We start from the raw sequence: 144,179 nt of genomic DNA on the forward strand, positions 1-144,179 counted from the left end.
ACTCGTTCATATCGTCACTGTTCATATCTACAAACCGAAGCAAACGCTGGAGGAGACTGATTATCTACAAGGATGAAAAGCTTGAATTCAACTGAATGAAAATTGTTTTCTGCTTCGCCGATTCGTGCTTATCAAGTACTGTATACAAGCGGCATCATGAAATTGTGATTATAGTATAAATTAAGAGTTTGTGAGTTAATTAATTTCCCACTAAAGACAGCTTTGTAATAAACGTTATGAAATCACTGCATCAGTAAGGTCAAGCTGCTGGGATGTCCACACACTACGACCGTTTAGGGCCTTGAAACATCTGATGAATAGAACTTGTAATATTTATTGTACCTCTTAGTTCAGTGCAGCATTTCAGTTCAGAAGAATTGATGCGTCTTGAAACGACTACATGAAGTTCTGCTTCAGGACACACTGACTCGTCTATATGAACACTTTCTGACGATTCGGAGAGCTTTGCCACCGGGGTGACAGTCCTACTATAGAGGACTGCAGAGTGTCATCATTACCAGGAATCGCAGTGACTTTCTGCAGAGCGCGGGGGAGCGGTGCTGAGACGAGGATGTGAATGTGAGGAGAAAAGAAAAGGGAGTAGCACTTTACTTGACCTGGACTACGTGTCTAAGTCTGGCTTTACACAGCGAAACTTTCACGCAACTGCAAATTGCATGAAACATAATTGTCATGCAACTTGACATTTACCCAAAGCAATTAAAAAACAATCAAGTCTCATGTTTGTAGTTTGTTTCACTAAAACAGGCTAGATTGGTCACGTTTCATCTGTCATATTGTTTTTCCTTTCTCTCTCGCTACAATAGATTATACTGTATCAAGTGGGGAGTCATTGTAACTTGCATCTTTGTATTCTTATTGTGGATCATTTTTGGACATCATATCAATTCAGACGTGTTGTATCAGGTTTTCTTCTGCCACTGGCTGGTTACTTTCTTTCATTATGGCTGTCTCTGAGAATAGGAAGAGAGCCATCAGTGCATTAATAACCTACTTGTCAGCGTTTTGATTGGCTGTTGTTGCATGAAACTAGTTTCACAAAGTTGAGAGTTTTGCAACTGTTGCAGCTGAGCTTCAGACAAGTTTCAACTGCGTTGCAGAGGGCTGTTAGACCGTGCAAATCATTTGCAACTTTAGTTTCACCTCAGTTTCGACCAACTCAAGTTGCGTAAACGTTTCATTTCAAGTGTAAAGCCAGCCTAAAGCCCAGTGAAAAACATCCTGTGAGAGTACGCAACCATAGGACTACTTAGGGGTGGGAGGATCGATACAGCATATCACATTTTGTGTGGCAATATTCTATCGATACACGGATGCCGAGTATCAATCCTTTAAAATCGCAATAATATCGTATCGTGTTAATATCGTATCATGGCGCCTCCGGTGATTCCCACCCCTACATCCTACCTATGACTTTTCCTTTGGGGACAGAATTTGCAGTTGAAAAAAGGTAATAAATCACAATATATTGCTATATATATGATCGCAATACAATACTCAGCAGATCGTAAAATGTTTAAAAAATTGCAATAATATCGTATCGTGACGTAAGTATCATGATGTGATACATCATATCAGGAGGCCTCGAGTGATCCCCACAATACTGACATTGGCTGCGTTCGTGCGTTGTCATCAATTCAGTGTCTTCACTTTTGTTGATGGCATCATAATCATGATCAGCTGATAGCATAATAATCATGATCAGCTGATATCATAATAATCATGATCAGCTGATGTCATTAAACAGCTTTCATCAACCTATACAGGACTGTATGTGAATCATGACTCGCGAGCAACAGTGCTGTAAGTAAGCCCCGCCTCAAATTCTCACCTGCCAGACTGTTTATTGCAACCTAATTATTCTCTCTCTGGGAAATGCATGAATGTGGGGTATAACTTGCCTTTCCAAAAATAGATCACCCACTCTCTCTTTAGCACGTTTCTTCTACGCAGAGACTATGGTCTCTCTAGAAACTGTGTTTCCTAGAAGCAAGGTTGCTGGCTGAGTTCTAATTGCTCAGCAGCAGCATCGAACAGGTAGAGGCTGTACGGCGGCACCCTGAACTTGTTCTCATGTTGACAAGCAAGGGAAGGAAACCGAGGGGGGGTTAATAACACTGTGACTGGGATTGTGGGCCGTGTCAACAACATCTGATTGATTCTATTTGACGTACTGAAGGAGCTATTTTCACCCCAAAACACGCCCGCTTGCGGTGACCCCGTTATCCTTTCCAAGCGTCGGACAGAAGAAGAAACAATAGTGTGTCCGTCGTCGTGCAAAGTGACACAGGCTGTCCTCAGCAGGAAATCCTGTCCAGCAGAGGAGGAGGAAGGGCAATAAAAACAAGTGTCACATTGGGAGACCACAGACCAGTGTCACAGAGAACCATCCAACTAACCGAATCCTGTTTACAACGCCTGGAGCTTTAAATAAGCAGGCACAGCGCATGTCTTCCTGAAACGCTGACAAAATACCAAAAGGCCAATGACAACCTCCAACTGAGTTGACACAGTGTCCATCCTTGCTTGCTTTTCCTCTCATACTAACACTAAATTGAGGCCCAGAATGAGCCAGCCCAGAACAGTCAACTGATCATAATTGGTCTCCCCCAAAAAAAACTACAATATTGCAGCACTACCTTGTATGACCTGTACTAAAACCATAACGACTACTACCAAGAGGTGTAATATACTGGCTGGTAAACAACACTGTGTGAGTGGCCAGGCAGGGACTGCTGGGCTGCAAAGTATATCTCATGAACCACACACAATTCAAAACAGAAGATGCAAATTATACACACAAAGCACCATGGTGATGGCAGATAAAAACTCTCCAAAGGCTATATTGCTTTGGACTACATAGGCGTGATTCAGAGTGCTGTGGTGGTGGGCTGACTGTGAATTCTTTGGAAATGATAAATTGCTCGTTCATCATATTCAATATTGAGCCAAGTGACATTTCCAAAAATCAACCATTGTGTAATTGCTGTGCTTGCTGATCTCTGTTAGAAGAACTACAGTACAGAGATAGCATATCTCTCAGCTACAGTAGCCTAGATAGAATACACCTAGCCTATGTAGTGTCTTATGAAACCATCAAATATATTTCTACTTTTCAACTTGCACACAGATCTAGCAATTATAGCCTATAGTTGTTTTTACTATTAAAAAAATAGCTCTGTATCGCCTGGTAGTCTCTATTAATATGTACTATCACAGGGCTACCTTGCCCCCTGACCACAGAGAGAACAATGAATATACCGGCTACTGTATAACATGGGAGGCTACTAGGCTACAACCTGAGCCGCACGGCGAGTGAGGAGGCGAGCAACGGCAGATGTGACACATAAAAGCAGCCTCCTCCCTGTTTTAACACGCCGGTCAGTCAGTGACACAACGGCATGGCGAGAGAGAGAGCCAAACCCATGGCGCTGCCTGCCTGCCTGCCTGCCTGCCTGCCTGCCTGCCTGGGAGATAGCCTACATTCAGTCTGTGGTCCATTGATGCTCTGCCGTTCACATGCTACTTTTTGTCTCCTTCCATCCGCTCCCTCCTCCATCATTTAAAAAAAATGCTCTTACCTTTCCCCCGGCTGCTTATATCGCACTTAGGTGTTGGTAAGGCAGCTACCTTTCCCCTACATAGTGCTGGTCACCGGGCGGTTCAGCTGTCCATGTTCATTCTCCTCCTGTACTACTATACTATAGCGCTACACTTGCCGTTGTGTTCAGCAGCAGTCACACACTCACCACGCCTTCACCCGCCGCCGGCTATTATGTGAACAAGCCCCCTCGCTCTCACCCCCCCCTCCCGGCTCACCCGCTCACCCGCTCACACAGCAGCTGCCTGCCGGTACAATAAGGCTAATAATAATATAATGAAGTGGGTGAAAATGACATGTATTAGCATACAGTATAGCATAGCCTAATAATATATGTGTCACTTTCATTCGAGCTGTTTGCTTAGAGTCAGCATTTTAATTTATATATTTGTTCATGTGTCTTATAGCCTATATAGGGCTAAATAATCAGCCTATACAGTTTGCAATAAAGCTTTATTGTGTTTCCTATAATAGTCCAATGGGGATTTATAGTGTGTTTATGTAATCAATATTGAGTTTATAGCCTATATCATGTATCATCATCACCATTCACCACTATAATATTAACAATCCTACACTATTCCTATCTCCATTATGCTATTGCTATAGTGACTCCTTGTATTCTGTATGTTATAGGCTTATACATGCTTATAAAGTATAATTTATAGTTTGAATGTGTATGTACAGTATAGCCTACTGTAGCACACAATTCAGTGATGTTTCCCTCAGTTTCCTTGTGATGCGAGCACTCGAGCATCAGTATAGGCTATATATGTGTATATTACTGTTTTTTTAAGGGCATAACCTAAAGTAAATGTGACTAAATTGGATTAAAGTCAATGTGTTTTCTTTCTTTTTTTACAAAGTTAGACTAGGGACCTAAGAGATGTCAAAGATTAGCAGTTGGAGAGGATTCAGCCTAATCTGGCATGTATAATACTAAAAAAAAATGTCAACAACTGACAGAGAAGTGACAACCTAACAAAACTCTTTAAATTTAACAGCTCAGACATGTTTTATTCTTTATTTATCATGTGTGGTGTGGTATGACATATATCAGCACCAGTTGTAACCAAACTTTATTCACTCATGACTGATGACACCAAGGACATTATACCGAATTCTGATATGAGGTCGAGGTTTCTCCTATTGGTCAATTTGAAAGTGATAGACTATTCTAGAACACGTCATGGGTTTCATGGAGATAGGCATATGAAGTCAGTGTAAACGACATAGACATATTTCATTTTTGATATTTGATCAAACTTGATCAACGGTGAGTCAGTGCAGACTGCTCTATAAAAGAGAAATCCACTCAAACAGCTGATGCCTAGTGGCTGCCTGTTGCTATGCTGCTAAATCACATAATTAGTTCATTTTACATTCCACGACACGTTATTTACCTTCTGTGACATTTAGAATACAAAAGACACAAAGCTGTTGAACCAGATTATTGGTGTGTGTTTCACATGTAATATTCATTCATTCCTGATCAGGAGTGACGCTGCTCCTGAAATATTCATTCCTCTCGTAACACTTATACTGTTTCCAAAGAAACACCCTTCTTCAAGTTCTAAAACAAAAGTGCGTAAACTGACAAACTGAATTCTCATTCAGTTTCATCAAAATTATCATTTTTGAAATAAATCTGTCACAGCATAACGTTTAGCTGCAATCATTGATATAGTATGATAGTCTTTCACAATTCTTGCCACTAGCTGTGTATAGAAGATGATTGATGAACTAAGGAACATGTCCTGTTACTGTATCCTCCCAGTCTACAGTAAACGTCTCACACTGGGGACAGGACGGCTTCCCCACCCCCTTGCTCTTGGATTTCTGTCTTCAGACATGAATAAGTATCTCATTAAGCGCCTCCAAAACCATCTGTCCAATGAGGCTCCTCCTTACAGGAAAACGCTCACATAAACAAAAGAATAGGATTCCCTCATCAGCATCATCAGCATCACTATAGTGACTACTATAGTGTATTGCTAACGAGGCTAACTGTATCCTAAATACAGCATCAATGGCAAACTGTTGTTGCCATTGACCACTATATTCAATGGCAAGCTGTATTTTGGATACATTGGAAACCGGGGTACAGACAGTGCTGTTTTGTAATAACTTGCATGTAAACTAACTGTCCAACCAGTATTGGAATGTGTTGGTAACAGTCATTTTACAATAGAATGCTAAAAAAAGGGTAGGGTTAAAACAAGTTTTATGTGGTTAACTCCTTTGCATCATTTTTGCAATGTCTGAATTCGGTGGCATAAAATGGTTCTAAAATGTTAATGTACTGTGAATTGATAAATATGAAGCTCTTGGAGAAGAAAATTATTATCAACAATTATTTCACAGAGAGCAGTCACAAAATTTGATTGAATGCACAATCAAAAACACAATTATGCACTGCATGTAGGCTGCGCTGCATGTGAGATGATTCAGCCATGTGTGATGTACTGTGTGATAATATTGCTTAATTGATTGTGAAGCCTTTGGATAAACTGTTTCCAAGTCTTTAATGAGAGAGCGTCCGCCTCAAAAGCCAAACGATCTCGAATGAGGCTTGGTTGAAAGTATATAGACTGCACATCACACATCTTTGTGAGTGACAGACCTGTCACATTGTGTTTCCTTTGCACACTTCCCCACCACTGCAATATCACTTGTAAGCATAGTCAAATGTTTGTGGGCAGAACATTTATGCAAATGAAACCACAATAGGCCTACATATCGCACAGTCAACAGATTCAACCCCTTAAACTGAAAGGTCTGAAATCATGAACAGCAAAATACAGTGACAGAAAAAAATGCAGCTTTGCTCTGTGGTCATCCCTATAGAAATGTATTGTAAGGCAGCAAGGCACATTGGGTACAGAAATGCAATATTCAAATTGAAACCCATATTTATTATGACCTTGGACATTTTGTATACATGGACAAGTCTCTACTTCAAGGTAGACATAAGAGTGGCAATGCACAATCTTTGGGCAATGTAGATTGACAATATAGGAAACAAGATATTTTAATGTGATAAGAAACAATACTGAGATGGGTTTTTGGACACTGACTGGTGCCCGTTGGAGTTCTATAAAACTGACTGAAAGTCCAAAAGTCTAACATGTGATGTCATCAAGCCCCACTTTCTGTAGCTGCTCCATGGGGGAGAGGGCGAGGGAGGGGGGTACTCAGGGTTTAATAGTAACTGAGCTGTGCAAGATCATAATAGCATAACTTTCTAGTTTAAACACGTTTCCTATTAACAATACACAAGGATATGACATCAATGTCGGTTACACAGATCATTTCGATTATGTGGTTTGGGATGTTGAAATAGGGAATCGTGAAGAATGCATTTCTGTTCCCCACCAGAACACATTCCACAGTGCTCCAAGGAAATCATATTAAGAAAGAACATTGCCACTCCCCGCAGTAGGCTAGGCATCATTCATACAAGGAATATTATTATGACTATCAATTCCTCGTGATCACTGACCTCAGACATAAAAGCCTTTTGTCTGCCTGGCACTGTCCCAGCTCAAGTACTGTATGTCTCCTTGACCACTTGGCGTTTACAGGAGAAACTGCTCAGTGGATGATGCAGTCAATACACACATAAATACCAGGTCTGAACGGGGTCAATGTGTCCTCCTGGAACACCTGGACCCCCTTGGCTTCTATTCCAGGATCTTGTTGTTGTTGTTTTTTACTTTTGGCTCGTACTGGAACTGCTCTGGCAAACTGTCCTAAGTGAATGATGATAACTGGCTATCAGCTGCCCTCAATAAACAAGCTATAAGGTGCCAGCGTGAAGACCAAGATTAAGACCAAGACCCTCCAACAACCATCCAGATGGAATGGATGCTAATACATTCTGCACTCTTTAGTTGATAATTTTTTTTATTGTTATCCAGCAATGTTTGCACAATCTTGCACTATAGTTTTCATTACATCATACAAATTACCGTACATCATACAAATTTGCTTTTCAGGCTATCTCTGTGCTAATTTCAAAGTAAAGACAAAGTCTTGCATAAATATCTGACAAATAAAGTAATTTTGATTTTGATTCTGTTTCTGTTCCATTCTAGTTATGGTTTTGATTATCACCATACAGCTAAAAGTTTTAAAGAGAATGATTAGTTGATGTATTTAAGGCTGTGCTTTCCAGTAAATGTGCATTTGCATGATATTTGCATGGTACAATCTAGAATTGAACCAGTTCAGCAGGATGAGGCAAATGCAAATATTGAACTTGCATTTCCATAGCAAGTCATAGCAAGTGCCTTCCATGTAGCCCAGGGGTGTCAGTCAAACTCAATTTCATCCCGGGGCCACATCAGCATTATGGTTGCCCTCAAAGGGCCGGTTGTTACATGTAGCACGATATAAATGTATCTCGTCTACTTGTTATCATATCATGATTGCCTCTGATTCATTTATTATTGCTTTTTAGGAATAACTTAATTAATAACTAGCTCTGGAAGCAGAATTATATGAAAAATAATGGCAAAGTCAGACAACTAGTAGCCTACAACTATTAGAACTCATTAGAATTGTATTGCACAAATTGTATTCTTTGCTCTGACTCGCGGGCCACATAAAATGAGGTGCCGGGTCGGATTTGGCCCCCGGGCCTTGAGTTTGACACATGTGATGATGTAGCTGTAGCCTATAATACTCACAGCAGATCGTTTTCCCTAACCATATACTGCCACCTAGTGACGGTTAAGGGTGCGTTGAAGAGAGCAGAGTCACAGAACAGTGTGAGAGCCAAGGAGGGCGACAAGCAAGTCAGCTAAAACTGCTGGCACTGCACTTAGGGGAATGAGGGTTGAAACAAATGCTCCTCATAATTAGGTTGCAATAACTGCATGTCTTCACAAATTGCAAACTGAAGTGGTGAGATCTTGCACGACAGGGATTTATTTAAATTGCTTTATGATACATAAATGCAATGTGTGCTGTTCAAGGATGATTTGGTGATGGATTGTATCGGCTATATGCTGTTTTGGATCATTCAGTAGAGAGGGAACGTCTGCAGCGTGTAGTAGACTAAAGGCTATATTCATTTTCTTCACATTTAGGAAGCCAGTACATCTTCTTGCTTATCCTGCACAAAGAGATGATGCAGTCTCCTCTCCTGATGGAAATACATTTGTGTTAACAGACTGTACATGGTCAGCAGCTGGTCAGCCATAGCGGCCACTCAGGTCATCCTACTGTATTAGGCTACACGAAGATGCCATGAAGCTCAAGTTGGACCCTCACCCTCTGAACATAGTCTACACATTAGTGGTTCCCAAACTTCACATCAAGGACCCCTTAACTTACACAAATTAGACCACCATTAGATAATATCTTGTCCCAGGGGTCAGCCCACCTGATAAGATTTTCGCTTTTGTGATGGCCCACACACTCTCCTGGCCCTGCGTCTTGCAGGAGCCTGGTGTTGGGGTCGTTAGGCTGATTGGGTGCGCCTGGGCCCAGTGTACTAAGTGTTTTATTACAGAAAGTGTATGAAACCCATGACCAAAACAGTCATACAGTGTGTCAATGTGTTACTTATGGTTGGAATTCTAGTGAAAAGAAAATATTACCCTTTTTGCTGGGAACCCCCCTGGAACCTCCTCAAGGAGCCCTAGGGGTCCCTGGACCCCACTTTTAGAGAACAACAGCAGTGTAGTAGGACCCCAGCCTATTCCCCCACTTACTAAGTGGAAAAAAAGCTGTTGCACTTACCTTGTTTCATGTAGCCTAGTTCAGTGGTTCTCAAATGGGGGTCCGGGGACCCCCAGGGGTCCTTGGGGGGGGTTCCAGGGGGTCCCCAGCCAAAAGGGGGGTCATTTATTTGAGCTATAATTCCATTCATAAGTAACACAATGACTATTTTGGTCATGGGTTTTATACACTTTCTGTAATAAAACATCTAAAAGCATCAATCTTATTATCATATGGGGGACCGTGGGACAAAATCCTATCAAATGGGGGTCCGTGGACTAATCTTTGTCAGTTTAGGGGTCCTGATCATGTGAAAATCTTTGAGAACCACTGGCCTAGTTCATGCTGTATGATTCACATAGGCGACCCAAAGAAGTTAATCTAAAAGGAACCGACACTGAATCAAACGTGTTTCAAGTAGGATAGTGTCTAGGCAAAATCATTGGCAAATCCAATGTTGTAGCCATAGCTGTTGTAGCCAATAAAAAAGCGTGCTGACCATTCGTGCTGACAGTGACAGTTGAGTGGCCTCGCGGGAGTTGTAGTTCTCTGTGGCGTGCAGCCCGTTCGCCCGTGCTGTCCTTGCTGCTGTGGAGGACTACAGAGTGGTAGGTCTGGAGACTAGGCGGCTTGCGTTTACAGCGGCTGCTGGTACTGAGCGTGGAGAGAGCAAAACTACGGCGGGGCACGAATATCGTCTGGTCTATTTATTTTTTCTCAGTTTTAACCGTAGCAAAAAGTTGACATCTGCAAGCATGCAAGCCGAATCGGGAATAGTTCCCGACTTCGAGGTTGGCGAGGATTTTCAAGAGGAACCTAAAACGTACTACGAATTGAAGAGTCAGCCCTTGAAAAACAGGTCAGTGCTTTTGCCTGTGGACAGTTATTTCCCATGGAAAAGCGGTTTTGGTATTTAGGTGTTAACTAGGCTGCGGAGTTTAGAATATGGTCCATATCTTTACACGGATTCTTTTATTATACAAGGCGTCTCCGGTGATGTTCCTGCAGCTTGTCCGGTTGAGCTCTGGAGAAGGATACAGCTGCTCGTCTCTCATTCCTTATGGTTATATTCTGTTGGCCTGAAGTTATGCAACACTTGGGTGTTGTCTTGTCAACATCAACTTCAAATATTATTATTAGCCTGTGGAGGAAATGTCGGTTATTGAGGTGTTTTAACCAGTGATGAGGTGCTGCTTTCTTAAACGTGTGTTGGTTGTTACTAGGACTTATCCCAAAGTTGGCTTTTATTTGCATTATGCAGTCTGTGTCAAAATAATTATTTAGACTAGTACTAGGTTTATGCAAGTCATTGTGCATCGAAAATAATTGTCTCAAAGTGTCACTATTGGGCCAGTTTGTATGGACAACAGTAAAATCATTGACATTATAGGGCTATGTTTGGTGTGTCAAATAATATTCTATCTGACTCAATCAAGTTTTACCCAAATAAGCATATTCATCAATACTGAAAATGATAATAGATGTTCCTCATAATGTAGGATTTCTGAAATGCATTGCAAAAGAAAAAAGCACAACGTTATATACAGTACAAATTCACTGGGGTGGAAATGTTTTTTCAGTTCAGGACTTGAATAAAGGTGTAGCCCAGTTGTTATTTGGCTAATGTAAACAAACTGAAGCTGGTTCTAAATCCAGCTTTGGCCCAGACGGCTTTTACAGTAAGTCAAACTGAAGCTAGGTTCTTCTGCATGTAATCTTTGGAGGAAAAAATGCTCTCCACAACGTGGTGTAACAGATTGTTCATACATACATATAGCACATCAACAAAACCACACAAAAACCCACATCAACTAGTTTACTACTGACTTATTAAAAGCTATTTCCAGCCATGGCACGTTGAGGCCTCTCCAAACAATCGCCATTGAGCTGAGTCAGGCCCATAGTCTGATTTCACCTTTCGACCTTTTTGCTGGGAGTCAAAGCGACTGAGTGGTTTGTGCCTTCTGATGTTATTGCCTGTTCCCCTTGTGAATGTATGGTTGCATAATGCTATATTCAATGCAATTAGTGCAATCAAATTACTGATTACTTCTGTCAGCAGTTTTTGGTAATTTTGAGGAACCAAGTATGAGCTCATGCACTGCTCTCCAAAATGACAGGAACAGCCCAGGACCTTTATTGGCCGTGATACTTTGTGAGTTCAGTTGCACAATAGGTTATATATATATATATATATATATATATATATATATATATATATATATATATATATATATATATATATATATATATATATATATATATATATATTATAAAATATATATATTTTATTTTACATTTTATATATGCATTTTAGAGTATATATATATATACTCTAAAATGCAATGGAATACTAGAATATACACAACTTTATTCTCAGCTTGTGCTGATAGAACGTGACTTCTCTTTTGTAGGCAATCTTAATTAAGGGGTGAGCGTTGCGACACAAGTTACAAGTGGAAGCCTCTGTAGGCACTGAACATCTGTGGTGACAGTGAAGGTGATGAGACACATCTATTTAAAGAACGCCGTCTGGTTATCTGTGTTCTGTGTCTACGCTTCTTCTCTCCATCATTTTTGTTTGGAGGAGGTAGGTAGTAACATATCATGCCCTCATTGTCAAGGAGAGAGAGAGACGGAGAGAGACAGACTGGGAGAGAGACAGAGAGAGAGACAGGGAGCGACAGACTGGGAGAGAGACAGAGAGAGAGACAGGGAGAGACAGACTGGGAGAGAGACAGAGAGAGAGACAGGGAGAGACAGACTGGGAGAGAGAGAGAGAGAGAGAGAGAGAGACAGGACAGTGTGCCTCTGTGTTCAGACAGAGGTCTTATTGCAGACCTTTGGTAAGCGCTCAAGCTATTTTTTCCTCACTTGCCATTTTGTTGCCCTTAGCGTTTCTGTAGTTTATCCCCTTTTCTCTAAACTCACCCAGAACACCGTCATCTTGTGCTTCCCTCGCCTTTAACCCAATTCTGGATTTTTTTTTTAAACCAATTTCTTCATTAGCGAAATGTCATTACATTGTTACGACACGCACGAGCTGAATCGTATTTTTGTGCTCCCAGCAGTTTTGTGTCATTGCTATTGCAGGAGTATATAGCATTCCCAGTATCACTGAGCTATACCAGAAGAACCAGAGGGTGAATCACACAGACAATCTGATGTAATGCCATTTCCACTGGGTTCTATGTGGACTCGTCTGAAAAGTTGTTTCGATTTGAAGGTATTCCACTTCCTCTTCGGTTTCCCATCACATGAGGATGACCCAGCATAATAATAGTCACGACGATGACTGTGTTTATGAGACATTTTAGTCCAAAACGAATATAATTCGTTTGATTGATTATTGGCTTGTCTGATGTCTTCTCAAGGCCGCCCGCGCAGTGTTTCTAAATTTGAAATCCTCTGCATGGGGAATATGCCATTTATTTCTCAAACCGCAGCAGACGGCGTGCCAGACGTTTTGAGCCTAATATAGACGTGAGACCAGCGGTGAAACCAGTGTTGTATGCAGTGTGAATCAGCTGTCTAAATTTAGCAGTGGATGTGTTATCTCTGAAGCTGGGAGTTGTTGGAGATAATCTTTTTAAATTGCCGTGATATTTGTCAAGCAAACCGATTGAGATCCACAGTCTGCTAGTGAGATCATAATATACTGAGAGTCTTAGCAGCTTAAATTATGTTTTCTAACTTATGTGACAACTGCTGACAAACTATTTACATTATTATTTACAATTGTAATGACATCTTTACTGTTGTGGTGGCCTACTACCTTCCCGAGCATCAATATTTAGCAGATTTGTCAAATGTAAATTGTTTTTATGATACCTGAATAGTATAATCTAAAAGCTGGAACCATTAGTCAATGGTTCTCAAAGTGGGGTCCGGGGACCCCCAGGGGTCCGTTAGTCCTTGAGGGGGTCGCCAGCAAAAAGGTTAATTTATTTTCACTAGAATTCCAACCATAAGTAACACAATGACATAATGCATGACTATTTTGGTCATGGGTTTCATACACTTGATCTAAATGTGTGATGACCCTCCCACTCTCCTGGCCCCATCTTGCAGGAGCCTGGTGTTGGGGTCATTAGGCTGATTGGGTGCACCTGACCTGGGCCGGTCACGGTGCACTCATTGGACTTTAGAAGACCTCTCTAGACCGTCACCAGAGACTTTTCAATGTAGAGACACCTCAACTTCCAGTCACTTCCTGTATCTGTTTCGCCATTGCCACACCCCCTTAGGAGACTGGGCAGCCAATGAAGTTTCATACCATTGACGGATAGGGTGACCAGATCCCAGCAAACCAAATGTGGGACAAAGAGTACGTTTTGTGTGGGACAATATGGGACATGTTCCGTGTGACATGTTACGTGTCGGCTGTTCTGCCGACTGCATCGGCAAAACAGCCGCTCTCCAGCATGCTAATCAGTCTCACATGTGTTCCTTCTCAATGTCCATCTCTGAGTCAATCATTTATAGATCCTAGGTCACCTTTCACCCCCGGAAGTGCAACGTTAGTACTCTTATGCAGCTGCTCTTATGTCTCCACCTAGCGGTAAACCTGCGGTACTACACTATAATACTAAACTATCAAAGCTTACAGTAATAAGCAGTCAAAGTAAAGGGGAAAGATTAAGGAAATGATCTGTGATTAATTGTTTGGCTGTGTTCTTGCAACATTCAGTCCAATCTCTTTCGTTTGGACACTTGAACATGATGGACTCATTCTGGGGGAACTCTGAGTCTGGTGCTGTCTGTCCTAGACTAGTCAACGCACACAGGGGCCTGAGGGGGAAGACAGCGAGCAGGAGCAGGCGTCATACTGTCAAGGCAGCGTGGCAAACTAGTCACCTTTAGGTGGCACTAGTCACCTTTTTGATCCCAATATATAGGCCACATAAGTAAATGCTTGTGAGTGGTTTTGTGTCTGGTAACTATGTCACCTCCCCTGTACTGTAAACAAGTGAAGAGATTTATGAAGGGCACAAAACATAATTATTACAGAAATAAGATCTTGTTTGGAAAGAAGTCTTACACACCTGCACCAATCTCTATCAATTTGACTTTTTTTCTTTACTTTGCCCCCGAAAGAGCATTTCTTTTCGTAGGTTCTTGTTTGAGGAAGTTACACAATCAAGAGCATGCCATGTTTAACGAGGTTAATTGAATTTGCCATTGATTGTCTTTATATTTGCTGCTAAGCTCATTGGTTGAGACTTAAACTGGTCTAGACTAAACACTTGCATACCCCATTAGCAGTGATGTGCTAGCTCATGATCGGGTGGCAGCTGCAGCGAGCGGCGGTGTTGTGATCAGCAGGGAGTCTGAGTAGATCCATCAATGTACTGTCATGCCGGGTGATTATCACAGAGATCATAGAGAGCCAAGGTGGAACGTCACTTCCTGCTTCAGCACTGTACCAGAGATTCTCATCCACCATTATTTTCCCATAGACATTTTGTGAAATGCATATAAAAATAGTTTTACTCGTTCAAACCAAACGGTACAGATATATTTAGAAACAGGGGAGATCGAATAACATTTCACTCGGACCAAAACCAAAGAATTTCTTTTTTCAATGTTGTTGTTTTTTAGTTTTGGTCCGAGTGAAATGTTCTATGGTCTCTCCCGATTCTAAATATAGCTGAACCGTTTGGTTTGACCAAGTAAAACTATTTTTATAAGCATTTTACGAAGTGTCTATGGGAAAATAAATTGCGGAAGAACATCTCTGGTACAGTGCTGAAGCAGGAAGTGACGTTCACTTTGCCTCTCTATTCCAGCTGAGAGATCTACTGTAGCCTGCCAGGACGCGTCCCCATCCACTCTGTGAACAAGGCCAGTCTGCCGGAACCGAGCAGAAGGCAACATCATCACATAGCAGCTGCTTCTTCTCAGGATACCTCATTTTTTTACAGTGTAGTTTTCCCTCACCTGTGGTTGTCCTTCCTCGCTGTGCTGTGCATGCCCTATAGTTGTATGATCTTCATATGTCATTGTGCAGTGCAGCTCTTTCCTCTCAACCTACAGTTCTAGTAGGATATATAGGTCAGAGAGAGTACAGTAAGCGAAGCGAGTAAAGTGCACCCTCTGGTGGGCAAAATCCTAAGGTCGTTAATGACATTCATTTTCTATAGGCTACTTACTTTACTGGTTGTCATTGCTTGTATTTTAATAGGATTTCAGGGGTTCATGAATTCATCCCGTCTGCAGTATATATCTGAATCAATAACATTGGTGTTCTGCTTTGCTCTGAAGTGCATGCATACTTATACTGGTCCCTCACTGTGTGACTTAATATTACTTTGTGTGTGCTGCATATGTGTCTCAGGCCATGTTCACATTACAGGCAAATCCGATTTGCTGCTAAAGTCGTTTATATAAAGTCATCATTATCTTGATTGGTTTCCCAAATCTGATTTGGGAGTGTGTCCACACTGCCACAAATCTGATTTGGCCAAATGTTCAAGTCAGATCTGTGTGTCCAGATACACCGAGCCAATGAGTCAATGAGCCGACATAGTTTCTTGCAATGTTTGCATGTCTGCTCTCTGCTCTTCAAGTCCCCGCCCCCTGCAAAAGACACTCTCAAATCTGATTTGGTTGATCAGCGTGTCCACACTGATCATCATATCAGTCGAAAGCAGATTGGAAACTACCTTCATATGTGGTTTGGGACAAGTGACACAAATCAGACTTGGAGCATCCAAACTCATAAAACCAATCTGGATAGAATCATTAATAGGTCATTAAAGTTCCATCAGATTTGTACTCCTAGTGGGAACATGGCCTTAGTGAGACACTGTCTATAGTTTGACAGCACTGTGGCTGGAGTGTGTGTTGTTTCCACCCCCCCCCCCCCCCCCTCTGCTCTTGGTCTGAGGTCTGAGGTCTGAGGTGTGGGACGTGTGTGTGTGTGTGTGTGTGTGTGTGTGTGTCCATGGCACACTTTGAGCGCTGCGCTGCCAGCATGACTTTCACTGCTCTCCAAGGGCGGGAGGTGCCCCTTCAGGAAGACAACAAACAAACAAACATGGACGCCATAGGAGTGCAAGTGTACACATCCTGCTCATTTGACTGCCTGTGAGGATGGCACCTCCAGACACGCTTCAAGACATGACTTTGGAAGTGAGTTTGGAGTGTGTGTGTGTGTGTGTGTGTGTGTGTGTGTGCGTGTGTGTGTGTGTGTGTGTGTGTGTGTGTGTGTGTGTGTGCGTGCGTGCGTGCGTGTGTGTGTGTGTGTGTGTGTGTGTGAGTGTGTGTGTGTGTGTGTGTGTGTGTGTGTGTGTGTATAACAATATACGCTGCATGCACAGATGAAGGGCAGTGTGTGCAGAGCTGTGTGGAAAGTATAGGGTATACATGCTATACAAGCTATTAATAGCATTCTCCTTGCGCATGTTATATTATCCTATAGGTTGTGTTTTGTTGCTGAGTGGTATAAGTTTTCACTGGCTAATAATTTGTCATTTGGATGAATATACTGTCCTCTTCTTGTTAATTGCAGACAGTTGACAGTAATACATACTTCATTTATGTGAGAGCACTTACGTGGGAATTTTGTGTGAATAAACTTTGACAGAAGACATAACACTTTTTGATCCAATAGTTACTATTACTAACAAAATGGATTATTTGAAATGGATGGGAAGTTAATGTTGGTCACGTTACCTCATATCACAATTATAGCTATCAGCTCTCAACATAAGTCAAGTGTGACATCGGTCATGACGTGTGTCTCGTGACTCATCACCCCATCCTCAATAGCCAATCAGCCCCTGTCAATATGACGTCGCTGCTGAGCCTATATATAGCCGTGGTCAGCGCGTCATCAGCCTCTTCCTGGCCGCTCACCTTAGTGGTGGCCGTACCTGGGCCGATCGTCTTCTCTGGAGCTGTGTTTCGCCCCACCCACCTCCCCAGTCCACCACCAACCTCTTGACTCCTGAAGAATTCCCTACGGGGGGGGATTCTCTATCCTAGATTGAGCAGATGCCCTCCTCTCTCACCACAAGAAGAGGGTCATCTTACCACGGAGTCATTACGCCAAAATTAGTTGCCATGCTATTCGTGAATAAAGCTTGCTTGTCAAATTTTACCCACTGGTCTCTCCTATTGAAATATAATTATGTCAGCATTAAATGTTTTTTTTAAATACTTGTGGTTGTAATGTAATGCCATTTGTTTTTAGATGGGGTTGTTGTTATACTGTACCATTATTGTCCATTAGGCCGAGCTATTCTTTGGTCAAAAAAGGATCTTTCTTTGATCACATGTGAAATGCACATGTGCAAAATCACATGTGATCACATGCAATCACATGTGATTTTTGCACGTGTGAAGTTCATGTGGTTTTTCTGTGAGGGGAAGAAGATCTCTGTAGCTTCAATCAGTTCAAGTAGTTTCCCTCGTTCTGTGCGGTTCCAGAGCCACTTCCTCTTCCTGTTTGAGTGACACCGCCGCCCGCCCGCCACTCACCAAAGTCTGCGTCTTGGAGATAACTGAGATTGTAGTAAGACAAACGCTGGAGCGTGAAGGAGCGGCATAACTGTAGTGTGCAGAATCAGAAGAATCATGAGCCGGGTGGGGGGTGGGGGGGAAGAGACTGTACAGCCATTGTTGTTTTTTTCTTTTGATACACACACGCACGCACACACACACACACACACACACACACACACGCACGCACACACACACACACACACACACACACACACACACACACACACACACACACGCACACACACACGCACACACACACACACACACACACAGTGGCAAGTTAAGCAGGACAAAAGAGCTTTTGATGTGTTTCAGTGGTCTGTTTGGCAGAAAGCCACCTTACAGTCAGAAGGGAGAAGTAGAGAGCCAAAGTGAAACGTCACTTCCTGCTTCAGCACTGTACCAGAGATTTTCATCGGCCATTTATTTTCCTATAAACATTTCGTAAAATGCTTATAAAAATAGTTTTACTTGATCAAATCAAACGGTTCAGATATATTTAGAAACAGGAGAGATCGCATAACATTTCACTCAGACCAAAATGTAAAAAACTGCAGATTTAAAGAAAATATTTTTTCGATGTTGTTTTTTTTAGTTTTGGTCCGAGTGAAATGTTATATGGCCTCTCCCGATTCTAAATATAGCTGAACCATTTGGCTTGACGAAGTACAACTATTTTGATAAGCATTTTACAAATTGTCTATGGGAAAATAAATGGCGGATGAAAATCTCTGGTACAGTTCTGAAGCAGGAAGTAGGCAGTCACTTTGCCTCTCTATGGAGGGAGAGCACTTGAGCTTTGCTACATAGGAGAGCTTCTGGTCATGCAGGTGTGCACATATGCTGCGCGCGCACACACACACGCACACACGCACACACACAAATGCACACAGGCACGCACACACACACACACACACAAACACACACACACACACACACACGCACGCACGCACACACACACACACACACACACACACAACACACACACACACACGCGCACACACACACACACACACACACACACACACACACACGCACGCACACACACACACACACACACACACACAAACACACACACACACACACAGTCAAAATGCACACAAGCACGCACGTGTCTGGGGTGTGAGAGTCCCAACATGGTTAAAGAACACAGCTTGTTACTGGGTTACTGGTAAGGGTGTTTGAAATCCTGCCGTCACGACTGCTGAAGTGCCTTTGAGCAGCACAGTCCTCTCCTCTGCTGTTCCCAGTGGAGCTGTTAGCCCGGCTGTGCTGAGCTGCAGGAGTGCGTGTGGTCTGTTGTTTTCTGTTCTCTGCTCAGAATCTGCTGTACCGTATCCTGCCTCCAGGCTGTTGTATTTGTGGTGATGGAAAACTGTTTACCTGCTTCAAATTGCCTGGAAGGCCGTGAACGAGTTCTAACGTTGTTGTCTGCAAGAGCTTTGTGTTTTCAACTTTGGGCCAACAGACACAAAACCCCCCCAAAACTATAGAGGGAGCTTGAGTTCATGCACTCCAGCTGAATAGCTGATCAAATCACTGATGATGGAAGGTGTTGATGGGGAGCAATCACAATATAAGTACAGTACAGGTACAAATGTCATCCAACTCGTCATTTAGCCGTAAAGCTTGCAGCCATTTCTCAGTGAATTCTAAGTACACGTGATCTCATGTGATCAAACTAGACAACAATTACTCAGGATCAACATTGAACATTTAAAACACCTAAATGATCGGCATAGAGTGTGTGTGTGTGTGTGTGTGTGTGTGTGTGTGTGTGTGTGTGTGTGCGTGCGTGCGTGGGTGCGTGCGTGCGCGTGTGTGTGTGTGCGTGCGTGCGTGCGTGTGTGCGAGAGAGAGCCCCCTGGTGGCGCGAGGTTAGACAGACACAGACTCTATAATCATCAAGAGAGCAATCTCCGATTCACACGGCTTTTGTCTCAGATACTATTATAGGTAAGATGTGATGCATCAATATTGTAATTATACTGTTTAATAACAATCGAAAATCTTGTTCGTAGCTGCTTTAACATTAGATGTACTTCCTTCTGTTTGAAATTGCTACGATGAAAGAGAGAAAAAATTAACCCTGACGCTACTTATAAGGAGAAACATAAAGGAACTTGATAATGGTTTGAGAGAAGCTAACCAAATCAAGTCTACCAGCCAAAAGAGTTGATTCACTTTCTCCAGACACCTGGGCAAACCAGTTTTCAGAAAAGACCAAATAAGTACAGAGTAGACTGTACACTTTTGCCAACTTATATAGAGTTCATACATTATTGTCCTGGTGCTTCTAATTCCACTTTGGTTTCAACATCAGCATTGTCTTCAGAAATGAATCTGATCATTTCTGAAAAATGAATATAAAATGTTCCTTATTCTCCCAAAATAATCCTGGCTATTATCTCTGAAATCTGCTTTTCATGTTATATCAAAGCACTATTTTGTTCTTGTACAGCGTTTAGTGGGTGTGCGTGGTGTTGGAGACAATGAGATTATATGCAGTGAGGGGGGAATGATGGTATGCGGAGGGCTCAACACCCAGTGAATACGCTGCAGACCGAAGCTGTGTTTGACTCCACTCGCTAATTAGTGCGATTACCGCACAGCTGGATTAGCCGGACATTTTGCAGAGAGAGTTTTTATCAAAAGGATCACTCACTCCGCGAAGGCTTCATCCCGACAACTTCTGCTTCAGCAGAGCCTCTCTATTTTAGGACTGCAGGCCTCCGTCTGTCTGGGGAGCAGGCGTCTACATTTAAGAGACTGGGAAAACTGCAACAAGCTTTTGTGAAAACATCTTTCCCTCTTTCTCTCTTTGTGTTGTTCGGTGTTTCAGGCCATTCATCTCCACAGCCTCTGTGAGTGCAGCGGCTCATCTTCACATCAGATTGTTCATCTTTTTTAAATGACTATTGACTAGAGCTGCAACGATTACTCGATTCATTTGATCAGTCAATCGACATAAATTAATTGCCAACTATTTTTGTAATCGGTTAATCGTTTAGTACTATTAAGGCAGGGGAAGAAAAAAAATTCTCTCATTCAAGCTTCTTAAATGTGAATACATTTCTGGTTTCTTTAGTCTTCTTTAAACTGAAGATGATCTTTGGTTTGTGGACTGTTGGTCAGGACAAAATAAGACATTTGAGGACGTCATCTTGGACTTTGGGGGAGAAAAAGTGATCGACATTTTTCACCATTCTGTGACATTTCATAGACCAAGAGACGAATCTATCGGTTGAGAAAATAATGGTCAGATTCATCGATCATGAAAATAAATAATCATTAGTTGCAGCCCTCATTGACCTGATGCCTGCCTTGGTCCCTGAAGCTGCCTTATGTAATATCGATCTGTTTTGAAGAAATAGAATTCTGCAGTGAGATTTTCCCTTTCTGTCTCTCTGGCCCTTCCTGTCATCTCCTCTGACCATCTCTTTCGTCATGTTAACCTCATTCCATGTCTCTTTGCCCTCCATGTCTTCGCTACCTTCTCGACTCGCCGGCGCACCTGCTAATCGTCCTCCTCTCTCATCGCTTTTGCTTGACCTCTCCCTCTTCCACTCGTCTAACCTCTTTCCAACCCCCTTTCTCTCCTGTGGCTTTCTTCTTCTTCTTCTTCTTCTTCTACCTGCTCTCTCCGTGTCCCCCCTGACCTCTGACCCCCGCGTCTCTCTCTCTCCTCTCTACCAGCAGCCCGTCGGAGCAGCAGCAGCAGCGCGGCTCCTCCAAGCCGCCGCTGAGCTCCTCGGCCTTGACGTCGCGCATCCTCCTGCGGCAGCAGCTGATGCGCGAGCAGCTCCAGGAGCAGGAGCGCCGCGAGCAGCAGCAGAGACAGCAGGCCGCCTCCCACTTCCCCCACCAGACGGCCGCCGCCCAGACCCCCGCCATCAACGTCAGCGCCCCGCCCACTCTGCCCCCCGCTGCCCAGGTGCCAGTGGAGGTGCTAAAGGTAAGCATCTGTGCCCCTTGTTTCTGATGGAGGGGAGGGATGGGGGGCTCCCTGTTAAACCCATTGATACCTGATGCAGCGTTTGCGTGTATATCCCTCATTTGTGTGCGTACCCCTTTAAGACCGCGAACCGCGTTAACGCGGTTCGCGGTCTTAAAGGGATACGCACACAAACGCTGCATCAGGTATCCATGGGTTAAAGCTGTTATACTTAGGAATTATGAGCTTGCCACCGCTGGAAGTACAGTCGGAGTTCCGTGTGTTGGAGTTCTGCAGCTTCATATTGTTTGCCGCTCTGGTGCACACAGTCAGGCAGTTGTGGTTTTACTATGAGAGAGGGTGTAAAAAAAACTCCGGAGTGAGTCAAGTGTGTTAAAACGCGTATATGGGGATTATCTTTTCCAGAGAGAATTCCTCTTTAATGCACGCTGTGTTTCCAGCCATTTGGATTTAGCCATCTTTAATCCTATTTGCTCAGCTACATTCACATCTTTTCATAGCTTTGATTCCTTGGCAGTCCGAGGGACCAGAGACCGTCAAGACTTTCTGTACTAGTAGAGAGAGAGAGAGAGAGAGAGACTGTTGTGTTTGCCACAGCGCAGCTTTAAACTTCATGAGAATACGTTTAAACCAGGCAGTTTTTGGTAAGTTTGCCTATTTTGTTATTGGATGTCTTTTTGAAAATGTACCTAAGGAAAAAAAACGATATACCGGTATATAGAAACATATTGCTGCTTAGTGTGTACAAGTGTGTAAGTGAGCACGTGTGTGTCTGTGATTCATTTGAGGTATTGTTGTATTTTCTATTTTAGAGTTGTTGTTTTTACTTAACTTTATAAAGTATAAAATGATCTACCCTGTTTGATTGGAAACATTCTTATGATAAAAATGTGTTGGGACGATATTTTCCTTGTTCCTCACAAAACGTATACGAAAACGACTCCAATCTCAAATTTGTGCTCAAATTTGCAATCTTTACTTGAGAAAAGAATCGTGCTTTTGCATCACTAAAGGTGATGTAAGTGTGTCTGAAGTGCACATCCATGCATGCATGTGAGGTGTTTACCTATCTACTGTCTCTAAATGTGTCTGTGCTTTAGACTTTGCATTTCTGAGAGTGACACTAAAACAAGCGCTTAGTTTTCACACTGGGTCTGTCATTTCCATTTTTCCCTGCAATACATTGATTCCTGAAAGGCCGTCCGATCATAGGTTTAAAAAAAAATACATTTCAGGGAATCTCTGTACAAAAGCTCTTTTCAAGACTTTAATGATCAAATCTACAAAAAAAAGTGGCAATTCTTTGGTGCCGAAAAATCTGTATGGGAAGTATCATGTGAAAGAAAAATGTGCTTAGGTCAATTTGGAGATTGTTATTGTCCCCAAAATTATGCATTTACAAAGAAAAGATATCTACTGTACAGAATGTACTGTATGTGTGTGGGCAGTCTTTTAGGCCCTCTATGCCACAGACTGGCTTTGAATAGTTTATGCATTAAAATATTAGTTTAGTTTAGTTTGGTTTGGTTTGGTTTGGTTTGGTTTGGTTTGGTTTGGTTTAGTTTAGTTTAGTTTAGTTTAGTTTAGTTTAGGTTAGTTTACTTTAGTTTAGTTTAGTTTAGATTAGTTTAGCTTAGTTTAGTTTAGTTTAGTTTAGTTTAGTTTAGTTTATTTAAGGATCCCCATTAGAAGCACGCGGAAGTACCTCTAGTCTTCCTGGGGTCCTGAACATCGAAAATACAAACATACTAAAAGGTACAGTCAATATGAGATAAAAAGACAATCAGGTAGGCTGAGTGTCTAATAAAAAACATTATGGTAAATGATGGTATTACAGTTGATAATAGTCAGACATTACTGATTGTGGACAATACAGACACATGGAATAGTCAGATATACAGTCAACTGTACAACAGTGCAATTAAGCGCACAAGACAGAGAAAGAAACGTGATGTGATAATAATGTGATGTGGTATGACAGTAATTGTTGTGTATCCTCACAGGTAGTACAGTATATAAGCACATAGTATCAATGTATAATGAATGACTGGATAAGTCTTATTTAACCAAACAGCAGGGCACAACACATCCATATCTCCTCTTTCATCACCCTGGACGTGTGTGGCATGGGCCCACAGTGAAACACAAATATATCCATTGAAACCATAAGATTGCCCTCCTCATGTAGCATAAACATTACTTTACTCTCAATAATCTGCAGCTCTTTGAGAGGTTTAGGGCCCCCCCCCACCACCCCCCTCTACAATACGACAAGTTAGTGTAATTTGCTTTGGCGAGAGCTTACAGACATTCTTCATTGACTGAGGTCCCCGATGAAGAAAAGGTCCGTTCCAGCCCGGCGCTGTTGAGCAGGGCATAACCTGCTCGCCTGTCTGCGCGTTAGATTAACAGTCCACACACAGAGCTCCCTCCGGGGGTACCAGGCAGAGCCGCGCGCCCCGGACCTCAAAAGTGCAAACATGAAGCTTTAGATGAGTTTATCTAAAGACTGATTGGGCCCTTAATTAACCAAGTGACCTCTGACCTCCCGGGGAATAAGTAGGGGATCAGTTTGGGGGATCAGGACAAAGGCAAGCACAGCCTTACCACACACCCGAACGCTAATTCAGCGAAGAATGTCCGTAATTAGCCCCCACCGCTTTCATTCCACGGCATATTTAGGAGGAGCAGAAAAAACACTGCTTTGAAATTGATGTAGGATCACTTCCTAAAAGGGTACCAAAAAAAAGGATTTATAAAAGGATTTATGTACCATGAAAAGAGTGATTTGCGAGGCTCCGTACAAAATGTACATTTCTTTTGGATTACACCGTTACTGTTAGCTTGCGACCACTGTGCATCAGAAAGTATAAATGGGTGTCACACAGGTGGCTAATTGGCTTGTCAATTAATGCAACTGTGCATTCAAGATAAATGCATATTTTGCAGTGTTTTTTTTTCTAAACTTGTAGCATTCACCGTAAAAAAAATGTTTTATTGAGCTTAGACTGTGCAAAATTGTTATACATCTTACAGTTAGAATTAATTCGAAAGCTAATTATGAATCAGTATAACAAAATGTGAATATTTCAGACTAGTCACTATGCTGCACGTAGGGAAATGCTGTAACATGATCACAGCAGCATTAGTATCATCAGGCTTACTGATTGGATGAAACTGCAACCACACTTTATGCTAATTTCAACTTTTCAAGACACACGGTATTTCATTTGTTGTTGTTGTTGTTCTTTTTAAATCCCTGTGTATGTCCCTGTTTGTCTTTGATCATAGCATGCTTATGGTTTTATCAATAATGTGGTCTGAATGTTGGCATGCTTTAACTGTCTGTGCTGGTCTGTCTGCCTGTATAGTCTGTTTTAACTTGCATGGTGCCAATTGCTTTGGCTTGCTACATGTTATTTTTACTTACATTTTTATTTGCTTGTGTGTATTATTGTTGGTGTTTGTTTTTAATGCTTGCTTGCTTGCTTATAATGGCTATCTTAAGTTCTGGCCAAGGGACATCAGTTGAAAATTAGCCGTTTGGCTAACACTGGCATGTTTACAGTCATGTTAATTAATGTGCACTGTCCCTCAAATAAATCAGTAAATACAAATACAAATTCCTGATTTGACGGAATTGTGCATAGTAGCATCACACTATGTCTATGTTTTAGCTATATCCACATTGCGAGAGATGGAGTTGTTCACGTTAGCATCACAGTTGTGTTTGCGAGTTCCAGAGGCCACATTAGCAGCTTAAGCGTTCAGACAATGTGCCCTATTCTTCAAGCCTGCATAGCAAAGGGGACATTCCTGTTCATGTATCCTGGTAGGAGCATCATGGAATGCTCAAAAGCACACAAGTAAAAAAAATACATACAGATAGCTGTTTGTCAGCCGTGCTCGTCAGCCTGCACTGCGTCCTCTGGCTGACGAGCCGGTACAGTAACGGGCTTTGTGCTGTTTTCAGAACGCTCTTCACTTTTGGGGGGTTATGTTTTGCTAAAAGCCCTCAGGGACTGTTGGCAGCTAAAAATGAGCCGATAAACAACAAACTGTCTATTTGCTGCTTTTGCAGACGCTGTTAGTCAACAATTGATTGATTTCATGTTTCCATCCAGAGTCTTTTGCAACGGGCAGATTCAATGGAGTTCAAAGGGCAAAGTTCGAGCCCTGTTGACACTAGTGTCTCTCAGCAATTCATCGCAGCCCATCGTCCTTAACACAGCTTTTATGCACACTAAATCAGTAGTTCTCAAATGGGGGTCCAGGGACCCCCAGGGGTCCGTGGCACTTTGCAAGGGGGTCCGCGAAAAGCTTTCAGGAAAATAAAAATAAAACCTTTATTTATTTATTTTTGCAAAAGCTTCATAGTTCAACGAAAATATTTGATGCTTTAAATCTAAAATGGTTCATGGATTACATTCTAATGTAACAAACCTATCGATTTAAAAGTCAAACACGTTACCGTGGAAACAATTAAGCTTAGCCCAAAATCAACAAATCAGAATGAGGGTATATTTTCTATCTTGTAAGGGGTCCTTGGCTGAAAAACATTTGAGAACCTCTGCACTAAATGACTCAAGTCATTTCAATGCATCCCAGAGCCATGCTTTTACAGACGCTGTGTAGTCTCCTTATAAGTACTTTATATGCTCTGACACAAACCCTGCAAAAGTTTATAGATCAGAAGCATCTATTTTGTACATAGTACCGTATAGAGAGGCAAAGTGGAACGTCACTTCCTGCTTCAGCACTGTACCAGAGATTTTCATCCGCCATTTATTTTCCCATAGATGTTTCGTAAAATACTTATAAAAAGAGTTTTACTGGTTCAAACCAAACGGTTCAGACCATAGAACATTTCACTCGGACCAAAACTAAAAAAAACAACATTGAAAAAATATGTCCTTTAAACCTGCATTTTTTTTAACGTTTTGGTCCCAGACTCCCAGTGAAATGTTATGCGATCTCTCCTGTTTCTAAATATATCTGTACCGTTTGGGTTTGAACCAGTAAAACTATTTTTATAAGCATTTTATGAAATGTCTATGGGAAAATAAATGGCGGATGAAAATCTCTGGTACAGTGCTGAAGCAGGAAGTAGGAGGTCACTTCGCCTCTCTATAGAGAGCATTGGTTTCCTGCCCCATGTCTCGGCTTTCAAAATAGATACAGCTCTTCCCTCCGACAGATTCATCATCACCAAAGCGAAGTATTTACCAGCGTATTTACGGCGCCAGTGCGTTCTAGCCTCAGGTCTGTGGCCCCCCAGGAGGCTTCAATGAACTCAGGGGCGGGAGGGACACCCATCTATGACAGTGACAGTGATCTATGGCAGGGACCTGAGGGGGGGGGAAGCAAGTTGGAGAACCGCCAGACTTGACTACTGTAAAGGCAAAGGTAACAGCATTTGATCGGCTCAGGAAATGATGATGGGATTTAAAAACAAAAAGAGATTGAGTTTGTAAAGCATGTACGGCTGTGGTGAGGCCAAACAACGATTCAACACTTTGAAAGACAGAAATTCAGTTGTTGCATCTGTCCATGTAGTCACTAAACTAGATGAATGACTTCAAAACCGTCATCTAGTTTGACAGTTATTGAGAGTTGATTTGAGTTAATGAGTTATTCATTTGAGTTAGTGTGGACCAGTGATGTCACTGGTCCACACTTTAACACTCAATAACTGTCAAATTAAATGACAGACTTCAAAACAGTTTACAGTTTTCTGATATACTACTGATGTTCTAATGATACAAAGCTGGTTGAAAATGGGCGGAGTGTTCCTTTAAAGACATCGTTCAGTAGTATTGGGGAATTTGACTGTTTTTCACACTTTCCCAGAGTCAGAAAGAAAGACCGACATTTTTTATAGTCTGAAGCTATCGTGTCTCAATTGTTGAGATCAAATATTTGCTGGGATATTTTGGGGCTTTGTTTGAGGGGAGGCCCTCAGACTTTGAAAACCCCTGGTATATAATATATATTATAATATATATATATAATATAATATAATATAATATATATTCCACACTTTCTTAGTATTAATTTAAGAGCGCACATTTTGTCTTGTGCGGTGAACTCCATCCCCTTTGTTTCTATTTTTAGGCAGGGAACAGCTAATTACATGCCGTGTGTGTGTGTGTGTGTGTGTGTGTGTGTGTGTGTGTGTGTGTGTGTGTGTGTGTGTGTGTGTGTGTGTGTGTGTGTGTGTGTGTGTGTGTGTGTGTGTGTGTGTGTGTGTGTGTGTGTGTGTGTGTGTGTGTGTGTGTGCGTGTGCGTGTGCGTGTGTGCTCGCGCGACAGTTTTATGGGCCTGTAATGAGGACAGTAATCCTTTGTATCTTTGATTCTATTTTTAGACAGGGAAGGGACAACTACAGTTCTGTAGATATGTGTGAATATTGAAGAGTGAGAGACAAAGACAGAGAGAGAGAGAGAGAGAGAGAGAGAGAGAGCCTGTGTGCATGTGTGTACTACAATACACAGCTTGCATACAGACATATGTGGCGGCACAGTTGACCTGGGCAAATCCATCTCGTGTAAAATAGCGCGTGAAGTGATGTCACAGTTGACCTGGGCGAATCCATCTTGTGCGAGTGATGTCACTGGCGAGGGACGTCACTCAACTGGAAGTGATGTCACGCAATTGCCCAACTGATGTCATCAGTTGCTCCAGTGCTTTTCGGCTTGAACCCCTGGTATATATATTTATTATTATTATGATCAATAATCTCAATAATCCTATCATAAAAATGTAAATAATACCATGATCAGAAGAAACTAATAGAAACTGATATTGTAAATGTGACCCCCCCCCCCCCCCTCCCCGGTGGAGACAGCTTTACAACCCTGTAATGGCCAGTTACATCCCAAGATCATTCAGTCAGACAAGATCATTCAGTCAGACAAGATCATTCAGTCAGACAAGATCATTCAGTCAGACAAGATCATTCAGTCAGACAAGATCATTCAGTCAGACAAGATCATTCAGTCAGACAAGATCATTCAGTCAGACCTGCAGGGTGGACTCAATTAATTTGCATGCATCTGTGTGACTGTCAAGAAATAGACATCCCTCAAGGCTTGGAAAAGACAAACAGAGACTGACATCTCAATAGATATCTTTTTTCCTTTTTTTTTTGCAGAGTACCACCAAAGAAATGCTATAAGTGATAACACAAGAAAACACAAATATACAACACAACATACAAATAACCTTTGAATACTAAAGGAGGTGTATGTCCCTATCTGTTGTCACCTGCTGTTATCTGTCATGCATGCTAGTTGATTGGATAAACTATTTGATAGAGCAGCGGTTCCAAACCTTTTCAGACTCAAGGCCCCACTTGAAAATCTCAGAAATGTTTGCGGCCCACATCCGAGCGTAAACAGTACGGAGGCCAAATAATGTCCTCATTTTAACGATAAAACGAGCTGTCCATCACCACCACACAGAGTATATAGAGTGGAGCACACCCAAAAAGTTTGAAGAGGTGCAGACTAATGAAAATTCAAAGTAACATAAAGAAAAGAAGTCGCACACTCAAAATCTCCTCTGCTGTGTTTTAATGGTTACACCAACATGTTTCGGCGAAAGTGCCTTCGTCAGGGTGCAGTACATCACCACCACACAGAAAGCAAAAAGTAAAAGTGAGGGGCTGTCTGCTCTGCAATAGGCTAATTAACAAGAAAACTATTACAAATTAAATAACAGTATCATGTAGAAATGCATTCTCATACATCATAATAATCATAATCATAATGTATTTTTTCCCCATGAAGATAGTAATGTTTTGCAAATGATTTGACGGCCCACTTGCAATACCTTCGCGGCCCAACAGTGAGTGGGCCCTGGCCCCACAGGTTGGAATGGCTGTGATGGACATTTTAGTGTAGTTCAATGTAGTTATGCATATCCACATTGAAGTAGGCTTGTGTGAGACTGCAAGCCAATGCCTCAGAAAAGATCTGCATTATTTGATATGCCATGTTTACCTCAGCAGATCTGTAATGCATGAAATAGCCCACTGTATCCGGTTGGTATACAGGAAATCTGACTCAAAGTAATCTTTGTGGGTGTTGATCCGAATATTACATGGTGGTTAATATAAACATGTGGGCCTGTGTTAGGGCAGACTACTCTCTAGAGAGCGTTGCCGTGCTTTGCTAGCAGTCAATTTCCCACAGATATTGAATATCCATGCTTAGCGAATGGCACAAAGCAACTGTGAGATGTCCTTTAGGCTCCACGTGTCCCGAAATATCTGCCCTCATTATCGGTTGGTTTTTACAGCAGCTCATGTATTTACACCTCTTGAAATGGAGTGTGCAGGCTCAAGGGCGCTGGAAGAAATATCAGAGGGAAGTGAGAGTTTGTCTGCAGCCTGTGACCTCCGGTAATGAAGCTAAATCTTCAACAGAACAGGGCAGCGGTGGCCCAACGGTTACAGAAGCGAGCGTGTGACCGGAAGGTCGTCGGTTCAATCCCCGGGACCGGCAGGCAGGATAAATCTGGGTGGGGGGAAAGTGAAAAAGTGGCGCTTGCCCCCCTCCCTCATTACCACCACTGAGGTGCCCTTGAGCAAGGCCCTTATCCCCCAACTGCTCCAGTGGAGCTGCTCAGTGGCACTGGCCAGCAGATCAGACTGTTGGTTGTACTGGTTCAGCTTCCAGGTATGAATGTGTGTGTGTGTGTGGATGTGAACAGGGCGCTCCTGAAAAAGAGAGCATTGCTCTCAGTGAGACTCCCCCTGTATAAATAAAAGGTTAAAAAAAATGCATCAGTTTCAAAAAATGAAGTAGCCTATGGGCTTTTATTCATCATCGTCATCATCAGCTAGTTTTGAGGCAAATGATGCACTTGAAGTCGTTGAGACTAGAAGCACCGGAAAACACACCCTGCAGACAAATGAGGATGTAATGGACTCTTGTCTTTGATGATGAGTTAAGTTAAGAACACATTCATCACGTTCATCACGACCGTCTGGCTGAAGACGTGCACGGGGGCACTTAATTAAAAGGCCCACGGCATGTTTCCCCTAAACGAGGTGGCTTTGCAAAAGAAAGAAGCTAACTGTTAGCGCCACATCCTGACGTCAAGAGATCAGCCATAAAGGCATCAATTCCGATTTTACATAAAACAACACGCATTTGAAAAGGCTCATTGTATTTTGACTGAGAATTCCTAACATGCGTATCTAATTACTTTTCTGGCCATTTATGAGATGAACTGGATGCGTCTGTCCTCGTGCTATGAGGCTTATTCCTCTGATGAAGCCAAGAGAGAACCAGCTTAACTGTCCAACAACGTTGTAGTCCTTCATAGCCTTGTTCAAACAAAGTCAGAAGTTAGAGCAAACCGTTCTTAAATTGGACCAAAGAAGTTGAAAATATGCTTGAGATGCTTGGATATTATCCTCATCAGGTATGCTTTAAATTAGTCTTACCGGGTCTTTTATGGATTATTTTTCCCCTGCAGGGGAGACACGCAAAGCAACTTATAAGAGTTTGCATGAATAATGACATGAAATAGTATCACACTTGCATTCTACCTCATTTCTTAGTCTTAAAAATCGAAAGTCTTAAAATTGACTATTAACTACAGTAATGTTTATGTATGTACAGTATATGTATTATGTATTTCCATCCAGTGATGCATTGTCTTTTTTTACAAACTGCAAAATCAGTCCATCAGTCAGTCCATCATGGCCAAAATATTTGGGAACATTTAAATATAGATTTTCAAACACGCCCAAAACGCGGCATTACTGCTCCATAAAAAATGTATTAGATACAAATGTGCGTAGTATCTTTTATATCAAATTTAAAATATTTTTTTATAGAATTGTTTGGGACTAGTACTCGTATTGTGATAACGATACTTAACATCTCAAATGAAAGATACATCATGTATCTTTGCATTTGAGAACTGTGTGAAATGTATTTTCATATTATAATCAATACAGTAACTAAGAACACAAAAGATAAAAGACTATCGCTATCATTTCATTCTAAAAAAAGACTATTCTGCAGCAGAATGGCTGTTTTACAGCTAAGCAAACAACAGCTAAGCAAACAACGAAGTAAACAAACAAACAGTGACTATAAGCATGAAATGTTGGTCAATTTAAGGTGTAATTTTTAACTTCCTCAGCTCAATGACATTTCATTCGCCAATATGATCTGATGATATAATTTGATTTCTGGCTTATTAAGTGAACAACATTCCTTGAATCAGAGGCCACTCATAATCACCAATGCACCCACTGACCTTTTTCATGTTGTTGCTCCCACTAATACATCATCTGGAACCCTTTCTGTTTGTGTCCCTTTTCTCTACACATCTGTCTTCCTCCCCTGCCCCCCTTCCTTCTCCCCTCCCCTCCTCTGCTAACCAACAGGTCCAGACACACCTGGAGAACCCCACCAAGTACCACATCCAGCAGTCCCAGCAGCAGCAGGTGAAGCGGTACCTGGGGAAGCGGGGCTCTCAGGTGGTGAGCTTGCCCTGCCCCAACCAGTCCTCTGACCACGGGGGCATGCCGCCCGGGCCGGGCAACAGCGCCCCCAACAGCCCTATGGCCTTACTGACCCTCCACTCTAGCTGCGAGAAAGAGGTGAGGAGCCTCGCCTCCAGCATGTAGCTCATGTAGCTCCACATTGTTTGTGTTTCACCTCAACACATTTTTCTCACGGGGGACAGTTCTCATCTGATCTACGATGTAGTTATCCGTACAATATTTTCCTTTCTGTTATGTCGCCTTGCTTTAGATGGACGATGTCATTGATGACATTATTAGTTTGGAGTCGAGTTACAGCGATGATATCCTGGGCCTGATGGACCCAGGGCTTCAGATGGCCAGTACGGTATGTGTATGTTTATGTCACTTCATCCTCAACATTCATAGAACATGCAGAGCAAGTGTGATCTTTTTGGGCTCAAAACTCGTCCCTTTGGGGCCAAATTCTCAGTTTGATTAACATTGGATGTTCATGGAGAGTTTTGAGACCTCTTTTGTGTTTAATTAAATTTTTCCTGAATATAATCTCTAAGAATAATTGTGAATGCATTGAAAATGCAATCTTAATGTAATGCTTTACAAGCAAGTGAGCAAGCTTGCTATGGGGCTACAGCTATTAAGGCTTTTGTGTATTTTTCATCCGAACTTTTGGTTTTCAAATAAATACGACCTCATGTTGTGTCACTCACGTTTACACACTGACTCCGACATTTTCGTCCGTCATTAAATTTTTCGGAAACGGGTTCGATTTCCTGCGTTTTTCGCATCAGTCAATAGCTTTTTTGCGAGCTGTGTTTTCAGATGACGGATTAAGAAAACGCATACGAAAAACAAACTGTGATGGACACGTTTTAGGTTCCCTCTGGTAACATTACACACGGACCAACGAGCAGCTTTTTGTCCGAATGTGATTGATTGAATATGTTCACTTTACCAACGGTCCCATCATGCTTTGCACACACGGTTTCTCACTTCTCATAGACAATGAATGGAGGCAAACTGTATCAATGAATAAAGCATCGCGTAAGGTAGTGCGGCGGCCCTTGGTTAATGTGTTTGGTGCGTCCCCTGACCCTCAGATTCCTGCAAACCTCATGGACATCTATGGAAATCAGGGTTTACCCCCACAAGGTCTGGCCATCAGCAACTCCTGCCCTGCCAACCTACCCAACATCAAAAGGGAATTCTCTGGTGAGCAGCACAGCACATCTCCAGTACCCAGGCCTTTGTCTAGCCTAGACTGTAGCATTTTATAATTAGTCCAGGCCTTTGTCTAGCCTAGACTGTAGCATTTTATAATTAGTCCAGGCCTTTGTCTAGCCTAGACTGTAGCATTTTATAATTAGTCCAGGCCTTTGTCTAGCCTAGACTGTAGCATTTTATAATTAGTCCAGGCCTTTGTCTAGCCTAGACTGTAGCATTTTATAATTAGTCCAGGCCTTTGTCTAGCCTAGACTGTAGCATTTTATAATTAGTCCAGGCCTTTGTCTAGCCTAGACTGTAGCATTTTATAATTACGGTAGTCCAGTTTTTGTAATCCTGTAAATCTCTCTAGTTGGCCACCGCCAGCAGGAGAACAACAGAGGATTAACTCAATAGCTTGATGATCATAACATGACGTGTAATTTATGACAAAAATTATATGTATATTTTTTCACACATTTGTATCTATTCTGTACATTTTTATATATTGAAAACATTATTTTTTCCACATAGTTTCACAATCCCCGGCCATCATGCACATGCTCGACAAGTCTGGATCCTGTGAATTTGACAACTATCAAAGGCCCGAAGGGTTTCCTGTAGGTATGTCTGCTTATTTAGCTTCAAAATATGAGTTGTTACACATTTTGATACTTACACTCTATTGGTAAAGATGCATATTGATAGTTCAAAGTGTTTTTTTTCAGAGTGTGAAGTCAGAGCCATGGCAAAGGAAAGGCAGAAGAAGGATAACCACAACTTGAGTACGTTTCAATTGCATTTTTTATAGGATACGATGATGCCTGAAAATGCTTGAAAATGTTTGGGTATCATCACCAAAGTGTCATCTCATGTATTACACTATAGAATATAATCAAAACAAACGATCAAAATGGAGTTAGGTCAGCTAATTTATGTTTGAACTTCTATATTGTAACTAAATGACTTCATGAGTTGTAAGGACAACTAAATATTTTCTCCTTGAACAAAATAAATGATAGACCATGTGGTAATAAGTTGAGATGAGTCCCCCCTAGCCTGGGGTGATTGAGAAAAGAATGTTCATGCAGCTCTCCTTGTCTAACTTTTCCATTCACTTAATTTGGAAAGGATTGGTGCTGCAGTGAAGTAAATATCATTTTAAAACATTAAACATTAACTGGTGACTTAACTTTGTGAATTATATTGATATAAAGCAATGCAACTGCTTAGATTTCAGATGATAAATTAAACAGACTTCTGGGTATACTTGTTGATATGTCATACATAAACCATATTAATTGTACTCAACTCATCCACCCCGATGTGTAGCGCTCACCTTGTTTATATTACAATTTACATTTTTGTTTTAACACGTTCACTGCCAACGACGTATTACTCCGTCAAAAAAAATCCAACGGTTCACTGCCAATGACGTATTACTCCGTCAAAAAAATGATTTTTTTTTTTTTGACCGTGGGATGTGCATCTAACCCTTTTACATCTCTTATATAATTATTGGAACCACCGAACGTTTACAACCCATTCCACCGACCCACTAATTGGCGACAGTGCTCTCCTGACTAGAGGAAGGCAAGCATTTTCATGAGAATGGCTTCCTCGAAGCCATTCTCATGAAAATGGATTGGCGAAAACGCTTTCGTTTTCACGCTGATTGCTGGCGGTGCGGGATTGCAAATTTGCATAATAGATTACGGGTGGAACACACTTTGAAACACGCAGCATAAATATGACCAGAATCGCAAAAGCTTCATCAAAGCTCTCAACCAAAACTCCAAGAAGCGAGCGAGTCCATCCAGACTTCCTCAAAGAGCGGCCGCGCAGACAGGCACAGCAGCAGCAGCAGCAGCAGCAGCAACAAGCTTGTGACACGGCCGCTGCAGCCAAGAAGAACGCCCACGGAGGGAGGAGTTGGAAGCAGAGGGGGGTTTCCTGCTGTTATGGAGGAAATTACTGTTCAAAACTATTGTTTAGATGTCTGACGTCTTACTGATGCCAAAAATGAATGGTTAAAGTGACTGTTCTATCGAATTTCACAAAAAGCCGTTTATCTCTGAATAATTTTTCAGACGCTGAAACCATGCTGTATTCAACTGCTAATGCTTACATAACTACTAACTCTACAAACTAACTCTTTTAGACAGAGAAAGCACACATTCTATTAGTTCTTTTGAGATATTGTGTGTTCACAAAATCTTAGCAGAAAAGAATCCTCGGGTCTTGAAAGATGAGCCAGAATCCTCAAAAAAACCCTCTGGCAGAACCTACCTACAGTAAAAAAAAAACGGCTGGCAGTGAATGTGTTAATGTATTAATATATTCAGTAGTTTATGTTTTACAGACATTTGTCTGGCTGAATACTGAACTTAAGATACTCCATGCAGTTGTATTAGTTGTGTGTAGACACTATGCATGATTGTGATGATTTGTTTTTCAGAATTGTTTATAATTTTTCTCTTATTTTTCTTCTGTAGTTGAGAGACGAAGACGGTTTAACATCAATGATCGAATCAAGGAATTGGGAACCTTAATTCCAAGGTCGAATGACCCGTAAGTTATCATTTACTTTGATACGACTCCAAGATGTGCCATATTCAATCACCAAAATCAGTTTTCTGTCAAGCAATGTAAACCCATGGCTTCCTGTTTTTGCTGAGTTGAGACAGTTGTCTGATGTAACAGCAGTTTAGGGTCTGAGGCTAACGGCCCCTGTGTGGCCTTCAGGGACATGCGCTGGAACAAAGGCACGATCCTGAAGGCGTCGGTGGACTACATCAAGAAGCTGCAGCGGGAACAGCAAAGGGCCAAGGAGCTGGAGAACCGCCAGAAGAAGCTCGAGCACGCCAATCGACATTTGATGTTGAGGATACAGGTAACAAACTGCCTTTAAGCCTGAATGGGAAAGCAGTGTTCCAAATGATCACGGTTATTATTTTAAAGTAAAAGGAAACAACAACAATGAAAAGGTGTTCAAAAACATTGTCGTGAGTAAATAAATAAAAATGGTGGTCTCAGTCTCGTCTCGGACTCGCCCTCTCTCGGTCTTGGTCTTGACTCAGTCTCAGACAAGCTGGACATGGGATTTTATTTCAAGACCGGTCAAGACCACAACTGCAGTGACATGACATCAGTACCAGTACCATTTATTTATTTTAATTGGCTGTAAAAATCCCCCCTTCATTTGCAACCAATAACTTTTACCACTGAAGCCACACTTCTTCTTGGTTCTTGGTTTATGTGGTCTCGACCCCAACACTGAGGCCATTTACACCTGGCGCTAACATGCGTTTTCTGTGATCAGATTGCAATCAGATTGTGTTTTATCACTTGCAATGCCAGGTGTAAACACCCCCAAAACGCATTGAAGAAGGATTGCAATCTGATCGGCCAAACCACCTCCGGAGGTGGTCAGGGATGCATTGTGTACACATTGAACACAAGTGTAAATGCAATGTGTCCTCTCAATCTGGATACAGCAACTTTATTGAGAGGACAACCATTTCTGCCATCGGATTGCAATCAGATTGCAATCAGATTGCAGAAAATGCATGTTAACGCCAGGTGTAAATGGAATCAGGCTGAAGTGATAAAATACAATCTGATTGCAATCTGATGGCAGAAAATGCATGTTAACACCAGGTGTAAATGGCCTCAAAATGTCAAGTTAATGTGATCAAAGTGCTAATTGTTCTCTGTGTCCCTGTCTGTGTTGCTGCAGGAGTTGGAGATGCAAGCTCGCGCTCACGGCCTGGCCGTCACGTCCTCGGTGCTGTGCTCTTCCGAGCTCGCGCGGTCCATCAAGCAGGAGCCGCCTCGGGGCGACTGTCCCCGGGACCTGTACCCCCCCCTGCACTCGCACCCGCACCCCCAGCAGCAGCACCACCCCGCGGACCCCGCTCAGCCCGCCGGCCTGGAGCTCTGCCAAGGCCACTCGAATTTCCCCGAGGGCCAGCAGGGCAACCCGGGCCACTACGCTGCCCACGGCAAGGTCGCCTCCAAACTCAACGACGTCCTCATGGAGGACACCTTGTCACCGGTGAGGGGGGGGGGAGACCCTTTGCTCTCGTCCGTCTCCCCGGACGCCTCGCAGGACAGCAGCCGCAAGAGCAGCATAAGCATGGATGAGAACGACCCGGGCTGTTAGCACCCCCTACTGGAAAAACCCCCCGGCCTACATCTTCCTCCAACTACCCTGCTGCAAGTATCCGTGTCAGTAGCTAACACATTCTCAGCTGCTGGGATGTCCTTTCTCTTCTTCATGTTATTTGTCCCCCGCGCGTTTACATATATTTAATCTTTTCCATTCATGTGTTGTTGTTGCTTATATCTTTTCAAGCCCTGAACCTTAATTTCAAGGACTGATTTTAAAGTACATGTTTTTCCTGTTTAATCAATATTTTGATGACAATGAGTTGCAAAATAGACATTTTTATATTTAAAAAAAAATATGCATTTATCTTGGGGTAGAGGCTAGATTGTGTTTATTTCTTTTGATTCCAAAGAATCTAGGGAAGCTATAAATCATGGTCAGAAATAGATATTTTGTGGTGCGATAAACACTGCTTTTTAAATCACTAGCAATAATAGAAGAGAGAGATCATGAATCTATTTATTACTATAGTGCTTTACACTCCTCGTGTCTTAGATTAAACTTGAACGTGCCAATGCCTTAATTAAGATGTGTATGCATCACTGTTGTATTTGCCATGCACATATTTTTGCTATTTAGCTGAGTCTCTGTCAGGCAGTCAATTTCCACTTGAAATTGCTCCATTGACAAATACTGATCATTTTTGTAGATTTGATCTTATTTATGTATCCATGTAGACATTACTTTAGGTACACATTCCCGTTACCAAGTTTATTAAAAAATAACCCAAATTTAATAAAAATTAAAACTAGGCATTAAAAAGGAAACAAACGAAGTGCGTGAAATAAATAAATCTCAACTGAAACTAAGCTTACAAATGATTCAAATACAATAAGAAACAATAACATACAAAAACCAACAATAATGTCCAGTTTTAGTCTTTTGATGTGTGCTATAATGAGAGAAATAGCACAACAATCTTCTGAGAATGGAGGAGTCAAGTCAACTATCACTACATTGAACCATACCATACCCATCCAAAGCAAATGTATCTAGCAGACAGTGCGTGCGTCAGATACGAACACATTCCTCACTGCCACAACCAGTGGAAAACATTTAAATAAATGCAAACTAAAGAAACGTCTAAAAAGAATCACATCTGAAACATAATAGTAATTGTAAAGGTTATCTCTCTCTCTCTCTCTCTCACACACACACACACATACACACATACACACATATTATATATTGTACATAAAGAAACTGATGTCAAACTCAATCTCTCAAACTTTATAGATCTGAAAATTATGATATGATTCTATAAGTATTTGTGTGATTAACACATGCAGGTTGAATGGATCCAGTTTTCTTGTCTGTAGTCTACCGTCTTTAGTTTTAGTCTCAGTTGCCTCTTTTGGCTAAAGGAGAACGCAGTGCAAAGCATGTTTGGTCAGACAGACTGGTAACACTGGTAGCACTTCAACTGTTTCAGCACATAACGTATATTGTAATACTTCAGAAATGTGTTGCAGAGAAATACTTGTTTTTAATATTGTCCATCCATTTCCTAAATTATTATATTTTGTTACACCTTTGTGTCACATGACTGTCAATCCATTTTGCATTCAGGATGTTTTTGTTTTTCCATTATGTGAACATTTATATTGCCAAGGAATATAAGGAGACTGCTATGGGATTTTGTATGAAATGCACGACATTGTCAAAACACTGGAATGATATCCATAAATTGAAAAGTGGTTTGTTCACCTTTTTTTTCTAAGCATACTGTATACTAACTATTGTATTTGGTTTTTCAAATGCATACAGACTATTGTATCATTGATTGTAGTTTCTTTAAGAGGTACGGTTGTTGTATATTTGGACAGTCCTAACAATTGTAGCACATTGCGTAAATATGACTTTGTTAATAATCACTACCTGCCATACATTGAGAGCCCTGTTACAGCTCAAGTCTCCATTCTGTGGAACTATGCAATGGTTACAGTTGTGCCTGTAGAGCAGTATCATGTCTTTCTCACGGGGACAGTTGACCATTTTAGCTGGTGATCTCCTGACAGTGTCATAATAGTGATTAGTCTAAACTAGCTAAGTGATTTTCTGTTCATTGATTGAAGTGCCTTACAGTCGTTTCTTTTACCACGGTGATGTTAGAGGAGTCGTAGAGACACTGATACAGTAAGTCGTTATTTGTTGTTCTTCCTGGTGTTTGGTGCTTCGTGGAGCGACTGTAGAGCTGCAGGGTCCCTAGGGCCAGCAGTAGGAATGGGTCTTTGACAGTAACACAACGGGCCTCTCAGACACATGTGGGATTTAACACTGGACTGTAAGAACGGCTCCGTCGCAGCCATGTATTTTGTTTAGGTTGTTTTTCATCTTTCATCAAGGTCAAAATTATACATTGATCGAAGGCAACGATCCCAATGTTTCACTGAATGTTCAGCTTCTTTTTTAGACTGTTTTTGTGTGTGTGCGTGTGCCGGAATGTAATTCACAGTGTTGACCGTCAAAATGAAGTTGAAGTTTAAATTACGCAAAGACGCAAGTAGCAATGTTACGAACAGTTTAGCCGATGCACCTGTTAACTGGTGTTTTTCTGCTTTAAGTCATTAAAAAAAAAGAACTTAAGAATAATGGCAATCAGACCACAAGCAAAGCACAAACTGGTCATGTCCAGCCTCAGTGGACTGCAGAATGACCCATCCGGTCTGACTGATCCCAGGCCGCTGCCCGGTAACTGAACCCAAATCAGCTGGTTAGGGTTAGGGTTATTTTCCCGATGGATTCATCTCCTAGACCCGGAACTGGGAGTGGTTAGAATGGACATCACCATTAAATATGGTGGTGGCACTTAACCCATTGATACCTGATGCAGCATTTGCGTGTATGTCCCTCATTTGTGTGCATATCCCTTTAAGACCGCGAACCGCGTTAACGTGGTTCACGGTCTTAAAGGGATATGCACACAAATGAGGGACATACACGCAAATGCTGCATCAGGTATCAATGGGTTAAAGCTATTATCATATATTGTTGATTGGCCATGCTGAATTATGGGGATACCACTAAATACAGAACCATGTTGGTTCAATTTACATCTATGTTCTCATTCCTATGGCTCATATTAGACACTTTCTCTGCTGATGTTGCTACCGTTCGTATAATTACAATTTATATGAGAGATTAATGTAGCAATTAGTTATGCACTGGTTTCGAATTGGTGAACTTACTCATTGGTACTCAATGTGGAGATTATCTTATGAGAAATATTAAAAGTTTTATTTATTTGAATGTTCATATAGTTTGCTCTGTTCTCTCTCTGTTTTTTTCTCTGAAAGTATGTAATGCAAGCACACAATGTTGTAACAACACAATGTAAGTACCAAGTGTACAACTGAGAAAATGTACTAAAAGCAGTTTCAGTTCTCTTGAATCATGCTTAATTGTGGGTAACCATTTTGCTACTGGTCAAAAAAAGAATACATGAATACAACTTCAACATGCATGAGTAAGTTGGTAAAAAAAAAAAGTATGGAAACATTTGTTAAAAATATAATTAAATTATTTTGAGCTTGTGTAATGTATCTCATATTATAGCATAGCACCTTTGCTCAATGAGACAATTTCAGCGAAGAAGCAAAACCGTGTGAATCAGCACATTGCTTAGCAAGACATATTGTCAGGTGCTGGAACCTTTTAGTACATTTTCCCCACACGTGTACCCCATTGGTACATTATGTATCAGAGAAGCTATCATGCAGTACTTATGTTACTTCTGTTGAATATTACTCTGTAATTACAATACTTTTCCATGGGTCAGTTCACAAGTCAATACACTGGAATAACAACATTGTATAAAGAGTAACTGAATATTGCAGCAGTTTTCTGTACAACTATCAACATTCAACACAAACCAACTCCCAAATTAATTAATTAATTACAGGCTACAAAAGGTTGGACTCCACTGAAGCCATTGTTCTTGGCTCATATGTTCATATAGTCATAGATAAATAAAATTAAAGTGGCACATGCAATGGTTGATGTTTTCATTTGTTTCCAGAAGAAGAAAGCTCAGCAGTCCATTTGCAGTAAGCTTGGCAGAGGATATCCTCACTCATGTCATGGAAGATTTCTATAAAAATCAATGACAAAAGATACCCTATTACATGACAGAGAAAATGTGATTTACTTGTATTTATTTACTACACTCAAAACAACGATTATGTTAAAGTCGCCCCTCTTTAATAAGACTTGTACAGTAAGTGTGAGTAAACTTTAAAGCATAGAAAAGGTTGATAACAAACACAGGTGTTGTGGTCCATTCTCATTATAGTACCTGCAGATCCCAGTCCTGTGGGGAGAGGCATCCTCAGAGAGCCAGCAGAGTGCTTGAGCCGCTGCCTCAGAGCCTGCTGCACCAGGGCCAGGCTGCAGGCCTGGTGCCACACAGGCAGCCCCAGGCCCAGCATGCACTGCATGATGCGGGCCGTCTCCTCTGCTGTCAGCAGCGCCCTCTGCTGGGCCACATACACCATGAGGGACATGTCGATGTTCACCGCCTCCCCGTGGAGCAACGCAGGCAACACTCTCTGTCAGGGTGTGAAGAAGACAGACGGGTTAGGAATACACTATAGATCAACTCAAATACACTAGTTAAAAATGTGTCTTTTAAACTACATTAATATGTTTAAAATAGTCCCCCTTTCCAGTTTTGTGCTCATTTTTAGTTTACAGAATTTATAGGCTTGTTGTGGAGACCTTCTGTGACCTGGTATCTCAATAGAATTATTACAGATAGCTATATACAAATAAAACGTAAGCTGCGCTTCTTGACCATTTCTAATTCAGGGCTGATCAGGTGACCAAAATCCACCAGCCTGTCCAGGTCATCCTCCCACAGGTTGGGAGCCAGCTCCTCCAGCATGGTTTCTATGGCGATGCGGGTGGATGCTGTGGCGCTGTCCTCCTCGTGTTCAGAGCTGCTCTCACACGACTGCAGCTTGGACCGGAGCAGGGCCTCGCCCTCGGCCTCCAGCAGCTCAAAACAGACCGCGGTGCTTCATCAGAGCCATCTGATGGACAGACAGGGGGGGGGTGGTGATCGACACGGTTAGCTGGAGACAAAACGCTACGGAAAGTGAATTAGAATGTCCCTTACCAAAAAGACTGGGATGTGATGATCACTCGCATGCATAAGAGGTTCTGTGCTGTTATGGGTGCCGGAGGCTTTCTGGTAGCTACATGCATGCATCACAATCTGCCCCTAGTTTGGGCTAGTTGGCTAGTAGAAAGCAGTAGGGGGCGGGGCTTTGCAGTTAGGCTCGACCACTCACAGCTTGCACCACGGGAGGTCCAAAGGAGGATTGGCTGTGCACAATATAATGTATATATACATGTATGACCTGGTTAGGACAGAGATAATGCATGTCCATTCAGTAATGTTCTGCGATTTTGTCCCAGGGTCCCCCATCTGATCAGATCTTCTGCTTTAGATGTTTTATTACAGAAGGTTTATGAAACCCATGACCAAAATAGTCGTACATTCTGTTTGTGTTCCTACTTATAGATATAATTATAAAAAATAATCCCCTTCCCCTGGATTCCCTGGTGAGGTCCCCTGACCCCTCACCCCACTTTTGAGAACCGCTGGTATACAGTACAAGCCCTCTATGTCCATGCAGTGATGATGATGAGCGGCACCTTCAACATCTCTGCCATCCCATTCGAGATGTGGCGACGAGGGAGGGTTTGGATGAAGGAGCGGTCTAAGAACGTAGCCACTGGTGGCACGTAACTCCCCAGTTTGTTTTTGCCCCCGGCAAAGTTGACCCCCGTTTTTGCCCCCACGCTGGCATCGACGTAGGCCAGCAGAGTGGTCGGCACCCGAATGTACGGAGTCCTCCGGCGATAGAGAGACGCCGCCAGGCCCACCACATCCAGACAGACCCCTCCGCCGATGGCTATGATAGGCTCAGAGCGCCGGTCGATACCAAAGCTGTGAACCTCCTGCAGGATCCTGGTCACGAGCTCCATACACTTGTTCTCCTCGGTGGTGGGCAGAGGGAGAATCTTGTGCACAACCTTTCTGGCCTCAAAGTATTGGGTCACTTGGGAGCCGTACAGCTGGTTGACGGTCTCGTCGATGACAACAAAACGCTTAACAGGCATGGAGGTACGTATCGTGGTGGCTTCATCTCCTAAGTGACCCCATAGCAGTGTGTCATTTCTGGCATCCAGTATGTTCTTGCACTGAATAACTCTATAGGTGAATACGATGGGACTGACCACTGTCCAGCAGAGTCCATGGTCTGACTTGCTCTCATAGCTGTGTGGATAATTCACAATAAAGCAATAGAAAGAAAACATAGAATTAATATATACTGTATACAGTATGCCAGGGATACAGGATACTTGCTTTGCCCGGGGGCCACTTTCGTGAAACGATAGGCCAGGGGCCAGTTAATAAATATACAATATGCATTTTTCTGTAGCGGATTGTAGGTTTTTGGGGTGTCAGCCGGAGTTTACTCTGACAATGTTGTGCACACCGGATAGTTAGTTAGGTTAAGTTAGTTAGGTTAAGTACATACATACTGTAAGTGCCTGGGTAGCTAGCAGACGGCGATATTTGACAATTTAGCTGGAGCTCAGTCAAACTTTATTTCACATTAGTTTTGATTTCACAATGAAAACTAACATGAAATTATTAGAAAATGGTCGGGGGGGGGGGGGGGGGCACTCTGCACCCTGTCGCGGGCCGCATCTGCCCCGTTGAGTATCACTGCTGTAGGCTATATACCCCATCTTAAAGATGGATGCAGTGTGGTTAGAGATGGACAGACAGAAACAACTGCTAACATGCTGTCACATACTGTAGCTCACTGTAAGCAACGGCATGTCCAGGAATGACCTCAGTGTCAGAAATAGAAAGGTATTTCAGCTCTCCTTATCTAAAGAGCATAACTAGTGAACTTATAACCCCATTCATGTCAACAGATTACAAATGAAAACATGTTTTAAATAATAAAGAGGGCAAATTATAGGCATGACATTCGGTGGATGAATGATCTAATTTGTGTTAGGTTAAATTCATAAAAAAAAAATACATTATATTTCCAGGGAACATATAAAGCCATTTGTACGACCAAGTTGTATGACTTAATATTACATATTGTAGAATAATCTCTCTAAAGATTAGAAACTTATATTTTTCAGAAACTGAATTACAAAATACATTATTTTTTATGCATCGTTTTTATGCAAAGCTTGTAATTGTCAGTCTCTCTCTCCATGTGTTGTCCTACTTACATTTTAGCAGCTGATGACCTTCCCTCTGCCTGCTGACAGTGCTGATTTTGTCTGATCCATGTTCCGTTCACTTGGACCAGATTGAACTCTGTTTGTCGCTGGCTTGAGTTGTTAGAAAGCAGGCCCTCAGAACATTCGTCTCCCATGTCTTCAGCCTACTCTCTCACTCTCTACTCACTCTCTCACTCTTTATGGAGTGAAGCAACAACAACACAAAACTGTCAGTGAACTTGCCCGTGACCGTGGCTCAACAGGTGCAACGTGATGGAGTTGAAATGGGAGAGTGTAGTCAACAGCTTTCAGAGATATGGATTACGATTCATTTAAAATTAAGAGTTAACTGTATTCCAATTAGCCAAATATAGAAGCCTTCTCAATATTATCATCACTGATAGACTCTCAAAGATGATCCAAATGATCTGAAAAGCCTTACTGTTGCATTGTGAACAATCCAGAAATGATTAATTGATTTCTGACAGAAGAATAGTTTGGTGCTAAGCTGAACATCTTTACACACTGTGTACACACGGTATACAAAAGGTAATGCCAACAAAATAAGCTGCCACATTGTAGCCTGTTATGTTCTGTATGTGGACTATTGGTTTGAAGTCACCTAGTTGTTTCAGCACATCCTCTTCTATCATCCTTCTCTCTGCCCCACGTCCTCTCGTCCATCCTGGCAGGACTGCATGGAGACATTTGGGTACTTTGCATTGTGGGCCCAGTTTGTCCATCCTTTGAGCAAGTGGTCAATGTTTGTCTGGTAGTGTGACATCATCAGTGATGTCCTAGGCATTGTGACATCATCAGTGACAGTGGGGTCATCAGTGATCCGAAGTTGAGCAATTGTGGGCTGCGCATGCCAATAGCGCGGGCGAGGCCACGCAGCCCCCCCCCCAAAGAAAATATAATAAAAATTATATCGCAGATTATTCCACCACAAATACTTCTACAGTCACACAAACTGACGTCATGTCACTGCTAAAACTACACAAACTGACGTCATGTCACTGCTAAACTGCTGCCTGCACTGCAGGCTCAGAATCGCCCTTCCCCCACTCTGGGAAAAAGCTCAGAGCAGGTAGAAGTTGGCGCTGTCGCGCAGGGGGTGGGGTGGTATGGATTAGGGACCATGGTGAAAGTGCTGCAGCCAGGCCCGTAGCCAGATTTTGAGGAATACTGAGGTTGTTTTAGCGTGGCGCGGGGGGTCCAGGGGGGGCTGTGCTGTTCTGCATACAGGTCACATGGCAGAAAACTGCTCAATTAAATATAATGGCCCATCTACACAAACATCACTTACAGGGTAGTTACTTACCCATTCACTTCAATAGAACTGTCCCCAAAGTCTAGCCCCAATCTAGCCTCAATGCAAAATCTGAATGTTGTGAGTTATCTTTCTTCCTTCTATAGCACACAGAGAGGAAGCAAATTGTTGCATTTCTGATCAAAACTGTCACATTAAAACATCAATGACAGATGAATAGATCTGGGGGCCGGGGCTTTTTGGGGGGGGGGGGGGGGGGGGGGGGTACCGAGGCCATGACCTCGGTGTCCTCAATGGTAGCTACGGGCCTGGCTGCAGCCCAGAAAGCCAGAATTAGAAAAATTATTTCACTATTAAAGACTTAAGACGTTGTTGTGCTTATTTTTTATTATCATGAAAAAGTATTTGTAAAAAAAAAAATTTTTTTACCCTCTCTGGCGCCCCTAACGGCTCAAGCGCCCTTAGCATTTGCCTAGTTCGCCTAATGGACGGCACGCCACTGACGTCCATCTTTTGTTTTGTTGTTTGCCGTTTTATTTTCTGATTCGTTGTGTCTAATTGTCAAGTTAACAAGCTATTTCCGCTGTTGTTTCCTGTCTAGGGCGCGCTCTAGGCTGGAAGCGGAGGCCAGGCTCTTTCTCGCCGAGAAGAGCCTGGTGACGCGAGGTTACCCTAGTAACAACAAACACTAGGAGGCTGCTATGCCTCTGCACCTAGTCCATTTCTGGCATATAGACTAATATAGGCAGTTTTTCTTTTAGAATAACAAGTAACTTCACCACTACAGAACATAATGTGACAATCAACAGAAGGCTGAAATAAAGAAACCCTTTGTAGCGTATGCGATTTTATTTGCATGACTTAATACAGAACAGATGAGACGCAATTGAATGAAGTTGTCTTGAGTCTTATTGAGTGCCATGATGCAGTTTTGTTTTGTTTTGAAGAATTGTGGTGTTTGGGGACAAGAAGACCGGCCATTTGGATTTGACAGCAAAGTACGCGTCAGGGACGAAGAGGGAGCCGCGCGACGGCAGATCTCAGCGATAGCAGATCTCGGACACCTCCATGGCCAGCTCCAGGAGCTCTGCTGTGTCCTGGCAGGAGCCTAAGCAGCTGCCACAGTCCAGCTCCAGGCTGCTGCAGCTGCAGCAGCCGCGGCCCTGCTGCTCCTTCTCGCTGGACGCCTTGGCGTATTTGTACGACGGGAAGCAGCGGCTCACTGCCCTCTCGCACGTGTCCGGCACGATGACGAGCAGCTCGTGGAAACGACAGTGCAGACAGGCCAGCAGAATAGATGCACAGTCGTCTGGCGTTACAGTGACATAAACGACATCAGAAAGAGGGAAGACATGGAAATCAATTCACATGTTTGGCCAAAGACACAAATGTGGCATTTAATGAAATAGCAACAGGACATCTAGAAATGTCATAGACCACAAATTAAATCAACGTCATCGTCATCATCATCACTACATTTGTCAAATTTGTTTTCAATATCAATGCTACGGTGTCAGGGCTTCCCAATTCAATCAATGTTATGTAAACCTTATGCAGTGGTCCTCAAAGTGGGGTCCGGGGACCCCTACGGGTCCTTGAGGGGGTTCCCCAGCAAAAAGGGGAGAGATTTATTTTCACTATCATTCCAAGTAACACAATGACACAATGTATGACTATTTTGATCATGGGTTTCATACACTTTCTGTAATAAAACATTTAAAAGCAAAAGTCTTGCCAGATGGGCGGGGGGGGGACCCTGGGACAAAATCGTATTAAATGGGGGTCCGTGGTCTAATTTGTGTCAGTTTAGGGGTCCTTGAGGTGAAAGCGTTTGAGAACCACTGCTTATTATAGCATTAACTGTTTTCCTGAAGAGGAGTCGGACGACAATACCTCCAGAGTCGGGCTGATACGAAGCATCAGAGGAAAAGTGGCTGCTGCTGTTCTGATACTTGTCAGAACACAAGGAGAAACTGGATCCACCCCATTCACTGCCCCCCAGGGCATCCTGGGAGCCGGGCTCGGTATCCAGCTTGTCTGGTTCCTGCTCTGAAATGGGGCTCAGCCTGCGCACACTGACCACCACCGACCTGCCCATCACTTTCGATGGTTGGCCTCCTGGCGTAGCGATGGATCCTTTCAGGATAATACCAGCAATACAGAGAAGATAGAAGATCAACAGTACATCTAAAGTACATTTTCTCACTTCCATATCATTTGATAGTTTTCATTGATCTATAGACCTGCCGTCATGGGAACGTGTGTCATGTGGATAGAGTTTTGTTATAGTCATTAATTTGATTGGCTTTTTACATCTTATTGATGTTAGAAGAATCCAATGTTGTCTCAACACCCAGTCCAGCCTGCATATGACAAGTTACTCAATGAAAGCCTCGCCAAGGCAGATTCACTTTTAAATTATTCAACGGGCCATTAACTTGCAATACGTCAGGGAGGTGAGACTCATAAAGTGCACAATAGAGGAAGCTGGCTCCATATAAATTCAATGAGGAGAGGTTATTGATTTGCAAGTTGTTTTTTTGGGATCTAGTTTATATAATGTACTGTATTCTATCTAGACTATAAGGCATGATGATCAGTCCATAAGCACACATGCTGCAATCCCAACTTCCCTACTTTTAGGATATTAGTAACAATGTAACACTTTTATTGTTTCAGTAACAATGGTAACAATGTAACACTTTTAGGATATCAGTAACAATGTAATACTTTTAGGGTTTCAGTAACAATGGTAACAATGTAACACTTTTAGGATATCAGTAACAATGTAATACTTTTAGGTTATCAGTAACAATGTAACACTTTTAGGGTTTCAGTAACAATGTAATACTTTTAGGATATCAGTAACAATGTAATACTTTTAGGTTATCAGTAACAATGTAACACTTTTAGGATATCAGTAACAATGTAACACTTTTAGGGTTTCAGTAACAATGTAACACTTTTAGCTTATCAGTAACAATGTAACACTTTTAGGTTATCAGTAACAATGTAACACTTTTAGGATATCAGTAACAATGTAACACTTTTAGGGTTTCAGTAACAATGTAACACTTTTAGGGTTTCAGTAACAATGTAACACTTTTAGCTTATCAGTAACAATGTAACACTTAATCTAATAAGCCTAATCGTACATGCTGGCAGTGGAGTGAATGGGGGAAAACATACCCTCAGCCACAGGATTCTGTGAGGTTTCAAGCTTGAAACAATCACCATCATTTGCAGGATTACTTGAAGGAGTTGTCATCTTACGCAGAGTAGAGTGAACGGATTAGAAATGCAATTGCAACATCCAAAACCACGACCGCTCATTTTTTCATGCAAATCTCTCCTAGAGAAGCACAGCGACCTGGTAGAGTTGCCATCTTACACAGACAGTAATAATAGTAATAATTGCCCTCCAAGTGCCAGAACTGCCCTGAAAGAAAAACTAAGTTTACCCAACAAGGTTGACTGTATGAGACAGTAGAACTAAGATAGTCGGAGATCAACAAAAAGCAATGAGTCCTTGGTTGAATTCTGCCCAATAATTTGCTTTAGAAAAGTACCTGTCAGCACTGGCAACACAACAATCCAGCAGTGGAAACTGGAGCATCTGCAACAACTGAAGCTCTCTGACACACCCACAGTGTGTGTGTGTGTGTGTGTGTGTGTGTGCAGACTCCACATGGATCAATACCAGCCAATCGGGAAGCACAACTCTACAAATCTGATGGCGCATGCCGCATAACACATAAGATCCACTCAATTAAGGCATCAGGTCGATATAAATGCGTCAAGCTAAAGGCTAGTTAAGAGCACTCATCCCACATCTGGATTATAAGTAATTATACTGACAAGACAAGACTTCCATAATTATCTTACCACTGGTTTTACTATGCCGCCTCAATGAGTGCTCTTCTGATCCCACATTCGACTGGTTCATCTGCAGAGAAGCACAAGTGGACACGCCACAACACATTCCATCCCAAACCACGTTTTCCATCTCCGTCCATTAAAGTGTTCATTACCATTGATCGGGAGAAGTGGGCGGGGCTATCACATGGTTAAAACACAGCATCGAGTCAGAACTGAAATTGCCCATATTATGAACATCCTGAATGCAGCTTTTTGTCCCGCCCCCCACCCCACCTGCTTAACTGCCCCCCCATGATGAACCCTGGAGGGGTCCTCCTGCTCAGTCTTTGGTTTGTCTCATGCCACCTGCTGACCACATTTGGAAGAAACTTGCAGGGATCATTTGAAAAGAACACTGATTGGCCCGGTGAGGTGTTACAATTGAGCTATAGGTACTTTCCAGAAGTGTAATAATTCCCTGCTGGTACCATAGTGTGGGGAATAGGTAGCCAGCTAGCCAGCTAGCAAGCACTCCTGCTCACCGGGCCCAGGAGAATTTCCTGACCCCACACACACACACACACACACCTTTATTAACAATTTTCAGTATTTACCAGATGACCGTAAAAGGTATTTACTTTACCCACTTTTGAAATTTCTTTACCACATTGAAACAACTTCATGCCAAACCAGTGTTATCTCAGTGGCCAAGAAAAAACGTGTTAGTCAAACAATAAGGCATGCAAAAAAGGAAAAACAAAAACAAGCTTCAGCTCAATTGCTTATTATAAACCACGTGCCTTTGCAGCAACTCTTATAAGTTTGGCAAAAGAAAGAAGAGGGGAAAAGGTGCTCCACATAACATAAAATAAGGTGTTGAGAGTGTGTAAGCACGTACAAAACAATCAGTTGTCCTGCTGTAACCCTTTGATACCTGATGCAGCATTTGTGTGTGTGTATCCCTTTAAGACCGCGAAGGGATTTACACACAAATGAGGGATATACATACAAATGCTGCATCAGGTATCAATGGGTTACAGCAGGACAACTGATTGTTTTGTACGTGCTTACACACTCTCAATACCTTATTTTATGTTATGTGGAGCATAACATAATAAATAATAATCTATGATCCGCCCCTAACTGGACACTGCCAGATCGATAACCATCTGGGAACGAGTCACAACTGTTTCAAAGCGGCAGGTACAAAAAACACCTGGCAGGTGATTGGATGAACCATCCGTCTATCACGGCTCACTGTCGCCGTCCTGTTACAGAGACCTCCACTGGTAGAATCTTCAGAGAGATGTCATCGGCGGTGTTAATGTATGGAAACATCCTCTCAGTGAAGGTCTGTGTGAAGGTGTGTAGGTGTGTGTTAGTATCAGGATCAGAGAAGGAAAGCTTTCCTCTGTCCCAGTCCAGACTCACGCTGACCCTCTGGAGCTTCTTCTTCACTTGGAGAACAACAGATGAGTCTGATGCTGTGTCTCCACATCTTACTGCGCGGTATCCTTCTTCATGACTGGACCCTATTCCCAGGAATGCGAATCCAACAACTGGGTCTATCTCCTTCTGGAGGTCAGATAACACACCCAGGACCCAGGATTTACTGTCTCCAACCTCAACAACCCAGCTGTGAGATCCTGAGTTGAAGCCCTCAGAGCCCAGGACAGACCAGTCTCCATTAGACCTCTCTGGATTGTCAGGAAGCTGCGGTATCCGTATCTCTTGCTGTCTCACACTGGTCAGATCTTCAGACAGGGTGAGGTGTGTACAGGCAGTGTTTGGGTCCAGAATCACAGGAGTGTATGAAACCATCTCCTTCATCTTGTCCCAGACTGTGAAGCTCATGTTGCCCATGTGTTTGGCTTCGTCTATCAGCGCTCCCCAGAACAGCTGTGGATCCTCCAGCGGGACGCGCTGCACTCTTTCCATTGTAGCCTTGTAGTTCTGCAGGAACGAGACATCTTCAGCTCTCAGCTCCTTCTCTATGGCTCTGACTGTATCTGAAAGAGCGGATATCTCTCTGCTCAGACCCTCAATCTCCTCCTCCATCGCCTGACTCTTCTGCACCTCTTCCTCCCCCAGTGCAGTGATCCTGGCCTCCTCTTCCTCCTGTAGAAACTGGTGAAGCTTCTTAAACTCCTCTTTAATCTGCCTCTCTATGCGTTGGGCCTGGACCTTAATGAGTTCTGCTGTTTGATCACAGGTTGCTTTAACGTCATTCCAGTCTTTCAGTTTCTCCTGTAAGAGCTCCAGTGATTTCTGGAGTTCCTCCCGTGCAGCTTCCTCAGACTCTGCTGAAGCGATCTGATCTCTCTTCTCCAGTAAGAAGGCCTCAGACAGGTTCTTCAACGCCAAGTTGCGAGGTGGTTTTCTCGGTGAAGATATAGCCTTACAAACTGCACACTGACGCATTCCTTTGCTTGTCCACCATGTCTTCAGGCAGGCTTTGCAGAAGCTGTGGCTACATGACAGGATGACAGGATCTCTAAAGATGTCATGGCAGACAGGACAGGAGAGATGCATCTCTGATGATGAAGCCATTTTCTCTTGAAGTGAAGCTAAAACCAGAGAGGAAACGGGTCAGTCGCCTCAAGAAAATTCTGACAATGACAGCTGTAGTTGTTATGCTGCATTCGTGTATGGACGACCATGCAGAGTTTTGCACCCCCGCGGAGAATTGCATCCCCGCCACATTTTGGGGCTGTTTTAACTTAAAAACAGTGATGCAAATCTCTGCAGGTACAAACCGCCGAGACTTGCCTCCCCCTCCATAAAGCTAGGCGAGACCCCAGGCCTCGAGGTCCCCGATTTTAAGCACCAAAGTCGGCCTCCATGAGCCAGAAGAGAGCCCCCAGCATGGAAGTCACCTCGATGCGGATTTTATGCATCAAAGTCGGTCTCCATGAGCCAGAACAGACCCCCTGGCCTTGAGATCACGTCTACCCAGACAATTAACTATATCATTTGTAAAGTTAAGTTTCCGTATAAATCATTACAATATGCTCCCGTGAGGTGGGGATGCATTTGGCGGCGGGGGTGCAAAACTCGGCATGACACTGGCCATACACAATGCAGCACAACACTTGCACAAAGTGCGACAAATTCCCCTTACCTTTGAACAGAATGAACGTTTCTGAGTGAGGTTACCGTTTCTCCCAAATGTTTGGTCAGCGTTCGCGCCACACGCTAGAGTGACATGAGGCAGGAGCAAATAACTTTTATGGAGGCAGGAGCCTGCTTCTTCTTCGTGTTTCCGGCAGACCGGCAAAGTAGGCACGACGCACGAGTTAGTGCATTACTGCCTCAACTGGTACATATACGTCATTGCACATTCACCCTTTGTGATCCACTGTAGGGGAGAGTGGGGTGAGTTGTGCCACTTTTTACTTGAGGTGTCTTTAAAGTGAGGGCATGACAGTAATGCCTCCAACTACAATATGTACATATATTTCCGGATGTTGTGCACCACTGGGAACACTCCCTTTGGATCTTAAATAAACTGTTAAAAAAATATGGCTATTCTTAAAAAAGTGGTCTTGTTGTATACTCACTATACTTCACATCGGTATTACAACATTATAATGAGGAAACATGAGACCGGGAGTATTCACATGTGGCTTGTATTTTGCTTAATTCAGGACATGACATTACAGTGACGTGTGTGCGTCACCAGAGGGCGTGACGGTACTTCTTAAAGGGATAAACCCAAGCTGTCAATACACAACATATCCCTCCCCCTTTAGTTTTAACGTAGTTTAAACAAATAATAAACAATTCTATGTCCCAGTATTTTACTCAAAATTCTTTACTTCAAATACTTTCTTTTTTTGTTTTATTATTATACCACAGTCTTAATGTCTATATTTCTTATTTATATAATTAACTTTTAATTAACTTGTTTTAGCAATAGAACTTTTGCCTGAACTAGGGAGAGAGGGTGAGACTACCTCTACTCCCGGACTGAACCCTGGGGATTATTCTGCCCCAATGTTGAGGGTTAGTCTCTAGACTACAGTGTCAGTTTATCTGGAGGTCGTCTCTCTCTTCGGGGTCGACCTGTAGGTATGTCAGTCACATTGTCTCTTGGTGAGGACGGTATGAGTCCTGGTCTGGGAGAAATGATGTCTCCGGTAGGCACCTGAGCAGGTTTAGGTGTGCCTGGAACAGTGTCCATTCCTGAAAGCTGGTTCTGGGGTTCTTCTGGTGATGGATGTTGTTCTTGGTCGGCCTCCTGCTCTGGAACATGAGATGTTGGCTGAGGCGAGTCATCACGGGGACCAGAAGTGTGGAGCAGTTGATCAAGGTGTCTTCTCCAGATGAGATGATCACTGGTTTCCACGGTGTATGACACAGGACCTGTTTTTGCGACAACTGTCACAGGCATCCACTTCACACCTTTTGTGTAGTTCCGGGCGAGCACGTTGTCTCCAGCTGTGAAGCTCCGAAGCTTTGCTTTTGCCCGTCTCTCCATTTGAGCTCTTTGGTTAAGGTGCACAACCTCTTTTGTCTTTTGAGGTCTCAGGAGGTCAAGTCGAGTGCGAAGTTGTCTCTTGAGCACAGCCGAAGCAGGGGACACCTTTGTCGTGGCATGAGGTGTGTTTCGGTATGACAAGAGAAATGCACTGAGACGTCTGTTGAGGGACTGTGTGCCTTGAGAGGACTTGAGAGCTTGCTTCATGGTCTGTACGAATCTCTCAGCCAGCCCATTAGTCGCTGGGTGGTATGGAGCAGACTTAATGTGCTGAATGCCGTTCTCTTCCATGAATGTCTTGAACTCTTCAGACACTAGTTGTGGGCCGTTATCACTAACTAGCTGTTGTGGCAGACCAAAGCGGCTGAAGATAGACCGTAGCTCTTCAATCGTTCTCTCTGAGGAGGTGCTTTTCATGACGGCAACCTCAGGCCATTTGCTATGGGCGTCGACTACGACTAAGAACATGTGGTTCTCCAGCGGTCCAGCAAAGTCTATGTGGACTCTTTGCCATGGCTCTTCAGGCCAGTCCCACGGGTGTAATGGAGCCAGCTGTGGGTGGTTTCTCACTTTCTGGCAGGCTGAACATGACTTTGCTTTCTCCTCTATAGCCGCATCCAGACCTGGCCACCAGAAATAGCTGCGTGCGATTTCCTTCATTCGTACGACACCACAGTGTCCAGAGTGGAGCTCGTCAAGCACTTTCTCTCTTAATGGTGGTGGAATGATGACACGATAGCCCCATAGCAAGCATCCAGACTGTACTGAAAGCTCATTTCTTCTCACCATGTAAGGCTTCAGGTTTGGTGTCATCTCTCCTCTCCTCCCACGAGTGACGATGTCCATAACCTCCGACATGACCGGGTCAGTGTGTGTGTGTTTCTTCACATGAGTCGCGGTTACTGGAGCAGCAGTCACTTCCTTGAAGTAGAAGATCTCAGCTTGTCTCGGCTCAGCGTGTTTGACTGGCAACGGAAGCCTTGAGAGCCCGTCAGCGTTTCCGTGCAGCTCTGCCTTCCTATACTTGATGTCATACTGGTGGGCAGACAATAACAGAGCCCATCGTTGCATACGACTGGCTGCAAGCGACGGGATGCCCGTATGAGGACCAAAGATAGAGGTGAGGGGTTGATGGTCTGTCAGCAGTGTGAATTTTCTGCCGTAAAGATATTGGTGAAATTTCTTTACTCCAAACACTATAGATAGTGCCTCACGCTCAATCTGTGCGTAATTGCTTTCTGCCTTGCTCATTGTCCTTGACGCAAAAGCGATTGGTCTCTCTTCACCTGATGGCATGATGTGTGACACTACCGCCCCCACACCATAAGGTGAGGCGTCACATGCCAGCTGAAGTGGTAATGTGGGGTCAAAATGGGTGAGGACCTCTGACTCAGAGAGGGCTGTCTTCACTGCCTTGAACGCTCTCTCACATTTATTTGTCCACCTCCATTTATTTGTGATTTTTAGAAGCCCATGCAGCGGCTTTAGCTTATTGGCAAGGTCAGACACGAACCTTGCGTAGTATGTCAGCAAGCCAAGGAATGACCTTAACTGACTCACGTTCTCCGGTGCTGGAGCTTCCACGATAGCTTTCACCTTTGATGGTGCCTTGTGCAGCCCTGAGCTGTCGATTACGTGCCCCAGGTACTCGACAGAAGGTTGGAAAAATGCACATTTGTCTTTCCGGACCCTCAGACCATATTCCTCCAGTCTTTGTAGTGTTGCTTCCAGGTTTCTTAAGTGTGACCGTTCATCTGCTCCGGTGATGAGCAGGTCATCCAGGTAGCATTGAACACCTGGTAGTCCACTCAGGATCTGGTCCATCGCCCTTTGAAAAAGCGCTGGTGCAGAGGTTATCCCAAAAGGGAGCCTCTGATACCGGTACAGTCCTTTGTGTGTCACTATGGTCAACATTTCCTGTGACTCTGGATCAACATGCATCTGGAGATATGCCTGGGACAAATCCATTTTGCTAAATTTCTGTCCTCCAGCCAAACCCGCGAAGAGGTCATCGATGAGTGGTAGAGGGTACTGTTCTGGAATCAAGACGGGGTTCACAGTGACTTTAAAATCACCACACATCCGCAGAGCTCCATCCTTTTTCATAACTGGTACAATCGGTGTAGCCCAGTTACTAGTGCTCACAGGTTCCAATACTCCACTCTTCACCAATCTCTCCAATTCTGCCTCTACTTTAGGTTTGATGGCGTAGGGGACAGGCCTAGCCTTCAGACATTTTGGCGTGCTTCCTTCTTTTATTGTTAGATTAACCGTTATGTCCTTCATGCTGCCAAGTTCTCCATCAAAAACCTTTGAGTACTTTTTTAAGATCTCGTGTAGGTGGGTTGCCTCTCCATCATTAACCACGAACACTTCTTGCCAATTCAGTTTGATTCTTCTCAGCCACCTGCGGCCTAGCAGGGCTGGGCGGTCTCCTGGAATGATGTACAGTGGAAGAACCACTTTCTGCTTGTTATGTTCCACTGTCACGTCCACGGCTCCTAACACTGGAACAGGCTCACCAGTGTAGGTCCGTAACTTCAACTTAGTTGGTCGAAGAGTCAGGTGCTGTAGTTTCTCTTTGTAAACATTTTCTGATACCATGGAAACACGTGTACCAGTGTCCACCTGCATCCGCACTGCTTTGTTCTCCAACAGTGGTGTGACCCAGTATTCATCATCATTGTCCATAACAGATAACACATGCACGGTATCTTCATCATCAGACTCACATGTGCTCTGTTCGCCTTGTTCGTGCTCCATCTGATTCACATGTCTTTTCTTGGTTTTGAAAAATCCACCTTTTTTCTTTTCAGTGTGCTGTTTGTTTGTCTGGGCCTTTTTATTTTTACATGCACGTTCAATGTGACCTTTCTTGCCACAATTTCGGCAGTCTAAGTCCTTGCACCAACACTCTGATGCCTGGTGTCCTGTTTTACCACAGCGGTAGCATGGCTGGCCGGCTGCTGCCTTGTTCTTTGGCTCAACAGAAAACTTGTGCACTTGGGCTGATGCACTTAGCTGCTGTGCTTCTCTAGAAACCATCTCCATTGATGTACTTATCTCTATGGCCTTTTCCAGACTCAGGTTAGCTTCAGTGAGTAGTCGTTTCTGGATAGCCTCACTGCGTAACCCACACACCAATCTGTCACGTATGGTGTCATTGAGTGACTGTCCAAATTCACAATATTCAGATAACCGTTTTAGTACAGCTACGAACTGTGAAACAGATTCACACTCCTCCTGGTTCCTTTTATGGAATCTGAACCTTTCTGCAATCATCAGTGGCTTAGGAGAGTAGTGGTTTCCCAATATTGTTATTATTTGGTCATAGGACTTACTCCCTGGCTTCTCAGGTTGCAGCAGGCTGCGCAGCAGGTTGAATGTTTTTCCTCCAACAATAGTCAGAAATGTTGGCACAATGACTTCATCTTCAATTTTGTTAGCAAGTACAAAATATTCAAACCTCATGGTATATGAACTCCATTGTTCTGTGTTTTCTTCAAATGGTCCTATATTTCCAACTAGTGCCATTTTTAGCAATTTTCCTTATGCTTTTATTTTCTTCTTCTTTTATTTTCGTAACTTCCTTGTTACGTTTTGTGGTCCTGACACAATACTTCCCTTCAGGTGTCGGATTACTCCAGTGTCCTTTCCACCGCGGAGATTCCTCCTCTTCCCGCAGTGTGCTGTCCTCCGCCTGGGTGCCTGCACGTCTGCTCTGCTGTTCACTGCAGTAGCTAGCTTTAGCCGTTGCTCAGTTAGCTCCGACCTCGCGCTGCACACCCTCGTCAAAACTCGTCAAATTCGGACTTTCTACCGAAAATAACAAACACAACGTGAGAACGCACTACCTCGTCGCCAGTTTTGTTGTATACTCACTATACTTCACATCGGTATTACAACATTATAATGAGGAAACATGAGACCGGGAGTATTCACATGTGGCTTGTATTTTGCTTAATTCAGGACATGACATTACAGTGACGTGTGTGCGTCACCAGAGGGCGTGACGGTACTTCTTAAAGGGATAAACCCAAGCTGTCAATACACAACAGGTCTCTTGGCACAACTTGCCCCCGGTGCGGGGTAAGTTGTGCCTTTGGAGAGAATACGTTGGGGTAAATTGTGCCATTGATTACTGAAGTAAAACAGAACATTTTCATCTCATATACTGTAATGCTATATCAAAGCAAGACAAAATAAAGATAACACTAAAGTCCAGTGTACTATAACAGGGTTAAACAAGGCTAAACGGTAGCAGCAGTTGACCTACATATTTAACATTTTCAGAAATAAAAATGATGTTCAAAATGAACAAAATCAACTATCACAGAGCCAGGCTACACTTGCCAATACTGCAATATTCTTCAACAAGGTCTATTTAAACATTTAAGAACAAAATGAAATAAAATTTCACTAAATCAACTGCAACTGCACTGGCACAACTTAACCCAGGCCTTTTGGCACAAATCACCCCATCCCCACCATTTTAACAAACTTGTATCATATAGCTGGTTTGGAGCTAACATCATGCTAACAGTATAGCCTCATATTGTAGCTTACTAAAACACTAACAGATGTGTGAAATGTTTTCAAGCTTGTCTATAATTGTTCAGACACAACAATCAATAAACCTTGATCATAAAAAATTTACTTTGAGAGGCAAAAAACAGTTTTTTGAACTTAAATGTGCTTAGCTCTTGTGCCATCTGCCTCCCTTCTTTGCAGAGTGAGTAAAATGGATGCCTCTTCAAAAATGTGTGGTCACATGACCAATTTCTTCTATGGTTTTCTAGATACAAGGGGTGGCACAACTTCCCCACTGGCACAACTCACCCCACTCTCCCCTACTGTAGGCCGCCGCCTATATCTGACTTTTGATTTCCTACAGGTCTGTGTGGTTTTGAGGAAGCGAACTACGTCCCTAACACTTTATTTGAGCCACCCCGTCACCCAGCAGTGTTTTGAGGGGAACGTTTTTAACTTCCAGTTTGCCCTATTTTCCCTAACATAGTAGCCTACTGTGCAACCAGTCAAAGGTTTGCTGACCACTTGTAGTTTTTAACTAGGCTACCTATGTGATGTAGTTATTTTAATCAATCCTTTTTGAGATGGGAGATTACTGGAATTTACATTTCTGATGTCAAATCCACATTTCTCCTCAATGTACCATTCGGTTGGATGAGATTTCTGTTAAACGATGTATAAGTGTGTTTGTATCAATATTAAAGGATTTTTATTTGGAAGGAAATGCATTATTTTGAATTTTAAGCATCACTTATGTTGCATCGTGGTGTGGTTTACTATAGGCTATGTGTGATGGGACATGTGTCATTAACAAGACTACAGTAGGCTATATATAATTTATTTAACACTGATTTTGTGCTGTGGTCAGTTGGTGATAAGGTAAAACAAGGCTTGGGAATAGATTCAACCAGTTCTGTCTGTAGTTTATCCTAATCTGAACTCTGACACAGTTGAAGTCAGATTTACAGGTCACTGAAAACAATTTCCATCCAACCCCCCATCATTCACCTGTACAGAAAGCTTTTACCAAGACCTGGGAGTTGGATTTCTGCCGCTTTCATAGCCCTCCATCTGATCAGATTTGTCCCACATATACATATACATATCTATCTATATATACATCTATATCTATATGGGGTCTGGACCCCACTGTCCTAGCTGACAATGAAAGCCGTGATGCCCATAGTGCTACATCAAACCAGTTGGAAGAGATGTACACACACACATTTTAGACGAGGAATTTATTAGTCAGAGATCTCTTGGTTTACAATCATGTTAAGACTAGAACATCTACTTTTACAAGCTCAATTAGAGCAAATTCAGCAATGTGGGGGTGGGGGTGAAAAAGACAAATATAAAGAAGATACTTAATGTTTTTTTTTGTTTTTTTTAATCAATTGATTATATATGAAGTACAAATATACCAGATCATGTTGGCAGTGTACATTTACATTTTTAAAGCAACATTGTAACTTTCTCTACAAACATAATTTCATATATTGTGTGAAAATGAAAACAAAATCAGGTAGTGTGGCCCCAACATAGCATGAATACGAGCCATACGTATATATAGAGGGAAACTCTTTCATTGTCAAGTGCTAACCATAAATATTCCCTTTCCTTTGGCTTCTCTGGTCGTCCTCGTGGTCCTTCTGTGTACAGCTATCAAATAAAATACATCTGGAGACTACGTTTGGAACAACAGACAGTTTCACATAGGCCTTTTTGTGGTCTCACTCTACTGTACGGATAAGAATTCAGAGCTAGATTAAGAACACAAAATAACCTAAGAAATGCTGATAAATAGGAAAAATATATGTACTCCCCTTCCCCCCCCCCCCCCCCGCCGAGAAGTAACGTGTTTGGTTACGTAGATGAAGCCTTTTTTTTTGTCTTTTGGTAACAGAAAGTCACAGGCCCAATTCCAATCCGCCCCCTAAAGACTCAAGCCCTGAACCCTCAGTCCCTCTAATGGCCGCCATCTGAAAGTGGTTGAGTCATCAAGTGTGGAAGGGATCCACATTTGATAAATAGGAGGATTGGGACAGCAGAGCCCTTTGCACTTGACAAGATGATGTTGACTCTGGCAGGTTTGGGGTTCGCTATATATTGTTTATTGTCAAGACGCTTTGAGGGATAGACTCCCTGATGAGTCTGTTCTCATCCAGGCTCTGGCTCTACAGAGTGGACAACAGGTCATTTAAAAATAAATGTAGCCTACTGCAAAATCTGCAATCTGCAACATGTGTAATTATAATTAAAATAAGCATAACAATGACATGTCACCCAACATTATACACAATGTCAATACTGTACAATACAGATTCGGTAAAACTATTTCTCATTCATCAAAAAAGTTGTGGATTGCAATTGTAATAGAAATGATCGATGATTATTCTAGGATTGTGTAAAATAACTACCGGTACTTGCATTCCTCTGATATAATAATTTTGTCTAATCTGAAATCCCTATTAATGTAATGTTTCATTGTCAATTAAGGCATTCCAGCGCACTTGCAAACACCGCGTTCGTTTCGCGCGTGTTCTTTTATTTTTTTGGCAGATATTTGCAGCCTTCCCCGTTTTATACGTCACAACGCTATGCATTGTGGGCAATTCCCTTTCCGTAAGTGGCCGCAGCTGCTCCCTTATGGTAAGGGGGCAGAAAGGGCTCACTCCGAGCCCTCATTCACTTTGCGATTTCAGCGTGGGACATCCCTAAACCCTCACTCCCTTCACGTGAACGCGCCTCTAAGGGCTTGAGTCAGTAAGGGGGCGGATTGGAATTGGGCCACAGACTGTGAAACTGTGAGCAGGGGCCTTGCAGTGGAGAAGCTGGACCTCACAGTCAGAGAGAAGGCACACGGTCAAGCTGAAGGTTGGGCCTCTGTGGGCTGCCGTGGTCTTCATCTTGGATCATCTCTGGGCTGTGACTGTGCTCATCTGCGCTCTCCGGCGACTCGTAGGGAAAGTTCTCACAAATCTCCTCGTCGTCCTGCTCTTCTTTTATGCTGCTTTTGAAAAAACGTATAGAATTAAGATTTGTGTCATGATCATAGGACAATCAAATGATTCCGATTCTGATATGAGGCGGCAAATATCTGTTAACACAGAGGTTCTCAAATGTTTTTCAGCCAAGGACCGCTTACAAGATAGAAAATATACCGGGGACCCCCTCATTCTGATTTGTGATTTTGGGCTAAGCTTAATTGTTTCCACGGTAACGTGCTTGACTTTTAAATTGATAGGTTTGTTAGATTAGAACGTAATCCATGAACCATTTTAGATTTAAATCATAACATATTGAACTATGAAGCTTTTGCCAAAAAAAGAAAGTTGTTATTTGTATTTTCCTGAAAACTTTTCGCAGACCCCCTGGCAAAGTGCCAGGGACCCCTGGGGGTCCCCGGACCCCCATTTGAGAACCACTGTGTTAACAGACAAGTGAATATGGAGGGTGGTGGGCGGGACTTGAAAGGTGGACGTGACACTTACAAAGCTTGTGGAGGGGACTGTGTTGCGCTGCTGTCGCTTTGGTATCCGCATCCATAAGCGTTAGCGAGGGCTCCGTTCACCTGCTCCTGGAGAGCATGGGGCAGAGAGTGCATGGGGATGCTGCCCATACAGGCTGGATTGTATAGAGGGAACTCAGGGAAGCTGCAGTCTGGACCACCACTCTGGAAAAAAGCAACATTATCACAATAAGCTCAAAAAGAAGAATGACATTGGGACACATTTAGTATAGAAAGAAATGCGTTTATGGAACCATTTCCGTGCTACTGCAATATTAGGAAGCATACCGCAGTCAAGACATGCTACTGATATTTTCTTTTTCATTACAAAAACAATGCAGAGCTGTTTCTGATGGTGCTCTCTCACTTGTCCCCAAATTGACACCCAGTTTCGGAACGTTTGACGAGTGTGTGAACGTTGCGTTCCGTTCCGTTCCGCGCCCGGGCGCGCAACGGGGAACCCGTGACAGGATCCGCTTGAAAAGGTGGTCTGGGGAGCGCTTTGGCGTGCCCGGGCACGGAACGTACCGTTTCCCCGAGCACACTTGTCCCCAAATTGAACCCAGTTTCGGAAATTTTGACGAGTGTGAACGTTGCGTTCCGTTCCGTGACAGGATCCACTTGAAAAGGTGGTCTGGGGAGCGCTTTGGCGTGCCCGGGGGCACGGAACACTTGCGAGTCTGAAAGCCAACCGTTTCCGAACCACATAGGACAACACACGGAGCGAGGATACACTACAGGCATAGTTGACGACGCAAGTGCACTCTGTTCCGTTTCCGAGCACGGTAGAAACGGTGTAATGTGAAAGCTGACCAGCAGGGGAGAGAGGGGAGGGGGGGGCAATCGTTCCCGGGTGCAGAACGGAACGGAACGAAAGCAGCCTGAAGCTCTCTCTATGCACATTTCCCCCCTCCACTGTGAGAGCCTTACTTTATACATCATCTAACTTCCCTCCACTGTGAGAGCCTTACTTTATACATCATCTAACTTCAAACTAGCACACAGTTTGAATATTGCACTTCTCTTACCAGGGGAGCAGAGGTGAGTAAGCTCTGACCATGACGGCTCTGAGGATTCTTCAGCATAGGGGATCTGTCGGTACGGCACACAATGAATCAAGTTATACTTTATTTAGTGTTAACACCAGTCAGCCATGAGGTGAGCATCATATATATATATATATATTTCTTTTTAAATGTTTTTGCGTAAATCACATGGCACAGAGAGAATTCATTTCTTATATGGTATGACCCATCCACCATCATATAGATTTACATCGTTTTTTACATTATATAAAAACAACACAGAGACACAACAGTAAATAGAAAAACAAACAAAGGAAAATACATATACAAGAAACAAAAATAGTAATAATAATACCACGTGATCAGACGTTTGCATCATATTCTTAAGACTTATTTTAAATATTCTGTGTGGTTAAGAGGCGGAGCGACAAGGTCAAATAACGTCAATGTCATGCATCGGACTTCTGGTAATAATATCTAGAAACACCCTTGAGGGTGCCGCTGACTTGACGTCCATGGAACACCTACCCGTTGCCAGTGGGTTTCTGGGGCCTTCTTCTGTGGAACTCAATCTCATCCACCGTCCACACGGCGCCCTTCACGTTCTCCAAACGCACAAAACATTTATGGAGGCTGAGATTGTGTCTCACAGCGTTCTAGAGGATCGGGGGAGAGAAAATAAGCACCCCGTCATCAACAGAACTTCAGGATGAGCCAAAGCCACATCCAGATTTATCTGGCAATTTGTATCACTTGAATGCAAAAATGCTAACACTAAATTGGAAAGGTAAGCTAAATCTAGGCAATAATGTTGAAATCCACCGATATTAATATCCAAGGCCATTTTTTCAAAGCGGTGGTGTTCATACCTTCCAAGTAGCTGCGTTGCGCCGGAAATATGCGAAGGTTCTTGTGAACCAGTTGTAGATTTCATTTAATGTCAGCTGCCTGCGAGGCGATTCAAATATTGCCTAAAAGAGACAGAGTATACAAGAATGACTGGGGACAAAAAGACAGCAGCAACGTTCTGATTTGAAAAACTGAAACTGTCAACGACGCAAATCTGCAGTATTTCAATATTGGTATGGCAGTGAAAGTGTAAAATGACACTTTACCTGTCTTATGAGCGATGCGTATGTAAAAGGAGGCCTCACTTCTGTGCTCAAGTAGAACTCCTTATTGTCAATGATGTCTGTTAAAAGACGATAACAAACATGATTTATAAATACAACATCCCCACGTTCGCACGGTGTCCCGGTGCTTTCAGTCAGACCAACACCTGGAAGCAGTAAATGATGCGCCATGTGAATAGAGAGGCAAAGTGGAACGTCACTTCCTGCTTCAGCACTGTACCAGAGATTTTCATCCGCCATTTATTTTCCCATAGACATTACTTAAAATGCGTATAAAATAGTTTTACTTCGTCGAACCAAAGGGTTCAGCCAACACTATAATCGGGAGAGACCATAGAACATTTCACTCGGACCAAAACTTAAAAAAAAAAATCGAAAAAATATTTTCTTTAAACCCGTATTTTTGGTCCCAGTGAAATGTTATGCGATCTCTCCTGTTTCTAAATATATCTGTACCGTTTGGTTTGAACCAGTAAAACTATTTTTTATAAGCATTTTACAAAATGTCTATGGGAAAATAAATGGCGGATGAAAATCTCTGGTACAGTGCTGAAGCAGGAAGTAGGCGGTCACTTTGCCTCTCTATAACTGACTGATCCCCTCTTTGATACCTTGGCTCATAGACCTGCTGTATCTCCTGCGCACAGGGCCAGGGCTTCCAGTGAACATGCTATTAGCTGTGAGGACCGACGGGGACTCAGACAGTGGGGTCAGGGGGGTGGAGGGTGCTGTGGCACTCTGGGACAGGCTCATAGGAGGAGGGCCTTTACCCAATGTTGCCTGGGAGAAGGATATGTTAGATGCCAGATTCACCTGGGGGGGGAAAAAACAGTCACATTAGGAAAACTTCCAATATAACCACAGACAAAATAACTTTTGTTTCGTCAAAGGAAAGAACTATAGAGTGAAACGTTGGTCACTTCCTGCTTCAGCGCTGTACCAGAGATTTTCATCCGCCATTTATTTTCCCATAGACATTTCGTAAAATGCTTATCAAAATAGTTTTACTTGGTCAAACCAAACGGTTCAGATATATTTAGAAACAGGAGAGATCGCATAACATTCCACTCCGACCAAAACGTTAAAAAAAATGCGGGTTTAAAGAAAATATTTTTTCTATGTTTTTTTTAAGTTTTGGTCTGAGTGAAATGTTCTATGGTCTCTCCCGATTCTAAAAATAGCTGAACTGTTTGGTTTGACCAAGTGTAACTATTTTTATAAGCATTTTACGAAATGTCTATGGGAAAATAAATGGAGGAAGAAAATCTCTGGTACAGTGCTGAAACAGGAAGTGACGTTCACTTTGCCTCTCAATACTCACAGGCTGTGCTGCTGGCTTGGGCTCAGACGACGACTTGAGATGAGCCATCATAGCCAGCAGTCGCTCCTTGTCCTTTTTCAACTAGGGAGGAAAACCAAAATAGAAGTCGAGAGAGCTAATTCAAGTTTTGTGTTAAATGACAAAATATAACAGGAACAGGAAGTGTGAGAACTGCTCGCTTCCTGGCATCCCGTGAAGAAGTGAAATTTATCCAAAGTTGTCACTTATGCTTCTAGCTAAGCCGGGTGTGAACATACACCGTCCACCACCCCGAGCTTTTGCTAGGCATTCCCTTGCAGCGTTTTTCACAGGCTTTTCAATGTATGCTTTTCAAAAAGGAAATCTTGGGTGCCGCACACTATCGAAAAACAACGACTAAATTATCTTCACAACAGTAGACTACTGTTAATAAATCAAAGATGTACCTGCAATTCCAACTGTTGGACCACTTGCATCTGCACACGGCACTGTGCTGTACTCTTGTCGTCGAGTGTATGTTCGCTGTTCAGATGTCTGTAGAGAAACACATTAAGTCATAATCATTACATGCTCTAATCTGTCATTCATATAACATGTATAATAATGATATATGTAATTGATGTAGTAAAATGAGCAGAAACACTATCATAATATCGTGAATAATTTCATTCTAACAAGATGTTTTCATTTTTGTGTGTGGTTTAAACAAAAATTGAAGGTCTGCACCACAAAAGGTAGAAACTTAACCACGATACTTGCTTAGCTCCTGTGTGTACGTGCAATTGACAGTGATATAATATGCAAATTAAATTCCTTAATAATAATAATAATAATTTAAGTCCTTAATACTGTATATCCATGCCACTGCACAGCCTGATAGACGTGCGAATGAACATCAAGCCAGGTTGCAGGCATGCAAGACTTCACCACTCACTTGAGAAATGCCTGAAAGTCTCCAAAGACCGTCTCGCAGCCCGGCCATTTGCACATGCCGTTTCCATACAGAGGATGGCTGTTCTGTGTGTGATCGTCCAGCGGCCCACTGCGAAGAACACAACAGCAACGTTAAGGACGTGACAGCATCGCTCTAGCACAGGGGTTCTCAAACCGTTTTGCCTTCGGCACCCCCTTTCCCTGATTTTGCTTAGAAACCGGCAAGAGAAAACTATAGCATATGATGCAATGAATGAATGGTGAACTTACAACATTACAAAATAAGAAATGACGTGAAAGAGTTGCAATTAGTGCGTCCTGAGCAGATTTTCATTTATTTTCATGATTTTACTCTTACGTTTTCTCGTTTCTCTCAAGTACCCCCTGTAGTACCTCCGCGTACCCCCTAGGGGTATGCGTAACCCAGTTTGGGAAGCACTGCCTAGCACAAACAAAGTAGCCTAGGTAAACCCAGCCCCCATGTGACCTGCTCTCTCAGTTCCCAGTCACCCTAGTGACTGAGAGCAGGTCTGAGAGCAGGTCATGTGGGGGATGGGTTTACCCAGGCTACAAACAAAGCAGGATATATAGAGATTAAACGTTAGAGGGTGAAGTACCTCTCTCTCTTCTTCAGGAGCGCATGATGCCCGTTGGTGCTGGATTGCTGACAGGAAGACTCTCTCATCTCTCCACCATTCTCACAGCCTGGAATCACAGACACAGACACAGACAGACAGACAGACAGACAGACAGACAGACAGACAGACAGACAGACAGACAGACAGACAGACAGACAGACAGACAGACACACACACACACACACACACACACACACACACAAACACACACACAAACATAGTGAGTTAGCTGGCTTTACGTTTGCAAATTTATATTGTGCTTTGCCACATGTCATCAAGCACTAGTAGACACGTCTATTAAACATACAAGTAGTTAACTTATTAAGGGTTGAATTTCCTCAACAATAGAGGCAAAGTGAAACGTCACTTCCTGCTTTTCTCCCTGTACCAGCGCTGAAAGAATATGAATGGCGGTGGACGGAGAACAAGGTTACTTTTTTGATCCCGTTTGAATTGTGCCACGGGGTGACAACGTTAATTTTGTCAATTTAAAACGTAACTTTGCATGTCAAGAAAGTCGCAGTTTGTCGCCAAACTGTTGCACTAGAAGTTACAAATCAGAAAGACTACATACACTGTCGCCTAAGTGACGTCACTTTCTCTACCGGCACAGCTGGAGACCGCCGACATGCCACGAGTTATGTCGTTTTTATACGAAACTAACCCCGACGTTTCAGTTTGACGACAAACTGCGACTTTCTTGACATGCAAAGTTATGTTTTAAATTGACAAAGTTAACGTTGGCCCCCCCGTGGCACAATTCAAACAGGATAAAAAAAAGTAACGTTATTCTCCGTTCACCGCCATTCATATTTTCTTCACCGCTGGTACAGGGAGAAAGCAGGAAGTGACGTTTCAATTTGGCTCTCTATAAACTGTGGAGAAATGCAGTACAGGGTGAAGGGGGCAGGGGGCAGCGTACCCGGGACAGTGACAGGGCTGCTGGGCAGGACAGAGAGTAGGCCCTGTCTCTGCAGGTTGAGGAGATGTTGCTGCTGCATCTGAACCAGCTGCTGCTGGATCGCCATCTGCTGGCCTGTCAGCTGTGACGCACGCACGCACGCACGCACGCACGCACGCACGCACAAACACAAACACACACACCCCATAGAAGATACAATTTGTTATGGGCTGGAGGAGTCAGTCAATAATAGTCGTTTTGATACAGGAAAAGGAAGGGGATTTTCATCAAACATTTTGGATCAGGAAATGTTTTTGTCAATAATGATGAAACAATTGACAACTGCCTATGTTACTGCATTTCCCTTGAACTTTGAGAACTATCTGAATTGAATAAGACTTGTCATTAAGTATATGACAAAACAATGATGAATGCATTCACTGCCTGTTACATTTCCCTTTAACTTTGAGAACTATCAGTCAGATCTAACTATGAATTGAATTCTGGTCTCTAATTCTGCAATTGATCACACTTGTTACACAATAGATTATTGCCGTAATAATGAAGGTGTACCTCTTGACTAACAAGCCCAGTGTTTTTCTGTTGCAGCAGCTGTATATTGAGCTGCTCTTGCTGGTTCTTGAAGACTTCTTGTATTTGTTGCTGCAGACATGACAATAAAATGCGGTTATCAAACACCGTTATAAATGTGGGGTCTGTAAGGCAAACACAGAACACACGTGTAGCTACCTGGTGTAGCATGAGTGCTTTCTGCTGCTGCAGCAGGATCTGGAGCTGCTGGGGACTGAGGATCTGCTGTTGTGTCGTCGGCTGCAGCTGCTGTGGAGCCTCTACTGGCGGGGTCATCATGGGTAGTGACGCGGGGACCTGCATCGCCCACAAACCAACACAGATAGATGCCCGGCAAAGTCAAAATCCATTCCATGGAAAACTAGAAATGCCGCATCGACGATCGCGGTTGTAGGCCCTCTGCCAAAACAAGTCAAGTTACAGTCTACACATCATGTCTGTCCAGGTCCAGACTCATGCAAGCACAAATACCTTGAAGCCCATGGCGTAGTGATGTGGCCATTCAGCCTTATGGCACTTTAGGCATCTTCGTACACCCCTCCCACCTACCCACATCCCCCCAGTAGCCACTCCCTCGACCCACCCCTCGAACCCCGACTCTCTACAACCTTCCTATCACTGGCTATGGCCCCTTTTACAGTTTAATCAGCTTCATCCTTGAGTCCAAGTGGACGTTTGAGCCAAATGTGAAGAAATTCCCTCAAGGCGTTCCTGAGATATCGCGTTAACGAGCATGGAATGGGGGGTCGTGAGGGCACAGTGACCTTGAACTTTGACCTTCTTTGACCACCAACTTCTAATCAGCTTCATCATTGAGTCCAAGTGGACGTTTGAGCCAAATTTGAAGAAATTCCCTCAAGGCGTTCCTGAGATATCGCGTTAACGAGCATGGAATGGGGGGTCGTGAGGGGACAGTGACCTTGAACTTTGACCTTCTTTGACCACCAAATTCTAATCAGTTCATCCTTGAGTCCCAAGTGGACATTTGAGGCAAATTTGAAGCAATTCCGTCAAGGCGTTCCTGAGATGCGCGTTAAGGAGGATCCGACGGATGGATGGATAACCCAAAAACATAACGCCTCCTGACACAGCTATCACTGGCGATAATCGTAATCGAATCGAAGCCCTCTGAATCGTAATCGAATCGAATCGTGAGGCCAGTGAAGATTCACAGCCCTAACGAGTATGTGGGGCCAGTTATGAAGACATCTTCACCTTCATGAAAACATGTTACGAGTATGTGGGGCCAGTTATGAAGACATCTTCACCTTCATGAAAACATGTTACGAGTATGTGGGGCCAGTTATGAAGACATGTTAACCTTCATGAAAACATGTTACGAGTATGTGGGGCCAGTTATGAAGACATGTTAACCTTCCCGCTTGTTAGCTGAGGTCCCTGTAGCGCGGGGCTGTCCAAACCTTTTTGAATGGGTGCCAGACTAGATCATGTGAAATTACCGGGGGGCGCGGCCAGCTGCTTCTCGCATCATATGGGTTATAAGAGAAAATATATAAAAAAAAATACAAACAATACAATTGTACTATAAGTATTTTGTTTACCATGTGGAAACATTAGTTCTGCCTGTGCTGTTCCTACTTGGTGCTTGTCTACAAACTGTATGATAGTGCTGTCATTGTTAGGTGAACAGAAAAAATGCTAATTGAACTTGCTTGATTAACTAATACTGTGTGGAGGAGGGCCACATATAGTCTATTTTGAGAGACAAGCAGAGGGCCACTTGAGATCGGTCAAAGGGCCGCATCTAGCCCGCGGGCCGGACTTTGGACACGCGTCACACGCCTGCTGTAGCGTGATATCCAGTTTAGGGATGTAACGATAACCGGTTTTAATGATAACCGTGATAAAATTCCTTACGATAACCGTGCCGTTTAAAATTTTCATTATCGTTAAAACCGCGGTACCGTGATTACAGTGCATTGAAAAACATGGTAAATAAATACTGTCCATCATCAACAAAAGTTGGCAACAGTCTCCCAGATGCAAACGTGCAGCCTTTGAGAAATTATTTCAGTGAGTGTATCAATCCTTTTTGTGTCTGAGTTTTCAATATAAAACGTCGTAAAATGATTTCAGTGAGTCTCATTACTTTTTGAACATTTTCAGCAATTTTTTACTAATACCGTGATAATACGATAACCGTGATAATTTTGGTCACGATCATCGTGATGTGAAATTTTCATACCGTTACATCTCTAATCCAGTTTTGCTATTCTTTGCCATGTGCTTTTTTCCTTTATGTGTACGTATATCATATACATAAAAACATACAAGAAAAAAAAACATGCATGTGAAAAAACATACATGCGCGTGTGTGTATATATTATATACGTATACAGTATATATAGATATTTGCCACAGAGTAGACTGGTCAGTTTAGCTAGACGGGGCACTGCTGTGGGTTGAAACTAAAAATAAAGCGAGCTAGAAAAACAACAACACTGGGTGTCTCGGGGGAATTAGAGCTCCATCAAAACATCAACAAGCCACTGCCACAACAACAACAACAACAACAACCTCTGCTAGGCATCTAGCAATTACCACACCCTTCCCCCCTCTGACTGTCAAGCACTCACAGCTCTAGGGATGTTTACAGTCAACATAAACAGCATAATCAAAGTTGCATAGAGGAGATATAAATAATGAATTAAAAAAAAAGAAGCATACAGAGCGTGTTTACGAAAAACAGAACTTGAGACTCGTATTTTAATTAAGGTCTGAACCACAAACAAACATTTCTCTCCAAGGCCGGGTCTGTTTTGGATCGGGGTAAACAAACCCCCCCCCCAAAAACGCATTTCACAGAGGCTCTGGGGCTAACGATAACAATAACAGATGATTGCTTCCGACTTTGTCCCTTTCTTTATGAAACTCAACGCTGCGGAGAGTCACCGGTCACCAAAGCGGTGAAAAGAGAGGCCTATATAATCCCACACACACACAGACAGACAGACAGAGCCGGTCGGCCCCCTCGGTTTTGTCTGTGGACACCATCAACACGACAACAGCCCTTTGCCTAATCCCTGTTGCCATGGCAGCCAGCAAGTCCAAACATCTTCTTGTTGTTGTTATTGTCGAAAGTCCTACTAGGGGAGCGACAGAGTGTAAACACGGATCTGCGCTCGCAAGACTGGTCTTGTGAACTCTGCAGATGACTGACGGTGGAAAGGAAAAAGGGCTGACAAGGCTTTACTGTAAAACACATATTATAACGTCCCTGATGAGACACAATACAGACTAATACAACCTGATTAGCCTCGATTAAGACTGGGGAATTCGTGCGTAAAAATGCACATGCTTGGTAATGCGCTCAACCAAACAGAATGAGAGAAAATGACTAGAATATCCACACACATACACGCACAGAGACGCATGTGATTACATTGCATAACAGACACAGTAGACAGTGCTTTTCAAAACAAATCATTAAATCCTAATAAAAAAAAATAGACTGTTAGCGCGACCTCACAATAACAACAATAAAAGACAGGATCGGACAAACCTGATCATTTCCATTTAGAAGTATGTCTGGGGACCAATGTCGGGAGGAGGGGACGGTGCTGCTCGGCTAGCGTGCTGCCTGGCAGTCCGACAGAGCCCGGCTACTTGATGTGAGCATAAACAAAACTCAAGAAAATAACAGTGATCCACCCGCCCAGCAGGAGCTCTGCTCCCCCTCCCCCTTTCAACTGAAACCCCCCCGCCCCGCCCCGCCCCCACCACACATCCTTCTCCTCTCCAGCATAAATATGAATAGACACAGCAATACAAACAGCCACAGTTTGAGTTTGGAGAAGACGACTAGACAGACGAGTTCAAGGGTAGTTATTTTTTATAGGACTATGCTATGGGTCCAGAGTCCAGACTCCAGATCAGTATCACAACCTGGAATCTGCATTGAATACTAGATGACGTTTTGGGATATGAGACTAGGGTCTGGTTATGACTGGCTGTAGTACATCAATTCAAATTGTAGCAGCACAATTATAAACAGAAGTGCGTAATAAATTCTGAGTCAGTCACACATTACTAAAATAGAGCAGTTGCAGCACATAAATTAGTAACCTTAAGAACAAGTATTTACACTATTTTTTTACTACACACTACACATGTTTTACACAAGCCCCTATGCAGCTGTAAAGCTGGTATAAAACTAAGTTATAAACTTACAGATTTGTGGTCATCACCAATATGTGCAAAGCATACAACAGAAAGTGTATCAGTAGTATGTCCATGCTATTTTGCAACTCCATGAGCAAGATAGAAGAGGGGCAACTGTAACCACAGGGACTCCATCTTTGATTTTCTTGCATTTAAAAAAGAAAATTCTGATGTTTCTGAATACTTAAAAATTCAGAAACATCAGTTTCAAGTCAGTTTCAAGTGTTTTTAGCACTTTTCCTAACAGCTAAACAGCTAAGACTAAAAAAGTAAAACTCTGAAACTACCAGTATATCTAGAAATGTTAATGCAAAAAATAGAACCTAAAGATAAATGTAATATATGGTGTTATGCTTATGATTTTAGATCGATATAGTTCTATTCTATCAATATAAAATTAAGAAAATAACCACCGCACACTGGAATCACTTACTGAGATTTATTTAGTGAACAGCGCGTTTCACGGGTAGCGTGACTGATCAGGTTCACTCATGAGTGAACTGGGTTCATCATGTTCACTCATGAGTGAACCTGATGACACTACCTGCGAAACGTGTTGTTCACTAAATAAATGTCAGTAAGTCATTCCAGTGTGCGGTGGTTATTTTCTTAATTTGATTTTGATGTTCCTGCAACCGCCCAGCATCTGATCAGGCTGTGCGTGGGGAATCCTCTTCACTATAGTTCGATCGATATTAACTTCTCTCTTAAGCTTGAAGCTTTTAATGTGAGACACTTGCATACTTGCAGCTAGACAACAAATTACAGAATTTATAGACTCATAGAATGTCTACATGAGCTGAAAAACACATGAAAACAATACGCTTACTGTCGCTAAAGCACTTAGCATGAACCATAAACCCACAATAATAGTGACCACAAAATGTTGCCTTCCATTCACTGCCCTTCTGCCAATGCTCCGGGATTTCTTTCACATCACCAAGAAAGCCTTGGCTCGCTTGTGTCTGGGTTTGAAACTCAGAAATCAGAATCAGAATCAGAATCAAGACCGAGAGGTCTGAGATCACAGTAGATAGTAGTAATACAAGCTGCAAATCTATCAGTGTGCTCCAGTCCCTCCTTTGATTCCTGGAAGGGCCGAGATCATGTTTTCATGGTCTTCAATTTCGCCAAAGTTTAAAGTTTCAATCATGCTTATCTTGACGAACCGTTTTCCAATAGACTAGCACAATAGTACCCCTGCATGCATCCCTGTGTGACTCCACACCCACTGCACAGCAAGTTCGGCCATTAATCAGCCCTGATTAGCTAATTAAAAAATCTGGGCGCATTAGGTCACCCGCAGGGGTCCTCTTTACACTTTCAAAGATTCAGCGCGATCGCACGTACAATGGCATAGCTGTGGCCGAACACAATTTCTGCTCACTCACACAGAGACAGAGACTTTGCATTCTAGTTATAGGATTACAAATTTTGTGTTTCCATTTGTAAAATCAGCAATAAAACCAATCCCACTACATTGAGAACTAGAAAAGTGCACTCGGTGGTGTGCAGATCTCCGCCAGGTCCGCGTTTTCCCCCAAGCTGACCCATAGACCATGTGTGTGACGAGACATCGCCTGAATGTAATGTGTTAGTGACTGTTCTCATACTGAGACGCTACTGTAAATCATATATTGTTATTATTATTGTCTGCTTTTATTTTAGTGTTTTGTTTATGTATTCATGATTTATTTTATGTGTTGTCACCCATGTATTTATGTGTTTTTGTCAAGTTTTTTATTGGGCCTTTGTGTTAGAATAATTGTTTAGTTTTTTTTATTAGGGGATGCGGTTACGCGATGATGGGTGGGATTGGGGTTTCTCAAGGGCAGTCTGACTTGAGTGTATTCCTGTGTATATGTTTTCATAACACTGGGCCAAATCATCTTTATTTATCTATTATATACTGTGTGTGTGTGTGTGTGTGTGTGTGTGTGTGTGTGTGTGTGTGTGTGTGTGTGTGTGTGAAAGGCATTGTTGTTGACATCATCATGGCAGAGGTTTCCCCAATGCAAAAGGTTCCATGTGGAAGTAGCCTACGTCAGCTTTTTCCAGGACGGCGTTGCAATACAGGCATAACGTTACAGCCGACATTTAAAGACAGAGGTAAACGCATGTAACTTGCTGAAGCAGCTCCAATATAACGTTAGCTAGGTAACGTGGTGGTGGCTGTCATCAGGGCGGCTATAAGAAGCAAAGTGGTAGCTAGCGTAAGTGAGGTGTTTAAAACACACACACACACACACACACAGGATTGCACATAAGACACACACGGATCAGTGACCAATGTGACTGTGTGAACTGTTTCCCCGCACACTCTAAAAAGTAATGGTCGTATGTGACCATTTGGGATATTCACATGTGTTTGTGAAGAGTGTGGTGAACTCAGGCCAGGCACAGTGGCCAGTGTGGCTTAGGTGCGTGGCGGAGCATGCGCTCTTTGCCTAGCTGCTCTTTGCCTAGCTCCGCCGCCTGCATTGACACACAGCCAAGCGACAGGAGAGGAGGAACACACAGATGGAACACACGCACAGACATACGTGGCTGAAAACATGATCTCCTGGTGGAGATAATAATAATAATAATAATAATAATAACAACGGAGTAATATTCCCAAAACCACTGGATACGCACGTTAAAACTAAACCTATGAAATTCTTACATTTATCAGTACGCAGATGTTACATAATCCAAGGTGAGCGTTTATATAGAGACCTGATGCAGAGCTGAACAGAATGATATACTAGCATGAAAATGAGCACTACAACAAACAAACATGGTCATAAATCTCCAGGACCACTAGACAGGCAGCAACATCCACCAGCTACCTGCTCTCGCCTTCAGGGTGTGAGCAGTAACTACCAGACTACCAGATCATGTTAACCGAAGGCCAAGCAAGTACTTATATGATGCGAGAAGCAGCGTTAATTTCACATGATCCATTCTGGCCCCCATTCAAAAAAAGTTTGGGCACCCCTGCCCTAGCTCAACGCCGTTTACCCTCACTACGCCCCTTCTACCACACACATCAGATTGGCAATATGGCCACGTCCATTTTAGGGGAAAAAGAGAGCCACTCGCCGTTGACTTCATTATAAAATAGCAGTACAAAAGAAAAATCAATGCGGGGGGGGGGGGGGGCAGAATTAATTTATTCCCCTCTGTGCTACAGCCTCTGAAAGACAGTACTGTCGCCCGCGGATGCAAGGATTTATTTTTTACGAGCTTCTCAAATCCATGGCGAGCCAAAGCAATTGGGCGGGCATGCTCATTTTACTAGCAAACTAATTAAAACGAGGCTAACCCAGCAGTTGTTTAAAACACTTACACTTGAATTCTTACCAATAGCCAGTCCTACCTACTACTACGGTTCTAAAAAATATATATACATTTTTGAAATCAATGCTAATGTGATGCAGTGAAACAGTGTTGATCTGGAGCAGCCTGGGAATGACTGACCCTGGGTCCTGGGAGGAGGGGTCTGGCTGTTGCTCAGTCGATTTTCATTCTCACTATTACTCCCGTTCTCTGTCTGAGTAGCTGGGCTGGCGTGGCTTGTCTGATCTGACCCAGACTCATGCATCTGGACTTCACTGACCTGGGAAAGGAAATGAGCGCAAATTAATACGACTCAGAAAATCTGCACACTTAAATCTTCCACCTTCTGGGTGTATTCTTACAAGGTGCTTAAGTGCTACAACACAGTTTCCTTAGATAGGCACAATTAAACAGCCTTATCCAATATTATATTATCTCTGGAATGGAGCTACATGTGAGGAGAAGAAAACGTTACTGTTGTACAGACAGTGTTTACAGCACTAAAATTTGAACGGCTCTCTCGACCAAGATAAACATTCTCTTGAGAGACGACGCGAGGTCTATTTGTTGAATAACCGATTGCTGCCATGACTACTGTAAACAGAGGGGCCCTGGGTCTGTGTTTATGTGCAAACACATCTTCCTTCTGGAACAATTTACCATTAACCAGGTGGTGCGATAAACGGCCCTGGCAGGTAGTACAATGCCAGAGTAGGCTTTTATGTATACAGCTTGGGAGTGTTTGAGTCTAAAGCTAGGCAGCATAAACAAAAGTAAAGAAAGAAGGCAAACAATTAATCTGAGCCGATGGAAATCTACCGGCAGAAACTTTTGGTGGGTGTCTGATCTGATCCTGCACTGATATTATGAACAGACCACTTTGCCTCAAGAGTAATGTTATACGTTTAAGTATAGCCAGCTACCTTCATTACCATAATATAAAAATCAACCAAGCATGTGTAAGACGTCCTTAAAACCCGGCATAAAAAGTTAGCCTAAATTTGACAGCTTTGATAGCTCAGTAAGAATCAAGAACATCATGTCAATTTCAGAGAAACTGATTCAGCCTAAAAGTTCAACTAAACTTCTTGAGATCGCTCTTAAATTTTTACAAACTTTTACAAACATGAGAAACAATTTAACAGATATTTCCTGTCATTCACACTTCACAGTGATTGACAGATGGCTGTTAAGGGTATTCTATGCACTATATAAAAACAAATAAATAGGCGAAATGGTTTATTAATAATAATAATAATAATAATAATACTACCCATGTTATCTAATAACTCTTAGTAACTATCTGAATATCTCATCATGGCAATTTTACTTTGTTACAGATATTAAATAATAGATTTGATTAAGTCTCACAAATGATTGATTGAGAGCTTTTTATGTAGACTGTTAAAATGATCCTATCTTGTTGATTCAAACCCAAAACTATCCTGTCAAAGGGCATCAGTTTGGGGCTAGTATTCTGTTTACTTTTCAGGATTATGTCTACTCCATACAACGAAATCAGTTCCATGATGTTAGATTTCTGTGGGGGCCACCACTGTTCAATGTAGAGGAAACACTGCAAAGAGGCAGTGAAAACTAGTGTTATGAATCCTGCAAAAGGGGGAGGGGGGACACCAGAATCATGGCATTTGCTAATACAAATTGAATCAACTTTAAAACACGGAATATTGCAGAATGTTCCATAATTTGGCTGAAATTGTAGGCGTAATTATCAAAATCACAAGTAGGATTGTAGTAACCTAAATGATTTCATAATTGTAAAATAGGCCTACAGAAATTATTCTGTTTTGGATTGGGGAGTTTTGAGAGGGGGGTGGGTCTTGCGTGGGACCCTTACATCACATCACAACTTGGTTTCCACTTTGAAGAACATATCGAAGAGGCCATCTGAGAGAGCCAAGTCATCAAAAAAATGATATATATAAATCCTAAAATTCAAAAGAAAGAATAAGAAAAAAGAATTTGGGAAAAAAATCAAATGGAATTTGGAAAAAAATCAAACGGATTTCATATGGCCCTAGAATAGCATAAACCATGAAATTCCCTCCAATAATACCAAGTCAGACACTTGAATAAATAAATTATGCTTAAATACTGAAAGGTGATAAACCAAATGCATTAATTATCCACAATGTATCATAATGAACTTGAGGCCTCTGTGTTAACATTTGCTGACCAAGTACTAACACGATTATATCAAGAGCCAATTTTAAGACTATCAACAACATCAGATTTTGACAATCATATCTGTATGTAATTAAGCTAAACAAACAAACACAAACACAAACACACACACACACACACACACACACACACACACACACACACAGGAGGTGGGGGGAGGGGGTCTTTGTCCAAGCGTCAGCGTATGAGGGGAGGCCCACAGTCTCAGACTTTGAAAAGCCCTGCTCTAGGTAACTTCCGGCCAGTGCTTGCCCAATAATTAAGGCCTGACACCTTTCTCTTGCCACAAGACAACCAATGTATTAGGTTGTCAAGATTTTTAGATTACAGTAAAGATCTCATGTCTGCTGTTACTCCGACCACCTAAGCACTGTGTGCATAACAAGTTCACGATCCACTGGGCCAAGACAACGTTATACTCATTTAAAAACACACACAGGTGGTCTTGGTAGTAGCCTCAGAATCGTTTCTCTCATATCTATGTTGGTGGGCAAAGCCGTTATCCAGTTACATTTGCCATTTGCCATCTGCTCTGAGCTGAGATTTGCGTTGGTAGGACTTGAGCCTCAACTCGATATACCGTAACGGAATAAAAGATGTAGCTTAACGTTAGCCTTTACTGGTGACGACTAGCAGCATGCCAACTCAGCTATGCGTTGTCCTTGTTAACCTCTTAACGTTAGATAGACTGGGACAGTTTTCGACCAAACCTTGCTGGTAACGTTTACATGATGAGTACAACAAAAGCTAGCTAGCTAGCTAGCTAGCAGCCTCACCTAACGCTAGCTTCGTGTACTTCATGGTGTTCTCTCTTCCCCGTTGCTTCACCGCCCGGCGATCTAACAGTGAAGCGAAATTAGAAATTCACTCAAACGAGTTTCGGCGCACTATTGAATTAACATTTACTTACCGGTAAAAAAAAATGTGGACAATCTTTGGGCCGGGGTGGTGTCTGAAGAGTAAACCTCGGAACAGAGCCTTGTTAGGTAGCCAGCTAGCCACAAGTTGCTAATAGAAGAAGGCGGGGCTTAGCTAAAAGTAAACAATGGTCACGTCATGCTCACATGCTGGGACCGTTTCAGATCGTCGTGAATCTTGAGGCAACTGCGTATATTGTGCGTCTCGGTCCAAGTGCCCACCAGAGGGCGACACGAGCCAAATGATCAGACTCAAATCCAAATCCAGGGCCATCATTGAATTGCAACAAATACATCACCAATTATCTTGTATATTAATTGTATTGATTCACTGATGTAATTTGTGACAAAATGCTCTAACACAAACTGGTTATTAAAACGCAATGCATTTTTTTTTTTAAATCTATGGTTTAACATAATATGCTGGAATTTATTCAATAAAATGTTAGTATTCTTATTGCATGTAGACATTAAATCAACAATATAGGTGGAAGTACTTTATTGCCCCCCTCCCCAAACATGTGTAAAACTAATAGAGAAACATAACTGGATACAATTCCAACAGGCTGGACACATGAATGTAACAATCTAAACTGCTGGTAAACACAAGGCACCATTCCAAGATAAACAATCACAAGGTCTGAACTCCTAGCTGGGAGTTCAGCTGCATGTGCAAGGGTACGGCAAATTTCTTATGCTATGTGCTTTAACATGATTACATGAACAACAGCGTAGGGTAGGGACTTCAATAACAAAGCAATGCTAACAAGTTTGGCACAATTCATTACTTCCCTCCTGTGCATGTTTTGTTTTTTTGGCACAGAGAACGCTCCAGGCTACCACAGCATTGCAAATGAACATTTGAAAACATTCAACTTGGGTTTCACAGTCATGACTAAAATCATATCAATGGTCTTTCTGTGGTGTTCAATGCACTCTGTACACCTCTGTAGAAATGAACTCAGATGTCTAGTATTATTATTATTATGGCACTTAATACTAACCTATGGAAATCTGCACTACTGTCTGCAGCCCGGAGATGTCATTCTCATACACAAACACACAGCCGATACACACAGGAAAGGCGCCTTTTGTGAGATGTGAAGCACACCATAATTCAGTTTCCAGTTCCAATCCTGAATTTCAATATTTTCTTAATTTGATTTTAATTAAAACAGTACAAACACCCTATTAAATATAAGAACATACAAAAAAGCAGAGCTTTTAAACTAGACAGTGACTGTGTTTTTGTATTGAAGTGGCATGCAATCTCTTTTCTCGTTCTCTCTTTTCACAGATACAATTTAGATGATTAAGGGATATGTTTCATACAGTTTTGACCCTGTTACAGTGAATTGATCAGTTTATTAAAATCTTGTAAATTATGCAAATACACTAAAATAGGCCCAGATCAGTCCCTCCAGGAATGAGAGCTTCTATTTTTATTTGTCACACTTTTACTAGGAAAAAATATCCTCATGTATTTAAACACACACACACACACACACACACACACACACACACACACACACACACACACACACACACACACACACACACACACACACACACACACACACACACACACAATTTCACCACAATTGTCCAATCAATATTTGTCAAACAGCATCATCTCAACTTTTTCCTGTCACTCACAATTCTCACAAGTTGTAAAAAACAAACAAAACAAGTCTTTATGAGAAAAGGCGTCACTGTTTGGTCTCAGTAGCCTAATCACAAATAAACTCTGACCATGCCATCCTGGAGGGACTTTCTGATGCCTTATACATAAGGAACAAAGTGCTTGATTGAGGACAAAAGCATAAATCAAATAAAAACGGTAACACTGCAAATTTGTCCCCCACACCCCCCAAAAAATCCACTGAATGGAAACGATTGCATATATTCCTCAGCAACTATATGTGATCTTTTGTCTACTGAATTTGTTTTATTATAACAAGAACATATTTCTTTCGCAATCCACTCATTACCTAAAGAATAAAATCAGAAACAAGAATGTGCAATTTTCTGTTCAAATGTAACTAGCATAACAACATACTAAAAAAAAAAAAAAAATCTCCAGTATAGACAGCAATACGTAGGCTCTACCATACAAAACAGAGAAAATAATGGGTAGAAAAGCCTTATTTCATTGTCAAGATAAAGTTTTGCTTTCTGGCCTATTCTTAGATCCAAAAATTTGATGGAATTCAAAAACCTAGCCTTTTTCTGTGCTCAGGGAACTGCCCCAAATATGCTATTCTATATCTAAAAAAAAAGACTGTACATGTTCTACAGAATTTTGGTTCAGGATTTGCAAAATGTTGTAGTATAAAAACATACAAACAGCCACTGCTAAAAAAATTAAACCAAAATGCTTTTTGCTTTCTGCCAAAATAAAAGTATTTTGGATATCATATTTATGAATGACAGTAGTGCTCAGAGAATTGAAGATCACAATACATGGGCAACATTTTGAAGTAATGTAGATGATCCATCAAGCCAAATATGAATTTGAACTCCATTGATTCAAAATTTGCCCAAATATTATGGTCCTACACACGTTCATAAGCAAAAAAAAAAGTGTCTGATGTGCAAAGATGTGCTAATGTCTTGAGCGGCCTCCTTCGAAGGCATGGTGCTCCTCGTGTGCTGAAATATAAATCAACAATATAATCAAACACTTGAATGACATTTCATGACATTATGGTCCATCCATCTTTAAAAAAAACAACAACAACAACAACAAAACTACTATACCATCGTTAATGTACAAAGATAATACTCACGCTTGTAAAACACTGCTTTAAAAGATATTTGTGGGAGGAGCTCATAGATCCTTCCTAAGATGTTTGCCTCATTAGCATAAGACGCATTTCCATTCCAGACCTGAACGATGTCTTCTCTGTCTCTGACGCTAACGCTAACGCCGACCACTTCGTCTTCTGCAAGGGCAGAGAATGAGAATGACACATTTCAGATCCATGTTGTACACACTAAACTAATGCAATTTCAGTAGAAATCACTGAACAGAATATGAATTTCCCAGAACCAAAGCCATATTCTTTAAGATGACTGTAAAACATGATTCTTTCTTTTACGTTTTCACATGAATACCTGATGCACAGTAATCACTGAATTGCTCTCCAATAGTAGCCAATAGCAACTCCTTCCACACAGCAGACTGTGAACATGAAGACAAGCTTGTTAAATCGGCATGAAAGTAGCACAGAACAGATACTTAGGGCTGTACTTGAATATTTGGAAATTCGAATATTCGTTCAAAACGCTGACATTCAGGGCGTCCGGGGTAGTGTAGCGGTAGATCCCCTGCATACCAACACGAGGGTCGCAGGTTCGCACCCCCGTGTGTTACCTCCGGCTTGGTCAGACGTCCATACAGGAACGATTGGCTGTGTTCGCGGGTGGGAAGCCCGATTAAGGGTATGTGTCCTGCTCGCTGCACTAGCGCCTCCCCTGGTTGGTCGGGGGCGCCTGTTTGGGGCGGAAGGGAACTGGTGCGTGATCCTCCTCAATAGAATATTCGAATTTGAAAACAATTATTTTGGGTACAGCCCTAAGAGATACGTAATAAATATTACTAATAAATATTATTAATAAATATAGGCCACTATATCACTTACAGTGCACTCTTTTGGTACTTTCATTTTCCAAACCCCACCCTTGGCATTGCTTTCTTCTTCCCTGTATGCAAACCAGCAACAAACTAGAATTAGAATATATTTCATCAAATTTCAAGTAATAACACACACACGCACACACGCGCGCGCACACACACACACACACACGTCTCCAAGTTCAGCTCACCAGAGTGGTCTCCGTTCTCCTCTCATCAGATGATAGCTACATCTCAGTGGCAAGCTGGACACGCTGGGTATGTTGTTGTAGACCCTCCAAAAGTTCTACCCAAGTGCAAAGGTAAAAATAGAGGACTGACAGGTTATTTTATTCATCAATTTCACAGACAGAATAAATTCAGACAGTTGGGCCTCTTAAAAGTCAGAGGATCATACTGCTTCATGCTGCCTAAGAGGTCATTGGTTAAGGTCATTACTGCATAGTAAATATTGTCATAGCACATGATGGGTGGCATTATTATGAATTCTGTCGCTGTAATATGTAAATGTATGTAGCAAGGTGCTCGAAAATCTAATCAGATCATCTAGATTCTAGTCTATAGGAACATGTGGTGTGACGAGTATGACATCTCTTTCAGTATCACATATTGTTTGTTCTTGGGTTATTGTGTTCACAAGACTCTAAAACACTCAAAACAACTTGAGAGGATTTCAAATAAACTATTTGACCTCTCAGTCTGATTACAGTATAGAAATGTGCCTTGACCCGTTGCTGCATGTAGGCCTATTAGTGTTAACCTTGCTTGCAAGATGGATAACCTGGCGAGATCAAAACGTAATGTGGAGCTAAACCGTCCATCTGGCAGCGTCAGGTTATATTAGTGTGGCGTTAGCAATAAAACCCTGCCAGTTTGGTTTCAAGTATAAAAATATCACTGGTATGAGAGTTTGGTGGTAGCTTCAGTACGCTTGAGAAACCAATTCACTCGCAGAGGTCAATTATGCCAGACAGACACCACACATTCTTGTTCTGAATGTAAACAGGGAAATTTGCCAGATAACAGTATTGAAAAATGTCATCAGTCAGGGTCAGGGAAATGAATATAGCGGAAATCAAGGCAATGGATGTGTCTTCCTGTAAGCACTGAGTTATCTGAAAAACCCACAGACCCCCCCCCCCCCCCCCTCTAATCCAAGCTTGCTCTGCCCATCACCAGATATTGCACTTTCTTTGTCCTGTTGTTCCACTGCACTGTATTTGTCTTGTTTTGCACTTGTCCCTCTTATGTGAAAAAAGATGAATGCACTTTAATGCCAAAACAAGTTCCTATATGTTACATAACATAATGGTGAATAAATGATATCTGATTCCGATTCTGATCTTATGTGTGCCAAGAACTGTGCTCTTGAATCAAGACTGTGAAGCATCTTACCTGGACGGTCTCCACGGTGTAGATTTTCTTCAAGTTTGACTCACATTCAGCTGCTGTTGTTCCTGGTAGAGATCTAGACAAATCCAGATAATAAACACTGAATTCAATTACTTCAATTACATTACATAGATAACACCACCCCCCCCCCTCCTATTGCAAGTTCTGAAATGCATTTTGTTCAGTGCAAAGCAATGTTGGAGAAAAGCTGTCCTCAGAGGACAGGTTGGAGTAGTAGGGGATCAGATGACAAATAACCCAGTAAACAGCACTGACCCCATTTACCCACACCACCCTCTGACTGGCACACACCGTGGTGGAAGATGACTTGGTATATTTTGCTGTTGTGTTCACTAGAACTACAACACTCAGTTGTGATTATTACTACTTATAACCGTGTAATCATCTTGCAGGCTGAACATCAAATGTGGGTTTTGCATATGACAATAATGACAGTTTTGAAACGGATAACTGTTAATGTAAAATAAAAAAGTGCTTTTCAAACAATGGCAACTGACACATAATGGTGACTGACCAAGCTTTAAACAATACTGCCTGCTCATGACAAAAGACAAGTTCAAGCACCATCCTTTTAAAATCAGGTAGCCGACAATTATTTGGTTTTGCCAAAGGATCCAGCTATGATCTGAATGTGCTATTTTGTGTTTTGTTTTGACATGGAGGACTTGGGTATGTAGGTCAGAGAGAAAACAGGTTGGCAGCAGCTTCAGTCAAGGCTGTATCAACATCATTAACAAGCATTGTTGTTGTCATCGTACTTTTCAGTCATAGACCATTATTAGTACAGTTATAAACACAGATAACTAGGTGCAATGATCACACGGCCTGCTATTCGTCGTTTTCTTTCTTTGTTTCTATTGAAAGCACCTACATGATGGCTACCAGCATCAATAATATAGCTAGTTTGATGAAATATAAACTAACAAATGCCTTACCTGTCAAGCCAGAAAGTCCACGGAGAATGTAAAGGCAGGGTGCCGTTTTCGTTGCTACTTGCAATGTTTCCCAAATCTCGTTCATCAATGTGAATGTTGTGATCTTGAGGCTTTAGCAGACTTGGGCTTGACGTGCTCAGTTGCAATGTGGTGGTGGCAGCAGGGACTGCCATTGTTACGACTGAAACCAAAAATAACTGGCTCTCTAAAAAGCAAGCAAATCTTTGGGCAACCGTCCTCCTTAGGTGCTATTAACGTTGTAACGTTACGGTAGTTAGATCAAATTGACCCCGATCAAGCTGCTGACTCATTGGTTGCTTCACCCGGTTTGCGCCGTGTGTCCGTCACAACAACAGAAAATTATGACGCCCGCCGACTGTCTGCGGTACAGCAAGCGACGTCGACGACTTGTCAACACATGGGAGCTAGGAGCTATCGCAGTCTCTGTGCCTACAAACATTTTGATGGAAAATGCAGTGAAGCGCGTAGTAAATTAAACAATCAAGTTATTTAATTTGGTGCTACTTATTATGCTACCTCAAAGAGTACTGAAAGGCATCAATGTAACTTCTTGACTTTGGCTACATTGTTGCAGGAGCGCAGCGCATGATGAACTGGAACGCATCTTCCGCAAGACAGGGTGCGCATGCGCAGTCATAGCCGCTACCAGCTTTGTTGGTAGGCTACCAGTGGTGGTTGCTAGTTGCTACTAGCTAGCAAGTATTTCCTGCCACTGACTGCTGCACACAACTATGGACATCGACGCGGTGTTGGAAGCTTTCAAAGGTACTTTATAATTGACAGAGCTCATATTAGATAGGGAGATTGATGATTTGTTTTGAAGCCATTAGAGACAATTGATCATATGTGCTAACTAGGTTAGCATAGCTTGCCAACGACAAGCGGTTAGAAGAAGCCATACATCTGCCTGGCCTGAACGTTAGCTATCGTTTAGTTATGTGATCCATGACAGGAGAGATGTTGGTTTTATTTGACTTATTTGGCCAGTTTATCCCCACATTCGTTGCTAGTGAATATTCTGTCCCTCAGCTAGCCTGGTAACTGAATAAGTTCCACAAGAACTTGGTAAGTTAGCATGGCAGTTACTTAACATTAACATTCAGTTGATCGAAATTGGTGCAAGTTAACGCTAGACGATTTTCTCATAAGATTAGTTTTCATGCAACGTTATGTAAGTAACATTAACGCTAATATGTTTCAAATGACATCATTACATATCCCAACATGTTTCCTCCTAGTTAAGTCATCTATCAGGATTCACCCTTTTCCCCATAAATGTAATTTGTCTGTGATAGTTCATCTTGATGATGATTATGATTATGATTATACCTTCAGGTTAAGGTGACTCTGGCAGGAAAAGTGCTATTAGATAGGTTTGAGTGATGTATATCTTGTGTGCGATAAATAGTTTTTTCTGCTTTCATGTGGTTATTTACAGATTTTGAGAAGAAAGGGACGAAAGACACTTGCTCTGTTATAGAGCAGTTCCTGCGTCATGTCGCTAAGACGGGGGAGACTATGTGAGTGGCAATGACTACCAGACCTGGGCATTATACAGACCTGGGCCAGAACCGACCCTCATGATGATTCTGCCTGGCCCGGGAGGTCTAAGACAAACCACACCATTTTACTTGTGAAGCTAGATAAACCTAATGAATTGGCTTTTGTTTGTAATGCTTGTGTGCCATGAGTGGGCTTCTTCCCGGATAAATGCACATCACGGTTTCTATACTTTAATCTAGTATTAGAGGTTGTGGCATGAAAAGAAGACAACAATCTGGGTTTTTCATTTGGGCCATCAGGAAAAATAATTGCCCACCCTGGTCCCCGGATATAGAACTACAAGACCCATTCATATTGTCACTCTTGTCAAGACAAGAGTGACAAAATAAGTACTCTTTTTTTGTCACTCAAAATAAGTAAGTGTATTTGTAAGTTGGGACTTAATCATTATCATTATGTGCGGGTGATATGTGATGTCCGATGTCTTTCAGGATACCATGGTCACAGTTCAAAACATACTTCCTGTTTAAGCTGGAACAAGTCATGGATGATTTCCACACCTCAACACCAGAACAGAGAGCACCACATAATCCCAATGTAGAGTATATTTCCTATGACGAGATGAAGATGAGGATCTTAAAAATAGTGGATGGGTACAATGGGTGAGTAAAATCAACTAAATTCACACATTTTTAGAAGGGGGCTATTTTGCCCACAGTAAATCATTGCAGGCGTCTCACATACACTTTTTGGCTGACTATAGTTATATGATGTAAAATCATATATATATATATATATATATATATATGTTGCAGGCTGAATGAAATGGAACTGTTAATTCTCTAATGTCTAACTCCTGCAATAAAGTAATAAAATAAAAAAAGTGTAACAGTTAGCTTGTGACCAGCTATGACCAGGTCCAGCCGGGTTGATAAGTTTTTGCTTGTTCAGCTGCGGTGCTGCCAGGTTTGGCGAGGTTTCAAAAGACAGTGGTGATGCCGGCTGTGAGCCAGACAGGCTATTATGTGGCTCAACTTTGAGGCAAGGCGCTGTCACAGAGTCAAGCGAGTATATGAGTTGTTCTTCAGTATTACTTTATCATGGAGATAAACCCATCTCTCGATAACTCTTCCAGCATCCCGTTCACTATCCAGCGTCTATGTGAACTGGTTACGGACCCTAGGAAAAACTATACGGGAACGGACAAGTTCCTCCGGGGTGTGGAGAAGGTAAGCACTACTCTGCACTGCTTTATTTAATATCATAGCATCAGAGATTTTCTTAAGAATATATACAGGCAGCCAAGACCAAAGATTGTATTTGTACATGCTTGTCCTCATTGTTTGAAATGCAGTTTGCATGGACTTATAATGAATACTGATATGGATCGATGTGTATGTATTTCAGAATGTAATGGTGGTCAGCTGTGTTTACCCTACATCAGAGTAAGTACATCAGCTGTTAAGCTGTTGCTCCCCTTGTTGACCACAGTGTTGTATACATATTGACAGCTCCCTTGAACTAGGTACTTCAGAGCCACACTTAACAAAGGTGCAATTAACAGCCAGTTAATTTTTTGTGTGTGCCTTTCTAATTCTTTTGAAGGAAAAATGGGGCAACCAGTGTAAACAGAATGAATGGAGTGATGTTCCCTGGCAACTCCTCTGTATATTCAGACAGGTGGGAGCTACAGTACATACTCGTCAATGGTTGACTTCCACAAACCTAAAATTGCCTCAGAAATCAGCAACTGGAAAGTCAAACTTAATTCTCTTCATTAAGAGCCAAATGCCCAAAACAACAACTAGGGAATAATCAGTGGCGTACTATCTTGCCTACTAGTTTGTGTCTTGGTAGTTTTGCTGTTCAGGTACTAGTGATTTGCCTTGCATAAGCAATGGTTCTGTCTTTCTGTTGTAGTCGAAATGTGAATGGACCAGGCACGCCAAAGCCTCTCAACAGACCAAAGCTATCACTGACCACTTCGCTCTCTACCAATGGCCTCCCTGACAGTACAATGAGCACAGATCCAGAGCCGACCACAGAGGACGAGGAGGGGGAGCATCATGTCAGGTATATGGTGGTGTATATGGTGGTTCCACAACAACTATTTGGTCAGAAGGGATTTTTTTTTTTTTTTTAGGAGAGTGGGCAGGCAGACCACGCAGTACTAAAACAGTAGGTAAGCGTAAAAGAACAGGGTTCAGGGGTTCCCAAACCTTTCAGACCTTTAAGTACCACTATGTACCAAACCAAATTTCCCAGGGACCACTTCCACTGCGGACACAAACTATTTTCCCCCATAAAACAAAATTTGCTGATTTCACCATGCGATAGCATCAGAAACAACATAAAGCTGCTGGTTCAAAACGGACAGACACACACACACACACACACACACACACACACACACACACACACACACACACACACACACACACACACACCTGCCAACATTAGGCTGTGAAAAAAGGACCCCATTGAAAAAGTTTTCTCCCTCGCCAAAATTTAGCCTACCTTTCTGACATGACATGGTTGGTACCAATCAATGCTTTAGGTCTTCTAGTTTCATATGATAACAGAAACTTCACTCTGGCTTTAAAACTGAGCCCGCTACAGCCTTCAAAATGAAATGTTCAAAATTGTGATATTTCCCGAATATCACGATATTTCCGAAAATCGGCCCAAGCCTACTCCTCAGTGGTAATGTGTAATGTGTAAAATGTAAAATATATATGTATATAAAATGTAAATATATATATATATATAACATAAAAACAGTCTCTACAGGAACAAGTCCATATGAAGTTGACCGCAACACTCCAGAAGAACAGGGTGACCAAGGTTATATCAAAAGATCATATTTATTTTAGCAGAACAACGCGTTTCGCAGGCTTGCTGCTTCATCAGGTTCATAGTAAAAGTGCAGTGATTACAAACACCTTTGTAGCAGGCCGTGTGACTGAACGGCCCGCCCCTCAATGAACAGGTCAATTAAGCAATTAAATGAGGAAACACAGGTTACACAATAAAAACATACCTTAATGGGCAACAAGTGTAAGGCTCAACACATTTGGAACCAGAAATGCCCGCAATCACATTAAAAGGGCAGGAAACCTCCTAAAGAGAGTCAATGCAGGAAAGGAAAAAGTACAGCAGCTGCAGCAGTGTAAAGTGCAGCAGTTGCTTACTACTGCCCAAACGTCTGTTCTGAGTAAAGGGCTCTCTTTTGTCCCGACCAATAGAGTGAATGCTTTCAAATTGAAGGTGGACTGTTATAAATTCTTTAGGCTTTTACATCTTAAGCATCATTTCAGAAACGTTGACCAGACGCCTGTTAATCCATTAGACAGATTTAAGAAGTCTTCATCCTTTTGTCCCACCAGCACTCTAAGTCCAACCTTGGTCACTTTTAGTAAATTAGTAGAATGGGACATCCAAAAACTTATTAAATCACATGGTGATGTTAAAGTCCAGCAAAATGTATCTTTGTTGGAGAGAAAAGCCCTAAGTGAGCTCAAGCTAAATGACAATATTGTAATTAAACCAGCGGATAAAGGTGGATCTATTGTGGTACTTAACACTAGAGATTATGTTGCTGAAGCTATGCGGCAGCTTGGAAATATTGCCTTTTATAGACCACTCCCCAACAATCCTGTTGAACAATTGATGAAAGACATAGATACAATTCTAAATGATGCGCTGAGTAACAATCTAATCGATAAAAAACAATATGAGTTCCTTAAAGTTGATTTTCCTGTCACACCTGTCTTTTATTTGTTACCCAAGATTCATAAATGTTTGGTGTCTCCTCCTGGACGTCCTATCGTCAGTTGCAATAACTCTCTATCTGAACCCTTAAGCCAATTTGTTGATTTTTTCATCAAGGATATTGCTAAAACTTTACCTTCATACGTTGCTGACACCAGGGATGTAATTAAACGACTGAATATGGATATTCCTGAAAATGCTTTTTTGGTGTCTTTCGACGTGGAAAGCTTGTACACAAATATTCCTCATGATGATGGTCTAGCTGCTATGTCTTTTTTCCTTGACAATAGGGATGATATTCCTGCAAATTTGTTATTAAAATTGACCAATTTTATTTTGAAGTCTAATTACTTTATGTTTGACAATAAGTTCTATATACAGACCCAAGGTACGTCTATGGGCTCAGCCTTTGGGCCTAATTATGCAAACTTATTTATGGGTCATTGGGAGTCTCGGTTTATTCATAACCATTCTTCCTCTCCCCTTTTGAAACATGTCTTATTTTGGGTAAGATACATAGATGACATTTTGTTGGTCTTTCTGGGTTCAGAGAGTGAACTACACGAGTTCAGAGATTATATCAATGGTACACACCCCACACTCAGATTCTCCATGGTATTTGACAAGAAGCAAATTGATTTTTTAGATTTACGGATTTCTGTTGAACATGATGGTTTAAGCACCACCATTTTTAGAAAACTTACCGACAGGAACAGTGTGTTGCACGCACGTAGCCACCATCCCAGACGTTTAGTTGAAAATATCCCATATGGACAGTTTTTACGTCTCAAACGCATCTGTACTGACCCTGTTGACTTTGAATCGAAAGCTAATAAAATGCACGCCCGTTTTAAACAGCGGGGCTATAAAGAGGCTACCATCCGGACAGCCAGAAATAAGGTCAGTACAGTACATAGGGAGACCCTCCTAGACCCTGGTAATAAGGAGCCACAAGAGTATCGAGTCACTTTTGTTTCAGAGTATAGTACAGCTTCCCAGGCCATTAAAGATATCATTTGTAGACATTGGAAGAACTTGCTTGAATGCGACCCTCTACTGGAGAACATCACCAAATTTCCTCCAAGGTTTTGTTTCAGAAGAGGCAACAACATCAGAGACGCTGTTGTCAGGTCCATGTATTCGACTCCTAGGCCCATTGACTCTAGCTGGCTTAGTAAGGGGTTGTGCGGCAATTTCCGCTGTGGCAGGTGCACACACTGTTCCAACACCACAGACACCAAGGTTTTCTTCCACCCTAAAACCGGACAACAGTATAAAATCAAAGGCTTCATTAATTGCAATACCACAAATGTTATTTATTTACTTAAGTGCCCGTGCGGAAAAATTTATATCGGTCATACAAAACGTAGTCTTAAATTACGCATAGCCGAGCACAAAGCGGCCATTAGAAATGGTAACATGGATTACATAATAGCTAAACATTACAAGGAACGTAACCATGGTTCAGCAGCCACTCTTAAGTTTGTTGGTATTGAGAGAGTTTCCCTCCCACCTAGGGGAGGGAACATGAAGAAACTCCTTTTACAGAGAGAGTCCTATTGGATTTTCACTTTGGACTCAATGGAGCCTCATGGGCTCAATGACAATCATGAGTTGTATTCTTTTTTGTAATGAGTGTAATGAGGGTAATATCGTTGTCCTGTTTTTTGTTTTTGTATTTTTCACATCTATTTTAAATTTATTACTTTTGTACAATGGGTACATACAAACTTGTATGTTTTGATTGCCCCAAACAAACACCCCCCCCCTGTTATGGGGATTACACCATCTCCTGGGGATCTTCAGCAACTGCTGCACTTTACACTGCTGCAGCTGCTGTACTTTTTCCTTTCCTGCATTGACTCTCTTTAGGAGGTTTCCTGCCCTTTTAATGTGATTGCGGGCATTTCTGGTTCCAAATGTGTTGAGCCTTACACTTGTTGCCCATTAAGGTATGTTTTTATTGTGTAACCTGTGTTTCCTCATTTAATTGCTTAATTGACCTGTTCATTGAGGGGCGGGCCGTTCAGTCACACGGCCTGCTACAAAGGTGTTTGTAATCACTGCACTTTTACTATGAACCTGATGAAGCAGCAAGCCTGCGAAACGCGTTGTTCTGCTAAAATAAATATGATCTTTTGATATAACCTTGGTCACCCTGTTCTTCTGGAGTGTTGCGGTCAACTTCATATGGACTTGTTCCTGTAGAGACTGTTTTTATGTTATTTTGATCCTGCTTGCTGTGACCAGCACCTCCCTGCTTGGATTGTGCACGAGTAGCCTACTTTTCCCTTGATATATATATATATATATATATGCAATGCTCTGTCAAAAGGCAGGCCCCCGGTCCGCATACCACAGTTTGGGAACTACTGGTAGATGTCCAGTGATGATCGGAGTAGAGCCTTTTCACTCAAGTAGACTCTCTAAAGTCTAAAGAACCCTCATCTTTGAAAGAAATGCATGGGGCCGGGCTAATGGGCTATACAATAAATTGATCCCGAGCAGGTACACGATTGAACTGACGCCCTTTGTTTTTTTATTTCAGCGGTTCTTCACTATCAGAAGGTGAAAGTACACCGAGCAGCGGGATCAAGAACAAACATCACGAGGAGGACGACGATGCTGAGGCAGACAAGCACGAGGCCAAGAGACTGAAGTTTGGTGAGAAGGAAGAGGACGACGAGGAAAGTGAGGAGAAGGAGCCATCTTGTTCTACAGAGGCAGAAAGCATAGTAGAATCACCACAATCTTCAAAAGATGCCTGTGAAGAGGACAAAAGAGGCACCACTTTTGACACACCTACCACCTCAGAGGATCATGGTATGTGTCAACTCATCGCCTCTATGAGAGCCGGTATGGCTGTATGTGCATTTGTTTGCTTAAATGTTCATTTAGTGTTTTTTTTTTTTTGCCATGCACACTGTATAGGCGACTTATGTTATGCACTGTTTAATGTTTAAGGCCGATTTACACTGTTGCCCTACGTCATACGATCTTAGCATACGTGCACCTCCCAATTTTTTTTTAACTGTGCGTAAGGTAATACAAGACTACATATTTCTTCCTACCTGTGTACTCATTAACATTAGCGAAGACAACAATGAGCAGATCGCAGAGAGACCAGTTGGAAGTGGTTTGCAAATATGCTTATTTGTATGACACCTCATCCCTAAAGAATACCAGATGTCACTGAATTTGTGATGAGAAATAGCTTAGAACATGGATTTCAGAGAATGGAAACAGAAACACTAATACTGTATTTCTTCTGTTATTACTGCTGTGCTATACCAAACCACAACGCTGCCATCTAGTGTTTCCGTGGTCTGTGCACCACTTCAACTGCACAGAATCACCAATGCAGATGTATAAATGCTCACACACTGCCATAGCGCCAGCATAGAAATGGCAACACTTTCGATGCAGAACCTTAAATCAGCCTTTAGGCATCGCAGAGCTCTACACGAGGGAGATCCAATGTGTGCCCATACATCAGACAATATGGTAAAAAAAAAGCAACAACCAACTGGTGGCTGGTGCGCCGTACATCCACATGATACCAGGAAATAGCTCAGGGATTTGAATGGCATTGGCTACGCCAACGCATGAATTAAATGTTTTGTTCAGCGATTCCCATAGTTCCAACAACAACAGTGACGATACGGAAATGTTCCGGTTCTTCAGTTCTGAAGCCATCTGAATCTGACTTTATAAGTATTACAAAGGCCCGTCCAATAAGGAATTCCTTGGGCTAATTTATTAGCAAATTTATATTCTTTGATACTCGGAATGTAACTGTGAAATGTTGTCCACTCTGCCCCTCAGAGCCCAGCAGCAGCACACAGACGGAGCCTTCTGAAAGGGAAGAAGAGAGGTCGGAGAGAGGGGCCACCCTCAGCCTAAAGAGTGACAGCACTACGGACCAATCGGAGACGAGCACGAGCTCGGAGGCACAGGACAGTGAGGAGAGCAGCAGCCGAGTCAGCAGCAGCAGCAGTGACGCGGAGAGCCCGCCCAGTGACAAGCCCGGCCCAAGCTCTCCTAGTAGTACAGCTGACTTGTCAACAGAGGGCGCTGCTGATCATTCAGAGGTCACAGAAACGGCAAATGAGCCCGAGGAACAAGACTAATGTGAGGCCCCGGATGGCCAACTTGACTTTTTTTTTTACACTGTATGATACCACACCAAGGGTATTTCTGTAGCACTGTGGACTTCTAGCCCCGACGCCACACTCAGCCTTCATTCTTCATTCTGAGTCCTGAAGAAGCACCCCAATATATGGCGTTGCAGGCCCCCCTAAAAATGGCCCTCCAACTTCATACATAAGGCATTCACAATAAAACAGTACTTGACTGACACATAAGCTTGTTGTCCGTCACAACGGCTAATTGGTGTTGCTAAATATTGCGTAGTTTCCAATACCGACACGTCGTGATCATGCCAGAGCCTGTATTTTCTTTTGGGTGTGTAATTACGGTTCACCTGTAGACACAGCAGCACAACAGAGGGCGCTGTTTCCAAGAACAACAACGGCCATTTTCATCGCAAAAGACAGGAATTACAGGCTCTGGCGTGATTACAACTGCTCGGTGTTGGAAACGACACAGTATTTAGGAACACAAATTTGCCGTTGCGACGGACAGCAACATTGTGTGTCAGGCAAGTGTGATTGCTACGTGTATGAAGATGGACGGCCATTTTTAGCGCAGCCTGCGACGGCATGTCGCGGTGCTACTTCGAGACTCGGAATGAAGAATGAAGGCCGAGTTTTGCGTCAAGGCTGACCTCTAGACTCCTGGACCAGGAGAAATCATGTAGACCTTCACGTTCCTCAAAGAAGACCAGACATCACTTGGTCTTTCAACTGGAAGGAAATTATGTAAATGAGATCATGGAGACTCCCCCATCCCCCCCCACTGTTGACTAAAATAGCTTTTGACTTTTCTTGAAGTTTTTCTAATCTTTTCCCCTGATTTTTTTATATTTGAGCGTGATCATTTAACCTTGATAACTGATGTATTCAATAATTTGACAACAAGCAGTTGTCTGTTATTTGGCATGTATTTCTAAAAAATTATAAATTGGACAGCTTGCGTTGTTTTGGCTTGGGCATAGTTGTTTTGACCATCTATGACCTGAAGAATGCAAAGCAACACTTTTATTTGACTGTTTTTGAAGCACGTACCATAAAATGTATTTTATTTGGTAGCATTTTTTTTTTTGCAAATGTGGAAATTATGTCACAGTTTTACTTTGTAACTGTATGAAACAGTTTAAACAATACAGAGTTTTGCCTGTAGTACCTGATTTTGGTCACTCAAGTTCAGTTTCATTTCTGGCTAGAGCTACTTAGTTTTTTTTTTTACTGAATCAGGTCTACTCAGAAACAGTTACACAAGAATGTAACTTAGATGGATTGAACCTTTCTTTTCAGTGCAAAAGCAAAGCCATGAGTGCATCAAAGTGTGTCAAAAGAACACATGGTACTTTCATTTTTAATTTTCTGTATGCCATACCTTAGTTGTGCAGCTGTCCCTTTTTGATAGCTAGGATTTTTACAGTACATATCAGTAAAGTAGTTTTTGTAAAATTGTAATACATGTCCACTGCCTTTGTAAATCGCTGGAAATTGAATGCTTGAGCTTTGCATCATAGTATTCATGAAAAGCAATAAATGCTAACATTTCGATACATTGTATGCATAATTTATGTCAAAATGGAAACTTAGAGACAAATCCATTTATGCTTTACACACTTGGAGTACAATGACAGTTTTTTTCTTTAACAGCTTGTATAAATCACTCTGTCACTAGAGAGGCAAAGTGAATGTCACTGTACCAGAGATTTTCTTCCCATAGACATTTCGTAAAATGCGTATAAAAATCGTTTTACTTGGTCAAACTAAGCGGTTCAGCTATATTTAGAATCGGGAGAGACCATAGCACATTTCACTCAGACCAAAACTTTAGAAAACTACATTGAAGAAATATTTTCTTTATACCCATATGTTTTTACGTTTTGGTCTGAGTGAAATGTTAAGCGGCCTCTCCTGTTTCTAAATATATCTGAACCGTTTGGTTTGAACAAGTAAAACTATTTTTATAAGCATTTTACAAAATGTCTATGGGAAAATTAACGGCGATGAGAATCTCTGGTACAGTGCTGAAGCAGGAAGTGACGTTCCACTTTGGCTCTCTATTGGTTGGCTGATTGGCGTTGCGCTCGGTAGGTATAATGTAAGTTTGCCATGCCAGAGATGGAGTGAGTCCATTAAGCATGACCGTATTCTTCATGCACGCTGGTTTCCCAAGCACCAAGCAGCTCCCAGCTTATCACAAACTACAGCCGGGGAAATGACAGGGATACAGAGTAGTGGAGGCACAAGAGAGACGCTTCACTTGTCTCTCTGGACACTTGCCGGTCCAGAGAGACAAGTCTTAACCATCACTGGATGCAAAAAAGAAACTCCGCCACACTTTGCTCCAAGTAAGCAAAGCGTGTACAATAAGCAAAGTGGAATTTAGAAAGGAATAATAACTCAGTCACAACATCTCTTATAAGAACAGGTGTGAATCGATTTAATCATCCTGAGGATAACATCAGTGATCCGATGGCGTAGACACTAAGATTACTTATCCATATCCCTGTTGTCAGCAGATATCCTCCTGGCCCAGGAAGCTTCTCTAGGCCAAGCTTTCACTTGTAAACGCTGACTGCCAACAAGGCACTCAATATTTTATTTCATTTTATTTTAATTTAAACCCCAGTATTGAACATTCTGTTTCTACAAAGCTAACACAGAATTTGAACTTTATTGATGACGGGTGAGAGGCATGGAAATAGGATGATCTCTCTGAACTAATTGATTTAGACAAGTCTCTTTTTCTAATCCCTAAATCATGTGATCCATAACAGCCTGTGTCTTATCCTCACTTTCAGGGAACTACCACACGAGAGAGCCGAATATCAATTTAATCTTTTATTGGCTTTGGTGTAACTTTGAAGATTGGAGATTGATTTGTTCCAATTTAGTTCCAGGAATAATTAACAGAGAAGTAACACATTAATGGATTGCCCAGGAGGCTATATTGTAGAGAGGACAGCTTAAGGAAAAAGAATAAATAAAAAAGAACAAGAGAAACGGAGTTACAGCGTTGTGTAAATGTGAGAGACAATTCCAACGAAACCATTTTGGCGGGAATATTTCCAGAATATGGGTCAGCATCTGAGCGAGGACCGTGACCCCAACAAGGAAATCGATGTTGCAGAGCTGCAGGAATGGTACAAAAAATTTGTGGTGGAATGCCCGAGTGGAACTCTGTACATGCACGAGTTCAAGCTCTTTTTCGGCGTCGCCGATAACAAGGAGGCTGCCGATTACATCGAAAACATGTTCCGAGCCTTCGACACGAATGGAGTAAGTAAAAACGTCTGTATGTATGGGAGTGTAACTATGCCGTATTTTCAAATCTTGTAGTGTGTGCATATTTGAGATTAAGAAAATCTGTGAAGACTTCCCTTATGTGCGTGACACAGCCAGATTTAAAAATCAGCTAGGATTTTCAAACTCCTGTAGTCTGAGCCCAGCTTAAGTCATAGTAGGTGATAGAGAAAATTTACATCACATTAGCCTTTATTTGGACAATCACTAGTTATTAATATATTCATATACATTTCCATTTTAGTTACATATAGTTATGACACAGACATGCTTCATATTTAGATGACCTGTGTACATACACAGATAGACATCATATTTGGATAACCTGTGTACAGACACAGACAGACGTATTTAGATAACCTGTACCTTACATTTGCAGCTCCTCTCTATCGCACACTGTGCCCTGTCACCGTGCCACGGTGCTCTCTACAGGGCCAGAATAACAGATAGGTTGAGTCTACAAAATGGCCTTCCAGTGTGCGTCAAGACATGTCATCTGATGTGCGTCAAGACATGTAATCTGATGTGTGTCCTATAAGTATCTTTGAGTTTCTGTTCAATGTAAGCCTGTGTATCCATCCGTGAATATACAAGAGTGCATCTCTTGGCCAATATCTATGTTCAATACATCATATCAGACGACTTCTTCTGACTCCTGGCTCCATCATTTCATTTCAACTGGTTTCCTTCAAGTGGTTCACTGTTTACCTTTTGGCTGTAAAATTCCATTCTCTATCAGTAGGCATAGCAGTTTGCTTCATTTTAGTATTGACACCACGCTAAACTTGTTACAATAATAGCAACAAAGTTAATTGGAAGTGTTTTGTGATCATTGGGCTTACTGTTCATAATGTGAGGATATACTTTGTTCAAGATTCAAGATTCAAGATTCAAGATTCAAGATTTTTATTGTCACTCCATGGTACAAGTATCACGTGTGAAATTCTTGTGCTGTGGACTCCGTTTACGACATAGTACAAATAGGCAACAAGCAATGAGCAATAGGCAATAAGAAATAGGCATCAATAAGCAATACTAAGCAGCAATAGGCAATGCGGCAGAATAGCGATAAGACAAGTCAGTGGCATATTCATTGCACATAGGTGCACGTCATGTGCATACGTTAGACGTGTTCGGACATTTTAATTCGACGTATTTGACATACATTACAGTGCAAGTAGCATGTACCTTATTAAACATACAATTAAATATTAGGCATTGTGCATACGTTAGACGTGTTCAGACATTTTAAATTCGACGTAATTGACATACAGGTGCAAATAGCATGTACCTTGTTAGACATACAATTAAACATTAGGCATACGACTACTACACTATTTGTGTATGTTAAGGAGTCTCGTGGCCTGCGGGAAGAAACTGTTCCTCAAGCGATTTGTGCGTGCCTTTGGAACCCTGTATCTCCTCCCTGAGGGTAGCAGGGAGAACAGGCTGTTGTGGGGATGGTTTGTGTCTTTGATGATCTTCAGGGACCTCCTGAGGCACCGCTGGTTATACAGTTCGTGCAGTTCTGGCAACTCGTCTCCTGTTACGTGCTGGGCCGCGCGCCTCACCCTCCGTAGCGCCCTGCGGTCCATGGTGGTACAGTTCCCGTACCAGGCGGTGAAGCAGCCATTCATATGTTGTAGCTACCTACATTTTGATCAATTTACCAAATGTAGAAACTGTGTTTATTAATGACTACAAAACAACTTTGTTATGCTTCATTTTTTTTCTACACACAGGACAACACGATTGATTTTCTGGAGTATGTGGCAGCCATGAACTTGGTCTTGAGGGGCAAATTGGAACATAAACTCAAATGGACGTTCAAAATGTATGACAAAGATGGAAGTGGATGCATTGACAAAACAGAACTTCTTGACATTGTGGAGGTAATATAGCCTACTAGTACTACGACTACTAGTCTGATACTATACTACTATTTCACATACCTCTTTAAATCTTACTAAGAAGATCTTCAAGACAAATCAATGGTCAATATTGACATCAAAAGTAACACTGTCCTTTCCTGTCACTCAGTCTATTTATCGGCTGAAGAAAGCCTGCCACGGAGAGCTGGATGAAGAATGCAATCTGATGAGTCCAGAGCAAGTGGTTGAACGGATCTTTGAGCTGGTGGATGTGAACGGAGATGGTGAGTGTTTGTACCAGTAATGTGACAGCTTAAAATGGTAAAATGGTAAATGGCCTGCATTTATATAGCGCTTTTATCCAAAGCGCTTTACAATCAGTAGGTACATTCACCCATTCATACACCGATGGCGGCAGGCTACCACGCAGGGTGCCAGCACACCATCAGGAGCAATTTGGGGTTCAGTATCTTGCCCAAGGACACTTCGACATGCAGACTGTAGGAGGTGGGAATCGAACCACCGACCTCTTTTATCCAAAGCGATTAGTGGACAACCCGCTCTACCTCCTGAGCTACAGCCGACCCTAAAATGCACATGCAGGTGTGTACGTTCATGCTTGTGTAGCTATAGCATATGTCTGCCTGTGTGGATGTAATTGGATGGGTATTAACTGTATTATGGTCATATATCAGAATTGTGGAGAAATGTATTCACCTTATGTAGCCCCGCCCACTTGACCCAGTTGTGTTATGACTTCCTGTTCAAAACACTGTCTGTTTTACCTGCTCACTAGTACTGTACTGTCACAGGAAGTGTAAACACAATAGGAAGTAACTGGCTGACCCCTGTGCTGGAACATATTGGTGAATACTGAACCTCTGGGAGAATAAATCTAAATGAGTGGATGACTTTGGCTCTCCCCTCCTAGGCGAGCTCTCGCTGGATGAGTTCATTGATGGGGCACGGAGGGACACGTGGGTGATGAAGATGTTGAAGATGGACGTCAACCCTTCAGACTGGATTGGCAATCGAAGACACAGCAGCAGTGACTTGACGCAGGAGTGACTGTCAAGGCTAGAGCATGGACTGTTGTTCTGTCACGTATACACAGTACACACACGTCCTTTGTGTGACTGATGTCTTGATTTTGTATCCCCTGCGGTTTATAAAAATAATTCACATTCAGTGCAATCATTTTTATCATTATTTTGCTGTTAAGATTAAGATGTGTGACAACAGGAAACAGCTTGTTTGTATTATTTTATGCTTGCAATGAGGCTATGTATTCATTCATTTTGTTTCAAGTCCCACATTAATGTATTGCATTTGCAAAGTAGACAATGGAGCTATAGCTTAACATTTAGTTTGGCCGTTCTTCCACTGGCTGCACTGCAACTATTTCTATATATCCTATATGGCCTTAAAGGTTTGTTCTATATTTTATAGATGCTGCATTAAGGGCACATATTTTCATTCTTGTTTTGTGTTATACAATGAGCATCAAAAATGTATTAAAATGCTCCCTACACCAAAGTATGCCTAAATGGATTGGATTTACTTGGATGCCTGGACCATAGACCCCATTTGGTAAGATTTGATCTGATTATCCTTGATTAAAAATAAGATTTATAGAATGTGTGCTCTTTCAAGTTTGTTTCAATATTCCCATGTGCGGGATGGGGTTGCCTTTACATCCATTAGGATGGGTCATGTGATCCATGAGCTTGTCAGTGACTTGTCATGACAGCGTACAATTTAATTTGCCTATTTTAGTAAATGGGACTCTGATCTATTCTAGGAAGCAGGCATGTAATAATCAAAAATTATGGAATAGATATAGATAACAAATAATAGATGATAATAGAGCCAGGCCAAATCTCCTCCTGTACAGTAGGTGGCGACATACACCTCTGCTGGCTGCTGTCCGCCAGTATCCAAGAGAAGAAAACTAAGAAGAAGACGTTTTGTTTTGGTGGGTGTGTGCTGCATGGTGTGCAGCGGTGGTGCGGTGTGCTGTCTTGTGTCTTCCGAGTGTCTTCCCCATATCTGTGGTCTTTCCAGCTGATGACTAGCGTGCCAAGAACCTTCACCTCCAGTGTAAGTTGTAACAACCAGTTAAGTTATATTCTTTCATGATAAACGTTGACAAGTAGTTGTTGCTGCGACGGCTGAATACTGTTAAACCCATAGTCTCACGTGGTCACTGGTCAGGTCAATGTCAGCCATCAGTCATAAAAGTTTTATGAGCATTTGTGAATATTATCTTGTTGAACACAAACGTCGCTGTTTCATAAACGTTAACCACAGACCTTCACGAACCAGGAAGTGCAGGGACTTCTGGCCTACAAAAATATGTCACGCCTGCCTGCTGAACTGGTACTCTTCTGACTACTGTTTGAACTGGTACTCTGACTACTGTTTTTGTAACAGTTTTTTTCCCTATTCATTCCAAATTCATTCACAATAGTTCTGTGAGTGTGAAGGCCTAAACGCATAAAATATCACTGTAGTGCCCACTGTGTGTGGATTTCTTTACCTTCTTTTTCTCACTTTTGCACCAGATTAATTTAATTCCAGACCCCTGGAAAGTGTTTTGGCAAATTTTGGAGGCGATCATCGGAGCAATGGCTGGGGAGATAAATGTGCTCAGACAGACAGACAGACATTTTGTGGCGTCATCATTGATTACATCGTCACTCGAGCAATTTTGATGTGACGAATCGTCACTGATGACATCAAAATTGCTGACATCACTGATTACATCATTGGTGACATCATCAGTGGGAAGCAGGGAAAGGGATGCTGATGATGTCACAATGGCTCTGTGAGTGTGAAGGACTAAAAGCATAAAATATCGCTGTACTGGTGCCCCCACGTGTGTGTTTTTTTCCTTCATTTTTTTGCACCAGATTCATTCCGGGCCACTGAATAGCGTTTTGGTAAATCTTGGAGGTGATTGGACCAACGGCGGGGGGTATAAATGTGTTCACACAGACATTTTGTGATTATATAGTAAGATATCTTTGTGAAAAGCATGTTTTTTAACAGACACTAAAGTCTAAAGTCATTGCTTAATCCTATGTGAATGCTGGTGAATAATAATATCTTGGGGTGAAGGGTATGGTGCTGCAATAAGATGACCAGATTTCTCAAATGAAAATCGGGGACATTTCCAGTCCGGCAATCAATATATCATTAAAATATCTAATGTTATTACCTATGAAATAATAAAGGGGGATGATTCCGGTTTCATTGGCCCCTGGTGACACACACACACACACACACACACACACACACACACACACACACACACACACACACACACACACACACACACACACACACACACACACGTCATTCACTGTGCCCCTTTACAAAATGTCAATGTGTTCCCCAGCAGCATTGGCCTGGCCTTCCGAACCTACAGCGCCGGATGTTTTATGAATCGCCTCAGATCTCAAGTCCTAATTGCTTTTTCAACATTTTCCTGGAAGAGCAGGAAGCAGCAAAACATGAGATATAAGAATGAGCCTGCCAGAGCTAGAGTCATATCGGCTGCAGACGCCAGTAGAAAATCGGGGACATTTTCAGGGACAACTGTCCCCGAAAATCGGGGACGTCTGGTCACCTTATGCTACAATGTAGGCTACGTTTCATGTAATGGTCATGAATGGTGATGGGAATTATATTCTGGGTCCTTTAAAAGTCATGGAAAAGTTTTGCAAGTTTGTCTGTGAAAAAGTGTGGGAACCATTGGAACCCTGTAAAACCACCATTTCTGCCCAACTTTCTTGTTTAGCACTCCCAGAAACAAAGCATACCGTCACACACGCACGGCGTGATGCTGCCCCCTCCTGGCCAGTGTGCAGAAGACCGCTGGAGTGTGCAGTATGTCAGCGGGGACTTGTTCTCCTGCCCTGAGGACCAGGCTTTGGCCCACTGTGTGAGTGAGGACTGTCGCATGGGGAGAGGCATCGCAGTGATGTTCAAGAAGAAGTTCGGCGGAGTGCCGGAGTTGAAGGAGCAGAGTGAGTCAGCCCTATCATCAAACATTCATCAGGAGGACTGAAGATGCCTTTTTGGGGCTCGACTCCTGAGTCCTGGGGTATAATTTTGTTCAGTGCAGACCAAGTGCTAATAAATATGGTTATGTTATGGACGGTTATGTAGTGGTGAGAAGAAGCCTATTAAGAATCACGATACTCGCAGCTTGGACTCATATTTTGTCGATATTGTTTTGTTTTGTATCCAAACAGAAAAGGTGACGGGACAGTGTGCTGTACTGAAGAGAGGCAGACGTTTTGTGTACTACCTGGTAACGATATTATATGATCAGCACAGGACAAGAGACCCTTAGGCGAATTAAGGAAATTATTTTGGAAGCTAGTGTGGTCCTTCCTTATTGTTGCATTCCTGCTTTATTGCAGATCACAAAGAGAAAGGCCAGCCAGAGCCCCGAATATGAAAGCCTTGAAAAAAGCCTGGAGGACATGAAGGCACACTGTGTGACGAATGGAGTACGAGCAATATCAATGCCTCGGTATGTGTAATTTAAAATGATTTAAGAGGTAGTTTGTCAACCTGGTTTAATAAGAGAACCTCAAAACTCACTGCTCATTGGCTCAAGGAAATTAATTTGAACATATCTATATAATTAAATATTGGCATATTATATTGGTGTTGTAATGAAACATTATGCTTTTGTCTCTACAGCATTGGCTGCGGCCTCGATGGCCTGGAGTGGGGAAGAGTCTCCGGGATAGTGGAAAGGGTTTTCAGACACACTGATATATCCATCACAGTCTATAGCCTTCCTGAGAAGGAGGAGACCACAGTGATGAAGGAGAACCTGCGCAGGTGATTCAGATGTTGACTGTGTGAAATCACTACAGTACATATTCCTACTGTATGTGCTCAGACGATTTTGTTTTGACAAACTTTTATGTTATGTTTTACAATTTAAATAAATGCATTTTGCACCTCAGTCACTTGGACTTTTGTACTCTCATGAAAGTCGATGACGGATATAACCTAGTTCTACTGGCCATCTATTAATTGTACGTATGTGCAGCAGGTCACCCCTGACATTACTACTTTTCTATTATTAGTCAGAGTGGCGGTTGGGTAATTGACTCATTACTTATTAATATTGCTGCCTAATTGTTGTTTCCTAATCATGCTAATCTGGTTTAATGAACTCATTATCTTTCCAAACGTTACTGAGATTTGTTCACCTGTCGGACATACAGTTCTTACTGTTTAACATGGCTTAGTCAGTGTATTTTTACACGGGACAATTTGCTGGAAATATCGGGTGTCTCTTTTGTTTGCCTATTCGTCCAGCAGACAATTGTGATGTTGCTTTGGGCAAACGGTATATTTGCATTTTCTATAATGGGCATCATATAACTTCCTCGAGTGGCCATTGTGACCGCTGCAGATGGCTTTTATTGATCTCCCAGGCTGTGTTTGTACTTTAATGCAGCCGAGAGACAATGGAGCTACCAGATGTATGGGAGGCAAAGAGGGGCGGGGGGAATCTGACACCACAAAGTCAAACCCACACACACCCATTTTCTCCAGGGTGGGGAAGGCCTTTTAACACCTAAGTCAATATGAAACTGGAGTGGACCACAGAGGACCACATGTATGAAACTGGAGTGGACCACAGAGGACCACATGTACACAATCTTCATTGTATATCTCATGCGATGCATTCTTATAACGGAGTGCTGCACCTGAAGAACAAACCCAAGGAAACAAATTACAATGCAATCAATCATGCACTTCAGATGTTAGCAATGATCATAAACCCTAGGAAGCAGAGATGGTCTCTCAACAGCGAGCTCAGTTTAGTCTGCTGCCTCTGGCCCGCCCACCATGCCTTCTTCTTCCCTATGGGGGGGTATCTCAATAATTCATGAGGGGAAGGCATTAGCAGGCGTGCACACTGCGGCTGCCCGGCCGTTTTCCCTCCGTATTCCTGGCTGCCTGGAAGACTGTACATCAGCATCACTGCAACCAACCCCCCCTCCCCAATCCCCACCCACCCACCTCCTCCTCCTCCTCCTCCTCTCTTCCCATCCCCCTTCCTGCTTGGCAATTAGACTCCACACTGCAGCAGAGCCACCTAGCTGCTCCAGCTCAGCGAGCGCAGGGAAATCTCCCTTTTCATCGGAGCCGCTGGCACGCCTCTCCTCCGTGCTGCATCGCTCCGTCCTGCATGCGCTGCAGCAGCCTTTGTAGTGCAAATCTTCCCTCGCTTGCCACCACACCTCGGTTCCACCGTGCAGTCCCCCCCCTCTTTGTTCCCGTGCAGCCTCTGCTTGTCCCGCTGCTGCGCTCCATCGACTTGCCTCCTAAAAGACCCCCCCCCACACACATTCTCTCTCCCTATTTTCTCCCTACACATGCCCCCCCCCCCCCCTCCCTCTGTCCTCCATTCTTTCTTTTTTTTTGTGCTCGCTGCGTATGAAATTGCAGAGCTCAGCATTCTTCTCCACAGGCACTTAGGGTGAGGAGAAAAAAAAAGAGAAAAGAAAAATTCAAAAAGGAAGATGAGCTGGGCGGGAGGGGTTCTGATGCACCACATAACTGCCCCCCCCCCCCCATCCAATTAAAGCAGAGAGCGTCTGTTATTGAAGAGCAGCTCAGCCAATGAGAAGGCAGCGTAGGCAAAGACAGCAGGGAGAAGAGAAAAAAAAGAAAGAAATCAGCAGAGCGAGTGGGCAAGAGGAAGAAGGGCAGAAAAAAAACTGCAGTGTGTGTGTGTGAGAGAGTGTGTGTAGTGTGTGTGTGTGTGTGTAGTTTCTATCCCTCCCCTGAGCAGCAAGATCCTTATCAATTTGGGTACTCCAGTGTTGGGGTGCGTTTTGAATGTGTGTGTGCATGTGTGTGCAGCACGCGGCAGAGTTGACAGGAAGGCAGAGTGAAGGTGTGTGTGTCTGTGCTCAGAGAGTTCATGCTTCAACACTGGATAATAAGAGAGAAAGTGAGAGAGAGAGAGAAGACTGATCATTTTTTCCCCTCTCTATCTCAAAGTGTCTCGGAGCCTGTGGAGAAGGGGAAGAGCCCGGTGTCCAGGGGAGAGCAACCTGCGCTCAAGGTAAGAAGCTACCTTCTACTATCATAGGGTATGGGGGCTTTTTTTTTTTTTTTTTAGACTTTTGAAGTTCTCCCTCTCCACCTTTTGTCAGTGTCTTTTTCCGAGGGTTATCCCTCTCCCTCATCAGTTTTCCATTATGTACTGTATATATATTCCATGATAGCTACACAGGGATTGATATTTTCATGAATTGCATTCCCCCCCCCCCCACATTATCAAGACTTGACGGGAAAGGGTTGATGGAGAGAGGGAGAGGGAGGGAGAGGGAGGGAGGGAGGGGGAAGGTTAGTGCGGGACTCCCTGATGCTTCTAGGCAAGTTTCTGTGCACACGGCACGCGGTCCTCTAGTGCTGCAGTATCCCATTACATCCCTGAGCGGGAGCTGCCTCAGCATCCAGCCAGCGCCTCCCTGGCGGAGAGGGACTACCAGCGCCTGGCAGAGAGAGGGACCACAACCTACTACAGTGGTTTCCCTTATGCTGTAAATACAGTGCACAGTGCGGATGGAGACCCAGTTAGGGTTCTGTTGCGGACGCTCTCACGGTGTGTCCCGTCTGTGTATCAGTTAGGGTTGGTTTGGATAACAGAGTGAATCGGGTCTGAAACGGACCCCGAGCCTATAATGAGTTTTGGTTGTGTTTAATCTGGTGTTCTTGGACTTCCCTCAGTCTGTGCCTGCAGCAAAAGTACCCTCTCTTTGAGTGAACCCGGGCTTACAAACTAGGACGCACCTATGAAACTGGAAAAAAAATACTACTGTATATAGTATTATATCGTCTGTTTACCACCATTAGTGTATTCATACATTGGAGAGATGATGTATATATCCTAAGATTTGCACAGGCAGCAAAGTGATTCATGCTTCTAACACCTGTTTTTTTTTAATGTATGCAATTTCCATCATCTTTCTTTAAGCGCATGCACGGTTGATGCATCACACACTGTCTTTTTCCATCTAAAGTCTGACCTTCATAATTTGTGATTGAAGTTTTGATAGCAGCCAGCAGTGGGCACTGTCTTTTCTCTGTTGAAGCTCTCAGAGCAAATGTCTGGAATGGAACACTGGCCTGCTGCAGAACAGGAGGAGATAACAGATGGACTTAATATATTTTGTGTGGGCAGGGCAATAAGTGTTTGTCCTTAGAAAGGATAAATAGCGTGTGTTTTTTTTAACTTTGCCCATAAATAGTAGTAAAGAGTTGTCACCTCAGATGCTACACAATAAGCCGGATACAGACAAAGCTCATTGGTCTGAGCCATTGCTCTTAAATCATGTATCCAGAAAGGAGTAAATAGTAATGTAAGTATATGAGTGATATTCAGGGAGCGGTTGGGAAGGAAATGTATAACCAGGTTTCAGCACCACGGACAGAGCACACAGCATCAAGTCTTGTGTTTATTGCTGTATTCCTTCATGTTGTTTGAATAGGTGGAAATCAGGTGTGGAGGGGCAGTTTAGGGTCAACCCAATTGTTCCCTCTATGTCGAGTTAACCGATCTAGTGAAGTGACTTTCTTTCTATCGACATTTCCGAGTGCGCGAGTGTATTCTTACAGTATAGCAGTCGAAGACGCGATGGAGAAAACAATCTTCATTATTGATGCAGCCTGCCTCTTTCTAGAACATCTTCAAGTGAACCGTGTTTTCCAAAGAGACTCACTGAATCATCCGCTCCTATCGGGGGGGGTTTATTTTGAAATGTCCCTGTCCTCTAACCAAATGTCCCTGTCCTCTATCATCATCATCACTGTCTGCTCCTTGCGAGACATTGGGCTCCATCGTGGGTTTTGATCCTACCTTCCTTTTCACCACGGTGCACACCGGAATAACTGATCAAAGCAGGCAGCAGCGGCAAAATCACTTTAGCTCAGCTTTGACGTGGATTTGTTGCTGAGAGCTATTTGTGTGATGATGACACAAAAATCACAAGGGTGATATTCGCAAATGTGCACAAATTCGATGTCATTTAATTCAGATGTTTGGCCACAAATTCATCAGAAGACAAGTGAGGAGGAGGAGGAGGAGGAGGAGGAGGAGGAGGAGGAGGAGGAGGAGGAGGAGTGAAAAGAACATGTCCCACACGTTTTGACTGGAGCCGTGTACAGTATGGCCGCCTGCCGTGTGTTTCGTGTCATGGCTGAGAATGAGGAGGAAAGTGTCACAGCGGGACGCAGCCGGCATGTTCTTGATGTTATATTGATGTTGCATTAAGCATGTTGAGAAACCCGTTCTGATAGCGATCATCACAAACCTCACTTCTTAATGGCACGCGGGAATGAGGCTCCTCGCTGCTCCCCAGAATTAGCCAATATCCTCCTTAAGCTGGAAGCCCAGAGTGAGCAAGACAGAGAGAGAGACAGAGAGAGAGAGAGAGACGGAGAGAGAGAGAGAGAGAGAGACAGAGAGAGAGAGAGAGAGAGAGAGACAGAGAGAGAGAGAGAGAGACACACACATAGAGAGAGAGAGAGACAGAGAGAGAGAGAGAGAGACACACAGAGAGACAGAGAGAGAGAGAGACACACAGAGAGACAGAGAGAGAGAGACAGAGAGAGACACACACACACACAGAGACAGAGAGAGAGAGAAAGAGAGAGAGAGAGAGAGAGAGAGAGAGAGACACACACAGAGAGACAGAGAGAGAGAGAGAGAGAGACAGAGAGAGACACACACACAGAGAGACAGAGAGAGAGAGAGAGAGCGAGAGAGAGACACACACACAGAGAGAGAGAGAGAGAGAGAGAGATAGAGACACACACAGAGAGAGAGAGAGAGAGAGAGACAGACAGAGAGACAGAGAGAGAGAGAGACACACACAGAGAGACAGAGAGAGAGAGAGACACACACACACACACACAGAGAGAGAGAGACACAGAGAGACAGAGAGAGAGAGAGAGAGAGACACACAGAGAGAGAGAGAGAGAGAGAGAGAGAGAGAGAGAGAGAGAGAGAGAGAGGATGTTTAACTGCTTCTCATTACTCAGTCAGAGGGAACGGCAAGTTTAAATAGATGGGCATATCTTGTGATTTGCATAATGTTGAATCTAATTCCGTGTTCGAACAGCTACCCGAGCCTGACTTTTCCAAATCACAAACGGCAGCGAAAACACTCGCGTCTGTCCGTCGTCGTGTGAAATAGTTTTGGCTTTCAATAAATGCCGGGGGAGGAGGAGAGAGAATATCGGCGGTGAGAGAGAACTTCAACTTGTCAAGTTTTGCTTCTTCAAGGTTTCTCTGGGTGTCGTCTGTTCCTCTGCATCTTCTTCTCTGCAGGTTGCCTTCATGTAGCTCCCTCAGTGTTTTCGGGGCTGGTTGGAGGAGGAGGAGAGGAGATGTGAGGGCGCTTGTCATTGCTCATCCTCTGAATATGACACCACCATCCCCCCCCCCCCTGTTCCCCTCCCCCACCATCCCGTCCCCGTCCCAGACTGTGTGACACGGGGCGTTTAGTGTGCCCCTGTAAATGATGCGGCAGGCACCAAAGCGGAGCGGCGACGGCTGTCACTGTGCTGGCGTCTCTTACGGTTAGCAACAATCCCAAAACTCTATGTGTGAGACAAACGGGGGAGAAGAAGATACTGTGAATAACTTGCCAAAACAACGGCAAATAATGCTGCTTCTTCTTCTTCTTCTGGGGTGACTGTGTGGACTGTGAGGCCATTTACACCTGGCGTTAACTAACATGCGTTTTCCGCCATCAGATTGCAATCAGATTGTACTTGACCACATGAACCTGATTCCATTTACACCTGGCGTTAACATGTGTTTTCTGCCACCAGATTGCAATCTGATTGCAATCTGATGGCAGAAATGGTTGTCCTCTCAATCCGCATAAAGTTGCTGTATCCAGATTGAGAGGACACATTGCATTTACACTTGTGTTCAATGTGTACACAATGCGTCCCTGACCGCCTCCGGAGGTGGTTTGGCCGATCAGATTGCGATCCGTCTTCAATGCCTTTTGGGGGGTGTTTACACCTGGCGTTTCAAGTGATAAAACACAATCTGATTGCAATCTGATCACAGAAAACGCATGTTAGCGCCAGGTGTAAAAACGGCCTCTGAGAAGGGATCTGTGTTGTTGTTGTTTGGGTTGTTTAGCACGGAGAGGAATAGAGGACAATGCAGATGTTTAAGGTGAACATAGCCTCCTGGGTGCAACACAGCATGACACCTTGACTAATAGGCTGGCGTGCAGGAAGGAAGGAAGGAAGGATAGCGCAGGTGTGTTGTGTTGTGTGTTGTGCCAAAGTGATCGTCATCACACTGTATGGGGGAACGCTTACTGTATGTATTTACGTGTCAGTGTTTGTAAAGTGTGCGTGTCTTAGTGCATGTGACTGACAGAGGACAGAAGGTTGGAATGAAATGAATGCCAGAAGAGACAGTGTAGAGAGAGAGAGAGAGAGAGAGAGAGAACAGTGTGGAGAAGAAGGGACGTGGAAATCATCACAGGGACGGACAGAAGAGATGAGAAAAAAGTGAAGAGTGGAAGGCAAGACAAATGATGCAAGTGTGGATCGGGGGAGATAGAGAGAGATTGTCAGAGAGAGAGAGCGAGGATGGAGGAGAGTGGGTGTGCGTAGCCGAGCAGCGAGCGAGCGAGCACTGCAGCACATTGCAGTGCCCAGCCCCCGCCGAGTTCTCTGCTCGCCATCCGGTTCCATGCACTGAAAAGACCCCTGCAGCAGCCGAGCCTGAGCTGGTGAGTCCGCCCGCTAACGAGCAGCATCCCGATAACCAGCTTTTGACCCGACGACGCCACCGAGGCGTTCTGCAAAACCCGGCCCGGCCCACACATGCCCCGTTTTAAGGATCGAGGAGGGAGAGAGAGAACACATGGTAGTATATTCTTGACCCAACAAGGCCATGTGGAGAAGAGCGTCAGTCAGTTCAGTCCACACCTCCTCCTCCTGGATTATTATGTAAGCACTCGGCACGTTCACCTCAGCCGATACCGGTCCCACCACCTTCCCTCTCTCCACACCTCTCTCATGAGGAACATCTGCCCCATCACGTTGTTTGCTTTGGATGCAGCGTCTTTTGCAAACACAGACGACACTTTATTGAACTTATTGAAATGGCCACAATAGAGGGGGCAAACAGCGCCATGTTTGTGTGCTTTTGCTCTGACCCCATTGTGGATGATGATGCTCTGTGGCCTATGAGGTATAATAACGACACGGATCACGTGGATAACTGTGAACACGCTCCACCAGTCGTGGGTCTCCATGTGAGGAAAAGAAACCAAACAAAAACAAACACGGTAATGGTTCAGTTTACTGCCAGGCGATATGCATGCATTAATGCATGCATTATTCATTATAGCTTCACACATTTCAAATTTAGTCTGATTAATTCTATGATCATATAAATCATATATAATAATATAAATCATCAGTAATCCAGCTTTGGCCAAGCAAGCAATTCTCTCACACACACACCCACACACCATGATTCACACAATCACACCAACACACACACACACACACACACGCACACACGCACACGCACACACGCGTGCAGATTAGCAAAGAGTCTTAATCATGTGATCAGGCTTTAGGAGGTCCAGGAATTGAAGGAGGAGGAGGAGGAGATGTTTCTGCTTCCATAAACAGTTGCTGCGTTTCCGTCCGACTGCCTGCCCGGGGGGTACCGGGTGAAGCGTGAGAGAGAGGTTCCTCCGGTTTCCCCTCCTCGCTTTGCTGATGTGGCTGATTCAGATAATGTGCTGCTGTGTGTAGACTCTGCTGCTCCCTCTGACACGGCCTGATGATGTTCTCCCACTGTGTTTTTAGGAGCAAGGACACCTTGTCAGACAGGCGTTTGAGCTGATAAGTGTGTTTACACCACCACCACCACCACACGATGAGATGAAGCTCCTTCCTGATTCCCGTCTTTAGTGTCTCCGTCTCTGATGATTAGCATTGTAATCAGCATGTATAGGCTTTGATAATGATAAGGGAGGAATATCCACTCATAGTGTGGCTGGCAATGTGTGCAACACAAGATATTAACCCCCAACTGATGTGATGACCTTAGCAAATGTATTCATATATTACATTATGGATCTGATAAAGGCAATTGATGTCTGGAGTATGGCTTCTTATATAGAGAGTACACTGAAAACAGGAAATAGATTTATCATTGTCTTTATCTGTTTCACATCTCACTGATTCTTGTCTGATGCGTACCGTTCGAGGCAATATCTGAACTATTGCAAACATGTTATCTTTTGTAAAAAAAAAAGAAAGAAAGAAAGAAAGAAAGGGGAAATGTACACAACGCTAAGATAATTGCTAAAGTCACGTGATCAGTCCGTGCAATGGCTCTCTAGTCACATGGTTAGTTATTCTGAGAAAATGTGCTGTGCTTGAGTGTGGATTGGTGGGAATATATATACTGTAGTCACGAAGGGAAAAAGACAGAGAAACACTATGTGGTGTGTATCATGTATGCATGTATGTGTGTGTGTTTGTTTGTGTGTATGCATGTATGTGTGTGTGTGTGTGTGTGTATGCATGTATGTGTGTGTGTTTGTGGCAGATCCAGAGGGAGAGAGTGGGAGGTGGAGGTGGAGTAGTGTCTGCGTATGTGCGTGCGTGCGTGTGCGTGTGTGTACTTGTGTGTGTGTGTGCGTTCCTGCTTGTGTGTGTGTGTTGTGTGACAGATCAGAGGAAGAGAGTGGGAGGTGGAGGTAGAGTATTGTAGTGTATGTGTGTGTGTGTGTGTGTGTGTGTGCGTGCATGCTTGTGTGTGTGCTTGTGTGTGTATGTGCATGCGTGCTTGTGTGTGTGTGTGCTTGTGTGTGTGTGTGTGTGTTGTGTGACAGATCAGAGGCAGAGAGTGGGAGGCGGAGGTGGAGTATTGTTGTGTGTGCGCGCGCGTGTGTGCTTTTGTGTGTGTGCGCGCGTGCTTGTGTGTGTGTTGTGGGACAGATCAGAGGCAGAGAGGTGGAGTATTGTATGTAGCGTGGCTGAGCTGCAGGAGGGACTCAGAGTGCTGCATTGAGCTGCATAATTAATGTGAAAGGGGCGGAGCCGAAGGCGGGGATAAGTTGCTCTGAAGAGGAAGCCGCTGCAAACGCAACACTGCTGGAACAGAGCCAGCCTATTTCTGTATGAGATGGTGACTCTCACGTGTGAAGCGTGTTGTAACCGAGACTGTGATATTTAACGTGTGAAATCACAGAGAAGGGAATGGAGAGTAGTTGAAGAGGCGGTGGTGGGGGGTAGGATGTAGGATGTAGGATGTAGGATGTAGGAATATTCCCAGGAAGCACAATCAGCTGGTTGGTCCAGCTCCGTGTCCCTGTCCCATCTGCTCCCTCGGCCGCCCTCACAGCCAATCACTCTCCACCGAGCTGCGCGCCGCCACAGCCAACTGCCTCGATGCTGCTGGCTCCTCTGACTCTGTTCTGACTCTGTTAATCATCTCATTTGTAGCGAAAGGCCTCCCTATAATATGACACTTGGTGGTGGTGTAACTCTGATCCAGGTCTAGGATTAGGGTGGTGTAACTCTGATCCGGCGTCTAGGATTAGGGTGGTGTAACTCTGATCCAGGTCTAGGATTAGGGTGGTGTAACTCTGATCCAGGTCTAGGATTAGGGTGGTGTAACTCTGATCCGGGTGTAGGATTAGGGTGGTGTAACTCTGATCCAGGTCTAGGATTAGGGTGGTGTAACTCTGATCCAGGGCTAGGATTAGGGTGGTGTAACTCTGATCCGGCGTCTAGGATTAGGGTGGTGTAACTCCGATCCGGGTCTAGGATTAGGGTGGTGTAACTCTGATCCGGGTCTAGGATTAGGGTGGTGTAACTCTGATCCGGCGTCTAGGATTAGGGTGGTGTAACTCTGATCCCGCGTCTAGGATTAGGGTGGTGTAACTCTGATCCGGCGTCTAGGATTAGGGTGGTGTAACTCTGATCCAGGTCTAGGATTAGGGTGCTGTAACTCTGATCCAGGTCTAGGATTAGGGTGGTGTAACTCTGATCCAGGTCTAGGATTAGGGTGGTGTAACTCTGATCCGGCGTCTACCCGAATTGGGCCATGGGAAAGGAGGAGTGGCTTTAATCTGTGGGACCCACCCGCGTTATATTTAGTCAACCTCTTTGCAGATTCTGGGTTGTGGTTCAGCGCTGTCTCTCCACGCACGGTGAGAGTGTGCGAGGTGCTGTCCAAGACCAGATGCCTTCATACACGAGAGAGATACTTATTATTTATTATGAGGCTCTGATGAAGGAAGGCACATGCCGAAACGCGTTAGCCTTGAATAAAAAAGAAATACATTTCAGCAAAGTCTTGCATTTTTTAATCTTTGGAGTGCTGCTATTCCCACTCATGGAGTGATTTAGTATCTTCTGTTAGCTGAGCACGCACAGCCAAGCAGGCAATTGAGGAAGCGCACCTGTTCTGCATCCCAACATGAGAGAGACACTCTTTGTCGGCTCTTTTGTCTTTCCCAGATAATCTCTGGTCTCCTCTCCTCCCCCCCCCCCCCCCCCCCCCCCCTAACGTGTTTTATTTTTAAACGCCGCCCCCCCTGCGTTACAGATGTCTGCCCGTTCAACCGGTTCATTCAGCCTGGCACTTTCCACACGCAACGCAATGTGTGCATGTTGTATGTTTAGCCGTGCGCACGCATACAAATGTGTACGTGTTTGACAAAGACTGAGGAGCCGGGGCTCTGCGATGATGATCAGGATCACTCTCGTATGTGAAATAGGCGTGTGTTCATGCATACGCGCCCGTGAGCGAGCGCTTTGGTTTGGTTTTGTGCGGTCAGGCTGCTCCTCCTAACAACAGTATATCTGAGTTCTTCTCCTTGGTTTAGTATGGTCAGGCTGCTCCTCCTAACAACAGTGTATCTGAGTTCTTCTCCTTGGTTTAGTGCGGTCAGGCTGCTCCTCCTAACAACAGTATATCTGAGTTCTTCTCCTTGGTTTAGTGCGGTCAGGCTGCTCCTCCTAACAACACTATATCTGAGTTCTTCTCCGGCCCTGTCAGAGCTGAGGATGACATCACCTCACCAAGTGACCACAACATCCATATCTCATCATAATGCTCTGCTTGGACCCCCGTCGTCCCCTAACCCACCACACCACCACCATCATCATCACACTAGCTGTTCCCATCTAGGGCTGCTGGGTATTGGCAAGGAGGACCTCACCATACGATACATGGGTCACGATACAATTGTATCACGGTACATTGCGATACAATACATATTGCGATATATTGCAATACTCTACATATTTTACTGAAAATTAAAAAAATAGAGCTGAAAATACAACTTGCTGTGTACCACCCAGGTAGTGTAATAATATGTACATCACTTTATATTGATAAGTTAGTGGACAAATTGAGTCAAAACTACTGAGTGTTGACTGTGTTACTGAACGCACTAAGATAAAAAGTATTCTTATTGTGTCACTAAACAGACAGCTGTGCAAAAAAATCAATATGGCGATATATCACGAAATCTTTCTGAGATATCGATACAGTATTGCGGGGAAAAATATCACGATATATTGCCGTATCGATTCTATTGCACAGCCCTATTCCCATCTCATCCGTTCTGATGCAGAAGCTCTCATCTCTTCATTGCTTCCAAAAAATCTGTGGTTTTCGATGGGTGTCAAATAGGGCTGTGGCGATTCACTTATCTCCCGATTCGATACTATCACGATTCTTGGGTGCCGATTCGATTTATATTGCGATTCTTAAGTATTGCGATTCTATGATTATTGCGATTCGATATTACGATTTATTGCGATTTTTGTTTATTTTTTTCTTTTCTTTTTTCAGTTTGTTTGCTTTTTTACACTAGATTAGAACATGGGAAAAGTTTAATCATACACTAGAGACTGTATATTATATATCATGAGTAGGGCTGGGCGATATAGTTAAAAACAGGGGCGGACTGGGATCATAATTCAGGCCGGGCATTAGATACCAAGCAGGCCAGGCCGATATGGGCCGACGCGCGTGAAATTTGGGCCGTTTGAAGCCCAATTTGGGCCGTTTGAAGCCAGATTTGTGCCGTTTGAAGTCCAATTTTACAATGAGATGCACCCACTTTAACCCTGAAGTGTAATTATTACTTCAGACTAACTAATAAAGTAATAAAACCACTAGTAAACCAGTAGGCGGCGCCTGGCCTGCTGTTCAGTGAGTGGCCTGACTGCAAGCACAAAAAAAAAAAAAAAAAAAAAAATTGCGATTATCGATTTTGGAATAAAAGATCAATTCAAAAAATCGTGACATTAAAAATCGCGATACTTAGGTGAATCGATTTTTTTCCCCCACAGCTAGTGTCAAATGAAAGCCACAAGTAAGCAAATATCTCTGTGTGTCACTGCAGCCTCCATTTTCACTCCCAAACAAAAGCAGGAATGGATTGAGAAACGATAGGTTTTCACATCAATCTGCTTACTCCAGGCAATTACTCCATCTAGTGTGGAACACCTTGCGCCGTCTTTGAGACGTCTGCCAACTGGTGCTGCTGGCGGGGTCTGTGGGTGTGTGTTTCCGAGGGGTGGCACAGAGGCGTTTGAAATGCGCCTTGCGTCGGCACCAAGCCTCCCCGCACACACAGCTGGGAAGCCGGTAATGAAGGCCGTCTGCGTTCCTCGTCTCTCCCGAGAGCGGGCGAAAGCGAGACTTTAAATTACAACCCCAACGTGATGATCAGGTACAAGTAAACCCCGGATACAATGGAAGCTCTCACACAGGTGGAGTTAGAAATGGAACCACCTCAGTGCTCGGGCTGGGGAAGACGCAGCGTCTATCATCATATATCTGCACGTATAAAGCTTGTGGGGAGGCTGTGAATTCACGTGTCTGAAGCATGATGGTGGAGTTCTTCACGGCACCTAGTCAATAATGGCTGTTGTCTCACAAAGCGTGCCTGCAGGCTCTCTCAATGCATTTCAAATGTAGTTCAAGGGTTTTACAGTGTATCTATTCCCCGCCTATAACTCTCCTCCCGCCATAGCCGACACTAATAGGCCTCTGACTGTGCATTGTGAACCCAACGTTTTCTATGCTCACAAAGCGACACAGATGCTCATTAAATGTAATTTTTCTGTCCCCTGAAATCGAAGGAATGAAGATACCAACACACACACACACACACACACGCACAGCCCTCTCCATTCCCATGGGGCTTTGCAGTATTCACACACAGAGTTGCTATTTCTCTGCCAAGTGAGGATCCGCCCACCTCTGACATTCAGAATGCCAGGAGCACTGCTGCTAACATCAACAGACAATCTGGACAAATGCGTGCCTTCCCCTCCTCTTTTAAAATAATCTCTGAGGCTTTGAAATAGTTTGGCTCTATATATTATGAAATACATGATGTATCTGCAAATTAGCTCCACTGCCGTCTGCTCTCATGTGCAGCTGTTGTGACGAATTCAGCATCTGGTTGTTTCATGCAACTTGGTTACTTGCGTAACGTTTGACTCAGTTACAGTTATAGTCATATATATATATATATATATATATATATATATATATATATATATATATTCAGGCCAGAGATGTATGTTTTATCAGAGAAATGCATTGGACAAAAGGATTACATAGGAAGGAGAGAGGTGCGAGGACTCCTTTCCCACAGGTGAAGGACACAGCATACAGAGAAAACCCCGTGGGCGCCAACAAGACCGCTATCACATTGTCAACGTCTGTAGTATAACAGACTAGAGATATCAAAGGTAGAATGAAAAAACAACAACACATAAGATAGTAAAGATGAAATATTGACTCGTGCAGGAATGAATTGCATTGTGCTGCTGTGAGGTAGGTACATGTATCTGTAGGTAGGTTTTTCCTGCTAAGGTTTAAGAGGGCTAATGTACACCGCCTCCGGAACAGATGCAGTACGGCTGCGAACAGACCCACACTCGTGTCATCTGAGTGTGGGTGCTCCACCCTCTGCCGATCTGGGGAGAGCCGAGACTAGCACCATGCTTCCTCCGACGCATGCGCAGTTGCCAGCCGCTTCTTTTACACCTGACCGAGGGAGCTTCACGGGCAGGACGTAGCACGTGGGAGGATCACGCTGTTCCCACCAGTCCCTTCTTCCACCCCGACCGACCAGAGGAGGCGCTAGTGCAACATACTGTACACACAAGGTTAATAGCACGGTTCCGTTGGAGGGTGCATTATTTGCAAAAAGGGGTTGACCTCCAATGTGGGCGGACAGGAGTTTGGTGTCTTAAATCAACTCAACTCAACTTGTTGTGAGTGACAGGTCACTTATGGTGTTTGGTGAAGCTGAAGGTGCTTACTGAGTGTTGAGCTATCTTCTCCATTCACTCTGTCTCTGCTCATTGTGCTACTGCCAGTCCCTAGAAGAATAGATTTCTGGTGTAGTGAGAGTACTTTGTTACAACCAGAATTATCTATAATTATAGACATATAATTAGATATATAATTATCTAATAATCTAACTTCCATGCATTTTAAAAAGTGTAGAGCAGGGGTGGGCAACATTTTTTTTTCCAGAGGGCCATACTGACTTACATCAAGTAAGCGAAGGGCCGCGCACATTGGAGATCATACCTGCCAACATTTTCATGGGAGTCTCCCTATTTTTAACCCTCTCTCGTGTTGTGATTGGTAATTTCTTGTTAATCTCCTGATGTAATAGTGATACAAATCCAATGACTAGCAGATCAGATTTATTAACATAATTCTGCCTTTTATTGAGTTTTTGGGGGTTGTTTTGTTTTTCTTTGAGGACCTTGGGGGGCCGGATTGAGATGGTCCAGGGGCCAGGTCCGGCCATTTTGCCCATGTATGGCGTACAGTATGATGTTTGAATGTTTTGTCAGTTTGTTCTTTTTGGATGTGTGTGTGGCTGCATTTTTACTCCGGCCAAATTGTAGAAATCTTGCGAATTTGATCTCTCTCACACAGATTTAACACTTGTATCGACCTGAGCGGAGAGGCAAATCTATTTCCTCCCATGCTAGAGCTGGTATAATTGGGCCTTGCAAGAGGGACACGATATTCATTTGACGATATTGATCATAATAATAATCGCTCCCATCCCGTTGTCATGTTCTATAAACCCTCTCAGAACATGCTCATGTGGAGAGCTTTTCCAAAGCGTGTGCTGGCTCGCCTTCCCGAATACATTTTGATAATCTTCACCACCCTCGATATCTTGAAACATGTCCGTTCTTACACTTTGATTTAGGCTGGATGTCATTTCTTGCTTTTCCCCACTGTGTGCCAAATTGTTGTATGGTTAAAGAACAGCACGTTGTTCATTGCAGTCTGGCTGTGTCAATTGTCAAGAGCTTGCAATCATTGAAAGCAGTTGTCTAATGTCTGACAGCTCAGCAGACAAAAATAGATCAACAAGAGGGGACAAAAATCAAGATGGAGGGCCCTTGTAATCATATTCTGTGCTGGAGGGAACCAATTTGAGGCATTAGTGACTCATTAGGCTTTCTGCATAACCAGATCTTTCTCCACACTTGGTGCTTTCGTGATTCATAAAAGCAGGTACTCTTTGCATTTTCCCCCATGAGTTGCCTTGTCTCAGTGCATCAAGTCTGCATCTTAGCTCATCCCTTTCGACAGAGGAAAACTAAGGGACAGTGCAGTTGCAGATTGTAATGGTATTTTTTTGTGTTATTGTTTAAAGCTTTGCTATAGACCGGCTAGTCTCCACACAATTTCACAGTCTACTGTACTCTGCATCGAGTAACATTTGGATGAATACACGGAGAGCCAAAATGAGATATCGAACCATTTATAGAACGGTTAGTTCCGGTCGAGTAATTTGATTGGACGAGAGGTATTCCATGCGTGCTGATATTTAGTAGGCTATAACACTCTGCTATGATATAACAGCACGGGACACTTCACTGTATGTATTTCACTCCACTTCACAGCTGTTCTAATGTCACATTGATTAGCTTGCGTTCACACAGCATTCACACCTAGTAAGGACAGCCATATGGACACATTTGACTTTAATTATGAACGATTACAGTGTTTCCCCTAGAAAAAATGTTTCAGGCCTGGAGGGATTTCGAAACGTACCCCGACCACAACGGTGGGGGCCCTCGCTGGCGACGCTAAACTTTTAGCTAACCTGTTCGCATCTATGTTCGCAATGGCATCCCAAGTACAGTTGTATTATGGGATGTGCGTTTCCCAGGCAACGACACACGTTGACACGTTTTGGAACAGCGCCGCCCGCTGGCACGATGCTCCTAAAAGCAAAATGCTTATTGTTTTTAATTGATTTGGCATCTTCTATTACTGTCAATGTAGCCCGGGTGATTCGTCTGCGTTGTGTTCTGGCTATTACATACGTGTGTGGTGACATTCATGAGTCAGGAGGCAGTAGTACTGGGTCTCAAGCTCTTTACTGTGTCACAAAATAAATAAAACAATAGGCTGTTCATACACTGATACAAAATCAACAAAAAGCAATAAATAATAGCGTTACTCAGGCAGAGATATCAGCGGCACGTCTATCTCGTTCCATTCTCCCATCCGACTGAGTTCTGGAGCTGTGCGCATGTGCACAAAGCGACACACCACTGGGGTGCGTTCACACGCAACAACAACAGAGCACTCAAACAAGAAATTCACATACACAAAACGAGGAAAATGGTGGTGTTTTGGTTAAATTAATAAGTGAACCAGATTAAACCTGTTACATCAACACTGTCAACACCAGTAGTAATAGTATGCCATAAAGGATTATTGAGATTTTGGGGAGAGCAAAAAAAATAAATCAAAAAAACGGGGGCGCCGTTGGCCTGGCGGGCCCGCCAGGCCTGTAGAATGGTACGGGAAACACTGCGATAAGTTGAAATAGTCTGTGCTAACGTGCTACCCTCAAAGTAGCATACGTTGGCTTAGCTAGCTTGCGGTCGGGGAAACTGCAGGCGGCAGCGAGTTTACCTGTTGCTTGGCATCACATGGTCGTGCAATCCTGAGGGAAGTGTTTTTGATGGCGGAGAGACAATTAACAGACAGAAACGATGTGTTGTCTCAAATTATAATTAAAAGAAGAAGCTATTATTACTTGATGAATAGCTCTGTTCATACTGTACAACTGTTGCATAAAAGCAATATCACACATGCTGTTATTATCTTCATCTGAATCACAGGCAGCCGTGCTGATGTACAGTTCAACAGCACTCCCTCTCATGTGATATTGTTTCATTAAGAAAAACAACACATTTAAATTGAAACAAAACAAATTGACACCTACACAAAATCATGGCTGGCACAATGGCAAAGCATGTTATTATGAGATGCTAATAAGTTAACATTATCTTGAGACCTGTGTTTTGGAGGAGAAAATCATCTGTGTTTTCTGAAATACATACTGATGGATTTAGCATTTTGGATTGAAACCCTGCATACTGTATATAGATGGATAAGCACCCCCTAATCTAATTTATCGGTTGCTTCAAGTCGGTCGTTTGGTCGGGGCACAGCGGTCACGGTTTTCGCCCTAGGAGGCTGAAATTTGGCGTGGGAGGTCAAATGTGTTTGTGTTCATGCCAATTGGCTAAAAGGGTGTGTGTGTGTGTGTGTGTGTGTGTGTGTGTGTGTGTGTGTGTGTGTGTGTGGGTGTGTGTGTGTGTGTGTGTGTGGGGGTGTGGGTGTGGGTGTGGGTGTGGGTGTGTGTGGGGGTGTGGGTGTGGGTGTGGGTGTGGGTGTGTGTGTGTGTGTGTGTGTGTGGGGGTGTGGGTGTGGGTGTGGGTGTGGGTGTGTGTGGGGGTGTGGGTGTGGGTGTGTGTGTGTGTGTGTGTGTGTGTGTGTGTGTGTGTGTGTGTGTGTGTGTGGGGGTGTGGGTGTGGGTGTGGGTGTGGGTGTGTGTGGGGGTGTGGGTGTGGGTGTGGGTGTGGGTGTGTGTGTGTGTGTGTGTGTGGGGGTGTGTGTGTGGGTGTGTGTGTGTGTGTGTGTGTGTGTGTGTGTGTGTGTGTGTGTGTGTGTGTGTGTGTCTGTGTGTGTGTGTGGGTGGGTGTTGGGTGTTGGGTGGGTTGACAAATTCGAAATGCAGGATGGCCAGAGGCAGAAGGCCGAAATTTGGCGAGGAGGTCAAGTGTGTTATCTGTTGAGAGAGATGCGACTCTGAGGGAAGCACCATATAGTCCTAATGACATTTTGCCCCGAAGGCCAACTTTAAAGTCGAGTGCTGAACGTTCCCCCTCTCTTACTGATATCATGCCTCTCTTACATCAAGCCTTTCATCTCTCCGCTGATTTGTCACGTCCTTTGATCACTGTGCAGGCATTGGTTTGAAGTGTGAATCTCATCAGGATTATTGACCAATGGGATCATTTTGACGATATGATGCAACAGTGTGGCAGTGGAGGCCCGTGAGAGCGAGCTCTCATTGACAAGGCCGCTCTGTGACACAGTGTTGAGACATAAACAAGTTACAAAATGACAAAGTACAAATACATCACAAGAAACATCAAACTTCAATGGACAATGTTTTTAACAGTGCCGCATGGCAAGTAGAGTCTATGAATTTCCCTTAAGATTCATGAGAATGAAGCAATTAAAATGGAACAGAAAAACAGTAATTAGCTACACCACTTTTCTTTCTAATGGCTTCCTCTGTGTGAGCAATGGATACGGTATCCAAAACCGATGTTATTGAGGAATAGACACTTGAAATGTTCCGTTTTGTTGTTAAAATCCACTTGGTATGTCTCAGAAACAGAAATGTTCTGTGCTGCAGATAGTGATATGGTGATACCACCTTCCATCCTCACGGACGTGTAGGCTTACATATTCCTTTGTAAACACTGTACATTGACATCCTATGTGAAACCCTTTAACCCATTGATACCTGATGCAGCATTTGCGTGTATATCCCTCATTTGTGTGCGTATCCCTTTAAGACCGCGAACCGCGTTAACGCGGTTCGCGGTCTTAAAGGGATACACGCACAAATGCTGCATCAGGTATCAATGGGTTAAGAATAACAGTCACACTAAGAGCAACGTTATTGATGGCTCGCTCTATTCTGACTGTGGGTGGTGCGAGAGTGTCTGATTGCATGCTTCTGAACAGGCAGATGATGGCGGTTTTGTTGCTCCGCTACCTGCCTGTCATCATAATGCTAATAGTTTTAACATTGTGTTAACATTGCTAGCGGGCAAACGCTAATTAGGCAGCTTTAATCGAAAAACAACCAGAAAAAAGTAAATAAAATTTCTTTCGAGCTTACCTTCTCAACGATGGATGCAACAGCATGCCCCAAGCATCGTTTTTGACATATTTATTCAGTCTTTCAAAAGAAAGTTGTTGAGAACTGGGAAGCTTTGCACGGCTGGAATCGAGTTCTTGCTCACTTTGCACTGGCCAGGCAGAACTACTGTTCAATAAATAGACTTTTGTCTAGTTTTTCATTGTGTTGCTCACAGTCTGAATGCACAGTATAAGACTCTAAACTGCACAGTATAGCATTATAACCCTTAACTTACACACATTGAAATTGGCATTTCCTCCTTATCTGGTTTCCCAGGACAATGCTGGAATGTTTTTAAAGATCTCTTAAACATTCTTTTCACATTGCAGACTCGCCATTCTCAATTTACAAAATGGACGGAAATGAACCCAGAATGGAAAAGCTAAAAAGCAACTAAAGTGTGGATGTTACAGTAGCTGTGCGTGATCAATTTGAACACTATTTAACATAATATGTGGAAACGCAGCTTGTGCCGGCATCTGAGCTCCCATTGAAGCATTTAGTAAATGCTCCACTCAGCAGCCCCAGAGTCATGAAGCGTTTTGCACTCTGTGTAGAGTTTGCATCATCAACAAAATGACAACATCATTCAGAATGCAATGCTATTCCATTCTGTGAGCTAGCAGACAAATACAGACACATTTTGCTTCTGCTACTAGTCATGCAGATGTCAAAGATGTTTTGCACACTGGAGTAGCACAAATAACATCTTTTGCAATTGAGGCTTTTGAAAATGGCCGCCATCATTGCTTCCATAGAGACACTGCGGAGCGTGTCATCATTCAGGAACCACGGCCAAAACGGGGGGGAACAAAAACTCCCCTTCCCCCCAATCCTGGCGTTCTCCTATGTCGCGTGCATGGTCGCGTGTTGCACACAAAGATCATATATACGGAAGATGAACACTCCCAACTTACTTCCTTGACAGCAACATCCACATTTTTCTTCTTGCCAATTCTCAATGGCTTCCTTGTTTTGCTCGGGAGTACAAAAAAACGTTAATTGGTGATTTTTTTTTACATTTGTTGTCTGCGCAGCCCACCACACAACAGCTTTTAGCTACGTTTAATTCAAGGAAAATGATGCTGGTGTGTGGAAGTGAATGGAGCACTTTCCCTCGTGATGGCGTGGCCTATTTCATGCAGTGTCTCTATTCACCTTATTCACCACACCCACTTTTTCTCTCTTCTGCGTTCGACGCAAACGTATTTGTTCTTCCGGTTCAGCGCGGTGCGAGCCCTTTAAGACCAGTGCATCTATGGGTAATGCCTACTGTGGCTAATATTAGCCGCTAGTTAGTTATGTTATATGGCAGTAAAATACCACTGAATGACCAAATTGATATAACTTTTAACCATTTCGAGTAACACTGTTTCCATACGGATCACCAGCGTTAGTTTGTTGTTTATAACGTGGCTATAACGTTTTCTATCTCGGATGCGTTATTTCGAATCTCACATAGGTTACGCTGGCGCAAAACGTGTGGGTTTCAGGACAAAACAGTCTTGAGCCACTAACGTCATCTTTAGAGCACAATATTCCTGGAATGCAAGTTTAACTAAACAGTTACATGTCCTCTGCATTCTACATAAAATTAAGATATTACGGGTTGTTTTATTTTGTATGTTACATACTTATTGGCCAATATATGTTAGTTTATGGGGGAGTAATTCTGCCAGCTTAGGTGGGGAGTGTGGGTGGCCATCTTGCCTGCAGGTTTTTTGGCAAGTCTAAAAAATAAAGGTCGAAGAAATAATCTACATCCAGTTCTAAAACGGAAATACTATTATGAAATGACGTAATGCGGAAGCGTCCATGTGTGGGCAAAGAATAAGGTGAATAACAAGCCCTAAGGTGCTAAGGTCAGACCCGAGGAAGAATAATCGCTGCTTGAGGCAGTGGTTAATGGGGATCTTAAATAAATAAATAAATAAAGTCTATGTAGTGTGCAGCAGATTACAATGTGCTTGCAATTCAAGATGAAGTGGTGCTGTCTGGGTGCAGAGGACTCGAAGGACATTTACAGCACAACCGATTTGCAAAGACGTTCTTAGTAAACGAGATGGAAACTGGGCTCCTGACAAGAGTAAAGAATTGCTGTATTTGACCAGACAAGGACATTCAAACTGAATCAGGGACAAAGATATTTTGTTAAACCAAATGGATTAAGCACTTTGAAAATCGACTAAACTACTAAACTGAGAGCGCTCTCTGACAAACCTCTCAGTTTCAAAACTTATTAAAATATCTCTGTTATAAGATTTCTGCTTTATTTAATTGGGACATTTCACACTAGGAAGAGACAGCGATGACTGTAATGTGATGTCTGCTGCCCTGCAGAGAGAGAAGTGGGGGGGGGGATGAATTGCAGCACAAGTTTCCACGCTGTCCTTGTCAACATAGCAAATAATCAGAGTGGTCGTTCTTGGACAGAGTGAATGACACGACACGATATGGAGTTTGACAGGCAGAATAAATCACCAGCACCATAACGAGAACCCACAGTGACCTGGTGACATGTCAGCCATTTTTGGACCCAACGTAGTCTCCTCACCTCAGCTCTGTACAGTCACAGTGGCTGTTGTGTTTTGCACCGGTCCAACACCTTAAAATAGCTCGATGAGTTCTTGGGAGCGGCTGGACTTATTAATATTAGATGAAGCCATTACTCCTTTGACAGATACCGAAGGGAAGTCATATTAATTAGATTGAACGTGCTGTGTGAAGACAGTGAATTAATCAAAGCTATCGCAAAGTTACAAGACCCCCAGAAAAGCCTCGCTCATTTTGGACGGTTCAATTTGTACTTATGTCGAGTTCCTACCGATATTCACGTCTACTGTTTTTAGAGATGCGTGGTGGCGTGCATAGGTTGCGCGTAACGAGTGAATTATCGCAAGTGAATGTCATTACCGTTGCTCATTTCAAAATAGCACAGAAAGAGTCAGCACAACAACGTGCGTCGTCTGCAAACGGAATCCAAGGCTTTGTCAGTGAAACGAGCCTCTGGCCCTCAGAGCCAAGGCGACGCAGTATTGAAGTGTAAATACAGGACATTTTAGTTTGTGGACCGAGCTCTTAGGCTAAAGCTAACAACACACACACCAAAACCAGGGAGAAGTGCCCATAAACCAGAAGCAAAAAGCACCCTCTCCTCCCTTCATGTGGAGGCTCAATATTTAATGATGCCTTTCTTTATACTGTCTTTTTCAGAGTAGCACCCAGAGACATGCTTTCTCTGTAGCGCCGCCGCTGTGAGAGGCAGAATGGGCCCAGTAGAAATATCTTTAGATGCCATGTTTTCTTCATCCTGACCCGCACATCATCACTTCGTCTACATCTACACTTTCTAATCCTGCGTTCACCGTGGAAACGGAGCCAAGCTTTAGGATCAGTGTTTCTCTTTACTCCTGTGCACACAGCAACCCGTTGGCTTTGTGGAGCAGCAGATGGTGTGCTGTACTGATTTACTGTCTGCGCTGCATAGCCGGGGGTAGCGTGTTTTTTTTATTTTGCAAGCCTTTCTCCTCCCCAAATAATTAATAGTATACTGTCAGTTGTGTGTATAGTAATTTCACATATTGTCAATGGAGTGGAAAGATTTGCTGTATATTATTACAGTATGTGTTTTCTTGATGGCGTTCTGATTTTTAATCGAAGGCATTGGCTCACATCTGTTATGATGCATGCAGTATGGTAGGAAATTAGGAATTATGGTTACTTTGATCATCGAAACTAATTTAAAGTAATGTAGTAATGTTATGGCCATAGGTATAAATCAAGGATTGTTTCGGAGAGAATTGAATGTTTTATGAATTACTTGCATGAATTAATTATTATTACACTATACATAATGGTTAGCTAAAACCATGATGACATCACATCTGCCTGAGTGACATCACAGTTGGACAATTGTGCGCCGCTGTCTGTCTGTTTGTTTCCATTTCTGTCCCACTGATGATGTCAGAATGTCTACCAAAATCATCTTATGACATCACTGATGATGTCATCGGCACTGATGATGTCATAGGCATTGTGACATCATCAGTGACAGTGATGTCATCAGCGAGGTGATTGTGTGCTGCGCATGCTAATAGAGCAGGCGAGGCCACGCAGCAGCCGAGCTGCGGGGGAGCCTTCGGGAGTATAGTTAGTATAAGATCACAGTTGCTCGAGTGACATCACTGATGACATCACAACTGCCCAAATGACATCACAGTCATGCAAATCACAGTTGGGCAACTGTGTCCCAGTGTAACTCTGCACTATCGTGCAACTGCAAACTTGCTCTCCAATATGATGAACAGATGTGTCCAGGGAGTGAATTACCTAATCATCCCTTGTTACTGTAATTGGCACATTCAGTCCTCAACTCTCCACCATGAGAGCTGATGAGTGGTGAGCGTTCTGGCTCAAACTGGCTGCCGTGCATCACCCAGGTAGGTGCTACATATCGTTGTTGGATGAGTTGAGTCCCCTCCCCCTCCCTCCCCTGATATGTGCTTTGTGTCTAGAAAGGTGCTATATAAATCCAATCAGTTCGTCTTCTTCTTGTTAACTGATTAACTTTCCACACCCACTAGGCAAAAGGGGGCATGGCAATAAGATGTGGCCAATCACAAAAAGGCTCTTAACCTCGACACAGATTCAAGTAACAGCACAGGGCTTATGTAGATAAGTAGGTCATCGGCCAACTTAGAACTGATTAACCTTCTACACACACTGGCCAAAAGGGGGTGTAGCAAAGGTGTGTCAAGTCACAGAAAGGTGCCTAACGTCCAAACGGATTCACGTCACACCGCGCTGTGGCGGAGGTATGCACTCTACCGAGTGCCGTCTACTTAACATATATTCACCCCCCCCCATTTTTTAACCCTAACCCTACCCTTTTCATCCCCCATTAGTGCTCATTTTAATTTATTTATCCTGGTTGCTGCTCCACCCTCTGCCGATCTGGGGAGAGCCGAAACTGGCTCCATGCTTCCTCCGAGACATAGGCAGTAGCCAGCCGCTTCTTTTCACCTGACAGGGGAAGCTTCACCGGTAGGACGTGGGAGGATCACGCTATTCCAACGAGTGTCCCCTCCCTCCGAACAGGCGCCCCGAACGACCAGCGGGCACTACTTCAGCGACCAGGATATTGCATGTTTTTGGTGAGGGGTTCCTATGTGAAGGAAACACCCAGGGGGCACGGGGAGAGCATGCGAACTCACGCACTCCGTCAGCGTCCCAGGTGGGAATCGAACCCAGGAACTTCTAGCTGTGCTACTACCACTGTGCCACCGTGCCCCCCCCCGCCCTCTAGTTAATATTAAGTGAAACATTTGAGTGATTAGTTGTCTTTGAATGAGGTCCCAATTCATTTGGCAAGCGTCGTCTGCATACATTCTTTGTCGTTGACCCGACCGTCTCTGTCGATGTCGACCTCTCCGATCATCTAATCCACCTCCTCGTCCGTTAGCTTCTGTCCCAGGTTGGTCCTAATGTGATGCAGCTCCGCCGGGCTGATGTAACGTTACCATCCTTATCGAAGAACCTGATCTCCTCTCTGACGGTGTCTTTCATCTTCCACCTCTTCCTAACATACAGCGAGCAAGCTCTGGCTTATTATGGAGCATGAATAATTGTCCAGATACTTCCAATCCTGGGAAGCAGGACGACCCTCACGTCCAAAAATGGCCCTATGCTGAAGGCGGAGTGGTGCGCGAACCTTTGCAAATAGAGGCCAAGAGGTGAGCGATTCTTCCACCTCACCCGTTTCGCCGATGCAGCAGCTTGAGCAGGTTAGGACATCATTTGGAAAAAGGGAAAGTATCTTATCTTCGCTCGCTTGCTCGTTCGCATCGCGTCTTTAGGCATCGATGTTCCTCACCATCATCTTCAAGAACACTTGGAAATTAATGGTCCCGCTGTTGTCGGCATCCACCTCCTTGATCATGTCCTGGAGTTCGGCCTCGCTCAGCTGTTGTTCCAGCGAGTCCATGATGGTGCCCAGCTCCGCAGTGCTGATGGTGCCGTCCCCGTTCTTATCAAACACGTCGAAGGCCTCCTTGAACTCCGCAATCTCTTCTTCTGTTAGTTGGTCGGCCATTTCTGTTTTGCAGCTGCTCGTTGGCTTCACGTTCATATCAACATCACTGATGATGTCAGAATGTTTATGCCTAAGTGACATCATCACTTAATTCACTGGACATTGTGACATCATCACTGATGATCATCAGCGATTTATATCACTGATGATGTCACTATTGACATGACTGTCAACAAGTCATTGCTCGAGTGAAATCACTGATGACAATTGGTGTCGCAAAACAATGGATGCTAATAGCCATTAGCAATCTAAGCTAACAGCTAATAACGACATTAATGTTTAATCGTATGGGTTTAACCAACTATTTTGTATTGGTATGCTGATTGGTCTGAAAGCACCACTGTTGAAAAGAAAAATGTGTCAAAAATGTGTCTTAAATTCTTACAATTGTGGATGGATGGCCATGTTGAAATCACGTCAAATGCGCGCTGGAAGTATTTTCTCTATAATGATACCAATAAGTTTTGTTTCATTCACTTGTTTAATACACACGTCATTTATTGGAAGTAGCTCTGGGTTTTTACTGATGGTGCGGCTTGAGCCAAATAGTCTTATTAGTCTTTGATATATTCAGAACCAGTTCATTTCTTTTTACCCATTCAACCACTAACTGAAACTCTACATTTAGAACCGTATTCAACTCATTGGTTCTGAGTGCACACGTGTACTGTATGGTAGCCTCCTGTGTCTCTGTGTGTGTGTGTGTGTGTGTGTGTGTGTGTGTGTGTGTGTGTCTCTCTCCTCATCACACACACACACACACACACACACACACACACACACACACACACACACACACACACACACACACACACACAGGAGAGGTTTGCATATCATCATTTTGAAGCTATTTCTGGTAATAGCCTGGTTTTCTCAGGAAAACATGATTATAACATTATAGTAGGCTATAGGATATATATAGACGTGTCTGGAGCACAGCCGGTGACTGTGTGCCTCTTTCGTCATCACAGCCCCTCTCTGCCCTGCCTGTCTCTCTCTCTGCCTGTCTCTCTCTGCCCTGCCTGTCTCTCTCTCTCTGCCCTGCCTGTCTCTCTCTGCCCTGCCTGTCTCTCTCTCTCTCTCTGTCTCTCTCTCTCTGCCCTGCCTGTCTCTCTCTATCTCTCTCTCTCTGTCTCTCTCTCTCACTCTCTGCCCTGCCTGTCTCTCTCTCTCTCTCTGTCTCTCTCTCTCTGCCCTGCCTGTCTCTCTCTCTCTCTCTCTCTCTCTCTGTCTCTCTCTCTCTGCCCTGCCTGTCTCTCTCTATCTCTCTCTCTCTGTCTCTCTCTCTCACTCTCTGCCCTGCCTGTCTCTCTCTCACTCTCTGTCTCTCTGTCTCTCTGTGTGTGTGTCTCTCTCTCTCTCTCTCTCTCTCTCTCTGCCCTGCCTGTCTCTCTCTCTGTCTCTCTCTCTCTCTGTCTCTCTGTGTGTGTGTGTGTGTGTGTGTGTGTGTCTCTCTCTCTCTCTCTCTCTCTCTCTCTCTCTCTCTCTCTCTCTCTCTCTCTCTCTCTCTGCACCATGGGGTGTTACCGTGATGTTGCGTTAACAACAGGTACTTGGTGTAGACACCTACCCATTGATTTAAATTATGAGGATATCACAAACTTGCTTATTGTTTATGTTGTCATTTTCAGTTGTAATTGTAAAATTAAAGATATATATATATATATATATATATATATATCCTAGTTAACACCTTAACTGCCAGCGACGAGTGTACTCGTCAAACACAATCCAGCTGTTAACTGCCAGCGACGACTGTACTCGTCAAACTGTTTTTCCAGTGGTTTCCACTAGGTGAGGCCCTTGGGCAATAGGTGAATGTGGATCCGACCTCTCCCGCTGCCCCGGAAGTACTCTAACAAAGATTTCTATATAGGGAAGGCGGGCTCTTTGATCAGCGGGTTGTGTAGGTAAGATTGAGCGAGTAAGACAGAGACAGAATTACATAGCGATTTATATATAGAGAATTTCAGCAATTTAGCAATTTAGAGTCAGATTTAGAGCGAGTTGGTTAGCGTAGTTGATTTAGTTGTTAGTACAGTAGTAGTGTTTAGTATAGTCTTTATAAAGACTTTGTTTAGATAGATAGTTAGCGGTAGTTACAGTTAGTGTTCATTGTAGTTAGCTTAGCACATTTAGCGTTAGCGTCAGTTCATTTTAGTATTTAGCCTTTATTCTAGTTCAGTTTATTCTAGTTCAGTTTGATCGAGTTGGTAGCCGGTAGATTAGCCTTATTTCAGCAGTAGTTTTATTTCAGTTCAGTTTGAGCTAGTCGTAGTAGTAGTTTTATTTCAGTTTAGTTGGGAGCGGGTGGCGTGTTTGTGCCATGCCGGCCAAACGCAAGCGGTCTTCGGCGGCTGCACGCAAGCGATCGGCCGATCAGAGATCACTGCTTGATTTCTTTTCCGTCCGAAACGAGCTTGTGCCGGAGACCGATTCCGAGGTCTCGGATGATGAACGGGGTGAGCCTCTGGATGTCGCGGTTGCGGCTGCTGGACTGACTGAGTCCGAGTCTAGTGACATCACGTCTTCCCCAGACGTGGAGGACTCTGAAGATGAGTGGGCCCCATCCAGGAGCGAAGGTCCACAGAGCAGTGGTAAGACGATGTTTGAGATGACTTGTGTAACTTGTGTAAATGTAATTACTATGACTGTACAAAAGCCAGCAGTCAGTCAATTCATTTTACTGAATTTCAGACTCTGAAGATGAGCCTGGAGCCAGCTGTAGCGCTACAGCACCTGGTGCCACAGCCTCTCGTGCCAGGAAAATGGGTAAGAGCACACTCCAGAATCAGGTTTATTTTCACATCACAGGTTCCAGCCAGAATTCCAGAAATTCTAGAACTCCAGAATTCAGTACCACACATATAAAAAACACTATTTTATGGTAATTATGTATTTCTATAATTTGCAGATGGAGCTGGAAGTGGGACACGTCCTCGGCCTGCAGGTCCTGCTGAGTGGAGTGGTGCTGACTGGGAGCCAACCCACATCCCATTCAGAGCAGAACCGGGGCCTCATACTGGTGGTGCTGCCTCACCAGTGGAGTTCTTCCAGCTCTTCCTGGACAATGAGCTGCTCCAGGCCATCGTAGCACAAACTAACTTGTATGCTCATCAGTGCATCAGTCAGGTGAGCGAGGCTCTGCCACATTCGAGGCTTGGGAGGTGGAAGGACACTGATGTGGCAGAACTCAAGAGCTTCTTGGGACTGTACTTCCTCACTGGGATCGTGCAGAAGCCTGAACTGTCCATGTACTGGAGCACAGATGAAGTGACTGCTACCCCCCACTTCCCCAGAACCATGTCTCGCAACCGCTTTCAGCTCCTGACACGATTCCTCCATTTCTCTAACAATTTTGATGTTGATGGTGCAGACAGGTTGTACAAGGTCCGGCCAGTATTGAACGACCTGTTAGAAAAGTTCAGAGCCATGTTGACACCAAGTCAAAACATTAGTATTGATGAGGGGATGCTCCTGTGGCGTGGGCGGTTGGCCTTCAAGGTGTACAACCCCCAAAAACCCATAAAGTATGGGATAAAATCATATATCCTCTGTGACTCCCAGACAGGTTACTGCTATAGCATGAAGCCCTACTGTGGTGAGCGGTCCACCCTAGGCGAGACAGTGGAGTTCCTCCTCGGGGACTTGGCAGGGCAGGGGTACCACTTATACATGGACAACTATTACAACTCTGTTGGAATGTGTGCACAGCTGCTGGAGTGTCAGACACATGTCTGTGGCACTCTGAGGAGGAACAGGGGCGAGCCACCTGCTACAAAGGTTACCAACCACACCGTGAAGCTGGGGGAAACTGTCATGCGCCACAATGGTGGCACCATGGTTCTGGCCTGGCGAGACAAGCGCATCGTCAAAATGGTTTCCACGCTGCACGATGACACGATGGAGACGGTGCAGGTCAGGCAGAAAGGCAGCAGAGAGAGGGTCCCACATGCAAAACCCAAGTGCGTTGTCGACTACAACAAGTACATGAATGGGGTAGACAGATTGGACCAGAACATTGCCTACTATCCCTTTGCCAGGAAGACATCCAGGTGGCCATTCAAGTTTGTCATGTACATGTTTCAAATGTCTTTTTATAACGCCTTTGTGCTGTACAAAGCTAAACACCCAGCTAAACGCCAGAGAAAGTGTAAAACATTGATGGCTTTCATCCTGAGTGTTGTCACTGCATGGACCAGACCTGTGGTGGAGGAGGAGGTGGGGGCTGGGGTGGAGGAGGAGGAGGTGGGGGCTGGGGTGGAGGAGGAGGTGGGGGCTGGGGTGGAGGAGGAGGTGGGGGCTGGGGTGTGGGGTGGCGGGGAGGAGGTGGGGGGTGGGGGGGAGGGCAGTGACCAACCTGCAACCAGGCCGGGCCGGGCACCATACCTGGACCCTCCAAGCAGGCTGGATGTCGATCTAGCGGGCCATACCATGGCCATGTATCCAGCCACACGCAAAAAAGCTGGCCCAACGAGGAGGTGTAGAGTTTGTCTAGAGAGAGGTGAGAGAAGCGAGTCACGCTTCCGTTGTGTCAAATGTAATGTCCCATTACACAGGGCTGAGTGCTATGAGGTGTACCACTCAGAGAGGAACCGTGCTCGGTGGCACAAGTAGGCATGGGTCCAAAAAAAAAAAAAAAACTGCCTGTTTTTGATGCTCTTTGTTTGATTGTTTGCTAGCTAGCAGGAATACATAAAAAGCACCTGCCGATTTTCATGTAACTTTGTGGATGGGTGTAACATGGGCCAAGGAAGTACCCATTACATTTTGGAGCAGTTCTGGATTCGGTGTACGAGCCCAAACCGGTTTGATCACGAACCGAAAAAACCAATAAAAAAAAAAAACATGTAAAAAAAAAAAAAAAGCTGAGTGACCTGTGGTCTGCTGTTGTTTTGTATTTATTTTGACATTTATTTATTTTATTATGGTATTATTCCTCCATTATTGAAAACAACTATTGTTCAGATGTCTGATGTCTCACTGATGGCAAAAATAAATGGTTAAAGTGACTTTTCTGCCTGTTTGATTGAATTTCACAAAACTGCGATTATCTCAGCTTCCTGCCTCAGACCCTGAAACCATGCTGTACTCAACGGCTAATATCTACATAACTACTAACTCTACAAACTAACTCTTTTAGACAGAGAAAGTACACATTCTATTAGTACTTTTGAGATATTGTATGTTCACCAAGTCCAAGCAGAAAAGAATCCTCGGCTGTTGTAAAATGAGCCATAATCCTCAAAAAACGCCTTGGCAGAACCTACCTACAGCAAGAAAAAAACGTCTGGCAGTCAATGTGTTAAACATGGTGGTCTGACCTATCTGACGTTTGGTTGTGCTTATTATCTCCACCAGAGGCGAGGCCGAGTGGGTTATGTGACGGCAGTGTGTGTGCGTGCGTCTATCTGTTCCCTCGTTGGTGTAGCAGCTCCTGCATTCAGTAGTGAGGATGCCTATTGTGATGACATCATAACTATGACATCATAAGTGAAATCACCAACCTTCAACAGTAGGGCTGGGTTCAAAAAATCGATTCTCCGATTTTTAATCGATTTTTATTTTAATCCTCGATTATCGATTCATATGTCCAGAGATCGTTTTTTTTTTATTAAAAATAAATAAATAATAATAAACAGGCTAAAATATTATGCTGTGTGTAGTAGTTGAAACATAGTTTCAAGTTGACGTTTATTTATGTTTGTAGTTTAAACAAAAACATAAATACTGTAGGCTACATGAATGGAAATGTTTGATCATTAATATCTACTTTTAGAAATTATATAGGCTGAAATCAAATCACTGCGCATAATTGTGAAAGTGTCTTTATTGACAGATGAAAAGGCTGTTATTTACCCTTTGTCACCACCTGGTGAGTAAATATATGTGTAAATAAAACCATTAAATTGACAACAGGTCTGCAACTTCTTTTCCCCATGTATCTACTTGGCGCAAAACAGGGTGGGAACCCCTGTGTTACATAACTGGACAGTCATGTAATTCAGGGTACAGCTCAAAAAACACGTTTTGGTATCACTAACCAAATCGATATTGAAATTAATCGAATCGGAATCGAATCGAATCGAATCGAAATTAATTGATTCGCAAACTTGTGAATCGGAATCGAATCGATTCTTGAAATTTGAACCAATACCCAGCTCTATTCAACAGTGACATCATAATATGTCAGCTTGACATGATCAATTATGACATCATCACGGTTGACATCATCGTCTTCATTGCTGATGCGTCAGTCTGTGTGTCACTGATGACATCATCATCGAGGGCTGATGATGCTGAGGAATGGTGAAACATAAGTGCAATTGGAGACAGCGACGAACTGGAAAATGGGCTTTAGACGTAGCGGTCGGTGCCTGGCGGAGATCTCTGCTCACTCTACTGAGTGTGTGCACTTTTCTAGTTTTATGTACTGTATTCAATTGATAAACAGAATCTACCCAACAGACATCTCACCACTGGTCGGACCAGCTATACTTGGTTTTATTCCATGGCCAAACAGGTCAATTAGGTGTCCAAACTAACGGTATTGAAAGTCTTGTTAACTAATGAGATGTGACGATGCCAGACCAGAAACAGCCCAACTCAACTCTGTGGAGTGGGCAGATTGGAAGTCACTACTGCAAGGTGTTGGAATATTTACTAGCCGAGCTCCTAAACTGTGCTTTCTAAACAACTGACATTAGCTGCTAACAAAGTCTGGTGTCTCTAGTGTGGTCCAGTAGGCTGCAGGCAGGTATCTGTTTTTGAAAACAAAATATTTCATTGGTTCCTTTGGAAACAAAAGGCTCTCTCATTTTTAATAGGAGCGCCCCAATTATACTTGGCCAATTCCCCCTGCTCTCCTAGCCTAGGTAAACCCAGCCACCACGTGACCTGCTCTCTCAGTTCCCAGCCACATAGTGACTGAGAACAGGTCTGAGAGCAGGTCACATGGGGGATGGGTTTACCCAGGCTACTGCTCTCCCGGTCGTTGCTCCACCCACTCTCCCGATCTGGGGAGAGTTGTAGACTAGCACGTGCTTCCTCAGATAGATGTGCCAGTCACCAGCCGCTTCTTTTCACCAGGACACATATACCCCTAATCCGGCTTCCCACCCGCAGACACGGCCAATTGTACCTGTATGGACGTCCGACCAAGTCGGAGGTAACACGGGGGCTCGAACCTTCGACCCTCGTGTTGGTAGGCAGGCAGGGAATCTACCGCTCCACTACCCGGCACGCCCAATTGACACATTTTCTATGCAGGTGCTAGTAGCACCGTGCTACGTCCTCATCACCTCCACCCGAGGATACTGACTGTGATTAGCTGACTTTAGTCATTGATCAGTTCCTGTGCCACTATAGGCTCACTTTACATGTGGGTGTATAGTGGGACTGGGTAAGAGGTTAACCGTCTTTATATGGATTTGTGTTGCTATTGATTCAAGTGACCCTTGCAATAATGATCTTCTAATGGTTCTATTCCACTGACTGCTCATATTACACTAAAGGCTACATACACCTTGTGATACACAAGAAAGGGTCAGAAAGAGACTCATACTCACTTTGACTATACAAGAAATGTGAAATTTCATATAATGGCTATTTTGAACATGAACATGAATGCTATCTTTGGAATAGTCGTCATCCAATTTAGGCACCCGTAAAGTTCATCGCCGTTTTGCTGCTCGAAACCGATAAGTGCACGATTAGCGTAGTGTTCCTAACGTCGATCGATTGGTCCCCGTATTCTCCTCCCCTCCCTGCATTGATTGTTGATGCAGCTCTCAGATTACGAGGCTATGTGAGGCCAGGCGATACTACTCGTGTGTGTGTGTGTGTGTGTGTGTGTGTGTGTGTGTGTGTGTGTGTGTGTGTGTGTGTGTGTGTGTGTGTGTGCGTACGTGCGTGCGTGCGTGCATGCGTGTCTGGCCGCATGCGTCCTCTCGTCTCGCACCTTTCTGTTCCTATACAGTAAGTGAAAGTCCAACGTTATTTTGTTGGCACATCTTTTCGCATAAATACATATGACCTACTGTGTAGTTTACTCAACTTGCGGCCCGGGGGCCAGATGCGGCCCGCGATAGGGCCCCCCGACCATTTTCTAATTCACAATGAAAACTATAAAGTTCGACTGAGTTCCAGCTAAATTCTCAAATATCGCCACCTGCTCATCACCCAGGTACTTACCGGTATATGTACTAACCTATCTGTATCTAACCTACTAACCTATTAACTTATCCTGTGTGCACAAAATTGTCAGACTAAACTCCGGCTGACACCCCAAATACCTACAATCCGCTACAGAAAGAAATTATATTATTAATGTTTGTTTATTACCTGGCCCCTGGCCTGCTGTCATTTTGCAAATGTGGCCTCCGGGCAAAGAAAGTTGAGTATCCCTGGAGTAGTTGATCGCTGCAGTGGTATTCCTTTATGATGGTTTTGAATCATTTATTATTTCTATTCTACACATTGCATAGCGAATTTCAATGATGGGACCTCAACACACAGGAGCCTGCATGCCTCAGTCAGGACTTTTCAGGGGCATGGGTTAACTTTCCTTTTAGGTAAGCAATCTCTCTGCTACAACATTTGCTCTCTGTACCTGACAAATACAAATTCAAAGTATTGATTATTGATACTACAGATAATGTTTTTGGAGTTCAGATTGGCGCTGTTGTATGGAGGCGTAATGGTAGGAGAAACCCTTGATAGATAACATTGAGACATCTCATTATTAATTAGAAATGGATGCGTTAAAGCACTTGTCTTTGCCTTCCTGTAGTCTTCCCTGTGCTAGTATGTTTCGAAGGTCAGCCCTTAATTTAGTTTTTTAATGAATGCTTAATTGAAAAGGACTCTCCCTCTACTTTACAATTGATCTCACAGTTAATTATTACAATGTTCTCAGGTCAGATCTCCACATCGCTCGCTCGGCTAGAGACATTGACTCCAGGAAGACACGGGGGAGAGATGTGTCGAAAATGAATGGCGTCGTTTTCAAAAAGTAACTTGACCGCTCTTTTTACACACACACAAAGTCCTCACAATAGGGGAAGAAAATATTGACAGTAGTTTTCACCCACAAAGGTATTCGATGTCAACACAGTACAGGCTTGAAATGAGAGATAAATATTATAGTGGATATCAACAACCCAGAGGAAGCCCTTGTGAAAGCCCAGGTATTTGAATATACGGCCTCGTCCAATTCATAATGTGACTCAGCTGTATGCATGAGTACAGATTCTATATTCACAGCAATATAAGGCCAGTTCCTCAGTGACAATAAGAATCAGGCTCACAAGACAGACATGAAATTGCACATTAGTTCTGCTATTCGGTGCCATGAAAACAGCATCAAACATTTAGAAAATAGAAAAGCAGAAAGGTTGAGCTTTATCAGCCATTTTAAATGAATCCAGCATTTTCTCACCTTCATCACATTGCTAGAATTCCTTTGTTATTACTCTAACTTCAAGCCACATTCTCTGTATATTTCACGGTGCCTTCAAGTTCATGTTCAAGTTCAAGTTCATCACAGATTTATCAAAAAGCATATATAAAAAAGAGACGATCATAAAAAAGAGTGTTTGTCTTGTGCTGTAGGTCTTTTTTATGACATTTTTTCCCCCACGTTTCCATAACATAATACAACAATGGATAGAAAACATGACATAATCAGTACATAAACCGAAACAAGACATTTACTGTTGCACAGTCCAGGAAAGGAGAAAAAGGGTAGACGTAACAAGAGAGACACAAATAAAAATGTAATTAAATTTTAATAAAATAGTTATATACAGTGTACATAAATTCAGCTGCGTTGAAGTGTTCAGCCTACATCACAGGTCCAAAAATACTTGATGCTGGTTAGAACTTTTCCTTCGCCTCGTGCTGCTGCTGTCGGTCTATTTGTAACTGCGCAGCGAGACGCTGATTTACATGATGTGACGTGATTATGCGGACAGACAGTAATGAAAGTCAGTCTTTATGTGGTGCAGGGCGGATCGTCACGAGAGCTTCGCTGTCAGACTTTAAGTCTGTGTTTGACTAATGGCGCCGCGGTTTCCAAGATTGGGGCCCCGCTTGTAATGGAGTTCACTGACGATCTGAAGGTGAGTGATCCCCCATGAGCAGCCACTCTGTTCGCCACTTGCGGCTTGTCTATCATTTGTCCTGCAATCCGTCCGACCGCATAACAAGTGCCAACACATCCTCCCCCTCTCTGCTCCAATCGTTTCTCACCTGCACAGTCCATCACCAAGAGGCGCCCGGCCGCTTTCATTCTGGCCCATTTTCGGATCCTCCAAATCATAGCATATAGTTAGAAAATATATATATATATTTTTGTATAATATATACATGTATATATATTTTTCCTCCAGATATTTTATCCCCCATTAGTGCTATTTTTAATTTATTTATCCTGGTTGCTGCTCCACCCTCTGCCGATCTGGGGAGAGCCGAAACTGGCTCCATGCTTCCTCCGAGACATGGGCAGTTAGCCAGCCGCTTCTTTTCACCTGACAGGGGAAGCTTCACCGGTAGGACATAGCACGTGGGAGGATCACGCTATTCCAACGAGTTCCCCTCCCTCCGAACAGGCGCCCCGAACGACCAGAGGAGGCACCACTTCAGAGACCAGGATATTGCATGTTTTGGTGAGGGGTTCTTATATGAAGAAAACCCCCAAAAAGGCCCTTTTTGACGACCCCACCCGGGTGCCCGGTGGGCACTCGAGGACATGCGGACGGGCACGCACTCCTTCAGCGCTCACAGCGTCCCAGGTGGGAATCGAACCCAGGAACTTCGAGCTGTGAGGCGACAGCGCTTACCACGCGCGCCACCGTGCCCCCAAGCAAGAGAGCATTGTTTTAAGAAGTACTCTAGTGTTGGTTTAGCACAGGCGTGTCACGCACCAAGTGATATGAAAGCAGAGTTGAAAATCAAAGCTCGGTAGTCTGAATTTGCACGGTTTAACCAGGGTGACTCTTCACTGAGCCCCATTCTCCTCGAGCTACAGATAGACTTCAGTAGGCAATGTGGTTTCTAATGTTGAGAGGCACCATCTAAAACGAAATAGCTGCTCGCGGTGCACAACATTGCCAAAACTTACTTGACATTTATAAGGGTTTATTGTTCCCTTGGGGAGTTTGTTGTTTTTCTACCGCTATAATGCTCTCAGGATGCATGAGGACTGGGGGGGCTTTTCAGATCAGTGTTTTTCCCCCTTTGCTTTTGTCTGTGCACAGTTTGTCTTCTTTCCCATTATAGCGAAGCAATTATTATCCCCATTATGATAAAGAGTACAAACTCAATGCAATTACATTCAATACAATTAGATTAATCAGTATTATATAGTGTGTGTGCAACAACACTGCACAATATCAAAAGGAAAACAGACTATTCTCTTATTTCCTTCACAGTATTTTATCTCTTGTGTGTATCGTTATGGATTTTCAGTCTCGACGTCACATTCACCGGGCAGCCAAAGGAGAGGAGCAATTCATCTAAGATTGTGTGCCATTTTGGTCCCAGTTGTTGACCATTTCTCTGTGACTGGATGACGGATCGCCTTATTTCTGCACATAAACACAGGTCCTTGTCTCGCAGTGAAGCAGGTAGCTGGAGGCGAGAAGGTGCACCTCCGCCAGGATTTATGAACAGCAGCATTTTGCGAGAAATAGCACTTAGTTCACAGAATGGAAACTAGGATCATCGTTTTCCTAAAAAGGCTTCTGAACACTGAATGTCAGAATGGCACAAAACCCAAATCTCTCTTGTCAGGCTTTTGCGCTGCGCTGTGTCATGAAACTGATGGTGCAATTACTTTTTAATTGCCGCCGGGCAGGACATTGAAATTGATTTGATGCAGCCATTTCAAATGGAGCCTAGATTGGTCTGCAGCCCAACACAGTTGTTTGTAACCTGATTGCAGAAGATCTCTTGCTTAAGGGCCTTGTATATCACAGCCGCTTGTTATGCGAGACATTTTCAATCACGTCCATTTTTTCCCGCGGGTCGACGTAACGACAGTGCGATCTGGCTGGGCCTACAGATAACGCAGCAGCATGCCCGGTGTGTCGGGGCGGCAGCGCAGAGCTGAGGCTTTGCTGCCCGGGGCAAAGTGATTCTTCACAGGAGGGGGCGCTCTTTATGAAGCATCATAAACAAAAGAATGAACAGTGTCGGTCATGACCCACTCCGAGGCAAAATACTTTACAATAACAGCAACAATACTTCATGCCCATTCACAAAATATTGTATTTTGAGTCTCAGTCTACTCCCTAACTCTACATACACTGATAGTGATTGGTTCCCATGAGCCTTCAAAATCCTTGGTAGTTTCTGGCCTTTCAAAGCATCAATACTTCACAAGGAAACGAGTAAAAACCTGCAGATTTGCATTAATATAGCAGCAGTGTTAGAAGGAATGGATTGTTTTGTCACTATTTCTTGACTTGACAAGATCAGGAGTAAAAAATATCAGGCCTCTATGATGTCTAATTTTGACCAACATCATGTCCGCCCCAAAACATGTCAATTTAGAGATAGAGGCCATTTACACCTGGCATTAACATGCGTTTTCTGCCATCAGATTGCAATCAGATTGTGCTTGACCACATTAGCCTGATTTAATTTACACCTGGCGTTAACATGTATTTTTTCCTTATCCAGATAACATCCAGATAACTTATTAACACCCAAAATGGGTGTCCTCTCAATCCGCATACAGTTGCTGTATCCAGATTGAGAGGACACATTGCATTTACACTTGTGTTTAATGTGTTCACAATGCTTCCCTGACCACCTCCAGAGGTGGTTTGGCCAATCAGATTGCAATCCTTCTTCAATGTGTCTTGGGGGCGTTTACACCTGGCACTTCAAGTGGTCAAGCACAATCTGATTGCAATCTGATGGCAGAAAACGCAGGTTAATTAATGCCAGGTGTAAATGGCCTCATTGAGACCCTGAATTTCAGGGAACTAAGAGCAAAGTCATTGAAAAGTCCTTGAATTTGGTGCCCAGGTGAATGCGGGAGCCCCTGTTTCTCATCACGGTTGGCATCAAAGGAGGCACGATTCAAAAAAGAAGTAAGGATGAAATGTGACGGACAATCCTGTCCTCCTCCTCTCTCTCCTCTCTCTGTGCTGCCTGTATCCTGTCCTCCTCCTCTCTCTCCTCTCTGTGCTGCCTGTATCCTGTCCTCCTCCTCTCTCTCCTCTCTCTGTGCTGCCTGTATCCTGTCCTCCTCCTCTCTCCTCTCTCTGTGCTGCCTGTATCCTGTCCTCCTCTCTCTCCTCTCTCTGTGCTGCCTGTATCCTGTCCTCCTCCTCTCTCCTCTCTCTGTGCTGCCTGTATCCTGTCCTCCTCCTCTCTCTCCT

General features: G+C 43.2%; 9 protein-coding genes across 11 annotated transcripts; 4 read left to right on the forward strand and 5 right to left on the reverse strand.

The window, feature by feature from the left end:
• Positions 1-10,087: 10,087 nt before the first annotated feature.
• On the forward strand, positions 10,088-37,687 carry mitfb (melanocyte inducing transcription factor b; the record flags this gene model as incomplete). 2 transcript variants are annotated; one of them, XM_083641898.1, is made up of 10 exons in its annotated part: positions 10,088-10,208; positions 21,554-21,812; positions 32,221-32,436; positions 32,591-32,692; positions 33,420-33,531; positions 34,057-34,142; positions 34,253-34,307; positions 36,018-36,093; positions 36,268-36,415; positions 37,262-37,687. In XM_083641898.1, 10 exons carry the CDS (start codon positions 10,105-10,107, stop codon positions 37,685-37,687), a joined length of 1,584 nt encoding a protein of 527 aa, XP_083498024.1. The 2 variants fall into 2 exon arrangements, with proteins under 2 accessions (XP_083498024.1, XP_083498025.1); XM_083641899.1 differs by having other exon boundaries at positions 10,105-10,212; positions 21,570-21,812.
• Positions 37,688-41,697: 4,010 nt separating this feature from the next.
• On the reverse strand, positions 41,698-45,105 carry LOC310780668 (2-epi-5-epi-valiolone synthase-like; the record flags this gene model as incomplete). Its single annotated transcript, XM_083641184.1, is given in 6 exon segments — positions 41,698-41,783; positions 41,988-42,240; positions 42,486-42,695; positions 42,697-42,723; positions 43,352-43,976; positions 44,960-45,105. Coding segments are annotated over 6 exon segments (1,347 nt in total).
• Positions 45,106-47,263: 2,158 nt separating this feature from the next.
• On the reverse strand, positions 47,264-48,321 carry LOC310780669 (myoD family inhibitor domain-containing protein 2-like; the record flags this gene model as incomplete). Its single annotated transcript, XM_083641185.1, has 2 exons — positions 47,264-47,532; positions 48,117-48,321. The coding sequence occupies 2 exons, from the start codon at positions 48,319-48,321 to the stop codon at positions 47,264-47,266; spliced, it is 474 nt and encodes a 157-aa protein (XP_083497311.1).
• Positions 48,322-51,335: 3,014 nt separating this feature from the next.
• Positions 51,336-52,502, reverse strand: LOC310780670 (E3 ubiquitin-protein ligase TRIM35-like; the record flags this gene model as incomplete). The annotated part of the gene is made up of 1 exon (XM_083641186.1): positions 51,336-52,502. The coding sequence occupies one exon, from the start codon at positions 52,500-52,502 to the stop codon at positions 51,336-51,338; it is 1,167 nt and encodes a 388-aa protein (XP_083497312.1).
• Positions 52,503-60,330: 7,828 nt separating this feature from the next.
• On the reverse strand, positions 60,331-79,828 carry LOC310780992 (forkhead box protein P1-B-like). Its single transcript, XM_083641525.1, is given in 18 exon segments — positions 60,331-62,101; positions 62,586-62,767; positions 63,631-63,694; positions 64,156-64,283; positions 64,497-64,598; positions 64,743-64,819; positions 65,372-65,573; positions 66,082-66,162; positions 66,507-66,594; positions 66,995-67,102; positions 67,611-67,698; positions 68,554-68,674; positions 69,106-69,195; positions 69,283-69,420; positions 76,768-76,780; positions 76,782-76,906; positions 79,608-79,670; positions 79,742-79,828. Coding segments are annotated over 16 exon segments (1,755 nt in total). The 5' UTR covers positions 76,892-76,906; positions 79,608-79,670; positions 79,742-79,828; the 3' UTR covers positions 60,331-61,938.
• Positions 79,829-80,263: 435 nt separating this feature from the next.
• Positions 80,264-86,195, reverse strand: eif4e3 (eukaryotic translation initiation factor 4E family member 3). The gene is made up of 7 exons (XM_083641351.1): positions 85,734-86,195; positions 84,781-84,853; positions 83,577-83,671; positions 83,393-83,453; positions 82,866-82,932; positions 82,538-82,693; positions 80,264-82,400 (listed from the first exon to the last, which is right to left on the reverse strand). The coding sequence occupies exons 1-7, from the start codon at positions 85,904-85,906 to the stop codon at positions 82,354-82,356; spliced, it is 672 nt and encodes a 223-aa protein (XP_083497477.1). The 5' UTR covers positions 85,907-86,195; the 3' UTR covers positions 80,264-82,353.
• A 217-nt stretch (positions 86,196-86,412) lies between these two features.
• Positions 86,413-96,718, forward strand: LOC310781301 (serine/threonine-protein phosphatase 4 regulatory subunit 2-A-like). Of its 2 annotated transcripts, XM_083641903.1 has the most exons (9): positions 86,413-86,519; positions 87,193-87,274; positions 87,749-87,919; positions 88,393-88,486; positions 88,665-88,702; positions 88,863-88,937; positions 89,178-89,330; positions 93,577-93,851; positions 94,854-96,718. In XM_083641903.1, exons 1-9 carry the CDS (start codon positions 86,486-86,488, stop codon positions 95,156-95,158), a joined length of 1,227 nt encoding a protein of 408 aa, XP_083498029.1. In that variant the 5' UTR covers positions 86,413-86,485; the 3' UTR covers positions 95,159-96,718. The 2 variants fall into 2 exon arrangements, with proteins under 2 accessions (XP_083498029.1, XP_083498030.1); XM_083641904.1 differs by lacking the exon at positions 88,863-88,937.
• A 1,524-nt stretch (positions 96,719-98,242) lies between these two features.
• Positions 98,243-101,409, forward strand: guca1b (guanylate cyclase activator 1B; the record flags this gene model as incomplete). Its single annotated transcript, XM_083641187.1, has 4 exons — positions 98,243-98,446; positions 100,213-100,362; positions 100,511-100,625; positions 101,273-101,409. 4 exons carry the CDS (start codon positions 98,243-98,245, stop codon positions 101,407-101,409), a joined length of 606 nt encoding a protein of 201 aa, XP_083497313.1.
• Positions 101,410-102,322: 913 nt separating this feature from the next.
• oard1 (O-acyl-ADP-ribose deacylase 1) lies at positions 102,323-105,319 on the forward strand. The gene is made up of 5 exons (XM_083640928.1): positions 102,323-102,441; positions 104,144-104,372; positions 104,601-104,659; positions 104,772-104,884; positions 105,058-105,319. The coding sequence occupies exons 1-5, from the start codon at positions 102,409-102,411 to the stop codon at positions 105,203-105,205; spliced, it is 582 nt and encodes a 193-aa protein (XP_083497054.1). The 5' UTR covers positions 102,323-102,408; the 3' UTR covers positions 105,206-105,319.
• The last annotated feature ends 38,860 nt before the right edge of the window (positions 105,320-144,179 follow it).

This window comes from Poromitra crassiceps (genome assembly GCF_964638095.1).
Source record: "Poromitra crassiceps genome assembly, chromosome: 8".
In the NCBI taxonomy this organism is placed as follows: Eukaryota; Metazoa; Chordata; class Actinopteri; order Beryciformes; family Melamphaidae; genus Poromitra; species Poromitra crassiceps.

Bases quoted from the DNA above. Each gene is read 5' to 3' on its own strand.
- oard1 (XM_083640928.1), top strand. From the start codon at position 102,409: ATGACTAGCGTGCCAAGAACCTTCACCTCCAGT. The intron at 102,442-104,143 runs GTAAGTTGTAAC...TTTCTTGTTTAG, and splicing joins CAAGAACCTTCACCTCCAGT to CACTCCCAGAAACAAAGCAT. The intron at 104,660-104,771 runs GTAACGATATTA...GCTTTATTGCAG, and splicing joins GACGTTTTGTGTACTACCTG to ATCACAAAGAGAAAGGCCAG.
- LOC310781301 (XM_083641903.1), top strand. From the start codon at position 86,486: ATGGACATCGACGCGGTGTTGGAAGCTTTCAAAG. The intron at 86,520-87,192 runs GTACTTTATAAT...GGTTATTTACAG, and splicing joins GGTGTTGGAAGCTTTCAAAG to ATTTTGAGAAGAAAGGGACG. The intron at 88,938-89,177 runs GTGGGAGCTACA...TTTCTGTTGTAG, and splicing joins TCCTCTGTATATTCAGACAG to TCGAAATGTGAATGGACCAG.
- eif4e3 (XM_083641351.1), bottom strand. From the start codon at position 85,906: ATGGCAGTCCCTGCTGCCACCACCACATTGCAACTGAGCACGTCAAGC. The intron at 82,694-82,865 runs GTATTCATGTGA...CTGCCCTTGCAG, and splicing joins CAGTGATTACTGTGCATCAG to AAGACGAAGTGGTCGGCGTT. The intron at 82,401-82,537 runs GTGAGTATTATC...TTTATATTTCAG, and splicing joins TAAAGCAGTGTTTTACAAGC to CACACGAGGAGCACCATGCC.